The 143,776-nt window shown below is 42.4% G+C and overlaps 3 protein-coding genes, 1 long non-coding RNA gene and 1 pseudogene across 17 annotated transcripts; 3 read left to right on the forward strand and 2 right to left on the reverse strand.

Moving 5' to 3' along the window:
• Positions 1-43,971: 43,971 nt before the first annotated feature.
• Positions 43,972-55,409, reverse strand: CBX3 (chromobox 3). 4 transcript variants are annotated; one of them, XM_027075144.2, is made up of 6 exons: positions 55,101-55,409; positions 53,578-53,629; positions 50,605-50,747; positions 47,872-48,034; positions 45,620-45,714; positions 43,972-45,276 (listed from the first exon to the last, which is right to left on the reverse strand). In XM_027075144.2, the coding sequence occupies exons 2-6, from the start codon at positions 53,599-53,601 to the stop codon at positions 45,150-45,152; spliced, it is 552 nt and encodes a 183-aa protein (XP_026930945.1). In that variant the 5' UTR covers positions 53,602-53,629; positions 55,101-55,409; the 3' UTR covers positions 43,972-45,149. The 4 variants fall into 4 exon arrangements, with proteins under 4 accessions (XP_026930945.1, XP_026930944.1, XP_026930947.1 ...); XM_027075143.2 differs by lacking the exon at positions 55,101-55,409 and adding an exon at positions 54,820-54,927; XM_027075146.2 differs by lacking the exon at positions 53,578-53,629 and having other exon boundaries at positions 55,101-55,407.
• Positions 55,410-55,874: 465 nt separating this feature from the next.
• On the forward strand, positions 55,875-66,250 carry HNRNPA2B1 (heterogeneous nuclear ribonucleoprotein A2/B1). Of its 10 annotated transcripts, none has more exons than XR_008296788.1 (14): positions 55,903-56,131; positions 59,026-59,061; positions 59,159-59,269; positions 59,457-59,603; positions 59,868-60,078; positions 60,203-60,304; positions 60,398-60,478; positions 61,143-61,205; positions 62,481-62,600; positions 62,853-62,975; positions 63,572-63,654; positions 64,501-64,729; positions 65,025-65,162; positions 65,704-66,250. XR_008296788.1 is itself a non-coding variant. In XM_015083701.3 (12 exons), the coding sequence occupies exons 1-11, from the start codon at positions 56,126-56,128 to the stop codon at positions 63,631-63,633; spliced, it is 1,062 nt and encodes a 353-aa protein (XP_014939187.1). In that variant the 5' UTR covers positions 55,903-56,125; the 3' UTR covers positions 63,634-63,654; positions 65,704-66,250. The 10 variants fall into 10 exon arrangements, 2 of the variants coding, with proteins under 2 accessions (XP_053074271.1, XP_014939187.1); XR_008296787.1 differs by having other exon boundaries at positions 55,904-56,131; positions 63,811-64,729; XR_001431916.3 differs by lacking the exon at positions 64,501-64,729.
• Positions 66,251-70,182: 3,932 nt separating this feature from the next.
• NFE2L3 (NFE2 like bZIP transcription factor 3) lies at positions 70,183-101,776 on the reverse strand. 2 transcript variants are annotated; one of them, XM_027075141.2, is made up of 4 exons: positions 100,910-101,774; positions 76,283-76,459; positions 72,386-72,469; positions 70,183-71,776 (listed from the first exon to the last, which is right to left on the reverse strand). In XM_027075141.2, the coding sequence occupies exons 1-4, from the start codon at positions 101,477-101,479 to the stop codon at positions 70,535-70,537; spliced, it is 2,073 nt and encodes a 690-aa protein (XP_026930942.2). In that variant the 5' UTR covers positions 101,480-101,774; the 3' UTR covers positions 70,183-70,534. The 2 variants fall into 2 exon arrangements, with proteins under 2 accessions (XP_026930942.2, XP_026930943.2); XM_027075142.2 differs by lacking the exon at positions 72,386-72,469 and having other exon boundaries at positions 100,910-101,776.
• Positions 99,226-100,765, forward strand: LOC113604069 (uncharacterized). The gene is made up of 2 exons (XR_003425879.2): positions 99,226-99,476; positions 99,747-100,765. It is a non-coding gene; the product is annotated as an uncharacterized LOC113604069 (long non-coding RNA).
• Positions 101,777-118,427: 16,651 nt separating the features above from the next.
• LOC128314630 (spindle and kinetochore-associated protein 2-like) lies at positions 118,428-119,228 on the forward strand (annotated as a pseudogene).
• The last annotated feature ends 24,548 nt before the right edge of the window (positions 119,229-143,776 follow it).

The raw sequence follows: 143,776 nt of genomic DNA on the forward strand, positions 1-143,776 counted from the left end.
CCTGCATGATCCTGCTCTTTGCCTATAGAGGACATGCCCCTTATGTGTAAGAACTAAACTTCTTTGCGGTGAGACTGAGATCAAGTTTTATTCTGAGCTCTACACAAAACAAGGTAACAGTTACCTTGGCCACATGGATAAACATCGGGTCGTTTTCAGTGTGTTAAAATTTAGCATGTAACACATTTCAGCGTGCAAAGGCAGCTAAGTGGCAATGCGGTGAGGTCTGTGGGTTTAATATCATCGCCAACATCAGAGACTGACTGCTTCCAAGTGCAGGGAGGATTTGAGCAGCAGCAACCTTGGGTATCAGATGAGATAAATTAATTACCTCTCAACTCCTTCCTTTTAGATGATAGGAGAGCAATAAATCTTGCATAACAAAGTATCATTTCTTCAGTGGAACAAGGTATCCATCTTCTTGCTTCTCTTTATATTTCAAACCATGTTTTGGAGGCACCAGGAATTGGTAAAGTATTTGCAGCAATTGCTCATGGCAGCTTCGAATGTTTTTGCAATATTAAACAATTCAAATTACTGTTAAATTTCTATGCGGGTTTAGATATACAAGGGTCAAATGTGTTACTGGTTATTTATAGTGGCAATGAAATTGGCATTGAACATAAAATTGTGAAGAATTTTGTTTGTATGAAAATATTAAATAGTATTTCATTAATTTTTCAAAAAATCAAGTCAAAAAGTGTCAGTTTCTTCAAACCATTTATTTAACAAATTTTATGTTTAGTGTATATGCTTCATTTTTGTTTTTTTGGTTTTTCATGTGTGTGTTTTGTTTCTGGGGGCTTCTGTGGGTCAGGAATTCAAGTAGAACTCAGCTAGGTGGCTCTTCCACATGTGTTGGCTTCCACATGTGATGGCTTCTGTTGCCCCCATTCACTTGCTTGTATTTGGTTGGTGGCTTGGCTGGCCTCTCTCTCTCACGTAGGTCTCAAGTCATTTAGCCTCTTTAGACTGGTTCCATTTCTTCCCATCTAGGGTGCCCCCCATTGCCAGCTGCAGCACTTGTCCCTCAGGGTCCCAGGAGTCTGCTCAGGCAATTTCTGGGATAAACCAGGGAGTCTCCCAGGAAGAACTTGTCCTTGATGTGGGGCAGACAGGGCATAAGGCATCTCTGCATCCAGGACCTGTCTGCCCATAACAGGGAGCTCAGCTTTGCAAGCTATTCTGAGCATTTCTGGCCACTCCCACATCCCACCAGCTTGCTTTTTATGAATTTTTTTTTAAAGTTTATTTATTTTGAGAGAAGGAGAGAGAGCACACGCGAGCATGTGCCTGTGAGAAGAGCAGAAAGAGAAGAAGAGAGAGAGGGAGGGAGGGAAAGAATCCCAAGCAGGCTCCGCGCTGTCAGCATAGAGCCCAATATGGGGCTCGAACCCAGAAACCGTGAGATCATGACCTGAGCCCAAATCAAGAGTTGGGCCACCACCTGAGCCACCCAGGTGCCCCTATTTCTGCTTTTTAATTTTTAATAGGTGATAGTGAATGTTTTAGAAGAGGAATAATTTTTGGAAAACAAATGAAACTTTCAATAGAAACACATTCAAATTTTGGTCGTTTTGACCATAGTTACATCTTTCTTTGTCTGTTTGTTTTGTTTTCCTTTTTTTCTTTTTTTGATTATAGTTACAGCTTATTTTTAATTCTTTAGATCATTAGTGTCAATAGAAGACAAATTGTGTGAAAAATCTTTATTATAGTAATAAAATTAATGATTTAGATAAAATAAAGAAACATAACTTTATGGGATAAATATGTAATAATTTATGAATTGTGAATGTTTATTTTATCCCTCATACAAACATCACCAGTCCATCAACAGAAGACTAGATATGCCCAATAATTATTAAATTTGGTCATCTTGGGTATTTTATCAAATGTCAATCACATAAAAACACGACCATGAACATATTTTTCAACTTTGACATTATAAAGATACATCTATCAAGGTAGAAGAATTGTGTTTCATTTAACAGTTTTCCAGTCTGATTTATAATTTGTAAATATTTAGATATATGACATGTATGTCTCCATTATACACTTGGCCTGGGGTCTGAAAATGTAAGGGGCACATTTATAAAAATATATATATATTTACACTGTATTTACATCATATATATATCTAGATATATATGATGTAAATACAGTGTAAATGTATAAATACAGATGTAAATATATATCTAGATATATATGATGTAAATAAAATTAGCATCACACCATATAGAAATATCATTTCAAGATGCATCATAGACCTAAATGTGAAAGGTAAAACTCGTATGTTTCCAGATGAACATTTAGGATACTATTTGTTGGCCTTAAAACAGGACACAAAAAGCATTAATAATCAAGAACACAATTTGATAAATTGGACTACCTTAACATTAAGAAGTTCCATTCATCAGGGGCACCTGGGTGGCTGAGTCAGTCAAGCGTCCGACTTCAGCTCAGGTCATGATCTCAAGACTCGTGAGTTCGAGCCCTACGTCGGGCTCTATGCTAACAGCTCAGAGCCTGGAGCCTGCTTTGGATTCTGTGTCTCCCTCTGTCTCCGCTCCTCCCTCACTCATGCTCTGTCTCTCTCCCTCTCTCTCTCAAAAATAAACATTAACAAAAATTTTTTTAAAAAGAAGTTCTGTTCATCAAAGGATACAACTAAAAGAATGGAGAAATTAACCAGAGTAGAAGATATTTGAATATCTGAAATCTAACAACAGATTTGTGTCCAAAATATATAAACAACCCCTTCAAATCAATTTTTTAAAGGCCAAACAGCCCAATAGGAAAATGAGCAAAGTCTTGAACTTCCCAAAAGATGATATTCAAATGAACAATTAACATAAAGCTATAACAAGGTGTTCAGCCTCGTAAGTTTTCAGAGAAATGTACATTAAAACTACTGACTGGAGTAAAACAAACAGCAAATCTTGCTGAGGATGAAGAGCAACTGGAACTTTCATGATCCATTTTGGAAAATCCTTTGGTATCATGTAGTAAAGCTGAATAGACACTATGTGGCCAAGCAAATGCACTCCTGGATATATGCCCAACATAAATGCACACATACGTTCATGGGATATGTATAGGAATGTTCATAGCAACACTATTCATAATGTTCCCAAAATGCCAACAGCCCAGATGACCATCACCATCAGGAGAACTAAACTGTGGTCTATTCACACAATCCTGACAGTGAATGCACCTATTACTATGCAGGACAATGTGGATGACTCTTACAGCATCATGTTCAGTGAAAGAAGCCAAATACAAGATTGTATAAAACACAAACCAGGCGAAAGTCAGCTGTGGCATTATTAGTCATGGCAGCGGGAAGTCATGACTGGAAGGGACATGACCTAATATTCTACTTCTTGATCACGCTAGCATTCACACAGGTGCATATGCAGAATGGATGCATACAGGGAGACAAAGGGTCTAATGTGATTCCCCTCGCACATCTTGCGGCTCAGCCCCTGCCCAGCCAAGGGACTATTGCTTACAATCTCCCTCCTGTAAACTCTTATACTCCTTATAAAGGTTCTTCCCAGGATTCCCCCTAGGAATAAGAAACTGCTGGCTCCTAGTGAAGCACTTTGGTAATTCTCCAGGACTAGGTCCCCAGGGAGGATCACATGCCAAACAGTGGTCCACTGTGTGAGATGTCTTCCCCTTACACCCCACAGCACCCCAGAAACCCTGCTGATGTCAAGTCTGTGGTTTACTGGACCTGACAGTGGGCCCAGCCTCCCCTTCATGAGAGTATTTTTTTTCATTACTTCAGTGTTGGGCAATTTTCTTTTCACTGCCTCTCAAGTGTTCTGATAAGCATCATTGAAAGACACAGATGGCACTTCAAGAATTTCCCTGCTCAACATTTACATAAGCATGAATTGCAACAACAAGAACTTGAGCAATATGACTTCCATGAAAGTTTTCATTCACCACAGGTAGAATTTTCCCCAGGCTAACATAGCCTTGTTTTACAGCCCTGTGAAGCATGTTTGAGCCAACAGTGAATTATTTTATTTGGTATAATCCATCAAAGTGGAATAAATGGTTTTCATCAGCAAACATTCTGCAATCCCAACTATTTATGACTATTGCATTAATTCCTGCAGAGTGATGCTTTTTTTTTTTTTTTTCTCATTTAACATACCCTATAGGCAGCTTCCTGGACACTGTCAAGCCATTCTGCCCTCCTGATCCAGGGACACAATTGATAACCTACAACAGGTCATGGAGGCATCATTGTCATTATTAATGAAAGCAGTCACAAGAGCAGGGGCCTGGAGCAAATCAAAAGGAAAAGAAGGTAGGATCGAGTAAGGCTCAGGGATGGGTGGGTTAGAGTGCAGTGTATTTTGTGTATATGACTCAATCCTTTTTTAAAAAGAAAACTCGGGGCACCTGGGTGGCTCAGTCAGTTAAGCATCTCTTGATTTTAGCTCATGTCATGATCTTCAAGCCTTGTGTCAGGCTCCGCACTGATAAGCCTGCTTGGGATTCTCTCTCTCCCCCCTCCCCTCTCAAGACAAATAAATAAACTTAAAAAAAAAAAAAAAAAAGAAAACTCAAATTTAATGGTTTGTTACTTTATCTGCCTGAAAGTATGTTATGTCAAAACATCAACATCGGCTTCAACTAGTTTGCATCAAGATAATTATGTCAACAAGGTCACATACTATAGTAAAGAGGCTGATTTCTTTTTTCTTTTCTTTTCTTTTCTTTTCTTTTCTTTTCTTTTCTTTTCTTTTCCTTTTTTATGTTTTCTGATAGCTTCTAAGTCTTACACCTTGCTCTTTCCCTTGCATCCCACATCTTGGCAAGCTGATAAGAAAGTGTGGTGCTCCCCCCTTTGGCACCAACAGGAAGTTCAAACACACACGGAATCCTTACCTGGCCTTACCCCAAACATAATACCCAGAAGCCGGTCTCTTTTCTCTGCTCTCTCAAACTATTTTGAGACCTGCTGGGGGGACACCCTATTCTTCTCAGTAAGTAGTAAACCTTTTTCATACCCTTTTGGGGTATGTGTGCCATAATCAGTCTCCACATCCCAACCAAATTCTTAGGTAATAATTTGTACAGATGTGCTACGGATACACTAGGGTTTAAAATATCCCCAGGAGGGGCCTCTGGGTGGCTCAGTGGGTTGAGCGTTTGACTCGGTTTCAATTCAGGTCGTGATCTCAGGGTCGAGGAATTGAGCCCTGCGGCAGTCTCCATGCATGGAGCCTGCTTCAGATTCTCTCTCTTGGGGTGCCTGGGTGGCTCAGTTGACGAAGCATCTGTCTTTGGCTCAGATCATGGCCTTCTGGTTCTTGAGTTTGAGCCCAGCATCAGGCTGTCTGCTGTCAGCTGTCAGCACAGAGCCTGCTTTGGATCCTCTGTCTCCCTCTCTCTCTGCCCCTCCCCAGCTTGTTCGTTCTCTCTCTCTCTCTCTCTCTCAAAATAAATAAAACGTAAAAAAAAAAAATTCTTTCTCTCTCTCTCTCTCCCTCTCCCCGTCTCCCCTGCTCATGCTCTCTTTCTCTCTCTCTCTCTCAAATAAAAAAATAAAATAAAATAAACAAGAATAAAACAACCCCAAGATGAAGGTCCCCAGAGGAGCTCCGTAAGTATAAAAAATGGTGCACCTACATTATGCCCTCATCACAATGCTTTGGTGTGTCACCTACTTGAGAGAAGTACTTCAGCTCCTCTCTTTCCAGACCCCCTCCCTTGGTTGTCTTTGGAAGCCCCCTAACAGGTCCTTCTGTGCAACTATAAACTGCCAGCCTCGGTCTCCACCTTCAATTGCCAGTTCTTTCTCTCCTGCTCCAACAATCCCATGTTGCTGTCCACTGCCCATACGGTTACCTCCAGGAAGTTCCCGTTGGTTGCTGTGGCAGAGGCAAATCGGGAGAGAAGCTTTGTCTCTTTGTTCTCATGTGAGCTTCAGCCCTGACCCAGCCCGGATGTTCTCCCACGTTGCGCTCCAGGGCATGAGACGGATCACCCCACTCAAATCCACCCGCTGCTGTGTCACCGCACAGTAGAAGGTCCTTTCCCTGTTGCAAGCAGGCCCGGAGGAGCATTTCAGGGACTCAGGCAACTTGACAGCTTCAGAATGGTTTCCTGCGAGCTTACCCCCCACGTGGTTTCCTCTCCATACCCTGGCGGGCACGAGCAGTACTTGACAGACCTTCCGCCAGCAGCACCTGGTCTCCGTCTCCATGGCAACAGGCAGGCCTGAAGGAGGACAATCTCCAGCTTCCCTCCGGAGGACAAAATTAGGGTGCCCACATGTAAGTGCACCAAGGAAACAAAGATAATTAGGTAAAGAGAAAATGGAGTCAGCGAAGGAGCAATTAATCTGGACAATGAACAACATGAAGTTAACAAAAGTAAGAGAAAATATGCAAGGATGGAAAGAAGTTCATGATGTAAAATCTAGTGAAAAAAGGCAAGTTATAAAGGGTATGTAAATTATGCTTTTATTTTTGTTTCCTTGAAGGAGACGCATATAGGTAGGTATAAAGTGGCAACAATAGCCTTATTTTTTTTCCAAGAAATGACCCATTTCTATATTTTTGTCTATGGCAATAAATCAGACTCTAAGTTCTACTGCACTGGGTCAGTGGGGAAGTCTATTTCAGGCATTACTAAAGGCTGCTTAACGTCCTTTCCCACAACCCAATACCTGCCTCCATGACAGGCTAAAAAGGAACAAGAGGTCTTACTCAGAGCTCAATATTTAAAGAAGCTTCAAATCTTTCAGTATCCACTGAGATGCCATTGTCCAAACTCTCGTGGTCCTTTAATGTTAATTCTATCCCATGGAAATGTGAAGAAGCTCTGTGGAAAAGGCATTGTATGCACTGAGGATGTTAAAAGAGACAAGTGAACATTGTTCAATATCCATTAAAGAAAAAAATTATAAATCCAAACTAGGCAGAAGAGAAATGAGAATAATTGATTATACAAAATCACCAACTGAAACTCTTAGGAAGGAAAATTAGAGTCAATGACATCTAAAACTCAACATATAGGATAAAGTCTAGGCTGGACATAGGTGAAGAGAGGATTGCTAAACTGGAAAACATCATGGTAGCATTTGCTCAGAATGCATCACAGAGACAGTTAAGAGAGGTGGATAATAGATTCAGAGACTCCAAAATACATAAAGTGGTGTTCCAGAAGAAGACGCTGGACTGAATGGTACAGAAGCCATGTTTAAGGCAATGACTTGAAAATTATCCAAAATTATTGAAAGGCATGATTCTTCAGATATAAATTGTGCTTTAAAATACAAGAGGGAAAAAGAAAAATAAACCTACACTTAGACTTATAAAAGTGATATTGCAGAACATCAGAGATAGAAGACAATCTATGAACCTACCAGAGAGAAGAAGCAGATGGCAGGAATGATCTATAATTGGCCGTAGGCTTCTCAGCGGCAGCAAACAGACACCAGAGATGCTCAGGGAAAACAACTGACAACCTAAAAGTTTTTATTCAGCTAAGCTGCCATTTAAGAGTGAGCTCAAAATGTAAGGCACACAAAGACTAAGAGAGTTTGCTACCCCCAAACAAAAATATCAGGGCTCGCAAGGCAACTCCAGCTCTGATCCACCATGAGATCAGGTGTTGCCAAGAAAGGACACTGATTCTGAAAACAGTTGCCATAACTCAGTGTCCTGGGTGCCAGACATTCTTGTAAACCATCTTAATCCTTTAACACCTGTGCCATGCAAGCGGTCAAAGTATGTGAATACTGAATAGGGGAAAATAAAAGTAGTCCCTGTTTTATGTTACTTTGCCTCTGTAATAACTCCTTTGCTTGACTTCTTTGGAGAAAAAAGTGTTATATGTTTTCCAGATGAGGTGGGATAAGAAAGAATAACACCCCTCTCACCTAGAGGATTCTGGCCAGCACAATTGTCTGCAATGAAGCTCCATGATTATTATAAAGGAAGTACAAGCCCCATTACTAAAGCTCAACACCTCACAGGTAGGAGACCCTTAAACCTCAGACCCCTTTTCCTTGTAGTTACAGCAATTCTTGACAAAATAGTAGCCCAGAAAACAGAAGGGCAGGAAATGGCAAAGGTAGGTATGACAACACCAGATAAGAGAGAGAAAAACGTTTTATTTTATTTAAAAACATTTTTTAATGTTTATTTACTTTTGAGAGAGAGAGAGAGAGGGGTGCGAGTGGGGGAGGGGCAGAGAGAGAGGGAGACACAGAATCCAAAGCAGGCTCCGGGCTCCCAGCTGTCAGCACAGAGCTCGACGCGGGGCTCAAACTCGCAGACCATGAGATCATGACCAGAGCCAAAGTCAGACGCTTCACCAACTGAGCCACCCAGGTGCCCCAAGAGAAAAACATTTTAAGATCACGTCTGAAAAGATCCCTAAAGTTCCAACGCCACCACAAGGCTGATGTCTACCTTCCCCACCAGACTGTGAGAGCTTCCTGAGGGCAGGGGCTGTGCTTATACAGAGTAGACTTCTATAGTTCCAGACACAGTGCTTGACACACAGGCAGCAGGTCCTCAATGAATAGTCATTAGGATAAAAGGACAAGGGGACAAAGGAGGAAAAGAAAGGAGGAAGCAAACTGAAGAAACCCAAGGAAGTCCCAGTTGGCTGCTCCTAAGGTGTGTTGACTCTATTTTCTTATTTTCTGTATTCTTGATGCTAGAGAGACTGTTCCTCCCAGGGGTAGTAAGTTCCTACAGATAGCAAATGACTCCCCTACAAGTGTGCCTTTGATATGTAAACCAACCAATCCAGAGCTCACACCCTCAACCCTCTTCTTTATCAAACTCTCCCACACCAGGCTGTATTCTTCTTGCCCTAAATCACCCCAGGGCCAGGTACTGGACAAATAGAGACCACCCTTATAGCCCAGAGTCTGCCAAAATTATTCAAACCATCCAATCCTAAGTCTACTCATTGTATCAATCCTGCCTTGCCGGTTCTTTCCCAAGAGAACTCCAATAAAGGTTCTGGGCCATACTCTGCCCTCTCCCACTGTTCTGCCACCTGACCATCCTTGGTCCTTCCCCCTGCAGCCCTGTGTCTCTCCTGTTTCTAGGGATCCATGAGCATAAACTTTTTCCTTCATGACAGCTATATCCATGTCTGCTGTCTTACCACACCTGAGTAAAACAAATCTGGCTACATTTTGAATATACCAGGGCAACCTTTTTCTTAAAGAAATAGATCTCCAGCTCCGTAACAGAATTGTATGGAGAAGACAGGTAGGTTATATAGATTTTTATTCTATTATCTATTCCGTAAAGGAAAGAGAAGCTTGCAAAAAAAAAAAAAAACCCACAAATTTTATGAGATGAAAACAAACAGAGCCATATCTTTTGCATTCAGCCAAAGATGGCTTCAAAGTCATTCAAAGTCAGTCATTCAAAGACAGCATCTCTTCTTTTCTTCCTCAGATATGCTTGATCAAGCCCTAAGAAAATTATAGCTTGATTCTGGAATTTTATTTTATTTTCTGAAATTAAAAAAAAAAAAAAAAACTTTACTATCCAGCAAGCCTGTTTCAGTTTCCAGTTGCGAGAAAATGAAATTAACAATAGACATGTTTGTTCCTTTTGTAATCAATACAAGGAGCATTTAACTGTGTGAGGCAGCAATGAGACAAAGTTAATCACAGTTTGTACTGTTCCAGTAGCTCATTTGGAATATTTCTCTTTCTTCAGTCTCACTGTTTGTGATTCAGTTTTCCTGGAAATGAGTGTGGACCAGATGAAGCCAGTCACAAGCTGTCCTAGAGTATTTTTCCTCTACAGACATTAATATATTTCAGCTATATATCAAAACTCTAGTTATAAAACATCACTTCCCTACCTACTAATTTTTAAAACAATATTGAAATGTCTTTTTCTGTTTTCCACAATTCCCTCTGTGTAAGAAAGGCCATCAGAGTAAACCCAGAACCATAGATGATCCTAACCATCTCCTTTGCCCCTGCTTTGGTTTCTGCTTATCTTCTTAAAGTTAGTTCATTCCTTCAACAGGTATTTATTGAGCACCTACCATGTCTCAGGCCACAAGGTGGTTTGTTCACTAGGTATTGTCCCTCTTGTCATGGAGCTAACAATCTAATAAGAGAAATGGTCATTATTAATCTAATAATAACAAAAATTAATAATTAAGTACAACTTGTGTTAAGTGCTGTGATGTTAAAGTGCTAAATGTTACAATAGTAAAAACCGAGAGAACTAACCTGGAGGAATCACAGAAGTTTTCACTGAGAAAATGGAATTTGATGCAAAATCTGGAAGGATAGGGAAAGAATGCAAATTTTACAAGATGTAAATAGGGAGATTTTATGAGATGTGATAGGGAAAGAATGCAAATTGTTCCGAGTGTTTGGAACAGCATGTGCAAAGGCCCTGTGGCTGAAGCACAGGGCTGGGAATGGCTACAGAAGAGGAAGCTGCAAAGATGTAGAGATAGGTAGCCAGGTTAGGGATTTGGGGTCAAATACTAACATCACAAAGCCAAGTGAGGGGTTTTAGATAGGACGAAAATGTGATCAGCTTTCTATTTTAGAAGATCACTCTGGATTATATTTGAAATAGGAATGGGAGTGGGAAGCAGAAGAGTGAATGCAAGGAGACTAGTTAAGAAACAATTTCAAATGTTTAGCTAAGAGATAACGGCCTAGATGGTTGGCAATAAGTGTGGACAGCACGGAAAGTTTTGAGAAGTATTTAGAAAGCAAAATTGGCAGTCTTGGTTAACTACATGTGGATTGCTTGGCAGTAATTTCAGAAAAGAAAAATATAATTCTCATCATGCCTGAGAGGTAGCAAGTTAAAATGGGGAAAGCCTGGGTTGCAGAAGGAAAAGTATATTCAATTTTTAACTCTGCTGCTTATTAGCCGTGTGGTCTTGGACGAGTTATGTAACCTCTCTGAACTTGAATTTGTTGGCCAGTAACCCATGTTAATGTCACTCTATAAACTGAAGTCTGTAAGAAATATCTTGACTTTCTTCAAATAAACCAACTGGCTCTGGTTCCCCATTTTATTTGACCTGTGGGAGATTCAATTTTAGTTATTCTTGGGGTTACCTCTGCTGTGATTGGACAAAAGTCTTGGAGCATTACATAGTGCCAATACACAAGGGAAGACCTGGGTCATCAGATAACTGTATAGCCTAGTTACCACCAAGCCATCCATTATTCCAGAGTCTGGGATCTGTCACTTTTGTACCTTGCAAGGTAAAAGGATATTTCTGGTAAAGTCCAGAGATAATTTCCCAAGAGTCAGCCTTCTAAGGCTACCTCCAAGCCCAAAGGCCTCCCAGGGACCCGAGCCAGTCAGAAAATGAAATGCAGCTACCCAGTCCTTTCAGATAGGACTCAGAGAGAGAGTGGTGTGGAGCCAGGACAAACTACCTAACCTACAGTCTGGAGGAGAGTCTGGGACCCAAATATAACGTCATGTGAAGATTTTATGCGGCGCACCCTAGAAGGTGAACCTCATTTGTTTCTACTAGTCAGAACAAAGTTTTGATGGTCCTTCTTGGAGGACTCACAAATGTTTCACCTGAGGAAACTTTCCTGTCCATCACATGGCATCTCAAAGGCACCTCCTTTCAATCCCTCTGGGACACTCCAGTAGTTTTCTCCATAAATGATCTCGCAATGAGGAGAACATCTTCTCAGGGATGAAGGGAGGGTAACGTGAGTAAATCCAGCTAAAAGTCTGACACATTGTCACTTCCCTTCCCTTAAGATTCTGGAAAGGTGATAAGTTTCAAAACTCAGGGAAAAAAAAGGTTCAAGACAGAACAATTTCCTGCAGATAGTATCTAGAAGGTGCAGAGGGAAGTTATATCTCTGCCAACCTCAGCTGAACACAATGGCCACATGGGCCTAGTATTGCGGGAGAGAACCACAGGAACTGAGTGAACAGGATCCTGTCAAGGCTGAGGTTCATTTCCACCAGTTGGTGAGGCAGCAGTTGTTAGGAGAGGAAGTTCAGTGAAGGCCCGAGTCAGGCAAACATAAGGTGAATCCTGACAGGGAAACACGAGAAGCCAAGGTAGGGTAAGGAAGATAAAAGAGCACATCTGTGTAATTTCTTTCCAGTAAGTACCACTCGTCCCTTGTGTCTCTGAAGTGTCTTTTCCTACACTCCAGTATCTAGTCGGTTTGCTCCACAGCAGTTTGAACCCAACATACATAGCTAGGGAAACAAACAGATTTTTTCAGACTTGTTTTGAATTCTGGATGTTCTGGTCCGTTCTCAGGTCTCTCTGTGGTGGGGGAGGGTAGGGGCGGTGGAGAGAGAACAGCTGGGTGAGGACCCGGCCTGGGAATTAATTTAGATGCAGGGCTGGCCTCCCAACTCGAAGCTACAGCCATCACAAACCACTGTGGCAAGATAATATTTTCAAGCTATTATCCTGTGTTCTTCCTTTCCCTCTCCCACCCCTTCTTTATCAAGTGTTTTCCTTTTTTTTCTCTTGCTCTTTCCCCCAAACAAAAATCAGAACTATCACTAAGTCTCTTGGCTTTGGCTTCCAAAACTCTAACCCCATGGAGTTAGCTAAATGTCCCTGAGCGAAGCATCAAGAGAAAGATATATGGGTTTTAAGAATGCATTTGTCCCAACAATCAGTGGCTTAATAAAGAGGAGTTTCTTTTTTTTTCTCACACAGCAGGAAGTCCTGAGGTAGGGCTTTGTTTTTTGGGTTCAGTGGCTCTTTGATGCCCAACTTCTGGGGCCCGGACTCTGAGTTTTTTCTGCCTTCCCATCACGAGTGCAGTAGCCCCCCATGTCACCTTCTCTCACAAACGTTTCAACAGGGCGAGCAAGTTGGATGTAACAAATGCTGTCAGTACCCTGCCCATACCCCCTTGGCATGTACCATTTTCATGGATGCTGGCCCAGCTTCAGACTGCTAGCAATCGACCCCATACACGCTCCTAGCTGAGGGTTCTCTGGCCACTGGGACCCCTGGGAACAGCACTCAAGCAATAGCTGATGGGAATCGTTGAGTAAGGCCTGCTCCTTGCCCTTGGGGAGGGGGACTGTTCCACATCGTTTCCCAGTGGGATTATGCCTCAGCTACCCCCAAGGGAACTTGCTTTGATAACTCATCTTTCATTGGCATCTTGCCTTTTCCAGTCTCACTTCCCCACTCCCCTACCAGTGTTTCCTGTGAACATCTCCCAAACAAACTACTGATGCTCAAATGCTTGTTTCAGAGCCGGCTCCTGGGGGAGCTCAAACTAGGACAAGTAGCACCTGAACCTCATCTGCTCTGCCTGAGACTGGGGAGTTTCCCAGAAGCCCTCTGCAGACGCCCCTTACAGCCTATTGGCCGAAACTGGGTCACGTGCCCCCCCCCCCCACACCAGTTGGAGAGGCGTGAGGAGTCAGCACCTGGTGGAAGGTGGGTGAGGGACTCGGCAGTGTGGCCCTTGGCTGTTGTTGGGTTAACCAGTGTATTTGTTTGCATTAAGCTCAGCTACCAGGGACGGGAAACCCGCAAACAAGAGTGTTTGTTTTCTTCTTTTTGTTTTAAGTTTTTAAACGTTTATTCATTTTTGAGAGAGAGCGCGCGTGGAGGAGGGGGAAGCTGCAAACAAGAGTGGTTTTTGGTTTTTTTTTTTTTAACATGTATTTATTATTGAGAGAGACGACAGAGCATGAGCATGGGAGGGGCAGTGAGAGGGGGAGACACAGAATCCGAAGCAGGCTCCAGGCTCCGAGCTGTCAGCACAGAGCCCGAGGTGGGACTGGAACTCACAAACCGCGAGATCATGACCTGAGCGGGAGTCGGAGGCTTTACCGAAGGAGCCACCCAGGCGCCCTATGGGTTTTGTTTTGTTTTTTTTTAATGTTTATTTGTTTATTTTTGAGAAAGAGAGAGAACACGAGCGGGGAGGGGCCGACAGAGAGGGAGACAGAATCTGAAGCGGGTTCCAGGCTCTGGGCTGCAGCACAGAGCCCCAGGCGGGGCTCCAACTGCGAGGTCGAGACCTGAGCCAAAGTCGGCCCGACAGAGCCACACAGGCGTCCCAACAAGAGTGGTTTCAACAGGGTAGAAGTATATTTCGCTTTGTCACGTAAACACGGAGAGGTGGTTGCTGCCTGTTGGTTAGGGGACCAGACTTTTATTTGCTGCTCCACAAAGCATGGCTTCCTATGCCAACATCACCACGTGGTTTCCTACGCAGCAGGCGCTATGCTCTCCGAGGCATCATTTTGTGTAATCCGCTTAATCCTATGAGGGAAGGGCTCTTTTCCCCTCTGTTTTACAGAGAAGGAAATGGAGATAGGGAGAGGTTAAGCTACTTGCCTGCTACGAAGTGGTAGAGCCCAGGACATTCTGGATCCGAAGTTTATGCTTTTCAGCCACATTTTTAAGAGAACATCTTTCTATCCAGGAACATGCATTTAGCATGTCGTCCTTAAATTCCTTGTACATCTTTTAGTACATTTATTACTAGGATCTCTATTTTTCTCTGGTTAATGGTATCATTTTGGAAATTAAGTTTTCTTTGTGGCCAGAGTATCTACATAAATTGATGTTTTGTATATTGACTTTGTATCTGGCCATCTTAACTTATTAATTAATTATAATTTGTCTGGAGAATCTTGAGTTTTCTAGTAAACATTTGTATCCTCTGTGGATAAAACCGATTTTGTTTCTGCCTTTTCACTCCTAATGCCTGTGTATCTTCTCTCCTTCCTTATCCTCTCCCTTTTCTTCCCAATTCCTTTCCTTCCTTGTCTTGCTGGGCTGGCTACAACCACCAGTGCGATGTAGACTAGAGGTGATAAGGGAGATTACCTTTTTTGGTAGATACTGTTTATCTGGTTAAAGAAATTTCTCTCCATTCCTAGTTTGCCAAGGTTTTTTTCACAAATGCTTTTGATACGCTTCTTGAGAATCTATGATTTTCCTTTTTAAATCTAATGTAAAGAATTACATTTACAAAACAATGTGAGGTGAAATTTGTATTCTAGGGATAAGCTGAACTTACAGTGTATTATCTTTTCTACACATTGCTGGATTCACTTTACTAATATTTTGTTTGGGGTTTTGCATGTATGTTCATGTATGAGACTGTAATTTTTCCTTCTTGTATCATCTGTCATATCTAGTCACTGAGTTTGCACTAGCCTCATAGAATGAATTGAGGAGTGTTTTGTCCTTTTGCATTCTTTGGAAGTCTTGTATTAAATTGGAATCATCAGTTCCTTGAAAGTTTAGTAAATTTTCTTGTAGGTATGGTGATGAGTTTTATACTTTAAACATTGTGTTCGCTTTTTGTTTTTAGATAATTTCAGCATATAGAAAAGTTGTAAGTACACTACAAAGAACTCCCATATATACTTTACCCGGATTTTCCAGTTGTTAACATTTTATCATATTTGCCTTGTTATTATAGTACATGATATTTTTCTGAACTTGAGAATATGTTGCAGACTGAAAGTTCCATTGCTTCTTACTTTGGTGTATATTTCCTAAAAACAAAAACACTCTCCTGCATAATAATATATAACCAATAAAACAAATTAACAGGTATTATATTTTCATCTATCCACAGACCCTTTCACGTTTCACTGTTAGTCCCAATGATGTCCTTTATTTGCCTGGGATCCAAGCCAAGCTCAGAATTGTACATAGTTGTAATATCTCTTTATTCTTTTCAATCTGGAACCGTTTCTCTGCCTTTCGTGACCTTGATATTTCTGAAAAGGACAATCCGGTTACTTTGTAGATTGTGGTGAAATTTAGGTTTGTCTGATCATCATTTATGATTAGATTCAAGCTGTGCGTTGTTGGGGGGAAAAAACCTCCCACAAGCAGATGTTGTGTTTTTTTTCTCAGTGTAACATAACAGCACATAATGTCGATTTGTTCCATTACTGGTGATGTTAACTTTTGTCATATGATTAAGTTAATGTCCCCCATGTTTTCCCACTGGTAAATTAATGAGTATTTTGTGCTATCAATTAATAAGCAATTAATGACTATTTTTGTGAAGAGATACTTTAGACTCTATGAATATCTTGTTCTCCATTCAACTTTCACTCATTATTTTAGAATTTATGATTCTTGTCTGGATTGTTTATTACTATTATTGTGGTTACCAATTGGTGATTTTCTAATTCTGTCATCCCTTCTACATTTATTTGTTGGCACACTCCTAAAAGAGCTTTACTTTCTCTCCCATTTGTTTATATATTCATTTATTTTTATCACAATAGACTCATGGATTTTTATTTTATTCAGTAGATTCTAATCTGATGCAATGGCTTATATAAATCAAAATTATTTTTATAGCACGAATGATTCCATACGTGACAGTTTCTATGACCTCATTGACATCCCCCCATAGTTCTTTGAGCACTTCATTGTTTTTCGGGCACAACAGGATGTTCCAGACCCATTTCTAGTTTCTCTACCCCAGCCCTGGAATCGGTTACTTCTCACAGAGAATGGAGAGGACAGAACTTCCCAGCGAGGGTTGGCATGTCCGCTAGGCACTGTATTCCTTTCCTTCCCAGAGGACAGAATTGCTGACCAAAGTCTTCCTTGAAAAATGGAATTAGGGAATGGATTGTGATGGTGAGGGGGTGTCAGACTGAAGATGCATGTATTTAATCCACGAAGTGGAGGCACGTGTTTGGTGTAAATGCAGATTGGTATGCCTTGGAGGTAAATTAAGCACAATCTAGTAAGCTTTCAAATGCACATACCCTTTGATACAACAATTCCACTACTAGGAATATGGTGTGGCTTTCCCCTATGCAAAGGACTTATATCCAGAGATACTCATTGTAGTATTGTTTAGAAACAATCTATAACCAGGGGATTTATTACATAAAGAAATGGAATATCAGCTGATAAAAAAGAATACAAATGAGTTAGTCATGAGCCAAAAAGAGTGACTTCCAAGGCGAATTTTTAACCACTTGTTTAAAAGTTGTACAGAAAAACTGTCCCTATATTTGTCCATCCCAGGAAGGACATAGAAGAAATGGTAGTAGTGGGCAGCTGTGGATAAACCACTTGAGTCGGCCTCTAGTACTGATGGCATCACACCAGCTCAGGAGTTAGATGAAATCTGCTTAGCATCACCTGTGATGGGAAATAACGCTAAGTTGTTTGTCCCTTCTCTCTTTATGTCTAGAAAATCCCACCCTACTACCATGAAAAGAATTCAGAGCAGTATGATTACATTAATGAAACAGGCTGGCAAGCCAGAGTGTCTGGGTTTGAATTCCAGCTCCATTGCTCATAAATCATGCAACCTTGGGCAAGTTATTGAACCTCTCGGTGATACGGTGTTGTCTAGAAATATGAGGATTGTAAGCCGAACATATTCAGAGAGTTGCAGGGGATTTGAGTGAGTAAATATATGTAGGAAACCTAGTTTCTGAGACAGAGTAACCACTAAAAAAAAAGTGAACTATTAGTAGTAGTAGTAGTATTAAACCCAGCAAGGGAAGAAAAACAGTCTCTAACTTTGGCAATCTTAAAGACAGTTGCTTTCCACTGTATAAACACTAGTAATTTGATGATGATGATGCTGATGCTGCTGAATTTAAAAAAAAAAAAAAGAAGAAAATCCAGTCATGATAGATTCAAATGAGCTCTCCAGCTCCACCCATAGGTACACTGGGGCACATATTCATTCATTCGTGAGTATTATATTAGAGCCGGGTTCCCTCTTCCCTCCTTAGAACTGGTTGAACCACCCAAATTTATCACACCCGTTAAGTCAGCCCCTTTTTGTTAAACGTCTTAAAGCACAATATAAGTGATTAAGTTTGACCTTTTGTGGTTATAACTACATCAGACCACACGGTTCTGAGATTTCATCTGGATGATCTTAATTGGATTTTGACTGCCCTGAACACTGCAATCTGCCTTCTTCACAGCCTGCCTCAGACCTAAGCACTTCTCACCTGGTCTCCCTGTCTCTAGGCCTCTTTACTCAACTCCAACCCTCACGTTGATAGGGTAAAGTCCTTTCCTGCTTAGAAGCTTCCTTGACGGGGCGCCTGGGTGGCTCAGCCGGTTGAGCGTCTGACTGCGCTCAGGTCACGATCTCACGGTCCATGAGTTCGAGCCCCGCATCAGGCTCTGTGCCGACAGCTCAGAGCCTGGAGCCTGCTTCAGATTCTGTGTCTCCCTCTCTCTCTGGCCCTCCCCCCATTCATGCTCTGTCTCTCTCTGTCTCAAAAATAAATAAATGTTAAAAAAAAAAAAAAGCTTCCTTGACTTTCTCAAATGTACATAGAATTAAGTACTAATTAAAAGCAAAATAAAATAACAAATTAGGGTTTTTGTTTGATGCTGTGCTAAGAATTAAAAAGGAGAAGAGTGCCCATTTTGGAAATGATATTGAGAAACAAGAATTCTTCTACACTGTTAGTGAGATTAACCATCTTTTCTGGGGATAAAGCTGGGAAGATGTATCAACATTTTTAATGTGCACGTCCTTTGTCTCCGCTCTCCCCTTCTGGGAATTTAACTTCAAAAAATAAGTACACAAAGATGGTTGTACAAAGACTGAATATAGCTTTAAATCGTAATAACAGAGGATTGGTTACTTACTTATGATGTATTATACAACAGAATACTGTGCACCCATTAAAATGATTATATAGATCTGTATTTACTGATGTGGAAAAATATCTAGTGTATAAAACAATGTTTGGCACATGGCAGATATTCAGTAAATTTTAACTAAATGAGTGACTATAATAGGTAAAAAAAAAAGTTACAAAACAGCATACATGCTCCTATTTTTTTGTTTTTTCAAAAATATACGTATCTCTGTGTTATATTAAATATATACATAATCTCTCTGTCTTTCCTATCCATCTTTCATCTGTCTGTCTCTCCCTTACTATATGAAAATACCCTGGAAATATATTGGTAAAACAGTGGAGAGTATTGTTGGGAGAACAGGGTTTTGGTGTGTTTTTTTTTTAAGATTTTATTCTTAAAAAAAAATTTTTTTTTAATGTTTATTTTTGAGAGAGAGAGAGTGAGTGCAAGTGGGGGAGGGGCACAGAGAGAGGGAGACATAGAATCTGAAGCAGGCTCCAGGCTTTGAACTGTTAGCACAGAGCCCAGTGCTGGGCTGTAACTCATGAACTGCAAGATCATGACCTGAGCCGAAGTTGGACTCTTACCAACTGAGCCACCCGGCACCTCTTAAGATTTTATTTATTTATTTATTTATTTATTTATTTATTTATTTATTATTGTTTTTTAAATTTATTTTTTAATTTACATCCCAGTTAGTTAGCATATAGTGCAACAATGATTTCACAAGTAGATTCCTTAATTCCCTTACCCATTTAGCCCATTCCTCCCCCACACACACCCCCAACAACCCCGTCTGTTCTCCATATTTAAGAGTCTCTTATGTTTTGTCCCCCTCCCTGTTTTTATATTATTTTTACTTCCCTTCCCTTATGTTCTTCTGTTTTGTATCTTAAAGTCCTCATATGAGTGAAGTCATATGATATTTGTCTTTCTCTGACTAATTTCGCTTAGCATAATACCCTCTAGTTCCATCCACGTAGTTGCAAATGGCAAGATTTCATTCTTTTTGATTGCCGAGTAATACTCCATTGTGTGTGTGTGTGTGTGTGTGTGTGTGTGTGTGTGTGTGTATACACATATATATATACATATATATATGTGGCATATGTATATATATATATGTATGTATATATATATATATGCCACCTCTTCTTTATCCATCCATCCATCCAACCATCGATGGACATTTGGGCTCTTTCCATCCTTTGGCTATTGTTGACAGTGCTGCTATAAACATGGGGGTGCATGTGCCCCTTCAAAACAGCACACCTGTATCCCTTGCATAAATACCTAGTACTGCAATTGCTGGGTCATAGGGTAGTTCTATTTTTAGTTTTTTAAGGAACCTCCATACTGTTTTCCAGAGTGGCTGCACCAGTTTGCATTCCCACCAGCAGTGCAAAAGAGACCCTTTCTCCGCATCCTCGCCAACATCTGTTGTTGCCTGAGTTGTTCATGTTAGCCATTCTGACAGGTGTGAGGTGGTATCTCATTGTGGTTTTGATTAAGATTTGATTTTTAAGTAATCTCTACACCCAACATGGGCCTCAGACCCACAAGCCCGAGATCAAGAGTTGCATGCTCCACCAACTGAACCAGCCTGGCACCCTGAGAACAGAGTTTTCACTTTCTATTGATGGGACTTTGGCACAGTTTAAGTATTTTAAATTAATATATATTAATTTTATGATTTCTTCCAATGTTGAAAGAACAAAACCATAGTGTGTGGAAATTACAAACAAATAGGAATTCACTTGGAAGATAGACGTATAAATTTCTATAACCTTTTTTTTAAGTTTTTTAAAAAATTAATCTCTGCACCCATCGTGGGGCTTGAACTCATGATCAAGAGTCACACGCTCTTCCAACTAAGCCAGCCAGGCGCCCCTAAATTCCTATAATCTTTACATGGATAACTTGACATTGTTTCAAAGTTCTTAAAAATGTACAAACCACCTGAGAAGAAAAATACATTTTTCTTTTTTTTTTTTCTGGTGTTTTTTTTTTTAATATATGAAATTTATTGTCAAATTGGTTTCCATACAACACCCAGTGCTCATCCCAAAAGGTGCCCTCCTCAATACCCATCACCCACCCTCCCCTCCCTCCCACCCTCCATCAACCCTCAGTTTGTTCTCAGTTTTTAATAGTCTCTTATGCTTTGGCTCTCTCCCACTCTAACCTCTTTTTTTTTTTTAGAAAAATACATTTTTCAACACAAAAGAAAAATATTCTTAAGATTCAAAAAAATGAAGCAGCCAGTATAGATAGATGAAAATGAACTGAGTAGACAGTAGCCGCCGCCTCCCTCTCCCTAGCCCCAGGCAGAGAAAGGAGAGTGACAAGATTTCACTTCTAGATGGAAGGGGCTTGAAAAATACAGTAAGCTTAATTATATAGAAGAATTTAAAAAATTGTAGTTCTTGCACAACTGTGTTGGTGTCTAATATGATTGATTCTAAGATTTAAAGAAGAATGCATGAAAAAGATTGAAGAATATATATCAAAATATTCACATAGTGAATTTTTAAAAATTTATCCATTTCTTTTATTTCTTTTCCAGAATCAATAAGAATTACCTTTGGACTTGGAAAAAAAAATAGTTCTGTTAGGAATGCTTGTGAGCATGACTTTTCTTGCTTTGCTTTTTTTAAAAATTTATTTATTTTTGAGAGAGAGAGCGCGAGTCAGTGGGGGAGGGACAGAGAGGGAGACACAGAATTTGAAGCAGACTCCAGGCTCTGAGCTGTCAGCACAGAGCCCCACACAGGGCTTGAACCCACAAACCATGAGATCATGACCTGAGCTGAAGTCCAGCGCTTAACCAACTGAGCCACCCAGGTGCCCCTGCTTTGCTTTTAATAACATACTGTAAATGCCATTCCACTTTGCTCTCACTATGAAGGTGTTTGTACTCATAGCTATTGACTTTGCCAAGCTGATCTTTTTTACTTTGTATTAAATCTAGTTTTCTGGGGATCTTTCTGTCATTTATGCTTGCGTTTTTCCATGTTCCCATGATGAAGGCAGAAGTCGGTTCTAGAACCTGTTGTCATGGATATAGATGACACTAAGTTGGTTTAGAGGCATGCAATGGCAAGATAATGTAATTATGTAGTCTCTGAGACAAAGTAGTCCTCTTTAAAAAATTAAGTCAGTGAAAAAAATTAACAATGATTTCCATAGAATGTGTTATGCTTTCATTGTTCTTTATTCAGTCACCTGGCTATGAGTAGAAATGTCTGGTGGGGTAAAAGTCAAACCTGGAGGTGACTCAGAGCCCTAGACTAAATTCCAATCTGATTTCTGTTACTCATTCACTGTGTCCAAGGCCCTCTGACCCCGTTTCCAAAAGGATTTAAAACAATGACCTGGTAAGGCCTCCCAGTGTTCAGAATAATGCCCTAAATCCAGCTTTTAAAATCTTTTTGCATGCAGGTTCTTATGTATTTCTCAGAGGATTATGTATTCTGAAAACAATAAGGTATTTAATTTACAGGTGATGAAACTGAGCGGATAGATTAAGAGTTGACCAAGGTCATTCAGGTGGGTTGGGAGACAATAGAGATCTGTAAACCCAGAATTTGCACCCCTGGAACCCTAATCACTACAGGAAAAATACACAAGCAACAATCATTTGTAAAGTGCCTCCCATGAGCAGGCACCGTGACAGATGCTCATTTTATGGGGTTTTTAATTTCTCCACAACCTTGAAGTCTTGAGAGCAAATTATTATTCCCATGAAACAGATGATAACCATGAGGCACAAAAAGTATTTGTGACTTCCTTATAGGCCATAGTTGGTAAAGGGAAGATTTCAGGTGTGAACCCAGGACCTCAGGTTCTATGTCAAATGTTTTTGAATGGATTTTGAAAAACCTTTGAACATTAATATTATTGTTAAAATGGTTTCATCTGAAGGTCAGAATCTGGTTACCTCTGGGGTGGGAGTGAGGATTGACTGGAAATGGGCATGAATGAACTCTTTAAAGTTTTAAAAACATTTTATTTTTGAGAGAGAGGGAGAGAGACAGAGCATGAGTGGGGGAGAGGCAGAGAGAGAGGGGGACACAGAATCCAGGCTGTCAGCACTGGCCCGACATGGGGTTCAAACTCACTGACTGTGAGATCATGACCGGAGCCGAAGTTGGACGCTCAGCCAACTGAGGCACCCAGGCACCCCAGTGAACGAACTCCTTAAGAAGGAAACATTCCCTGGCCCAAAAACAGACACATAGACCAATGGAATAGAATAGAAACCCCAGAACTAGACCCACAAACGTATGGCCAACTAATCTTTGACAAAGCAGGAAAGAATATCCAATGGAAAAAAGACAGGCTCTTTAACAAATGGTGCTGGGAGAACTGGACAGCAACATGCAGACGATTGAAACTAGACCACTTTCTCACACCATTCACAAAAATAAACTCAAAATGGATAAAGGACCTGAATGTGAGACAGGAAACCATCAAAACCTTAGAGGAGAAAGCAGGAAAAGACCTCTCTGACCTCAGCAGTAGCAATCTCTTACTCGACACATCCCCAAAGACAAGGGAATTAAAAGCAAAAATGAACTACTGGGACCTTATGAAGATAAAAAGCTTCTGCACAGCAAAGGAAACAACCAACAAAACTAAAAGGCAACCAACGGAATGGGAAAAGATATTTGCAAATGACATATCGGACAAAGGGCTAGTATCCAAAATCTATAAAGAGCTCACCAAACTCCACACCCCAAAAAACAAATAACCCAGTGAAGAAATGGGCAGAAAACATGAAGAGACACTTCTCTAAAGAAGACATCCGGATGGCCAACAGGCACATGAAAAGATGCTCAATGTCGCTCCTCATCAGGGAAATACAAATCAAAACCACACTCAGGTATCACCTCACGCCAGTCAGAGTGGCCAAAATGAACAAATCAGGAGACTATAGATGCTGGAGAGGATGTGGAGAAACGGGAACCCTCTTCCACTGTTGGCGGGAATGTAAATTGGTGCAGCCACTCTGGAAAACAGTGTGGAGGTTCCTCAGAAAATTAAAAATAGACCTACCCTATGACCCAGCAGTAGCACTGCTAGGAATTTATCCAAGGGATACAGGAGTACTGATGCATAGGGGCACTTGTACCCCAATGTTCATAGCAGCACTCTCAACAATAGCCAAATTATGGAAAGAGCCTAAATGTCCATCAACTGATGAATGGATAAAGAAATTGTGGTTTATATACACAATGGAATACTACGTGGCAATGAGAAAGAATGAAATATGGCCCTTTGTAGCAACGTGGATGGAACTGGAGAGTGTGATGCTAAGTGAAATAAGCCATACAGAGAAAGACAGATACCATATGGTTTCACTCTTATGTGGATCCTGAGAAACTTAACAGAAACCCATGGGGGAGGGGAAGGGAAAAAAAAAAAGAGGTTAGAGTGGGAGAGAGCCAAAGCATAAGAGACTCTTAAAAACTGAGAACAAACTGAAGGTTGATGGGGGGTGGGAGGGAGGGGAGGGTGGGTGATGGGTATTGAGGAGGGCACCTTTTGGGATGAGCACTGGGTGTTGTATGGAAACCAATTTGACAATAAACTTCATATATTGAAAAAAAAATAAAAATTAAAATAAAATAAAAAACAAAAGAAATGAACAAAAAAAAAAAAAGGAAACGTTCCCTATCTTGATCTGGATGATGGTCCTATAGTTATATACATATGCAAAAAGTCATTAAACTGTACACTTCAGATTTATGCATTTTATCATATGTAAAAAACAGCTCAATAAATATTATAAAAAATATCACTTATTGTCCCACACCAGTGCAACTATGTGATATGTTCTTTTCCACTTATTCTGAAAACACTTTTCCATAATGATTCATAATGTGCATATTAATCATTTTAAAATGATGATGTTGATCGCTTCCCAACCTTTTGGCTAAGATCAAGTGTAAAATGATGATGTTGACACTTTTAGAAATACTTTCCTATTCCTTTCACTTTGGATTTTTTTTGTTTCCAGTTTGATTCTTAAAGCCCTTCTGCAAGGTAGGAAAGACTGGCATTGTTTTCCTCATTTGGTAAATGGGAATAAGACTCAAATGACCTAGTTTTATGTAACTTATGATTTATTTTCAAACTCTTTCCAAAAAATATTGGAGGTGGTAGTTAAGGGATTTGTCCAAAGCCATGAAGAAGTAGGGATAGAACTAAGATGAGCTGAATTTGGTTCTCATTCCTCTGGGCTCCAGGTTCCTGTCACTACCTTCCATCTGTGCATGTGACAGGGGTGTGTGTCTTGGGGGCTCCACTCAGCTGTCCACATGCCACTCAGACATCAAACTAGCCTCTGATTCTTTAAGGAGAGAAGATAAGAAAAGAATGTGCAGGTCAGTTGCATGTCTAAGGTTCTGATCACCTTTTTAAAATTACATAAGCTAGGAGCATTTGGGTGGCTCAGTAGGTTGAATGTCCGAACTCTTGATTTTGGTTCATGGTGATGATCCTATTGGGCTCCACGCTGTGTGTGGAGGCTGCTTGAGATTCTGTCTCTCTCTCTCCCTCTGCCCCTTTCCCCCGCTGGTGTGCCCTCTCTAAAAATAAAGAAATAAACAAAATTACATAAGCTATACATTTTAATTGTGGAAGAATCAGGAATACAGATTAGCCCAAAATTCAAATAATCACCAAAATATCAATGCTTAGATATAATCACTGTTAATATTTTGGCATGCATCCTTTCAAACTTTTCTCTGTGTTGTTATATATGCAAAACTGTATTTTCTTTAGCTTAGCAGCATATCAGCAACATTTATTCATATTTATAAACATAAATCTGCATCACCCTTTCAATGACTATGTAGATACCATGATATTAACTGGCACTCTATTTTTAACAGCATAGGTTGTGTCCAATTTTTCTCTATTACAAAGAAGGCTTGTTTTGAGTAATCTTAAATGTAAATTTTTTCCTGTTTGGTTATTTTCTTGGAATACATTTCTAGAAATAGAATTGCTGAGTCAAATTTCTAGTTAAAAATTTTTTTTAACATTTTAAAGTTACACTAAGCATCTGATATTAATAATAAAAACAATTCATGAAATAAAGTCATTTTTTCATTCCACCACCCTAGCAAACTTTTCTGATTTTTTTCTTTTTAAATCTTGCCCATAAGCACATATGATTTATATAGTTACAGAATGCTTACTGTTTTGTCTTTTTTATTATAACTTTTTAAAAAGTAATTTCTACGCTCAATGTGGAGCTCTAACTTACCACCCCGAGATTAAGAGTCACATATTCTACTGACTCAGCCAGCCAGGCTTTCCTATGATAAAAATCTCTATTAGAACTTATTAGCCCCTAGGGGCACCTGGGTGGCTTAGTTGGCTCAGGTCATGATCTCACGGAGTTCGAGCCCCACATTGGGCTCTGTGCTGATAGCTCGGAGCCTGGAGCCTGCTTCAGATTCTGTGTCTTCCTCTCTTTCTGCCCACCCCCCACTTGTGTTCTGTCTCTCTGTCTCTCAAAAATGAATACAAGTAAAAAAAAAATTAAAAAAAGAACTTATTAGCCCCTACTTTTTATAATTTTCATTTTCCATGACTGTATACTAGTTTATCAACTTTATTTTATTTTTTTTTTACATTCCTTGTGAATTTAATGCACTAAATACACATACACATACAAACAAGTTATAAGTATTAAGGAATAGGTCTATAATCTTTTTTTTTTTTTAAGGTCAGGAAACTTATTTTTTTTTATTTTTTTTTCTACCTTTATTTTTATTTTTATTTTTTTATTTTTATTTTTTTTATATATGAAATTTATTGTCAAATTGGTTTCCATACAACACCCAGTGCTCATCCCAAAAGGTGCCCTCCTCAATACCCATCACCCACCCTCTCCTCCCTCCCACCCCCCATCAACCCTCAGTTTGTTCTCAGTTTTTAACAGTCTCTTATGCTTTGGCTCTCTCCCACTCTAACCTCTTTTTTTTTTTTTTTTCCTTCCCCTCCCCCATGGGTTCCTGTTAAGTTTCTCAGGATCCACATAAGAGTGAAACCATAGGGTATCTGTCTTTCTCTGTATGGCTTATTTCACTTAGCATCACACTCTCCAGTTCCATCCACGTTGCTACAAATGGCCATATTTCATTTTTTCTCATTGCCACGTAGTATTCCATTGTGTATATAAACCACAATTTCTTTATCCATTCATCAGTTGATGGACATTTAGGCTCTTTCCATAATTTGGCTATTGTTGAGAGTGCTGCTATGAACATTGGGGTACAAGTGCCCCTATGCATCAGTACTCCTGTATCCCTTGGATAAATTCCTAGCAGTGCTACTGCTGGGTCATAGGGTAGGTCTATTTTTAATTTTCTGAGGAACCTCCACACTGCTTTCCAGAGCGGCTGCACCAATTTGCATTCCCACCAACAGTGGAAGAGGGTTCCCGTTTCTCCACATCCTCTCCAGCATCTATAGTCTCCTGATTTGTTCATTTTGGCCACTCTGACTGGCGTGAGGTGATACCTGAGTGTGGTTTTGATTTGTATTTCCCTGATGAGGAGCGACGCTGAACATCTTTTCATGTGCCTGTTGGCCATCCGGATGTCTTCTTTAGAGAAGTGTCTCTTCATGTTTTCTGCCCATTTCTTCACTGGGTTATTTGTTTTTTGGGGTGTGGAGTTTGGTGAGCTCTTTATAGATTTTGGATACTAGCCCTTTGTCCGATATGTCATTTGCAAATATCTTTTCCCATTCCGTTGGTTGCCTTTTAGTTTTGTTGGTTGTTTCCTTTGCTGTGCAGAAGCTTTTTATCTTCATAAGGTCCCAGTAATTCACTTTTGCTTTTAATTCCCTTGCCTTTGGGGATGTGTCGAGTAAGAGATTGCTACGGCTGAGGTCAGAGACGTCTTTTCCTGCTTTCTCCTCTAAGGTTTTGATGGTTTCCTGTCTCACATTCAGGTCCTTTATCCATTTTGAGTTTATTTTTGTGAATGGTGTGAGAAAGTGGTCTAGTTTCAACCTTCTGCATGTTGCTGTCCAGTTCTCCCAGCACCATTTGTTAAAGAGCCTGTCTTTTTTCCATTGGATGTTCTTTCCTGCTTTGTCAAAGATTAGTTGGCCATACGTTTGTGGGTCTAGTTCTGGGGTTTCTATTCTATTCCATTGGTCTATGTGTCTGTTTTTGTGCCAATACCATGCTGTCTTGATGATGACAGCTTTGTAGTAGAGGCTAAAGTCTGGGATTGTGATGCCTCCCGCTTTGGTCTTCTTCTTCAAAATTACTGTGGCTATTCGGGGCCTTTTGTGGTTCCATACGAATTTTAGGATTGCTTGTTCTAGTTTCGAGAAGAATGCTGGTGCAATTTTGATTGGGATTGCATTGAATGTGTAGATAGCTTTGGGTAGTATTGACATTTTGACAATATTTATTCTTCCAATCCATGAGCAGGAAATGTCTTTCCATTTCTTTAAATCTTCTTCAATTACCTTCATAAGCTTTCTATAGTTTTCAGCATACAGATCCTTTACATCTTTGGTTAGATTTATTCTTAGGTATTTTATGCCTCTTGGTGCAATTGTGAATGGGATCAGTTTCTTTATTTGTCTTCCTGTTGCTTCATTGTTAGTGTATAAGAATGTAACTGATTTCTGTACATTGATTTTGTATCCTGCAACTTTGCTGAATTCATGTATCAGTTCTAGCAGACTTTTGGTGGAGTCTATCGGATTTTCCATGTATAATATCATGTCATCTGCAAAAAGCGAAAGCTTGACTTCATCTTTGCCAATTTTGATGCCTTTGATTTCCTTTTGTTGTCTGATTGCTGATGCTAGCACTTCCAACACTATGTTAAACAACAGCGGTGAGAGTGGGCATCCCTGTCGTGTTCCTGATCTCAGGGAAAAAGCTCTCAGTGTTTCCCCATTGAGGATGATGTTAGCTGTGGGCTTTTCATAAATGGCTTTTATGATCTTTAAGTATGTTCCTTCTATCCCGACTTTCTCAAGGGTTTTTATTAAGAAAGGGTGCTGGATTTTGTCAAAGGCCTTTTCTGCATCGATTGACAGGATCATATGGTTCTTCTCTTTTTTTTTGTTAATGTGATGTATCACGTTGATTGATTTGCGAATGTTGAACCAGCCCGGCATCCCAGGAATGAATCCCACTTGATCATGGTGAATAATTCTTTTTATATGCCGTTGAATTCGATTTGCTAGTATCTTATTGAGAATTTTTGCATCCATATTCATCAGGGATATTGGCCTGTAGTTCTCTTTTTTTACTGGGTCTCTGTCTGGTTTAGGAATCAAAGTAATACTGGCTTCATAGAATGAGTCTGGAAGTTTTTCTTCCCTTTCTATTTCTTGGAATAGCTTGAGAAGGATAGGTATTATCTCTGCTTTAAACGTCTGGTAGAACTCCCCTGGGAAGCCATCTGGTCCCGGACTCTTATTTGTTGGGAGATTTTTGATAACCGATTCAATTTCTTTGCTGGTTATGGGTCTGTTCAAGCTTTCTATTTCCTCCTGATTGAGTTTTGGAAGAGTGTGGGTGTTCAGGAATTTGTCCATTTCTTCCAGGTTGTCCAATTTGTTGGCATATAATTTTTCATAGTATTCCCTGATAATTGTATCTCTGAGGGATTGGTTGTAATAATTCCATTTTCATTCATGATTTTATCTATTTGGGTCATCTCCCTTTTCTTTTTGAGAAGCCTGGCTAGAGGTTTGTCAATTTTGTTTATTTTTTCAAAAAACCAACTCTTCGTTTCGTTGATCTGCTCTACAGTTTTTTTAGATTCTATATTGTTTATTTCTGCTCTGATCTTTATTATTTCTCTTCTTCTGCTGGGTTTAGGCTGCCTTTGCTGTTCTGCTTCTATTTCCTTTAGGTGTGCTGTTAGATTTTGTATTTGGGATTTTTCTTGTTTCTTGAGATAGGCCTGGATTGCAATGTATTTTCCCCTCAGGACTGCCTTTGCTGCGTCCCAAAGCGTTTGGATTGTTGTATTTTCATTTTCGTTGGTTTCCATATATTTTTTAATTTCTTCTCTAATTGCCTGGTTGACCCACTCATTCGTTAGTAGGGTGTTCTTTAACCTCCATGTTTTTGGAGGTTTTCCAGACTTTTTTCTGTGGTTGATTTCAAGCTTCATAGCATTGTGGTCTGAAAGTATGCATGGTATAATTTCAATTCTTGTAAACTTATGAAGGGCTGTTTTGTGACCCAGTATATGATCTATCTTGGAGAATGTTCCATGTGCACTCGAGAAGAAAGTATATTCTGTTGCTTTGGGATGCAGAGTTCTAAATATATCTGTCAAGTCCATCTGATCCAATGTCTCATTCAGGGCCCTTGTTTCTTTATTGACCGTGTGTCTAGATAATCTATCCATTTCTGTAAGTGGGGTGTTAAAGTCCCCTGCAATTACCACATTCTTATCAATAAGGTTGCTTATGTTTATGAGAAATTGTTTTATATATTTGGGGGCTCCGGTATTCGGCGCATAGACATTTATAATTGTTAGCTCTTCCTGATGGATAGATTATACAACGTCCTTCTTCATCTCTTGTTACAGCCTTTAATTTAAAGTCTAGTTTGTCTGATATAAGTATGGCTACTCCAGCTTTCTTTTGGCTTCCAGTAGCATGATAAATAGTTCTCCATCCCCTCACTCTCAATCTAAAGGTGTCCTCAGGTCTAAAATGAGTCTCTTGTAGACAGCAAATAGACGGGTCTTGTTTTTTTATCCATTCTGATACCCTATGTCTTTTGGTTGGCGCATTTAATCCATTTACATTCAGTGTTATTATAGAAAGATACGGGTTTAGAGTCATTGTGATGTCTGTATGTTTTATGCTTGTAGTGATGTCTCTGGTACTTTGTCTCACAGGGTCCCCCTTAGGATCTCTTGTAGGGCTGGTTTAGTGGTGACAAATTCCTTCAGTTTTTGTTTGTTTGGGAAGACCTTTATCTCTCCTTCTATTCTAAATGACAGACTTGCTGGATAAAGGATTCTCGGCTGCCTATTTTTTCTGTCTAGCACACTGAAAATCTCGTGCCAATTCTTTCTGGCCTGCCAAGTTTCAAAAGAGAGATCAGTCATGAGTCTTATAGGTCTCCCTTTATATGTGAGGGCACGTTTACCCCTTGCTGCTTTCAGAATTTTCTCTTTATCCTTGTACTTTGCCAGTTGCACTATGATATGTCGTGCAGAAGATCGATTCAAGTTACATCTGAAGGGAGTTTTCTGTGCCTCTTGGATTTCAATGCCTTTTTCCTTCCCCAGATCAGGGAAGTTCTCAGCTATAATTTCTTCAAGTACCCCTTCAGCACCTTTCCCTCTCTCTTCCTCCTCTGGGATACCAATTATGCATATATTATTTCTTTTTAGTGTATCACTTAGTTCTCTAATTTTCCCCTCATACATACACCTGGATTTTTTTATCTCTCTTTCTCTCAGCTTCCTCTTTTTCCATAACTTTATCTTCTAGTTCACCTATTCTCTCCTCTGCCTCTTCAATCCGAGCTGTCGTCGGTTCCATTTTGTTTTGCATTTCGTTTAAAGCGCTTTTCAGCTCCTCCTGACTGTTCCTTAGTCCCTTGATCTCTGTAGCAAGAGATTCTCTGCTGTCCTCTATACTGTTTTCAAGCCCAGCAATTAATTTTATGACTATTATTCTAAATTCACTTTCTGTTATATTAAATCCTTTCTGATCAGCTCATTAGCTGTTGTTCTTTCCTGGAGATTCTTCTGAGGGGAATTCTTCCGCTTGGTCATTTTGGATAGTCCCTGGCGTGGTGCGGACCTGCAGGGCACTTCCCCTGTGCTGTGGTGTATAACTGGAGTTGGTGGGCGGGGCCGCAGTCCGACCTGATGTCTGCCCCCAGCCCACCACTGGGGCCACAGTCAGACTGGTGTGTGCCTTCTCTTCCCCTCTCCTGGGGGCGGGATTCACTGTGGGGTGGCGTGGCCCTTCTGGGCTACTTGCACACTGCCAGGCTTGGGGTGCTGGGGATCTGGCGTATTAGCTGGGGTGGGTAGGCAAGGTGCACAGGGGCAGCAGGGGCAGGCTTAGCTCGCTTCTCCTCAGGTGATCCACTTCAGGAGGGGCCCTGTGGCAGCGGGAGGGAGTCAGATCCGCTGCCGGAGGTTTGGCCCCCGCAGAAGCGCAGGTGTTTGCGCGGAGCGAGCAAGTTCCCTGGCAGGAACTGGTTCTCTTTGGGATTTTGGCTGGGGGATGGGCGGGGGAGGTGGCGCTGGCGAGCGCCTTTGTTCCCCACCAAACTGAGCTCTGTCGTCCGGGGGCTCAGCAGCTCTCCCTCCCTTTGTCCTCCAGCCTTCCGGCTTTCCGAGCAGAGCTGTTAACTTATGACCTCCCAGACGCTGAGTCGCGCTTGCTGTCAGAACACAGTCCGTCAGGCCCCTCCGCTTTTGCAAGCCAGACTCGGGGGCTCTGCTTGGCCGGCGAGCCGCCCCCCTGCCCCGGCTCCCTCCCGCCAGTCCGTGGAGCGCGCACCGCCTCGCCGCCCTTCCTACCCTCTTCCGTGGGCCTCTCGTCTGCGCTTGGCTCCGGCGACTCCGTTCTGCTAATCCTCTGGCGGTTTTCTGGGTTATTTAGGCAGGTGTAGGTGGAATCTAAGTGATCAGCAGGACGCGCGGTGAGCCCAGCGTCCTCCTATGCCGCCATCTTCCCCAAGAGTCCTAGTTTATCAACTTTAAACACTGTTTAACAATTCCTTGTTGTTGGGCATTCAGATTGTTTTCAATTCTTTAATTTTAAGGGTACAATAAATATCTGGTGCATTTAGCTTTTTCTTAAAAAAATTTTTTTTTAACATTCATTTTTGGGAGACAGAGACAGAGTGTGAGCAGGGGAAGGGCAGGGAGAGAGGGAGAGACCTCATCCGAAGCAGGCTCCAGGCTCCAAGGTGTCAGCACGGAGCCCGATGCGGGGCTCGAACCCATGAACTGAGAGATAATAACCTGAGCTGAAGTTGGGCGCTTAATTGACTGAGCCACCCAGGTGTCCCTAGCTTTTTCAGAATGATTTCCTTATGTGTAATTTCTTCAAAGTGATAGTACTGAGTTCAATAACATTATTTTTAGATCATAATACATTTTACTAAATTAACCCAAAGAAATGATCTCACTTTCCAAAATACCAATACCACCGACCCCATCCCTACCTGGCAGTCTTTTCACTGACATGGTTGGTTGTAAGGATTCTGCTCTGCACCACCCTAGGGGGCACCATACTATGGTATCCTACCCCTATTCTTATTACAGATCCAATCCCAAACTCAAAAATAGTCATGAACTTGGGCAGGGGGTGGGGGGGCAGTTGCACACCTAGGTGGCTCAGTTGGTTGAGTGTCCAACTTCTGCTCAGGTCGTGATCTCACAGTTTGTTATGTTCGAGCCCTGCATTGGGTTCTCTGCTGTCAGTGTGGAGCCCCTCAGATCCTCTGTCCCCTCCCTCTCTGTCCCTCCCATGCTCACTTTCAAAAATAAACAAAAACATTTAAAAAGAAAAATAGCCATGAACTCACATGTTTTCTCTATGCCCCCTACTTTGCAAAGAAATACAAATCATTTGAAATTTTTAAAAATGCAGCCATGAGTAAGAGTGTAGTAGGTGTTATGTATTTGCTGATACTTTATTTTTACAGTAGTTCCTCCCCACTTATCTGTGGAGGATACATTCTAAGATTCCCAGTGGATGCCTGAAACCACGGATAGTACTGACCCCTAAATATGTTTTTTTCCTAGGTATACACATCTATGATAAAGTTTAATTTATAAATTAGGCACAAGAAGAGATTAAGAACAATAGTAAAATAGAACAAGTATAATATGCTATAATAAAAGTTATGTAAATATGGTCTTTCTCTTAGAATATTAGACTTTACTCTTCTTGTGATGATGTGAGATGATAAAATGCCTACATGATGAGATGAAGTGAGATGAATAACAGGCATCGTGATGTAGAGTCAGGCTACTATATACGTCAGAAGGAGGATCATCTACTTTCTGACCACAGTTGACCCGAGGTAACTGAAACCTCAGGGAGCAAACCACAGATGAAGGGGACTGTGGTATTGTAGGTTTGGTTTGTCACAGACACCATTCTGTCAGTTGTCTGTGTTTTGCCATTGTGATGGTTTACTGGGCAGAGAAACATGCCTTAATTTTATTTTGTTTCTTGTTACTATAGAAGTGATACATGCAATACAGAAGGCACGACCAAGCAATATAGTTATTAGCTTGTTGCTTGTTTGCTACATGACAGGCCCCAGTGTAAATCTGTTCATTCATTTCTCTCATTGAATCTTTACATTAATCTTATGAAGTAGGCACTAACATTATTAACATTAGCCCCATTTCGTAAATAAGGAAGCTCTAGCATAGAGTGATGTTTAATTAGCTTGCCAAAGTTATATGGTTATTAAGCGACACGTTAGAATGCTTACCTCCCAAACCTACTAATGACGCTATCCTATGAGGAGCCGCCTCTTACTCTATCTGCCCCAACGAAACTTCTATTATCTCCCAACCTAGTGACCATCACAAATTTTATGCATGCCCTTTCTCTTTTGTTGCATTTTACCTAGTATTACATTACATCTATTATACACAAAGCGTGTACTACTATGTAAGTGTATTTCTATATTAATGATTCGTAACATTTCCCAATTTCAATGTGCTTCATCAGAATTCTTTCAGATGGCTGCATTAAGAGTCCACAGTGTATTTGTGCCTTAATTTACCATTTCCCTGGTGTTTGACATTTTGCTAGGCACGTGCCATTTTTATCCATCATTTAATAGTTTCATGGGAGTAGGCGTTCAATAGACAATTACTGAGTGAGTCACCAACCTCTTAAAGACAGATGAGAGGAGGTGCACAAGTGTTTTCTCTCTCATCTTTCTCAACAGACGTCCTCAACCTAGCATCGTGTCATGGATATAACAAAAACCTTTTGAAGACGATATGGATGTTAATACTTCTTTAATAAAGGGATAAACACTGTAGGAGCTCTGTATGAGTTACTACTCCTCCTTAAAGGATTAGTCACTTGCTTGATTTTCTCTCCTGGGTTCCCCCCCCCCCCCCACGTTGGTGATCTATCAGATTAGCAAAACTAGTTTCATCCAGTATTCTAAGAGGTGTCTCTGTGAAAGACAAGGAAGACATTTGTTATTAGTTATCTATCACTGCATAATACATTACTCCAAAATTTAGCAGCTTAAAACAAACATTCATGATTTCATACAAGTACTAAGAGTCAAAGATCCAGGAAGGGCTTACCACAGTGGTACTGAGAATCCCTTGTGAGGTTGCAGTCAAACTGCTGGCTGGAGCTGCAATCATCTTTGGGCTCCACTGTGGCCAGGGAACCCGCTTCCAAGCCCACTCCTGAGGTTGTTGGCAGCCCTCAGTTCCTCGCTGGCTTCATTCCTCACCAGGTGGGTCTTCTCACCATGTGGCAGTGGCAGCTTGCTTCCCTCCCCCAGGGCAAGTGATCTGAAGTTGGGGTGAGGTGGTGGAGAGCACTCAGACAGAGGCTAGGGCTGGAAGTGTGTTTTGTGAAGTAAGTCAACTTTCTGCCTAATGGCTGGCAAAGACTTTGCAAAGCATGAACCTATAAACTTAGGTGGAAATGGTCTTTAGGCTCTGGGAGCACACAGATGTGTATGGCGCTTGAATGGGTAACTGACTGAGATTTTATTCAGATTTTTGGCAAATGGTTCATCAGAACCAGGTGGGTGTATGACAGGAATAGAGGCTCAAACGGTGAACAAGACACAGTTCTTGCCCCCCCTGGAGCTTGTCATAGGAAGACAGGAAAACGAACTAGCAAATAAAGTATTCTGAGAGGTAGGGAGTGTGATGGGGTAGAGGTAGGAAGCTCATGGCAGGAAGCTTAACTCATAAATGTATATTGGGGGGGGGATGTAAATTAGTAGAGGACAACTGAAGGCAGAAAGAAGGAAGTAAGAAATGGGGGGAGAGGTTAAGTAAAAGAGGTCACAGAATGGCAGGGCATGTGCAGCCATTCTGTCAGACTTCAGTGGGGCTGTAGTTCTTTTAGCATCTCTAGCATCTTCTATGCTACAAGTCAGAATACTGTGACAATCACAGTAACTTTTTTTCTTCTAAATTTAGTTGACCACTTTAGTACAAGGGTCCTTTCAGTGAGCATGAAATGGGGAGCTTTCAAGAAAATTTCTGTCAAAGTTTAAGGACTTTTATGGCTTCCAGTCTGCTAACTGGAGCCTTTATTTGTTGTTGCAGAGGAACAAGCTGGTAATGACTATTCTTAAAATTCACCAGCTTGTTTTAGTAATTTATGTCAGGATTTTTCTTTGGGTTACCTTACATATTGCTTTGCATTTTGGTTTTGGGATTTGTTTTTTGGCAGGGAAGGAGAAAACCACAAAAATCAACCCATAAACAAAATAGTGAAAAATGAGTTATTTTTAAATTTTCTGTGGGAACCTGGCAAGTTTGCTGACGTCTAGGAATTGTTTGGAAGGTGCAGTTCATCTTGATTTTATGTCTCTTGACTGGCACTCAGGTTTCCAGCCTGTAGGAAATCACTGGAGCCCCAGGATGGTCAGAACAATCTAAAGGGGGCCCCAAAAGATGTAACCAAGAAGTCGTAGTACTGAATACCAGAGTCAGTAGCCAAGGATGTGGTTGTGAATGGGAAACAAAATGGAGTCCTCTTGCTAGCAGCATATATAACAGCATCGGGGTTCTCTGTGGTCTAGGCTGCTGGACAGCAGACCCTTCATCTCCCCAAGAGCTGGCTAGGAAACCTGCCTGTAAGAATTTCCCTCATCCCCAGGTCAGCTTTGTGGAGCCGAGGGTATTCCAAGATTCAGGTGTTTACTCAGTTCAGGTCACTGTTGCCAAACACTTTCATAATCATTTTAACTCTGCAAGATGGATAATATGACCGTTTTATCATTTTGACATCATACAAGTGTGAGGATGGGACGACCTGGAGGCAAGAGTAGTAGAAGTGAACATTTCAACGAGGTGGCAGAAAATTATGGTATGATCAAATTGGAGAATTTCTGAAGAAGAAAAATAAGAGGCATGATTTTCTTTTTAAATGATTTTTTTTTCCAGCTAAGAGCCTTTTGATGCCTCAGCTTTTTCTTTAAAAAAATTTTTTTTGATTAAAGGGCACCTGGGTGGTTCATTGGGCCAAGCATCCAACTTCGGTTCTGGTCATGATCTCACGGGTTTGTGGGCCCAAGCCCCACATCAGGCTCTGCGCTGACAGCTTGGTGAGTGGAGTCTGCTTTGGATTCTGTGTCTCCCTCTCTCTCGGCCCCTCCCCTGCTCACACTCTGTCTCTCTCAAAAAATAAAAAAAAGTTTTATTGAGATATAACTTACATACCATACAATTCAACCCATTCAAAGTGTACAATTCAATGGCTTTGAATATATTCATAGGTTTGTGTAACCAGAGGCATGCCTCTTAAATGTGGCATATTCTTTCTTTGGGCTGCCTGAACAAAGGGTCACACAGTCAACCCTTATTGCATAATAAGTTCACCATTTTTAATTTGAGCCTGTTTGTTACAAGGAATGGTGGGCATTTCCATCATGGATTTACAGTTCATCCCCGAAAGTGAACATGTGTTCCCAATCTCTAGGTTCTTCTCACTTCTCCTTCCTTCCACTCCTTTCAGGTCAAAATAGCAACACAGGATAATTCTACTACTCTACTCTACTCTACTCTACTTTTCTTGGAATGAATATGTATATATAATACATATTCCATTATATATATATGTCAAATGGGGAACACATATTTGCTACTAAAGACAAATACGTGTTTAGTAAGACAAATGAGAAGGGAAGGAGAAATTATCAACAGTTTAGCAGCAAGGATAGGCACAGGGGGCTATTGCAAATTATATGCAGTAAGTTGGGGGTGCCTGGGTGGCTCCGTTGGTTAAGCATCCAACTCTTGATTTCAGCTCAGGTCATGATCTCCGGGTCATCAGACCAAGCCCTGCATTAGGCTCTGTGCTGGTCATGGAGCCTGCTTAAGATTCTCTCTACTTCTGCCCCTCTCCCCTGGTTGCACGCTCTCTCTCTCTCTCAAAAAAACAAAAACAAACAAACAAAAAATTGATCCCCCATGACCCTAGTATCATGACCTGAGCCAAAATCGAGTCAGACACTCAACCGACTGATCCATCCAGGCACCCCCGAGCTCAAATTTAAATCCAGGGCTCTTTCCTTCCTCCATTGCTCTTGTCCTCAAATTGATACCAGGCCCTCTTCTAAGGTGCCAGGGATACACTACTGAAAAAGACAAATACTTGTTCCAATGACCCTTACATTTTAGAAGAGGGAGAAAACAAAGGTTAAGAGTCCTTTTCTGCCCTCATCTGCATCACAAGCACCTGCAGAGAGACAAGTATCCTATTTATTTATGATAAAATAAGAGTGCAGTGTAATTTAAGAATCCTCTCCAATTAGATGTAATGTCTGGTGCTAGAAACTTGCTAAGCCTGACTTTCAGCGGAGAACAAGTGGGATCTCAGGGTAAAACTGAGTTTTCCTTTGTGTCGCCACTCTAAAACTGCAAGAAAGCTAAGCATCCCCACAGCAAAATGTCCAAATGTTTATCCCTTTTCAGCACATCAGATACGTTTCTATGTCTGTATTCAGAACAATTTCCTAGTGCAGAGGAATCAGATATCTGTGAACAGGAAACAAAGCGACCCAAGGAGTGAGAAAGTATATTGTGACACTATGCTAGAAACGAATTCACTTTAAAGGGAGTCCATCTTGGAATCTATCCAAAGGCGTTCAGTTCCTGAACTACCAATGGGCCTTGTGAAGTGATGGCATGGATCCTGAATGTAATATGTATCTTCTTTGGCTTACTAATCTCACTCTTGAATTCCCCAATGCCCATTCGCATTTAGATTTTCCCCCTGGATATCGGCCCCTCATTTCTCTTCCCACTGCTCTACCGTTCTCCATCAAAATGGCTTAGAGCTTTGAGACACCAAAATTGGCTTTGGAACTCTAAAAATATCAGGTTAATATACCAGAAAAACCAATTCAGGATATCAATTAGGGCGTTGTTGGGATCCAATAAATGCATCAGGGGGAATAGGTAGGAGACGGTGGATACCATTGAGCTTGATCCTTATAGTAGACATTGAAATATGACAAGGAAAAGGGTTACTATGAAACGTCACTAAGTACTAGTTTCCGTGTCATTTTTCTTTTAGGAAGCTAATATGCAGAACTTCTGACTAAGGATAGGCTTCATTTTTAAACAGTGAAAGTTCTCCTATGCATTCATGGTGGTACAAGAGCAGCTTTAAATATCAATGTCCTTGTTCTGCTCTCTCAAGTCATTATTTTCTCCAACACTCATTTAAGGAAAAGGGCAGATTTCAATCTTCATTTGAAAAAAATTAAAGTTGGTAGAAAGGTCTACGATGTTTCAGGACACTGATATAATTCACATTAGAAGTGTTCTTAAAAGCAAGGACAAAGGGTATTTTAAGGCAGCACTTTAAGGCACCTGGGTGGCTCAGTTGGTTAAGTGCTGACTTTGGTTCAGGTCATGATCTCCTGGTTTGTGGGGCTGAGCTCCATGTCAGGCTCTGTGCTGACAGCTCAGAGCCTGGAGCCTGCCTTGGATCCTGTGTCTCCTTCTCTCTCTGCCCCTCCCCACTTGCACTCTGTCTCTCTCTCAAAAATAAAATAAACATTACATTTTTTTTTTTTAAGTGCTTTCAGATTGGCTGAAATTCTTCGCATTAGTTACACATTTTGTTTAAATAGTATCCACTTTTTCTGAAAAGTTCCCTTCTGGTGATTGATCCATATTTCTCCACACATCTGGTTACAGTTGACAGTTCCAGGGAGGGCAGCTGACCCAAGCCAGCTCAGGCAGATCCTGTAAAGCACTCTCGTTCAGCAGAGAGAAAAAAACCTCAATGTCGCTTTAGAGGCAGGCTTGGGGATTAGGGTGCTGCCAGCCCTTCTGGTTTTTTTGTTTTTAATTTTATCTTTAAAGCTAATTTATTTTGAGAGAGAAAGAGCAGGGGAGGAGCAGGGAGACAGAAAGAATCCCAAGCAGGCTCCTCACTGTCAGTTTGGAGACTGATGTGGGGCTCGAACTTACAAACCATGAGATCATGATCTGAGCTGAAACCAAGAGTGGGACGCTTAACTGACTGAGCCACCCAGGTGCCCCAGCCTTCTGTTTTTGGTTCCAGAGGGGAGAGCCAACAACCAGAGATGGTGAGTCTTGGGATTGTGCCAGTCCAGGGTCCCAGTCATCCTGAGGCTTACATCACATTACATTACAGCTGGCAATGATTTAACTGGTTCTTATGAAGTACCAGACATTCAGCTCTAGGTATTTTTCATGTTTCTCTTTTAACCTGAAAATCCCTTGAGATAAATATCATCACGTCCTCTCAGCTTTATGGAACATTCTGAGGCAGAAGGAGCTTAAGTAACTACAAAGCTGAGCTGGGATTCCAACCCATGGGGTCAAACTCTAGAGCCAGTGCTCTGAACTACATTTTTACTCCATCTCTAAGCTAATAAGCAATTTCCCTCATCAAAGCAAGTTTCAGTTGGGTATCTTGCACTTTCAGCCAAATTAGGTACTATGTATTGTAGGTATACTAAGTAATACACTAATGAAAGCAATCAAAGGAATACCTCAATCTGAGTATGTCCAAAGCCGTGTTGTTATCTTTCTCAAACTTGTTTCTCTTCCCTTTCTCTCTAAATGACATTTTCATCCATACAAGATGAAATTAAATCTTGGGAATCATTCTGGATCCCTTCTCAGCTTCCACAAAACCTCATTTTATATCCCAAGCCTCTTTATTCTACAAAAATTGGGCAGTTGTAATGGACACAACCTGATCCTCAAGCCAGTCCCTTTATTTTTTTAATTTTTACTTTCACTTTTTAAAGTAGGCTACACACCCAGTGTAGAGCTTGAACTCACAACCCTGAGATCAGGACCTGAGTTAAGATCAAGTCGGCCGCTAAACTGATTAAGTCACCCAGGCATGCCCCCTTTCTCTTCATTCCCACATTTGATTCATTCATACAAATGGTCTTAACCTTCTTTAACCTTTTAGTGCTCTAGGATCTTCACCAGTAAGAGGGGGTCAATCATACCTATCCCCTGAGGCATTCGAGGATTAAATAAGATAAAGTGTGAGAACCACTTAGCACAGTATTCGACAACTGTTAAGGTATTTCTTTTAAGAACTAAAAAAGTTTTAATATGTGCTCATGGAGAATTCATTGTTTGCTTTTATAGCAAAAACACGAACTATAATAAATTCATCAAATGAATATTTCATATTTTTGCACTTCAAGTGACCTGTATGATTTCCTGCATTTTCCAACGTAATAAAAATTCTTAGAACACACACAAAACCCCACTCCCCAAAACCCAACAACATTCAATCCCCACTCCTTAACTATGCTCTATTAGCAGCTATGTTAGGGATTGCCATGTATCTGATGAGTACAGCACATTCATCAGATATACACATTCAGAATCAACTTCCTTGATTGTATTAAGTCAACTACTAGAGCTTTAAGTTGTTCCCCTTGTTTAGTGAACATTCAAAAAATAAAATATAAATTCACGCATTCACCCGAACACAGAAGGGCCTATGTATCATACAGGTTATATACAATACACATATTATTCATATTCTACTTCATATTAGATTCTTTGGCTTGATACCCAATTTTCATATTGGATTAATAAAGCATAAAAAAGCATACTGTAAGGATCAAATATTTGACACAGCCATTTAGCCTTATCCATTAACATACACACACACACACAGAAATTTTAAGTAAAATTAAGCACTTGTCTTTATTAGCTTTCTAATTAGCCAACATATGAACCCAACTTGGAGCCTATGGGTGGGGTGTTTAAAACAAACAAAACAAACATGAGTTGATCTTTGTGTAAGAGATAGAAAAGGAAAACATAATGATCAAGCTCAAACTTATGATTTCCTTACATTTTTCTCTCCAACATGTATCTTCATTGCCTAGTTAAGATTCAAACTTGAAACAGAAGATAGTATTTTTAAATGTCTTTAAGTTACCCTAAAGGACTACTTCCCCTTACCGATTTTCATACCTTTCCATTACTGTCCATGTTGTTTACTACATTAACACCTGAGCAGTATCAGGTCCTGTTAGAATTACCAGGAACCAGATTTCTGGTTTATAAATGAGGGATATATAATTTGTCTTCAAACACAAAAGGAAAGCACCGGGTAGGGGAACGGTAGTGAGGAGTCACAGTATTTTTTAAATTCCAGAGGTTTTAGAAGTAGCCTATTGGTAATAAACTCCAGGTCAAAGTTTTCCCTTCTGTTCTGAATGATATGAAACTTGGGAATCTTGCCACACCAATACTTGTTCAGGCATTTGAATAGATTCCAGGCCTTTTATGAGAAAGAAAAACTTCAGTCTTAACTGTTAACTAACATTTTTGTAGTGGCATAAGGTCTTCTTTGATCCATAGGATTAGGCAAACTTTGTTACCCACACATCTCACTTCTTCAAAGGTATTGATGTCCATCTTGGGGAGCAGAAAAACCTAAAACCTGCATCACAATATCCAACAAAATCTCGATTAAAAACCTTACTATAAAAATGACAATGTAAATGAGGAAAATTTAAAAGAATATCCACATAATGTCAACTTCAGGATGGGAGTAGTTTTAAACACGACAGGAAATCCAGAAGACATAAAAACTGGTTAAGAGTGGACCACATTTAAAAAAAAAATGGTACAATCAAAATATACCGTAAATCATGTCAAAATACAGACAATGGTGAAAAATATTTGCAATCCAAAAAACTTGTGTTAATATTCTTACTATTCCTACCAATCAAAAATTTTTGTAAAATTGGCAATTGATTTCAGATGAGGAAATGGAATTATCATTAAGCATGAAAAGAATACTCAAAAAAATCATAGATATGCCAAATTAAAACATGAAGCCATTGGACTGGCTAAAAAACACTATTATTAATTTGCAGTACAAGTGAGGATATAAGATAAAGGTGACTGATGGGAAGAGTAAATCACTATAAGCTTGGCTTCACTAATAAATGGGAATCCGTCTTTATCTACTTAAGTGCCACCATCATTTTGTCTAAGAATGTTCACTACATTAATAGCAAAAACTACAAATAACCTACCTGGGGCAGTTGGTTAGGTTGGGGAACCTTCATACAACAGCCTACTATGCTCCTATTAAAAATACGTAAAAGCCATTTTGATTAATAAGTACAAGGCACTATTGTGACTCACATGCATATATTTCTTCTTTACAGAAGCCCATGATTTATCTCTGTATTATAGAAGTAGTAACTGAGACACAGAGAGAAGTAACTCATTGAGACTATGTCATACTGCTGGTTTTATAGATGGAGGGGGCCAGAAACCAAGAAGTGTAGATGGCTTCTAGAAACAGAAAAAGATAAGGAAAACAGATTTTGACATCAGAGCCTTGAGAAGGAAACAGCCCTGCTGACACCTTTCAGCTCAGTGAGACAAATTTCAGACTTCTGACCTCCCAAACTGGTAAGTTTGTGTTGCTGTAAGCCATTAAGATTGATGCAATTTTTTTACAACACCGATAAGAAACTAATACAACATAATAAGGGATAATAAAAGTACTATGTGGACAACATTATTTCCAAAAATGCCTTTACTAAAGTTTAATGTAGGGGCCATCACTTTCTGGTATAAACACTTAAATTCTGTATCATCTATGAACCTATTGCTGAGAACAGTGCTAGATCCATAAAGAGATACGTAATAAACATGAATAAATAACAGCTTAGTATAGATATGACTTTTTTATTGAGGTATAATTTGACATTGAACTAGCAGTTCTGGGTATATGACAGGATTAAATATTTGTATATATTGCAAAACGATTACCTTTTCTCTATGGATTTTGGAAATTAGTAGAAAATGTGTCCATCACAACAGGATCAGTCCTATCAGAATAACTTTTTCAGATAGCAGTTTCAACAAACTACATTCTGAGTTATCAAAATTTCACATTAATGATGCAGATTCCTCTTAAGCATCATAAGAAACTAATATTTTTGTGGAAATACATATTCTAGTATGTCTGTAACTCCTAAGCTCAAAAGATCTAAGACATGTACTCTAATGCTTTAATGTTACATTATAAATACACATAAAAGTGATTCAAAGGTATGTGAATGCTCTACTAGAAAAGACAATAAAAAAAAGTCTAACCACATAAAGGAATATAAAACTATTTATTGACCACTGTTTACCAGTATTTACAATAAAGTAAATAATATACAGTTGGATAACATTCTGACTACAAAGTTATTGTTTTTCCTGGTTTCTGCTGAACCAGTAACTCAAATACTGAGAAGATTGAGCCTACATGTAAGGAATGAGTTGGGGTAAAGAAAAAACATGCAGGTCAAGAATTTAGATTACAGAGGTCTGTCCCCCCATTTATTCCAGCAGGTGCTAAATTGCCAACATCTCTAACCATCTGATTATGATCAGGTTTCCATGAACAAGTTGTAGACATTCCATGAATCATGACCTTTTAGTCAGTGCAGCACAGGGATTTCAACTTCTTCAAAGGGAATGGTTCACCAGAAGGAACCTTTAAATGTCCATTTAACTAAGTTTTGCTTACCTAATGAAAACATACCAGGACTTGTCTGGTTTTTTTCCTTTGGGTGGGGAGGTTATTGGTAGTGATAAAATTTTCCTTTCAGGAATCTTGCAAACGAACTTGCATTTGTGTGACTGCAGACATGAATTCTGTTACGGCTGCTTTCAAATTGTCCAATTTAAATTGCTTACATTATGTGTAAGCCCAATTAATTACAAAATTTGAAAGGTTAAGGCTTCAGGAAAACTTTCAATTTAAGTGATTTCTTACGTTGCTGAAAATGATGGCATCCCAGAAACGTGGGCTTATCCATGGTTATAAAATGCTGTTTTTATTTTGGGGAATGTTAAAAAAAAAAAAAAAAGAAAACGATTTACGTATGTATTTTAAGTATATACACACAAAAAAACCCCCCAAATCAACAAAAAACCCAGAATGGTCCTTAGGCATATAGGAGTTAAACACAAATTCTGATTGAAGAACAACTATGAAGATTTCCCCCAACATTTAGAAAAGGTGTTCTCTAAAGCAGGGGAATAATATACCATGGTCTCAAATATTCTTCTCTGATAAAGGAAGCAACTACAGAAAGCTTTTATTTGTTCAAAGTTATCAGTGCTATAGATGCAAAAAACCCCAACAACTCCCCCAATACTACTTCAAAACAAACATATCAAACTTGATTTTCATTAGAATGTTATTTTTTCACACTAATAAACCAAAAAACCAAGACCGAGATTTTATATATATATATAAATATATATAAAAAGCAACACAAACAATTATTGAGCTTCATCTTCCGGACAAGAATGCCAAGTTAGTCTCTCTTCATAAAAAGCAATTACAATCTGAGGACACTTCATATTTGCCTCTTTTGCCAGCACCAAGTCTGCCTCATCTGAATCTTTCCTGTTGTGAGGAAAAAAAATGTTCAGTCAAAAGTCTCAATGATTTTTGTCAACTGCAAGTCTTTCACTTAAGTCGTAATTCAATCAAAAGGTGTTTAAGTGCTTCTGAAGGATTATGTGGTACATGTGACTATGTTCCAATACAACCTCATCTTCCAAAACAAGCCACAGTTTGCCAAATTTTGTTTTAAAACATCATAGCAAAAGAAACTAGAATCATCCTTTCAGCAGATAATTACTACCTCATAATGATGAAAACTATAAAACCTTTCTAGTTAAGGCTTCACAAATTTAAAAAATCTATTCCTACTTTAAAATAAAACAGCAATCATCTGCACACTTACCATTTCATGAGAAACATTAATTCTCCACTGCTGTCTGTGGCACCAATTATTCGTTCAGGATCAAGACCTCTGGCAAAGCCTCTTGGTTTATCAGCCTGATTAAAAAGATATTGACTATTAAAAAGATATTGACTTTTCATATAGCAAACTAATAATATTAACTTCCAATGTGTTTACGTGAAATATAGCTTTCAAATAAAAATCATCCCATAGTGAAAAAGAAATAGCAAGAGAAAAAACCCTTATTTAGTACTAAAACATAATTTCCGTTAACCTTTCAAGAAGCTACAACAAATGTGGGTATCTAAAAGTATTCTAAATTGCAAGTCAAGGTAACAAATACCTTTCCGTATCCTAATATGTCAAAAGACAGAACTGCATGGGCACACAAAAAAATTAATCCCTTTATTTTGCTAACTCATCCATTAATAATTGTAAATTCTTGAAGATTTCACTTGTAGGTATTAGTCTAAACTACCCACATATTTTAAAAGCACACACAAAACACAAATAGGAAAATAGTAAAAACTTCAAAACTCACACTCATCAGTAATGTAATCAATGTGAATTATAGGAAACCTTATAAAATACTTAGCATAAACCAGTGCTTCTAAAAGTGTGGTTTGAGGACCCCTGGATATTCTAGAGACCATTGGTATGTGTCTGTTTATCTGCAAGGTCCCCTCTTTTCATGTATCTCTGACTTCAGATTATCTTCGTATTATCTCCAAACACTGAGAGCAAATCAGATGCAGAAGTAGAACTATCCTAAGCCAGACATCGAAAAGATTTGCAAAAATGTAAAATGACACTCTTCTCGTTTATTTTTCATGAAAAGTTATGAACATGCAATAGGTTCTGTCACTGTTAACTGAATACAAGGATTTTAGGAATTTGTTTTATTTCTCATATAGTTAGTATTGATAGTCATAACACACATGAACAAAAGTTTTTGGGGATTCTCAGTAATTTTCTCAAGTATTAAAGGGGTTCTGAGGCCAAAAACGTTTGAGAACTGCCTACGTCAACAAATCCCTTCTCCCTACCAGACTTTATCTATATCCTAGGGTCTGGAGTCAGATTACCTGGGTTAGTTAGAATGAAGACTCTAACCTTTACTGTGTGGCTTTGGGCAAGTTAACCTCTGTGGTTCAGGTTTTCTATAAAACAGGAATAATACTATCTGTCTCAGACGTTTTGTAGTATGCAAAGTACAAATTAAGTTACATAGAACACTGCTGGGCACATTGTAAGAGCTCAAGGTAGGGTTAAGTATTGTTATTTAACAGTGCTTCTTATCAGTATATGGTTGACTTTCTATCTATGCCTATAAATTCTTAACACGTTACCTTTTTGCTTTGGCCACTGAAGCATTCAGAACCAAATATGTCGTCAACCTCTCTGTTTCTCATCTGGGAAATGGGGATAATACCTATAATCTTACTAAACTTGCCATGGAGATTTAACAGATTATCTGTGAAGCACTTGGCATCTAGTTCAAATGATAAAATTTTAAATCCAAAGACCTTAGCAATGCATCTATATTTTCTGTTTAATTCCCAAACCTAAATACTAATTCAGAATCAAGACCTTTTCTCAAATTGATGTTAGGTCAGTAGGTACGGTCAGTATAATGTTTTGGAGTTGAGGGTATAAGCAAGTAGTTATGTGTTTTGCCCAAAGCCACAGAAACATTAGAGAAGCAAAGACCGGATCAAAATATCCATGTACTGAATGAACCAACTATCTCATTTCATACCCTCCCCCCAACCAAACCCCAAAAAAACCATAAAAATAACTTCCATTACCAATGATTATATACTTGACAAAACAAGGATCTCATGCAGAAGTACTTTCTGGTGGTCAATGCCACTAACAGTCCCTAATCAGGATGTGCCATGTGGATTATTTTTACTACACTGTAAAGGACAGCAATGATCTAATCTTTGTGTTCGTTGTATTTAAGACTGCCAGTCCCGGATCACAGGAAATGGTTTTACTAAGGCTCAAATCCACGAATCTACTCAAAATAACACTAGCATAACAATTTAAGTGGTATAAGCACTTACTGCACATTTATATGATGCAGGCTAAATCATGTTTATCCTTTTTTGTCCTAAATACTACGCATTTTAAAAAAGCTTTTCAATGATTTTTAAAGCATTTCAATTTTAAGTATTTTAAATGTACTTTAAAAATCAAGCCATCAACCTTTTACAAAGTTAGTCTGGTGGACAATATTTTACACTTACAGCATCTCTTTTCTTCTTGGATTTGCTATCATCAGATTCACTGTCAGATAAAGATTTTCTTTTTGTGCCATCTTTTTCTTTACCAGCTTTTTGAGAATTAAGAAACGCTTCAATTAACTCTGGACAATCTAAATTTTCTTCAGGTTCCCAAGTATTGTCAGCACTAGGTTCAGTTAAAAAAAAAAAAAGAAAAAAAATTCAATACAATTCATCACCATCATCCACATCCATTTAATATTTATCTGAAAAAAGTCTGCTGTACTGCAGATGCTTCTTCCCTAGCTCCACATTCTCGAGAAAATCTGCTTATATTTCCTGTGTCTTTCTCAGCCCCCTATTAATCTGCTGTATTACATCCAAGTTAACTGTACCTGACTCTAGCAGAATAATTAGAGCTAATATTTTTCTAACTACACCAATAACCCACTTCAGAATTTCTCTGAAAAGGCTTTAAAAATGTGGATTCCTTATTCCCACCCCAAGTTACTTTACCAGATCAGACAATGCCTCAAATTGGGATCTCCGATACTGTGTTTGAAAACACAATTCTAAGGCATTCTTAAATGTGAGACAGAATTGTCAATTTCTGCTGGGTCCTCAAATGGGGTAATGAAGAACAGGGGTTGGCAACCCAAAAGTCAAATCCAGCTTTTTGTATGTTGGGCAAACTAAGAATGGTTTTCACATTTTTAATTTGTTGGGAAAAAATTTCAAAATGACATTTACGTGAAATTCAAACTTTAGGGCCATACAGTGTCATTAGAACACAGCCATGCTCATTTGTTTAATGCAGTGTCTGCTGCTCCTTTAGTATTATATTTGCAGAGATGAGTAATCATGAGAGACCTATGGTCCACAATGCCTGAAGTATTTAAGGAAAAAGTTTGGCAACCCCTGATATAAGGCTGAGATGAGCATTTTCATGTTTTTCAGAAGGACTAGAAGAAAAATGAATAGCAATTACCAATATGAAAGATAATCCTAGTGATAGGCTTGCAACTTTTTTTTTTTTGTAAACGCTATGCCCAATGTGGAGCCAGAACTCAAAACTGCGAGATCATGAGTAGTATGGTTTACAAACGGAACCAGCCAGGCTGGTTAAGACCCCTAGTTTTAACTTTGTGTGCTCTGATCCAAGAAGACTTTACAGAACAAGACAGAAAGAAATTAATTTTAGAGATGTTGGAAAACAAAGGTAATGTTAACCTCTGATTGTAACCTGTGTCTTTTGATATGCTGAGACTCTAAAATTGGAAAACCTGAATCTGAGAACAGAGGAGCACAAAAGAGTTGAAGCAGAGCCTCTGTCTAATATAACACAGATCTACGTAACCCTAACCCTTTCTATATGTGGATAATATAGTCTTGTATATTGCCTAATACACTGCACAGTTATCTAGTAGGTCTCAATCATAATAATGGCCTTAAGTTTCGGAGAAAGAGGGAGAAAAGGAGTTAAGTTTCTTAATATTTTGATGGGCTGGGCAGAAACAAACAGCATTTAATGTCTCGAGATTCCAAAACAACAAAAAAACCTACCATATGAAGGTAATCAATTCTTTGACACATTGGTTAAATCTAACTTTAAAATAGTTCGGACTTGGGGCACCTGAGTGGCTCAGTCAGTTAAGTCTTCGACTCTTGATTTCAGTTCAGGTCACGAACTCACACTTTGTGAGAGCGAGCCCTGTAGCTGACAGCTCCCTCTCTCTCTCCGCACCTCATCCCCACCCTGCACACATTCTCTCAAAAATGAAAATAAAGTAAAATAAAATATGATAAAATAAAAGTTCAGACTTATTTTGCTTTGTCCTCCTACCTGTTGGAAATTTTTCTAGTGGCAAATTACGAATTTATGATGTACACTTTCGCTCAACTAAGAATACTGAAAGGATAAAATAAGAAACCTTCAATCTTCCATTTAACTCGTAATTCCCAAATTGCTTATGGAGGCAGCTTTAAAGGTAAACGGTGGGGCATGTAGTAGGTATCAGATATCTGAAGCCTAATTATTTAACTAGCACACTCCCCCATGTCCACCCCGTTCAGAAAACTGTTGACTATCTTCACTATCCATTTTTTATAAGTCACTGGCCGTGGAACCTTGCTGTTTTTGTGGTATTAGGCAAAAGATTCCAAGGAGATTTAGCACAAGCTAAATGTAAGAGTAGAATTTCTGCATGAGTTATTCGCAATACACTATAAAAATTAGGACAACAATTAGCAAGGAGGAATATAAAGAACTAAGGAGCTTGAAAAATGCCCTGACTGCTTCTTAGAGATTAGGATACAGTAAACCTAGTGTATGGTGCAGGTCCTGGATTATGATAAGCACTTCTGTTCAACACCCACCAGTCTACCTTTTATAGCTTCACACCTTATATAGCACACCCTCCCTATATAAGGAAACGTCAATTAGATATTCTAATTGGTGCAATACTTAACTACCTTAAAATGCATTATACGGTGAACTGCACTCTGTAAATGTGACTCTTCAAGGCAATCGACTAGTTTCAAATATGCTTGGTTACGACTGTAGGCTAAAGACTTGGCTCTTTTTAAACAGCTCTCAATCAAGGTACCCTAGATTGAGGTATCTTTACATTTAAAAAGGTATCTTTACATTTAAAGAAATCTATGGAGAAACTGATTTTTAAAACTTCAGACTAAAAGCAAACTTTAAATGTCACTTAACTGCAGTTAAACATCTAATAAAAGCACCAGGTTTCTTACTCTGTAAATCCCTTCCACTTCAGGAAATACTCCACCTTCCCATTCACTACACGTCGGTCCAGTACTTTTTCCACCACAAATTCTTCAGGCTCTGCCTCTTCTACTTTTTTACTCTTTCCATTCTGTTTCTTTCCCATTTTTTGCTAAAATAAAACAAAAAAGAGATTTAAGAGACATTTTTAAAAAATTCTGAGTACATTTTAAGGACTAAATTAAAGACTGCATTCGACACCTGTGTTTTTACTTCTATATCCCAGGGGAGACCCTTCTGAAAAGATTAAAGTCAACAAAAGGAATACTTAATTCCATTTTAGCTCAAACCTATCACCCACCCGCCTTCACTGAAATAATACAATCAAAAACACTGGAAAATACTGTTATCTTCTCCGAATCCAATCTCTCATCTAGTCTACAAGACCAAGTTTACTAGAGTTTGCACTCATTTTAACTGCAAAAAGCAACAGACAACTGGAAAAGTACCAGAAGATGACACAAAGAAGAGAGTACTAGTAACAGGTCTTACTGAGCCACAGTCCCATTAAACTATAGCCCCCAGACACTAAAACCCCCTGTATCAATGCAAACACCAACGTTAAGCCTTGATTATACAGAAAAGAGGTAAATGCGGAATGAAAACATGGTTCAGAATCCTGATATCAATTGTAGAGTCAACTAAGGAGACCATGAAGAGGCTAAAAAGGACGCTAGTATTGTTCCGTAATTTCTGTAGATAGTATTACAGATCACGTGGAACAAAGCTATAATGTTGTCACACGAAGATGCCAAAACGCTGGATCATTTTAATTCTCCAATGTGAAAAAATCTTGGTTTCTCAAGAGTCCAAACTGGTAGCCAACAAAATTCATGTAGAGAAGTTTTTAGGTTAGTTTTTTTCTTTACATAATGCTACGAGAAGCCAAAAGACCATGCTAAACCCCACACTATTTTCCAATAAGTCAGATGTTATGAGGATTGATAAGGGATAAAACAAAAAACTTAAATGGTTAATTAGAAGAGACTAAGGGAGGGAAACCTCAAATGTTAATTCTAAATTCATTTCAGTGGTGCTATTAAAAAAAAAAACTAAATTGCTAACACTGAAGTCACCCCTAATACAGCATACAGGCAAAAAAGTTAACCAGCAATACTTCAAGATGGCAAAAAAACATTAAAATTATGGAATTATTCACAAATGTACACACATAGAAGTAATAAAACTCCTCTGGAATTTACAATAACCCAGCAAACACCTGATTTTGTTGGATACCTACTCTAAGTCAGGCCTTATAATTTTCATTAATTCACATACTGGGTATCACAACCAGTCAGATAGCTTTTTGTTTCTGTACAGTACAAGGAATGGTAGTGAGAGAAATGAAGAACTGGTGTAGACAAAAGTCTATCAGTGATCCTAAATGATAAAATAGCCATCTTCATGAAGATGAGGTTAACAGAATAAAGAGGAAAGCAAAAATAAGCACAAAGAGTGAGAAGAATAAACACTAATAAAACTTGGCACAAAAAATGAAGTATTTACTTCTATGGCACCCATAAGCTACTTACAAATGTTCATTTTTTTCTTTTCAAAAAATTTTCACCCACTTTCCCACATAAATTAAAAGCACACCTCATCTCTTGAAGTGAAAAGAACTTTCAAGACTGTCAATTTATGATCCCTTGACAAAGGATAAAATGCTTCAGGATCATCAAGTTATGGACACTGAAGACTATCAAAACTGTGCCAGAGCAATAGAGGCATCTATGTGTGCTTTCATCCTCCAAGCCTCAGGGATAGCTAGTTCCTTCTCCTTCCAATACTTGAAGGTCACAGGCAACCGTACAGCCAATTCAATTATCTATACACTTTGGTTTACTGGTTATGGAAGTTGAAGGGCAGTTCAATCCTGACGGGGCACGGAAGATGCTTTGCACTTTTTTCCACTGAGGGCTTTGATGTGAATCTTTTGTGCCACACTTTACATTTCAACATTTGCCAGGATTTGAGTTAAACGTGCAACCTAATGATGATAAAAATTAAAAATCAGCAACTTGCCTTTTTAGTGTGAAACCCAAGAGAGAAATATACAAACCAAAACCAAATGTTTTACCTTATTTACGTGTTAGCACTCACCTTTAATATGATTGCAATTATTAATGCAATGTGTTAGAATTACTGTGAGAATCATAACGTTGAATTTTGCGATTGGTATATGAATATTTCAATGTTTTAAAAAACCCGTAACAATATGGCTGAGCATACTACGTCCTTACACATTCATAGAACTTTTAACGAAGTATAGGAATGAATGCAAACTTTGGATTTAAGAGAGTGAAAAAATTTAATTGCTCCAAATTTAATTGCTGCAGATCTAGTCTTCTCTCTTCCCGGGACATATGTATGGTTTTGTTCATTTTGTATTTAAAAAACCACATGGCAATGATGTGATTTTAAGGCCTTAATGTATTTTAGAATAATTAAGCTTGAAATATGACAGTATGACTAAAGTAATTCCCAAGATTGAATGACTTTTGTCCCAACCTAGGTGTATGAGGAACAACTTCTTTAACCAACACTGAAAATACCTGCTCTCTCTAGAATTCAATATAGGGAGATTTAGGGACTCTTATGCCAACACGCAAGAGCTTTACAGCACTGCCTGTCAATATTCTTCCATGTTGCAAAAGTTTATTTTTATTTCAAGATAAAAATACTCTGTAAAATTCATGTTGCTATCCTCCCAAGATTAGGTTTCTTTAAATGGATTAAGACACTATTAAGCCAAGCCTGTAAGTATCTTAATGTAATGATTTCGTTTTTGCCCCTAATTCTCCCCATAACAACACTGCAGGGAGAGGGGACTGGGAAATACATGTGGATGTAAATATCTCAACCACAGAGATGCAAAGTTATAATTTTGGGGGGAAAAAAATTTGAGTTAGATCCTTACGTATTTTAGGTTTTCATTAACTTACCAATGTAGTTTTATTGGAGGCCATTTTTTATTGCAGACTTGAAGAGCTATTACTAGAAAAATGCATGACAGTTAAAAAGAAGTTTGCACGACACAAAAAAGGTAGGTAAACACAAGTTTTGTTTGGATTCCAACCCCCACTTATGTATCGTATATTTAAAATTTGTACTCAAATCCAGAGATGCAGATTTGAGCTCCTGCCTAAATTATTAGTGACCTATGCTTGCTGAGTACATCAGTGTTGTAACCAAGTGGATTGAGAAATCCTTATTGGGTACCCTGGTATCTGAAGCAGTTTTACAAAGGAAAAAATAGTAGACAAATATTTTTTCCCCAATCTAAATCCCGCTATCAATCCTATCCAGAATTTTTAAAAAAGTCAAATAACTTGTTTCAAAATTCGATGTGATAACCCAAACAATCACAATTATTAAACTACCTTCAATTTTCCCACTAGACCTTGTAACAGTCCAAAGAGGCACCTACATAACCCCAACTTGGTTTCTTTTTAGAACCCCCCCCCCTTTCTAATCACTAGTTTTAAAAGCTGAAGACAGAAAAAAAACATACTGAGATGCGTGAGTCCCATTTCGTGCCACTTTTAAGACAAACCACCTCTTCAGTCTATCCGTCCCCCATAAGCCCCACCCTGCTTAACCAGGCCCAAACACCCGGCCCCCGCCCCCCACCCGGGAGCGCGGGCCTCGTGGTCAGCGCATCCGCGGGGAGAAACAAAGGCCGCGGCCCGGGGGCTCAAGGGCACTGCACCACTGGGCCCGCGTTCGTCCCCACCCGGCGGCAGCCACGTAACGGAACGCCCGCCGCAGCCTCAGGACAGCGAGCCGTGCTGATGCGGGAGAACGCACCGCCCTCACGGGAGGCCCAAGTCGCCGACCGAGGCCGCGAAGGGGAGGAGGGCCCCTCATCTTGATCGCGGGTGGGGGAGGGGGAAAGGAAATGCGCTTTGTCTAGAAATAAGGCGGCTGTCGCCACGGCTCTCTACCCTCTCGAGGTCTGTCTCGTTCTCCCCCTCCCCCACAACTAACTCCAGGCAGCGGCCCAGCGCCAGGCCAGCCGCTGGGTCTCCTCTCGACTCTCCGCTGCTTCCCGCCAGCTCCTGACTCGGGGTCGGGCGGGGAAGGGCGGGAAGCAAGGAACTGGGGTGCGGGGCGAGAATCCCTGGGGCGCAGGTGGTATCTTAAGCACCACCACCGCGTAGAGAAAGAGAAAGAAAGACACCGACTTCACCGCCTCCGAGCTGCTCCGCGTCCCGGGTCTGCGGCGTCTCCGGCCCTGCGCGCCTCAAGCTCCAGCCACATCCGAGGGGGAGGGGGCTGGGGAGCTGCGCGCCGGGCAGCCACGGGGGGGGGGGGGGGGGTAGGGGAAATGGCACCGCCCACGCCGGGCGGCCGCGAGGGGCGGGGCGGCCGGGTGCGCGCTCCCGGCGGGGGAGGGGCCGCGCGCCGCGCCCGCTGGGAGCCGGTGCCCGGGGCAGGTGGAGGGCGCCAGCGACGGGGCACTTACCGTTCGCGGCGTGGCGCCTGGTGGCCCCCGGAGGGGAGGGAGAGGGAAGTAGGGGCGAGGACAGTGACCGAGCTTCTAGACGGAGGCGTTTCTGTTTCGCAGCTGCAGCGCCTGGCGCCAAAACCGGGCTCCGCCCACTTCCTCGCCCCTGGATGTGGGTGCCTCCAAACGCTAGGGGTGAGGGAGTGAAGAAAAACTTGGGCGGGGAGAATCGGAACTAAGCAGGAGTGCCCCTCTCAAACCACTCTCTCCAAAGACCTCTCTTGAACCCAAGGGGTCGACTCCCAAAGACGTTGGACAGGGTTGGTGGCGTGTGAAGTGTAACATGTTGACTAGAAGTCGCTTCGGGTGTTTCCGGAAGGGGCCGAGTCAGTCCTCAGAGCAGGAGGGGAAAATTGGGGGAGGGAAATCGCTAGGGGGAGGCTACAGATTATTCTGGCGGGAGATGAAGGGCGGGGGAGCGAATTAACAGAAGTTTTGCTGCAGGGACCACCTCCCGGCTTGAGGGGGCTGGGCTTTAGGGCTGCGGGTTAAGCTCCTCCCGACAGCGTTAATTTCAAACTGCGCGACCGTTTCTCACCTGCCCTGCGCTAAGGCGGGGGCTGGATCCAATTCCATTAGAGAGAACTACGCAGGACTCGAGCCTTCCGCAATTCACTGAGCCCATTTACGCGAGTGACGTCAAGCACTGCTACTGGCTGCTAGGGGGGGAGGAGTACGTACCTGGCGTAAGGAGGGCGTAGAGCGTTCCCGCCATTGGCGGCGGTTAGGGCGTTTACGCAACGGCCTGACGTAGGGGAAGACGCGTTGGTCGGGGGGAAGGTTCTAGAAAAGCGGCGGCAGCGGCTCTAGCGGCAGTAGCAGCAGCGCCGGCTCCCGTGTGGAGGTGCTCTTAGCGGTGTTGTTTCTCGAGCAGCAGCAGCTCTCACTACAGCGCCAGGACGAGTCCGGTTCGTGTTCGTCCGCGGAGATCTCTCTCATCTCGCTCGGCTGCGGGAAATCGGGCTGAGGCGACTGAGTCCGCGATGGAGGTAACGGGTTTGAAATCAATGAGTTATTGAAAAGGGCATAGCGAGGCCGTTGGCGCCTCGGTGGAAGTCGGCCATCCGCCTCCGTGGGAGAGCGGCGGTGAAATTGGGCCACTTCAAAAGCGGCTCGTCTCAGGATATTTTTGAGGAGAGGTCGTTAGCGGAGGCCGGGTTGTGAACAGTATCTTCCCCACCCTCAGCCTGCCGGCGCCATTTCCCTTTGCTGGGGGTGGGGGATGGGGAACTTCCACATGGCGGACGCAGTCCTGGTTTGGCGAAAAGTGGGGCGCGGAGGCGGAAATTCTTACTCCCTTTTCAAAGCACGCTGATTTGGGGGCTCTGGCGTCCCCGCGTTTGAGCTTTTCGGCGGGCTTCGGATCCTCCGGAGCGAGGCTGCGGAGCTTCCCCTCCCCCCTCCCGGGAACCGGATTTGGCGGCCGCCATTTTCATTCCTTTCCTTCCTCGCAGCGTTTTTCTTTTCAGTCTTTGGATTCTGCTAGTTTCGTTCCTTTACGGAAGAAGAGAAGTGGTTAACTATTTTTCTTTGTTTTCGGGTTGTTCTCATGCCGTTTCGGGGTGGATTCCGAGGGTTTGGGGGAGCTTGGATCTTTAAAGTCCTGCGCAGCTCGTTAGAAGCTCTTTGCTTTCCCCTCGATGAAATGGCGCCATTGCGTTCAGAAGCCACACCGAAGAGCGGGCGGGTGGGGGAGTCGGTTCCCCGGGGCTGGTTCGCACCGGTGTAAGAGGAGGTAAAACGACCTAGGGTGTCGGGCCGAGTTTTAAGGGAAGTCATATTACAAAGAGAACATTTTGTTTTCCAGCCCTCGCTTTTTGGGTAACGGTTTTATCGGAGTCTGCGGTGACTTAAAAGCTAGTTGAATTGCAGGAAACTTTAGACATAAAAAGGGGAGCCATTAAGTTAGTACCGATTGGGGGGGCAGTGGGGACGGGGGTGGGGGGGTTGGTTTCACGATCCCGTAAGGATTCCTTGAATTGTAAGATATTCGTGGTAAATAACATTTTTGCTGGGAAATGTAATCTTTCCTGGGTAAGACTAGAGGGTCTTGTGATAAGCTAGAAATTAAGAGGGAAGTAAAATAAAAACTTTTGGTCTTCAGTTAAAACGTGGCTCAGTCTTTCATTGCTTATAACGGCTACGTACAAAACTTGTTTTCAGGCTTGGCCACTATGTATTTGAACTTTGTCATTTGCTTTTCTCATTTATGTTTGCTATGATGGTTGATCATTACTTGATAAGCAAAAGGTCTCCAACGAAGGGGGCCTGGTTGGGTATTTTCTTTCTTAAGCACGCTTATAAAATAACTTTGTTTGTAATCGATAGTGGACATCGGGTAAGTTTGGAAAAACTGAGGTAAGTAATGAGTTTTTGCCTTTTGTTAGTGATGTGTAAAAGTTGTTGTAAATGTGCTTTTATATTTGCGTAATTTATTTGGGTTGTAAAAACTGATTTATAGTAAAACTAAGTTAAGTAAAATTAGGTTAATTTAAATATCAATGTGTCAGATAATCATTTAACAGGTCTTTTGAGGGCTTTAGGAGGTAGTTTGAGAATTTGTTGAGCTTTTAAAAATATAATTCTGAGAACAGAGGAAAAAAAATCTCTAATTGTATACTTACCACTATTTTTTTGAGCTGTTGGGGAATTTTCGTGCATAGAAGTAGTAACCTCCACGGGCCTGAGCTGTATGTAGTACTAGCTGGTAATAAAGTCTCTTGTTGTATGGAAAATTTTATTTGACCTTTGATTTGTATTATAGACTCACAGCAGATGTTTCTGGGCACTATGACCTATTCTGGCTTCTGAATACCTGTTTTAAATTTTTATCCTAGTTATCTGAAAACGAAGCATAACAACCCATCTTAATTGAGAGCCGAAGATACCGGCTGTTAATGCAACATACATTTGCTTGGTGGTTTAAAGGGGTTAACGTTTTTTCTGCCCAGGTTTCCGGCCCCCCCCCCCCCCCCCATGTAAAATTGGAGACACTTGTGCTTTGTAGTCTGCCAGATGGCCGTTAAGGTCGATAACTCGAGTTTTGGGTTTTTTTACTGCATCAATGAAGTGTAAATTGTGGTAATACAAAAACTAAGTTAACAGTGGTCATTTAAGCTTTTATCGTTCTTGAAAAGTGAGATTACAGCAACATTGTACTGCATTTATATACGGTTCAGTAATATACTAGATTTTTTTGTGTTTTGTAAATGCCAAATACAAGCATGCCCACAAAAAATCAGTTATGTTAAAAACTTCTAAAGCTCTGAACACTGTTAGTCATAAAAGGTATTTCTCCCTTGGTCAGAAGAGAGAAGCAGATTTTATAGGGATGTTTTGGTAAATGCATTGAATGTTTAAGGGTTTTTTTTCTCATGGAGAGTTGGTGTATGGGGGAAGAATGATTTTTACAAGGTTTGGTGGTGTTGGGGGGGGGGGTTTGGACTGAAATACATAAGAATCACCACCAGAGGGAGCAGTAAAGGGAAAATAAATGTCCATTTTAGATACTGAATCCTGAAATGGTAAATTGTGGGTTATAAGAACCAACAGTTCTTTATGTTTTAAAAGAAAAAGTGTTTACAATGAGTATTTAAAAGGCACTTTTTATTTGTTGTGGACAATAGGATTGAATCTAAAGTTAGTAACAATCCTTTAAACTTTCAATGACCAAGGACTAGGTTTGCTCCTCTCTCTACAGAAATTTTTTTTTAAGATTAAGGCATGTTAAAATAATTTAATGTCAAGTAAATTTGGATCAAGCATTAATGACTTTGAAACTTGTGTAGTAGTTCAGCTGAGGCAGTTTTTTTGGTGTAACGCAACTAATATGCAGTTTAACATATGGTTTAAATTTGATGTAAGTTTTTTTTTTCCCCCCCAGAAAACTTTAGAAACTGTTCCTTTGGAGAGGAAAAAGGTACTCTGCCAGCAGGTCACCTCATATTTAAGAATTTAATTTCCTGCATACAAAGAGGAAATGTAAATAAAAATTGAAATGATGTTTTCCTTTGCAGAGAGAAAAGGAACAGTTCCGTAAACTTTTTATTGGTGGCTTGAGCTTTGAAACCACAGAAGAAAGTTTGAGGAACTACTACGAGCAATGGGGGAAACTTACAGACTGTGTGGTACGTTATTAAATGTAAAAATGTCTATAGATGCTAGCCTTTCAACTTTTGGATTCCTAAGTTTAACGTGTTGAGTAAGTTATTTTTAAAGCCAGGTTCATGAAAATTGCTCGTCATTCAAACTCCTTTTTCATAACACAAGTAATAAGAAATGCTAAGGTTTCCCCTTTGTTGTTGTTGTTTTAAGGTCATGAGAGATCCTGCAAGCAAAAGATCAAGAGGATTTGGTTTTGTAACTTTTTCGTCCATGGCTGAGGTTGACGCTGCCATGGCTGCAAGACCTCATTCAATTGATGGGAGAGTGGTTGAGCCAAAACGTGCTGTTGCAAGAGAGGTGAGCAAAATAGAACTTTGTCAGTAAATACGAAAATAACTAAGTTTTATACGTAACTTAAATCTTGCCACTTTAAAGCTCTGTCAGTCTTGTGTCTCTTGATTTTCCTAGATTTGCCTACTTTTCTGAAACTAGTTTTTTAGTTATAAGCTATTGCTTTAGGTGGTATTTTATCATAGAATAGAAACTACTTTTGGTACCTAGACATTGTGCTCTAAATCATGTTTTGGTTTGTTAAGGTAGTTTCTTTTTTTCCTTTTTCAGGAATCTGGAAAGCCAGGGGCTCACGTAACTGTGAAGAAGCTGTTTGTTGGTGGAATTAAAGAAGATACTGAGGAACATCATCTTAGAGATTACTTCGAAGAGTATGGAAAGATTGATACCATTGAGATAATTACTGATAGGCAGTCTGGAAAGAAAAGAGGCTTTGGATTTGTTACCTTTGATGATCATGATCCCGTGGATAAGATTGTGTGTAAGTGTCTATAAGCTCTAGGTGTATGGCTCTTTTCATTAATTTTTGGGTTTATTAGAAGGTAAATTATACAAGCTGTTGGTAAAGAATATTGATGTAATAGAGTACGAATTTTTCATTCCAGTGCAGAAATATCATACCATCAATGGTCATAATGCAGAAGTAAGAAAGGCTCTGTCTAGACAAGAAATGCAGGAAGTCCAGAGTTCTAGAAGTGGAAGAGGAGGTAACGTCTAACTCGTTTATTTTACTGTATTTTATTTTTTTAAGATTTGTTTAATAAAATGCCTGTTACTAACCTGGTTGTTGTTCATTGCAGGCAACTTCGGTTTTGGAGATTCTCGTGGTGGTGGTGGAAATTTTGGACCAGGCCCGGGAAGTAACTTTAGAGGAGGATCTGGTAAGTTCACCTGCGTGAATAGAAAGGTGAATATGCTTGTTTAAAAACTTAGTTTTAATTAGATTCAGGAAATCCAGTGTTTTTGAAGGGTTAAGTAGGTTGTATTAAGCTTGGATATTCTGAATTGGTCAGGTAAGAGGTTATAGCTAAAAGCATAATTTTCTAAATTCTAATCCAGAACAATCTATTGCAGAGATCTTTCTAAGGTAATCAACTTTTTAAAAAAATTAGGTGCTACTACAGTTGCTTTAAAAAACGAGGGACCCCCTGAATCAGGAGTGAAAATATTGTGGAGGCTTTGTGTATTTGTTGTTGTTTTTGGCTTTAGGTTTCAGATTTGTTTGGCTTGGCTTACTAATGTGATGAGGTGCCAACAGAAAACCAGTTGTTTTCTCACCCAACTTCATTCTTTATAGATAAATGGAATCTCTTAAATTGAGACTTGCCAAGTCTGAGCTTCTTGTTTAGGCAGTTATTCTCATGAGATCTAATTACACAATTTGTGTTATAAGAATAAACCAGTAAACACCAGTGTTCTGGCACAAGGAGGTTGGTTTCCTGATAATTTTCATTGAGAGGTACTAATAAAGAGGGTGGAGGAAAGCAGGAAGAGAAATTAAATAGGGTGGACAGGATTTAATAACGTTTTTCCTGTTTCTAACAGATGGATATGGAAGTGGTCGCGGATTTGGGGATGGCTATAATGGGTATGGAGGAGGACCTGGAGGTCAGTTTCTTTCACATACGGTTTTTGTGACTTAAAGATTTAAACCCTATTTGTGTTTGTCCAGTTAAGTGTGTACGTAAAATTTTAAGTGTTTTGCATTTTATGTTTTGTAAAGGGCTTAGGTGATAGTGTTTCAATTATTTGGCTATTCCTTCATAATTTGCATTTTTTATGGAAAGGATATTTTTGCTTGTAGGTGTTTACAGGTTGCAAATTATTTCAGTGGATTTTAAATTAGAATTTATAGATGCTGTCATACTATATCCCATTGTTTCTCAAGCAAAATAATTAGATATGTATTTCATGTGCTGTTTTCCTGAAAAACTACAAACCAATAGACGTGATCATGGTTAACATGTCAAAGGAAGTATATGTAAGCAGTTGTGTTGTTTTAGTCTCTTACCAAGGTTAAGTCCATAAGATAACTTGTAAAAAGTCACCAAAAGAATTTCCAAAATACACAACATTCTTCCTGGGTTTAGCTAAGTTGTGAATTACTGTTACGTAATAAATGTATTAGATATATGTTCTGTTGGAGTACAGGAAAGTTAATATTTGCTGACAAATATCCTATTAAGAAAGGGATATTATAAACTGAGCTAGTAGTAGACGCGATTGCTGGTTTTGCCACTCCTTAAGCGTAACTGAGTTACTCCAACATCTCAACTGTTTCAATTCTGCTTTGAAGTTTAGATATTAATTGGTATTAAAGAGGAGTTCTTGCACCTTAATAATTTCAGACTACCATTGTAAGTTTTTTAATTAGGTGCAAGTTTGCTAATTTCTGGTCCTCCCCCCATTTCTACTCAGAAGGGTGTCGTGGGTATATTATTTAAGAGGCACGGTTATTTATCAGGAAGCATGTTTGGAACTTAATATTTTGGACCAGCAGAGGTGTGTGGCTTTTTTATCCCGCTTACCTATGCTTCTCGTCTGCCCCCACCCCCCAATCCTTACACAAAATACACACTTTTGAAAGTACCTGTACGAATCTTTAGTATCTTTAGTGTTAGGGGAGAACGGCTATGGCATTGCAAGTATTGGTCTCTGTAAAGGTTTTTATCCCGTTGGTTGTGAGGAGGTGTTCCCTGCCTCTAAATGTTTATCAAGCATACGTACTCTATTCTGCCCTTGAGGCTGTTACGGAAGAGGTTTTGTAGAACAAATATTTTGCTTATAAGAATGTGTTTTGGAAAGTTGGAAATGGGTGTGATAAGACAGTTTAAATGGTATTGAAAATACTAAGTAATTACTTAAAGGCTTATTTTATAATAGGTGGCAATTTTGGAGGTAGCCCTGGTTATGGAGGAGGAAGAGGAGGATATGGTGGTGGAGGACCTGGATATGGCAACCAGGGTGGGGGCTACGGAGGTGGTTATGACAACTATGGAGGAGGTAATAACTTCACCTGCAACCTTTATGTGGGAATTTGGATTGGAATTAAAATGATTTAACAAGTGAGGTTTTTATTTCAATGTTGTCAATAGTTGCCTTAAACTGTAGAGTTGTAGATAGGTGTTTTGCATTTATTCTGATTGTTTTTATGGGAGATTTTGTCCTAAATATTTAGCATATGTTGCTAGTTGAATGTTGGAATGTTATTTTGAAAGTCATGATGCAAAACCTATTCTTCCGATTTTTTCACAGGAAATTACGGAAGTGGAAATTACAATGATTTTGGAAATTATAACCAGCAACCTTCTAACTATGGTCCAATGAAGAGTGGAAACTTTGGTGGTAGCAGGAACATGGGGGGACCATATGGTGGAGGTAATTTATAAGGTTCTTTAAATTATTTTGTATGATTAAAGGATTAGTCTTAAGATACTTTAATTGCTAGTTTGAGTAACATTTCCATTATGATAACTAAAATGATGGGATTGGATATTCAATGGTATAGAATATTTAGGACTTAGAAAAGTAGGTTAGACACTTCAGGTGGGGCTCTTTTTCTTTGGCTGATTACTTTTTAAAAAGCCAAATAAAATTGAGCACATTGTAAGCTGTATTAAATTCTATGTTTCTCTTTGAAAGTTAAATCACAAACCTTTATTTCACAGTATTAATAAGCTCTTAAAGTTTTCAGTAGAACCAAACCGGTTTTTTGTCCTTTTTTTTTTTTTTATCTTACTCCAAATGATTGTGGTAGATCATGTTCTCAATTGTAAAGGGCAAATTAACTTTTTTGTGAGTCTGGGTAAATCATTTCCAGAGTAATAGGTTGACTAGAAGCAGGTAACAGGTTATGAGCTGCTTGTTTCAAGGAGTGTATATCTATAAAATAGAAATCGATTATAGGTACTATTAGGCTAATTGCAGAAAATGGGAGTAAATTTGCTTTCTCTTGCTGTTTTTAACAATTCTAGGAAACTATGGTCCTGGAGGCAGTGGAGGAAGTGGGGGTTATGGAGGGAGAAGCCGATATTGAGCTTCTTCCTATTTGCCATGGGTAAGTAGCTTTTGAGTTTTACCTTATTATTGTCTTGGGAGATCTAGCTGCCAGGAGTAAAAGCTTTTTAGGATCATGTTATCTTTCCTTAAAATCTGGTTAGATGGATAATTTCATAACCTATTTTTTTTTTACTCTTTACTTCTGTTGAAACAGGCTTCACTGTATAAATAGGAGAGGATGAGAGCCCAGAGGTAACAGAACAGCTTCAGGTTATCGAAATAACAATGTTAAGGAAACTCTTATCTCAGTCATGCATAAATATGCAGTGATATGGCAGAAGACACCAGAGCAGATGCAGAGAGCCATTTTGTGAATGGATTGGATTATTTAATAACATTACCTTACTGTGGAGGAAGGATTGTAAAAAAAAAAATGCCTTTGAGACAGTTTCTTAGCTTTTTAATTGTTGTTTCTTTCTAGTGGTCTTTGTAAGAGTGTAGAAGCATTCCTTCTTTGATAATGTTAAATTTGTAAGTTTCAGGTGACATGTGAAACCTTTTTTAAGATTTTTCTCAAAGTTTTGAAAAGCTATTAGCCAGGATCATGGTGTAATAAGACATAACGTTTTTCCTTTAAAAAAATTTAAGTGCGTGTGTAGAGTTAAGAAGCTGTTGTACATTTATGATTTAATAAAATAATTCTAAAGGAAATTGTGTAATTATAGACTTTTTATTTTAAATAAGTTAAGGAGTGGGTAGTATAATTAAGGTCCTTTGCAAAGTTGTTGTTATATTTGTGTAAGATAAATGCTGGTCAGATATAAGTGTGTTGTCTGCAATTCATCAGGATTAAATTATCTAGATAACTTAAGGGATATCTCTGCAAAGAGAAACACCTTTTTAGATCTTTTAGATGCTGCTTCTTCAATGCAAGGAAAGGAAATAACCCCAGCGAGGTACTCTTCAGGGATACAGGTCTAGTACAAGAGAACTCTTGACGGCTACTAAGTTCAGCCAGTCTTAAAAAACTGTGCTGTTTCTACAAAGCTTTAACTACAGTAGTTTATAAGGATGACAACGAAAGCTGAGGGTGTAGAGCAAAATAGTTCTAAGCTTCAGTTAAACTTCTTTAGGTAAGATCTTATTTACTTTTCCTTTCTTAATTTTCCTCCCCAAAAGATAAACTAATACTACTCTTCAATGGTCTTTCAGTATAGTGGTTCTTATGTAGTTTAACATAGCTATAAATTTGAGTTTAACAATTTATAAACTCAAGAGAATCTTATAAACCCTGTTTTCCAATCTGTCATTTACTTAAATTATTTTGGTTGTTTTTTTCCCCCCTTTTTTCCCTTCTTTCCCACCCCCTCCTCCCTCTATGAAGATTCAGGTGCTTAACATATCATTTTTTTCCCTGCTGGAATTTAGCATTGATATGAACCATGGACAAGTATATTCTGCTGCCACAAAGACTGTAAAGTGCTTCATTTCAACAGCTGAGGCGCAAGCCAAGTGATCATTAATAAAGCTTTTCTTGGTTCCTTCAGTGGTGTTGGTAGTAAAATGGTAGGTAAAAGTTAGGCTGCAAGTTCAATAAATCATGAAATTACCCATCATTACACCCTTGTGTATTCACATTTCTTGGATCAAGCATTTTGAGTGAACTAGTGGTTTTTATTAAAAATAAAGAATTTTGTTCTTCTGTTATATGGTTGTTCCTAGTTGTACATGCTTATCAGGGTCAGGCTCAGGAGAAGGTAGGGTAAAATGGTTGAAACTTTTCAGATGATAGTTTATATTTATGAATAAAGTGTCTACATTATAAATCCTGTATGTATCAAGTACTAAATATTTAGGTTTAAATGTGGTAATTCTTTCCAATCCCCTACCTTATAGGAGAGATGTAGGTTGGCTGCTGAAATTCATTTAAGTGTCAACAGTTTGATTTGCCTGGCTTTATTGCCTTTTCAGGAATGTGATTATCAGGGCTTATTCTACTGTATGCACCAGTGAGTCTTCTTTGATCCTAAGACCACCACTGAAGTTATTTAGGTTCTTTGGACAAACATGATAAACTTCTTCAGATACTTTTTTTTTCCTTTGGCAGGAAGGTGTCTTGCTGCAGGTAACTAATGAAGAAGTGGTCAACCACAGAGTCTTCAAGAAATAAGAAATACTGTACCATCTGAAAGTAGTTCTTGTTGGTGCCTTCATTTAAAAAAAAAAAAAGCACTTTAAGATTAAAGGGAAATGTTTTCTGATAAAATACATCATTTAGTACAGGTTCTTAATATAAAACCATTACAAATTGAGTACTGTTTGTAAAAGAGTAACATGAAGTAAGCTAGAGAGAGAAATGTATCATGTTTTAAATTAGGTTTTGTGAGTAGACAGATTAAAATTCTATTTTAAATATAAAGTTTATAAAATAAACACTTTTGTATTCAAATACTTGGTGTAATGTTTACACATAAAATGTGTGAATCTTGTTCTATCAACTTACAGTTGTCTAAAAGATTGCCATCCCCTAGAGTTTTAAAGCAGTTTCACAAAGCTATGCATATTGCCATTTTTATTTCAATATTGATAGTCAAGAAAAGCATTGTGGACATTATTGGCTGTCCCTAATAAAATGCCATTCTTTTTATACTGTACATTCAGCGTTTGAATACTGCTCTAGTTTTCTCGCTTTACCTTGTTATGTTTAACATTGCTGGTGGCGTTTTTGCAAATATTTTAAACAACTAGAGTGGTCCCAGTTAAGGGCAAAGCACTGAGACACCATCTCATACCAGTTTCTCAGATGTCAAGTAGCTTTATATGCATCTCAAACTTAGTTTCAGTGGTTGTCTTTTTTAAGGGTTAAACATGGTGGACGGAGTTTTAATAAGCAGTGCCTTGGATGTTTACCTGAAAGAATGAAAGATCCATAGGAAGGTTGATTTAACTTTTTGTTGTTTTGGTTTTGATGAGGTATCTCACAGGTAAGTTAAACTAATGGCCAAAAGAAGATGAACTGTTTTGTTTCAAACAGTAGCTGCGTCCAACAACTACTTGTGAGAATGCTTCAAAGTTAGGTAAATTTTTTGAAGGTTTTAGAAATACCCAACTCTACCAAGAAGTTGAACTTGAAAGGTAAATCAAGTTGGTATGCTAACACAACGTTAAGTACCTAACCCTTAATCTGCACAAATGGGAAAAATGCACATCAAGCTCACTGGCTTACTTCAACTGAGTAGGTAATGTTGAATACTCCACAGGCATTTTCCCCATGTGTATGTTGTATATTGAGCTGTTTAAGAACTTGAGATAAGTGTGGTTTTTGTGTAAGTTTTCTACCAGAAGGAAATCACAACCTTTGATACATGTGTAGTATTTCTAAAACCGGCTTTAATTAATTAACCCTTAACCTCAATACTTAGTTCAGAGCAACAATGAACTCATCACTTTGCAGGTCAACAACTTAAACTGCAAACTGCAGCTGTGACTCTGCGGAAGCTCAAGGTTGCAGTTAGGAAAAAATTTGATTAGGGCATACTGACAGGACTGGCAAGTTGATGCTGGCCATTTCCCTCCCCAGTAGTGAGCTATCCCAAGAGCAACCCAAAGCCTCCAAATAGGATCAGTGTTTGGAAGTGATGCTACCTTGTGTATTGGTCATGTTCTACAGATTGAAGGGTTTTACTTAAAAGATTACTGAGAAGCTAGCATCATTGGGGGCCAAATTGAGGGCTGGCTCCCACACTAGAGTGTTACTCACTGAAAGTTTTTGAAACTTGGGTCGTCTTATTGTGTTTAAAGTTTTCATTAGTCTGGTGTATGAAGGCAAGCTAAGACCTAAAAGTGATTTAGAAATTATTTGTACTAAGAGTACAGGGTTAATTCAAGGAAAAGTTAAAAGAATCTTAATCTTGGTACCTTAGTAATGACGGTTAACCAGCTCACAAGTATGGGTTCCTTGCCAAGTAGAAAACCTGAATCTCAGTATACCAAAAAGCACATGCACATTCTTGGCAACATTTTATGTTTGTGTGTCATATTTGGAATGAATGCCTAGATGGTTGATACTTCCCATCCAGCTTCAATGCCATACCACTGTGACTGCAACAATAACTTGTTAGCTGAAACAGGTCTTTTGGTGACTGGTCAAATTAGTGAGGTGAGTAGTAGACTACCTAAGAAAGGGGCAAATTCAGGAGGAAGACGGATCAAGAAGGATAAAAGCACTTGCATTCTCCATTCTGGGGCTTGGGTGTGTGCAAATTGTGTCCTGAGTTCCACTGGTGCTGTTGGAACTGGAACCAGCCTTGACGGGGGACCCAAATAATCCAGACATTCTTGTTTACCACATGTTACATGGAGATTGTACAGTGGGGAATCTAATTTCACCTTCTCTGAGACTTTGTTCAACATTGCAGCCTATTGAGGCTACTTTTGAAATGGGATGGCTTTATCTGGAAAACAAAGATGAGAATCTGTTAAGATTTCTTGAAACTTTATAATTGAAGGAATGGCTTACAGGAGTACGTTTTTTTTCCCCATAGGTGAAGAAGGTAAGACTAATTTCATGTTGGGTCCAACTCAAACTGGGATGGGAGTTGGCCCTTATGCACAAAGGTGTTCACCAAAACGTGTATTTCATAGCAGCCAAAGGTAAACTATATAAACTACAAGATGTTTGAGTAGATAATTACACGTCTCAACTGTGTAGATCTTAGTGATCGATCACCCTTACAGTTTGCATTTGTAAACCCTGTACCAAATACTTGGGAACACGGTAGATCCGAAGTTCACGTAACTCTCCCCTTAAAATCTTACTTTGATGTAGTCTCTCCAAAAAGGTGCTGTCTCCTGAGCCATGGTTTGTTCAGATTGACTGGAGTGATAAACAGGAAATGGGTCAGGTAATTGGGTATAACTTGAGTCAAGTTATACCCAGTAAAATACATAGTTTCAATTAGGTTTTGATATTTAAAGTAATTAGGTCAGATTGCTCCTTTTCTCCAACATTCACCAGTTCTCTGAACTCCAGGCTAACTCCATTTTAAGACTACTTCCTAGCTAGCAAGAACATTTTAATCAATCTGGGTATCCAGGTCAAATCTGCAAGAGTGTTTAGGCTGAAATTTTGGTGTGGGATTTCCATTGCTGAAACTGGCATATTGTGGGAAAGTAGCTCCCATTTACGTGCTTTAAAGCCATTGTGATTTTTGAGGCCATTGGAAACTTGTGAAAAGGTTAGATAAAACTTTGGAGGAAGCTTGATGGATTTATTTTTCGGGTCACAATGGACCAAATACCTTCCAGACAGTTTTAAGTTTTTAGTTATTGTGACTGTCTTGAGTCCATGTTACCTTTAGGTGCCTTATTTACCTGCATTTGATGCTTTGAGTGTAGTTGGTCATTGTGCTTGTGCTTTCAAGGATTAGAGGACCATGCCTAGTCTGTTAATACAGTGTATGATGGTACTTGTAGTTTGAAGACCTACAAGTAAATTGGTAATACAGAAGCTCAAATTGAAGATTTGACATAACTTCTGGGGGAATGTGCCTTGCTAAAATCAAGGATCAAGTTATAATTGGAGGTGTGCTCCCTTGCAAAACCAGTCTAAACAGATTTTAAGTTACTGTACAAAACTGACCCAGATCTGGAAGCATTTCTACAAACCAAAGTAGTGTTCTGACTTGTGATACTCTGTGGTAGACAACTAGGGCAGAAATTCCTGATAACATTTTTTTTTTTACCATCTTACTGCTGAAATAAGCTCATTGAGCTTCATCTCAAATGCCACTTAAAATTTCTAGGATGGGGTGCCTGAAATTGATTTCAGCTCAGGTCCTGGTTGTGATCCCCCCCCCCCCCCCCCGTTTGTGAGCTATATGGCCCCTTGGGCTCTGCACTTCATGTAGGCTGCTTGGTAGTCTCTCCCCCTCCCCCATATGTGCTCTTAATTTTAAGTTTTGTGATTTTAGTATTTCCAGTTCTTTTGGTTATAAAGTCCATACTCGTCTACTGACTTCCCTTTCCCCTACAATTGGTTTGTATCCTTGCGTGACTTAACGTTTTCATGTTATGTGAGCCTTTTGCAGGGGGACATCCATATTCTAGATGTGCAGCCTATTCTATGGGCTGGCCTAACTTGCCCAGGTAGTTCTCTTACCCTATATGCAGGTACTTATGTTCTACTTAAAGGAAGCATAAACCCTTCTGTAACTATAAAGGTCTTTGTCCTTAGGCATTGAACCCTAACATACTCTAATATTTTGAAGCTCTATTTTTGTTCTTGGCATGTTGGTTTAGAGATTGTGGCTGTTCGTAATGAGTTTAGCTGGTATACTATAATTTGGCTAGATTCTGATCAGTTTGTGCAAATTTTAAAAATACAATGCTCCGTTTACTAGATCTGTCACCTGTATTTCTAAATGTGGATAATTTGCTTAGAACTTCTGTATAAAAGGGGAAAGTTATTTTATAAATTCAACTGTAAGATTTATTTCCACAATAGGTTGCATTCATAAAAGTCCAGTTAAAATAGCTTTTGTAGAACTGTAGGTCAGTGCTACCTAAATAAAAACATTAAGGCTACTTTGCATTTCAGGTCCTTTATAAAAACCAAAATACGTTTAAAATTAATTACATCCACATCCAGTGTTAGCTCAAAGACTGGACTGTCTTAATCCAGTTTTTCATGTCACCCTGTTCTTCATAAATAGTACTTAAGAATCATGCATATAATGCAGTAGGACTTCGTGAAAAAAGTTGTGGCTTCTCCCATAACTTCTCCATAAAAGCTTCAAAATGTAGCCCTGTCAAGTAGCAGTACTTAAGATATTTAGAACACTTGTGCTAAACTTTGAAGCAGTTTCGATGGTTTGTGACCATGTATCAGTTTCTGATACCTCGTGCATAAGGTATTAATGGATCCGCCTTCAATTTGTTCACTTTGTTTTTCCCTTTTGGTTTTCTTTTCTGTGGCCCGGGGCCATCAGTTCCTTGGGTACAATCAAAACACTTCCATCTTGGCTGCACTGAAGAGTGTATTGGTTCGGATTGACTGGCCTACCTTCATCATCTCTTAGCCTACTAAAAATATCACGATACAGGTTATGCAGTTTCTGTTTCAGTATGTTAATAGCTTTGTTATACTGGGCTCGTTCTCTCTTAAGGATTTCCTTCTTTGCTTGCAAGTTACATACGTCATCTTCAAGATTCAGAATTATGTCCAGTTTGCGCTTACGACAGTTCTGAGCAGCAACTTTATTTTTTCCTCTTCTTCTAATATCACGGATGAGTGACATTTGTAAATCTGTCAAATAGTGCCTGCTGAGCATGTTGTTGAAAGACTCAACGGGCATACGGACAATTTCATCTACAGAAAAAGGGATATGCAATGCCTTAGCACGCCGCTCATCACGGCTTAAGTTTCTGTCTGTGTCATTGAGGCATCTACCCTGTATTTTCTGTGACTTCCCATACTGTGAAAAAGAATTAGAAGTGGATTCTAAACCACTTGGCTGTAAGTGGTAAGTGTGGTTATGAAATAGGTGTTGAAATGCAAGATCCCCATGAAAACCAGAATCACTCCTATGATCCACGTGACAAAGCTTATTGGGTTCTGGGTAGTAGCCTCCCACAGCCCCTTCCAAGTCATGGTGGGAGAGAGATTCAAGGTCACTACTAGAACCTGTAGCACCTCCTTCACACATAGAATGGGAAGAATTAGATTTGGTGACAGAGGTACTATTGTGGCTTGAATTTAAGGAAAGCCCAGAATCGGAATCTGGTTCTTGAAAAAGCTGAGGAACTTCCATTGGATCAAAACCTTCTTCTGTGGCCAAAGACATTAAACTTATCTCATCAAATATATTTATATCAAGGTCATGTAGAAGATCCTCACTTGTTAGATGAATCTGATTGCCAACAAGGGGAAGAAATCCTGTCCAATTAGTCCCAGGAAGGGTCTGCTCAGAATTGGTATGAGAATTTAAGTGCAGAAATGGTTCTTGTGGTGGTTGTGAAGTCCTTGCTACTGGATCTCTTCTAAACGTATTGTCAGGACACAGCAACATGGCCTCATGTAGATTCACGTCATGACTTATAGCCTGGCTAAAATTCACATTATGTGTTGAATTCATGCCATCGTTGATACTTACTGGAGGAGTATCTCCAAGTAAGAGGCCCTGAAAAGGGAAAGAAAAAACCTTTTAAATACACATAACCCTATTTCAATAGCAGTTCTAGTACCTAATTTAGCACTTTTCTCTATTACAAACATGCTGTTAGCTACGAATCACTTTAAATACAGGAAAATACAACATGCAATGTGAGCTCAAATGTGAACGATGCTATTTTTGGGGAAAGTTTGATTCGATTAGTATTAAAAGCTGGCCTTGATGTTAAAACAATTACTGTAGTTTGCTGCTTTATAGATGCAACAGTCAACATTAACCGTTACAGTGAAGAAGTCTGGGGAAGGTGGGTGCAGGTTTTTTTTTTTAAGGTAAATTATGCTAGTCTGAAGTATGAAGTATGCCTTGGTATGTCTGATGTTTACTGCCATTCTGTTCAATATGCTTGTGATCATTTAGAAGGAGGAACAGTATAATTTAGCAAATTCTCCAAAATTCAAGTATTTCTATGAAAAGTAATAATCCTAAACCTGTATTTAATACACCACCAGTAGATCCTATTGTACAAGCTAAACCATGTCATTCAGCTTAAAGAAGTTAAATACATTCACAGATCAGTGCAGATTTTCCTACAAGGATAAAAGTCAAGTTTCCAGTTACCTCCAGTGAATTTTCAGGCTGTGATGAAAGCAGCTGAAACAAGTCTTCCAGAGAGAAAGCAGTGTCTGTCCCATTTAGAGATCTCTAGAAAAAAACGTAAGGTGCACCATTCATTTAGGAAGGTTGCTTGGGGGCTCTCTCCACTGGATTTTCATCCCTATTTTGGAATTTTTAGATCTTTTTCAGTACTCAATATTTTAATATCCCTCCTTAAAATAAGAATCTTGAACTCCAAACATCTCCCCCATTCTTGCCCTAACCACATTCCATATAATTTTTGACTAGTATTGTTCTTATTTTTACCTCCTAAATTGGTTACCAAATTCTGTAATTTTTACAAGTCGAATACATATTTAGACTTCTCCAAAATGTTTTGCCAGTTTCACTCACTGCTTCATCCTCAGCCTTCAGGTTAATTGAAATGACTCCCTTTTTAGAGTGGCTCCACCGGTGGCAGATTCATTTTTGGAACCTGGAGTTACTTTGCTTTCATGCTTAAACAATGATTTATCTGTTAAGATGATCAGGTTTAATGTTTTTTTCCCTTAGTGCTTTGCACTAAGGCATGCATCGCTATTGGTGTTTTCTATCCGTCTGTTGTTATGCCAATCTTTTTTCCTCCAGTAATTTAAAGATTTTTTTTCCCTTTAAAATTGCTGTCCTATTTCAGCTGGATGTATTTGGGGGCTTAATTCATTTTTATTTGGTATTTATTTAAAAAAAATTTTTTTTTACATTTATTTAGAGACAGAGACAGAGCATGAACGGGGGAGGGGCAGGCAGAGAGAGAGACAGACACAGAATCGGAAGCAGGCTCCAGGCTCTGAGCCATCAGCCCAGAGCCCGACGCAGGGCTCGACGCGGGGCTCGAACTCTCAGACCACGAGATTGTGACCTGAGCTGAAGTCGGACGTTTAACCGACTGAGCCACCCAGGCGCCCCTATTCTGCTTGGTATTTAATCTGAGTGTCCTAAGATCTTTTTAATTTTCAAAATATTTTGCCATAAACACTCTGAACGTTGCTTCACCTTCATACTTCTAGTCTTTTCTGAAAGTTTTTTAAATGTTTGAGAGAAACGGAGAGACAGTATGAGCAGGGGAGGGGCAGAGAGGGAGAGTGAATCCCAAGTAGTCCATACTACCGAGGCAGAGCCTGAAGTAGGGCTCAAACCCATGAACTGCGAGATCATGCCCTGAGCTGGAATCAAGAATCCAATGCTTAACTGACTGAGCCTCCCAGGTGCCCCTTTTATATTTAAAGGTGAGTTCATCTTTGTTGGGAACGGTTTCCATGGGAATCACACACCAGGGGTTACCAACTTACTATTAAATTTTATTTTTCTCTGCAAGGACCATTTTTTATATCATCTTGTAGACTTTGCCTTCTCGGCTCAGGATTCCTGGTAACAATGGTAGTGCAGATTCAGACTCCAAATCAAACCTTGGGGCCCATTTGGACTTCTGATTTCTAAGGACGAATGGACTTCTTTGCTGTCTTCTTGGTGGTGGCTAGGGTTGCCCTAGTCCCTACCTCCTGAACAAAGAGACTTTATAAATTCTAGGCTTTAGGTGGGGAACTTAGGTCCCCCCCCAACCCCCCATGTATGGACTTGAGACCTCACTTCTCATCTATTCAACCCCAGTCATGAAATTTGTATCCAATACCTCCTTGGGGCTTCTTCAGCTTTGGGGTCAGTCTAACGATTTGAGTCCCCTCTTTGCTGCATACTATCTTGAGTTCCTTTTCCTGCTTTTGAGTTCTGCTATGCACTTAAAATCTGGATTTCCATTTTTGTTCTATCCTAGGGGTTTTAAGTGTTAGCAAGTTCACATTCCTGACTCCCCTCCCTTCACTTTTTACTTTCAGGTTTCCCTTTTTGAGGGTTCAGACCAGTGTGAAGTATTCTAAGTCTATACAAATACTTGACTTCATTTCCTCTTCTACCAAATTCCTTGTTTTTGAGGCCCATAACATATAACAAATAGAAGGTTTTCTGTGTCTTTCTATGGATGCTATATGACCACTTAAGCTAAATTGGTAGATACAGTTTCTTTTTACTGGCAAATCACACATTCTCAGTGGGGAGAAGACTTATTTGTTAACGTTGACTGTTAACTTAAAATGATTAGTGTCCTATTCTGTTAATGACCCCAAACTTGGGCCATTAGTCCTGCCCAGCCACTAACCAAAATTTGCAGATGGTCAGGAGTGTGTGAGAATGAGTATCAGCACAAATCTGGAATCCTGTGAAAATCCTTAATGGTGAGTAAACAATGCTATTTGCAGAAAAGAATGCCTTAATTTACAACAGTGAGGGAAGAGTATAAAGCCCATTCTGCTTAAAATGAATTCTGGACTGATCCTTCAGGCTAGTCAGATAGGTTTCTGTACACCTTTGCTTGTTCCCTCGTCTTCAGTGCCCCCGGAGATGGAACAAAGGAGCTAACCCTTACTGGATCCACAGGGGAGAAAGGTCTGAGATGGAAGGAGACAAATGTGCCTTAGAGACAACTGAGCTCTCTTTCTCCCCAGGTTCCCTTCTGCCCTGATGGGAATAATGGTTTCATGTGGCTTCATGTTGCTATTCATCCTTGGGAGTTTCCCTATTCTTTGGTGTTTCCCTTAAACCTGCTCTCACCTCTTAAAAACAAGAAACCCTCACTTCTCTTCAGAATCTTATCAGATGGGCTAATACATGCTTCCTATGATATGAGCACCTTAAATCTGTTTGCAGTCCACGCAACAGAGTTCTCCTGTCTACAACACTTTAAGAAATTATAAAGAGCAATTTTGAAGCCTTTGGTCTCAAAGGATTTGGTTGATCCATTAATTGCTTTATTTTTTTGTTTAGCTGGGTATAGATCTCGCACAAAAACAGACAACTGAGCCATTCTTACAAGACCCATTCCATACCTGAGGTGCAAAATGGTCAGCCTAATCATTCTTCCTAAACCTTCATGTTAAATACAAACACATGGTTCCTTGTCTGGGGCAAGTCATGGCTGAGAGCACCATCAGGGCAAGACCTACAAGGATGCACCTTCTAAGTGGAAGTGCCGAGTGGTCTGGGGTCTGTGGAACCTCCAGGCCTGTGTTTGGAGGATTTGTTTGCCAGGCTTGTGGAGCAGAACCCCGGCAGGGCTGAGTAGAAACCAGAGTATGGTCCAATTGAAAGGAGGAGGGGAAGCACAGGCTGCAGAAAGAATCCAGCTCTCAGCCTGGCCTCTCTCCCAGCAAAAGGGTATGGTTAAAAATAGTAAAAGGAGGGGGGCACCTGCGTGGCTCAGCCGGTTAAGCGTACGACCTTGGCTCGGGTCATGATCTCATGGTTTAGGAGTTTGAGCCCCACGTCAGGCTTTTTGCTGACGGATTCTGTCTCTGTTTCTGTCTGTCTCTCTTAAAGAGGCTGTCCCACTGGGCCAGGCTAGAGGTACAAAGTAGGCAGGCTCCTGAATTCAGCACGGCCTACAGGGACACTGAGGATTTGAGCTCAAGACCTAGTTGGTATTGAGGGGTCATTTGCCTTCAGGTTCTGAGCTTGGGTGCCTCTGCAGATGGCTGGTTGAGGATTCCTGGGTTTAGCATGCTAGTCCTCTATTCCTTGCCATGGCAAACACAAAACCTGCTATAGCAACCTCCTGGATGGGGTGTGTGTGTGTATAAATACATATATACCCATCCCCCCCCAATCTGGAGTTTAACCAGAGATTACTAATTCTATGGGCTGATTCCTTTGTGAATCATAACCACTTCCACAATTAAAATATCTTTTCATATATCTGATTTGCTTATAGTAGGGCACCCTTACATGCAGAATTCATTACTGACACACATACTGTCAAAGCCATAAAATACACCTTCCAGCCAAAACAGGCTTGGATATTGATACGCTTACCTCATTTCTAGATTCAGTGGTCTTTTCTGCCTCCCAGTCAGGTTTATCTGCTGCTTCGTGTGCATCCTCATTCTTATGCTGTAGTTTTTTCTCTTGGGCTGATACTCTTTGCTCATTTTCCTTGTTCTGGGAGCTGTGACCCACTTCTTGATGTCTCTCTCCTAGTACCTCATTCTCCTATAAAAATAGCCAAAAATGTGCTAAGCAGAAATCTGTATTTCATCAAATAAGTCAAACCTTTAAAACTGCGTAACACTGCTCAGTGATCATTAAAAAAAAACAGGTCAAAAGGTAAGACGCGTTACATTATTTCAGTATCAAAGAAATGACTTTTTTTAAGTTTATTTATTTTGAGAGGGGGAGGAGGGGCAGCGACGGGGGGAGGGGGGGGACGCCCAAGCTGACTCCACACTCAGCAGACAGCCTCGAGACATACACGGCTCGAATCCACCAACCGTGAGATCATGACCTGAGCTGAAATCAGGAGTGGGACTCTTAACTGACTGGGCCACCTAGGTGCCCCACAACAAATGTTATTTCTTTTAAAACCAGAAAAGACGTTAACAACAAACTCAGACTAACATCTCCATAGGTATTTTTATGTTAATTCAATGAGACATCGGTATCGTTCATTACATCTCTCCTGCCCTAATACAGCAGGCACTACTTACACCTTTCTATAGAACTTGCAGAGATTAAATTAAAAAAAATTTTTTTAGATCATGACCTGAGCTGAAACCGACCAAGCCACCCAAGTGCCCCTCCATAGAGATTTTCAACTATGCTTGCTTATATGAGTCCTACTACTTTTCAATTTGAGACATAAGAGTCGACCATTAACATACACTGTATATACTGATACTTTTAATTCTATTAAAGGCTTACAATTCTCCCCCCTCTAACATAAGATCAAAGCTTCTCAAATGCTTTCAAAGGATCTATTTTTTTTTTAATTTATTTTTACTTCTGTTTGAGAAAGAGTGTGACTAAGGGCGCAGCAGAGAGAGAGAGGGAGAATCTCAAGCAGGTTCTGTGCTATCATCGCAGAGTCGCAGAGCCTGATGTGGGGCTCAAACGCACGAAACTGAGATCATGACCCGAGCCGAAATCAAGAGCGGAACGCTTAACCGACTGAAGCCACCCAGGCGCCCCCGTTTTTAAAGTGTATTTATTTTGAGAGAGAGGGAGAGCGAGAGCATGCTCGCATGCGAGAAGGGGAGGGACAGAGAGGAGAGGATCCCAAGCAGGCTTCTGGCTCTCAGCCTGACAATTCGCAGGGCTCCTGAGCCAAGATCAAGAACAGGACGCTTAACCAACTGAGCCACCCAGCTGCCCCATCAAAGGATCTATTTGTAACTTTTCTCTTTCAGGAGGGATAGTACACTGGGCTAATTCCAGGACATCAGCACCACACCCATACTCTTAATGCAGAGAAATGCTCATTTTAAAAAACAAATAAAAACACATGAAGGTCAAAGGAATGTAAAATCTACAGATGCCAGAAGCAAGGAAAGAAATCAAGACGAGCAGAAAGAAGAAGCACGCGTGCTAGTGGCCCACTTGGTTTACTGGCTTCTCTGTTCGCTGGACTGAACTCTGACCTTCTCAGCTTCCCTCCTGACCCGGGGTCGGTCTTGTTCCTGTCTCAGTCGGTCTCTCTCTGCACGACCCCACTCTTGTGCTCAAGGACACTGCTTCTGCTACTCTGTCTTCTTCTGCGTCAATTATTTCCTGTCTTTTGGATTATTCCCACCAGCCTACGAATCTACACCACTTCTCATCTTTAAAAATCCCTCCCTTGGTGTCCCATGTTACTCTCTGGATCCCATCCCATTCTTCTGGTCCCTTTTAGAGCACAATCCTCCGAAGAGTCCTCTGGTCTCCATGCATTTTCTCTTGGACCTACTCCTGTGGGAATTTTGAAACACCTCACCAGGGTCTCCCCAAGTCGGACAGTTCTCTGCACTCACGTTACCGGACCCCATCAACATTTCCCTTAGATACTCCCTCCTTCTGGAAATAGCTTCTTCACCTGGCATCCGAGTACCTTCTCTATCATCTTACCTCACCAGCTACTTCTCTTTGGCTGAAGCTTCATGTTCACCGCCTCTAAACAAGGCAGTACCCCCCACCCCCCCCCCGCCAAGGCTCAGTCTCAGGCACCAGACACCATCCCATCTCCCAGCTCGTGTTTGCTGTTCCTTCTGCTTGTAGGGCTCTCCCTCTGCTCACTCCTCCACTCCCCACCCCGTGGCTTTGAAGTTCAGGTCTCTAGTCAAAATCACCATGTTACTATTATTTAAAACAAATAAATATAAAGGCACCTCTCCTCTCCCATCAGTATCTATTTCCCTTGCTTCGTAATTTTTTTTTCATAGCATTTAGCACCAGCCACATAGTAGACCCTTAGTAGATACTTGTGGAATAGACGAATTCCTAGACACAACATCCGCAGACTCTGGTAGGAACCGGCTTCCAACTGGTGAGCTGCTATTGTCTTGCTCTTTCCTGCAATGATGTGCTGATTCCTACCTAAATTTGGGGAAGGAAGAAAAAGGTGATGGGTCATCATTCTTTTAATGGCTCTCCTGCCAAAGCAAGGTTTCTTTTCCTTTCCTTTCCTTTCTTTTCTTAAGGTTTATTTATTTTGAGGGAGAGTTAAGCCTGAAGATAAACAAATTCACAAATTCTGGGTTCCTGAGGCAGCTTACTTTGTTTACAAATTCGCTGTTCGGGCTTAGGAGCTTCTAAACTCTAAATTGCATGACCTGTTTTAGAGCCATGAAGCGAGGTCCTTTTCATTAATCTGTAGTATGTGAGTTAATACAACATGTATAGACACATGTGGACTTGCAAACAGAGGAATATGTTAAGTCTAAAGTTATACAAACAAAACAGAGGGGACAGGTAGCTAATACAGGCCTGGGTGAAGCCGATAAAGAAACCAAGCAGACTTTAGTCTGGAAAGGCTTTTGGGGGGGGGGGGGGGGGGAGTACTTAAGAGTGGTAATGGCCTGCGTAAAAACTCCGGAAGAGAAAAACTGAAGGTAGAGAAGTTCTGTATGACCACTGTTCATGTTACAAGAAGCAGAAAAAAATCCTTTAATAATGAATAACTCATTAAATGAGTTAAACAGAAGAATCAGAGTCCATTTGAATATAAACAAGTAAATGAGGGAAAAAGGAAATCTCTTACAGTAGAATGCAATTAATATCATCAAGGGATGCTAAAACTAGAGAGTAAAAGTTTGACAAGAAACAAGGTAGCTTAATAGTCTCAAGTATCACTTCACAGATAACTTAATTACAAAGAGAAAAATAACACAACAGGAGACACATGGCCAATACCACCTAAGCCTAATGGTAGATTCCAGCATCACAAAATGGAAATAAACTGACATCATGTGCCTTCTGATACGATATGGAGAAGTATAAATGACCACTTCTGTGATATTCCTGCCAAAAACTCATAATCTCAACATAGTCACAAGGAAATATCAAATAAAAATTGGGGCCATTTTACAAAATAACTGTCTGATGTGCTTCCAAAATCTAGAGTTTAAGAAATCCAAGACAGGAACTTTTCCAGATGGAAGGTGCCTAAGAGACTTGGCAACTGAATACAATGTGTGACCCTGGGTTAGATGCTGATCCAGGAGGAAAAAGTATTATATAGGACATTTCTGTGATCATAGATAAAATGTGAATATGGACAGATTAGACAACGGTCTTAGATTTAGGTTCATTTCGTAATTTTGATAATTTTGATAAATATACACTTAAGTATTTGGGTACTGAGGGACAAAACAGCTTCAACTCACTCTTAAATGTCTCACGACCAAAAGAATTCTGTAGAGATAGCTAGCAATAATTATAAAACAGGGAAGTCATCGGGGCGCCTGGGTGGCTCAGTCGGTTAAGCGTCCGACTTCGGCTCAGGTCATGATCTTGCGGTCCGTGAGTTCGAGCCCCACGTCAGGCTCTGTGCTGACAGCTCAGGGCCTGGAGCCTGTTTCAGATTCTGTGTCTCTCTCTTTCTCTGACCCTCCCCTGTTCATGCTCTCTCTCTGTCTCAAAAATAAATAAATGTTAAAAAAAAATTTAAAAATAAATAAATACATAAAACAGGGAAGTCATGGGGCAAAATGCAAACAACAGGTAAACCCGAGTAAAGGATATATGCTATTCTTGTGACTTTTTTTAAAGTTTGAGGCTCTACCTCACTAAAGAGTGACCCTAAAAATCCATACATGGCAGAGTCACTTTGGTCAATGCAACAGCAAAGGGTTGACCCAGAATTATTCTTCCATTAAATTTTCTGCTAGTCTGTTATTTTCTTCCTGAAGTGTACAATAGCCATATCAATTGCTTTATTATTTTCCCCTCATCCTTTCCACTATTTAGATTCATATTTTCATCTTCTTGCCTAATTGCTTTGGGTATGCTTCCGGTATACTTAATAATAACGGTGACCCTTGATTCCAGGAAAGCACTCAGTGCGTCTCCTCTGGATACTCTTCACTAACTACGGCACTATTTCATTTGCCGCCAGATGTAGGTTTCCACACACGAAGTGATTCTGCAACACAGCGGGCGTCCTCCCATTTTAACTCAATTCTGATGCTACCTAACCGAGCAGAGCGCCAGATGCCACAGGTTGAGCGCTTGCTCTCACAAGCCTGCCCATGCCCCTTCCTTCGGATGTCCAGTGCCGGTCCAGGTTGTCACCTGTGTGTGCTTCGGAACCACCCATGACCCCCTCCTCGGGACTGATTAATTCGCTGGAGTGGCTCACAGATCTCAGGAAAAAAAAAATTGTACTTACGAGGTTCCCATTTCATTATAAAAGAATACAACTCAGGAACCACCAGGGGCACCAGGGGTGAGGTATGCGAGAAGGGGCAAGGAGGTTCCACCCCCAGGGCGTGCCACTCTTCCACATCCTCACCAACTTGGTGGTCTCTGAACGCCACACCTCGGGGCTTCTCTTAATGGCGGCTTCACTTGGCAGGAACGACTGATTAAATCATTGACCACTGGTCACAACTGAGCTGCCAGATGGCAGCTTCCCCAGAGGTCTGAGAGGTAAGGGGGGTGGTGGCCTTGGCACCCCACCTCTGGGGACTTTACAAAGGCCACCTCATTGACATAAATCGAGAGTGGTTGCAAGGGGCTTGTTGTATATAACAAGACATTCCTTTTACCTTTACGGCTCTAGAACTATTTTACTCTAGAACTATTTTAAGAACTGAGGGCCAAAGACCAAATATTATAGCAAAAGATGCTCCCACTGCTCTTAACTTTTAGGAAACCAAGAGTTTGGGGAGCCCTGGGCTAGAAAGGGGGATGAGGATCAAATACACATTTGAACCAGACCGTCATACCTGACGTTCTCATCCTGCTCATGACTTTAATAGGAATGCCTTTTTTTTTTTTTTTTTTTTTTTAAGTAGGCTTCATGGCCAGCATGGATCCCAACGCGGGGCTTGAACTCACAACCCTGAGATCAAGACGTGAGCTGAGATCACGAGTCAGACACTTAACCGACTGAGCCAGCCAGGCACCTCTAATGGGAATACTTTTAATGATTCACCACCAGCAAGGATAACACATAGACTTTTATTCGAGATTCGGCGATCAGTTTTTAGTCATTCGTTCAATCAATACATACTAGATGCTGGGGGATGCAAGAGTGAAAAATTCAGACTGCCCTTTCAGAGTTCACATTCAAAGGCAGGGAGCCGAAAATACAAGTGAACTAACAAAATAACTGCAAACGACGGCAAGTGAAAGAGGAAAGAGGAGACCCCCTTTAGTGTGTGGCCAGGGAAGGGCTTTCAGGGGAGGTGGTATTTGAGCCGAGATCTAAAGAAACAGAAAGAGGAATACATCAAAGGCAACGGGTAACTTCCCAAGAGCGCGCTCATGTGCCTGTTACCATAACGTGTTTCATTAGCTTCTAAATGATGGATATTCACTTGTTTCCAACATTTCCTCCTAACAAACAATATTAAAATGTCCTCATCCATACTTCTTTGCAGACGTGTGCAAGCAGAACAAATTCCTAGAACCTATGCTAGGTCAATGGAGATGCACATTTTTTATTTGACAGATTCTACCCAAGAGCCCTTCAGAAATGTTTGTGGTAACTTAAATCCCTACCAACAATGGATAAAAGTGCCAACTTGATAGATGAAAACTGGTATCTCATTGTAATTTTACTTGGTCTTACCGAGTGTGGTTGAGAGCCTTTGTATTTCCTTTTCTGCGAACTGTTTATGGCCTTTGCCCATTTTGCCATCAGGGTGTTGGTCTTTTTCCTATTGATCATTAATGGCATAGGGTTGTTTTTACTCCCCCGCCTCCCATCCAGTCTCTGCAGAAGTGCAAGAGCAGAAGTGGGGACACAGACCAGTGGGGAGGCTACTACAATAATTTAAGGGACAGTAGATGACAATATGGAAGAAGATGGTGGTAAGAAAGAGAAAATCCATGCTATATCATAGAGAGAGAATATGCAGGGCTTGTTGATGGACTGGAAACGGGAGATCAAGAAAAGAGAAGAATTAAGAATGACCCCTAGGGGCGCTTGGGCGGCTCAGTCAGCCGGTTAAGCATCTGACTTCCGCTCAGGTCATGATCTCAAGGTTTGTAAGCTGGAGCATCGCATCAGGCTCACTGCGGGGCTCGCTGCAAAACCGCTTCAGATCCCTTTCTCTTTGTCCCTCCCCTGCTCATGTGCACTCTCTCACTCTCAGAAATAAATAAAAACGTTAAAAAAAAAATGACTCCTAGATTTCTGGCTTGAATAACTTGGTGGACAGTTATGGAGAGAACGGCGGAAAGACAGTGAGTGAGTTGTTTAATTTGGACATGTTAAATGTGAGACGTGAAAAGTCAGGTAGAAATGCCTTATTACACTGGTGAGATGAGAATCCGGAATTTACAGCAAAGGTGTGAACTGGAGGTATAAACTGGGAACACCTCAACAATGGCAGCAGCGACAAAACCCTACGGGAACTAGCAAGATTCCAGCAAGAGAGGACAAAGCAAGGGGAAGGGGCTCGGCACTGGGTCCTGAGGAACTGCAACATCCCGTGGTCAGGCAGAGGAGCCGGCAAAGATGCTGAGGAGGACAGAAAGCGAGATGCAGGGCAGCCAAAGGAGAGCAATGCCTCAGAATCCGAGAGCGTTTCAAGAAGAATGGAGTGGTTGATGGTGTTGAGTGCTCCTCGGGGGTTGCACATGGTAAAGACAGAAACGTAGTAGTAATTTTAGCAATAAGAAAGTTGGCGGTGGCCTGAAAACAATCAACTTGGGGGGGGCCTGGGTGGCTCAGTCGGTTAAGCATCGGACTCTTAATTTTGGCTCAGGTCATGATCTCACAGTTCGTGAGTTCAAGCCCTGAGTCGGGCTCTGTGTTGACAGCACAGAGCCTGCTTGAGATTCTCTCTCTCTCCCTCTCTCTCTGTCAATAAATAAACTAAAAAAAAAAAAAAAAAAAATCAAGTTAGGGTCAAAGCCAGTGATACTGTATAGAAGAATAAATGGGAACTGACAAATTAGAAACAGCATCCAGACAATTCTTCAGGAATGTTGGCTATGAAGTGAGTGGAGAAATGGACAGAGCAGTGTTTTGTTTGGTTTTAGAGACTTCAGAAACCACAGTATCTTTGTAAGGGAGTGGTTTAGGAGACAGAGTAACGGTAAAGCAAGGTCCCACAGAAGGCAACAGAGGACAAATTGCAAAGTACAAGTGGTGCGGCTGATTCAGAAAGAGGTGAAATTAGAGCTTTTATTTCAAGATCAGGAGGAAGTAGATGGAAGAACGTATTTGAGGATTTAGTGGTGGGAAGGTCTATCCTTATTTCTGAAGGTATTTTTTAAAAAGTAGAAATGGATATTGAGGATTAAAGGGATTTAAAGGTCAACCGATTTTTGACAAAGCAGGAAAGAATATCCAATGGAAAAAGACAGTCTCTTCAGCAAGTGGCTGAAAACTGGACAGCGACATGCAGAAGAATGAACCTGGACCACTTTCTTACACCATACACAAAACTCAAAACGGATGAAAGTTCTCAATGTAAGACAGGAAGCCATCAAAATTCTCGAGGAGAAAGCAGGCAAAAACCTCTTTGATCTTGGCCACAGCAACTTCTTACTCAACATGTCTCCAGAGGCAAGGGAAACAAAAGCAAAAATGAACTACTGGGACCTCATCAAAATAAAAAGTTTCTGCACAGTGAAGGAAACAATCAGCAAAACTAAAAGGCAACCAACAGAATGGGAGAAGATATTTGCAAATGACATACCAGGTAAAGGGTTAGTATCCAAAGTCTATAAAGAACTTATCAAACTCAACACCCAAAAAACAAATAATCCAGTGAAGAAATGGGCAAAAGACATGAACAGATGCTTCTCCAAAGAAGACATCCAGATGGCCAACCATCACATGAAAAAATGCTCCACATCACTCCTCATCAGGGAAATACAAATCAAAACCACAATGAGATACCACCTCACACCTGTCAGAATGACTAACATTAACAATTCAGGCAACGACAGATGTTAGTGAGGACGTGGAGAAAGAGGATCTCTTTTGCACTGCTGGTGGGAATGCAAGCTGGCACGGCCACTCTGGGAAACAGTATGGAGGCTGCTCAAAACATTAAAAATAGAACTACCTTATGACCCAGCAATTGCACTGCTAGGCATTTATCCAAGGGATACAGGGATGCTGTTTTGAAGGGGCACATGCACCCCCATGTTTATAGCAGCACTATCGACAATAGCCAAAGTATAGAAAGAGCCCAAATGCCCATCGATGGATGAATGGATAAAGATGTGGTGTACACACACACACACACACACACACACACACACACACACACACAAAATGGAGTATTACTCAGCAATCAAAAAGAATGAAATCTTGCCATTTGCAACTACGTGGATGGAACTGGAGGGTATTATGCTAAGTGAAATTAGTCGGAGAAAGACCAATATCATATGACTTCGCTCATAAGGACTTTAAGCAACAAAACAGATGAACAGAAGGGAAGGGAAACAAAAATAATATAAAAACAGGGAGGGGGACAAAACAGAAGAGACTCTTAAATATGGAGAACAAACTGAGGGTTACTGGAGGGGGTGTGGGAGGGGGGATGGGCTAAATGGGTAAGGGGCACTAAGGAATCTAGTCCTGAAATCATTGTTGCACTAGATGCTAACTTGGATGTAAGTTAAAAAATAAATAATTAATAAAAAAATAAAATGAAATAAAAGGATTTAAAAATTATGCCCAGAAATTATTGGACACTCTTTCCTCCAAGAGGTAAAGCTTAATTCCCCTCAGCTTGTGTGGGGGCTGGACCTAGTGAATTGCTTCGAACAAGCAAGGTGGAAGGGATGATTATGGCACTGGCTTCTTCCTTGCTCGCTATCACTTGCTCTGGTGAAAGCCATCACGTGAGCTGGAAGATCAAGCTCTCTATGGCGAGGAACTGAGGCTTCTCGCCACAGCCATGACTGATCCATCTCGGAAGTATATTCTCCAGCTTCAATCAAGCCTTCACATAAATACAACCCAACCAACACCTCGATTAAGGCTTCATGAGACCCTGAATGTGAACCAGCCAGCCAAGGGGCCCCAGAATTTCTAACCCATAGACACCATGGGATAATAAATATTTGTTGTGTTAAGCCCTTAAATTTGGGACAATTTGTTAATGCAACAATGGATAAGTAACATAAACATTTAAAAAATGCTTTTTGCATCCACATTTCTTGTATCTCTTGCTAATATTTTACTTAATACTCTGCATGAACATGGTAAGAGTAATTCTTAGATTTCTTTGATCTATTTTTTTAGGTCTTGGTATCACTGTTGTGCTGGTTTTGAAAAAAAGAGATTTGGGAAGCTTTATGTAATAGAATTCCCTATTGGAAAGTTTGAAAGAATTCTTGAAATCTACCCACACCAGTTAATATTTTTTAACTTTTTTTAAACTTTGTTTATTTTGAGAGGGAGAGAGAGAGAGGAAGAAAGAGAATCCCAAGTAGGGGTGCACCCCTGTATTTTTTAACTTTTTAAATAAATCGTGCTGATGATGTTTTCAACTTCTTTCATGGGGTATGCCAAACAACCCTCCCAAAAGGGCTGATTTACATCATCATCGGTGGTATTTGAACATATCCACTTTCTTAATGCTTTGCTAATTAAAAGGTGGCTGAGTAGGTTAAGCGTCAGATTCTTGATTTCAGCTCAGGTCATGATCTCGTGGTTCATGAGAGGGAGCCCCACGTGGGGCTCTGCGCTCACGGCACAGAGCCTGCCTGGGATTCTCTCTTCCTCTCTCTCTTTCTCTCTCTCTCTCCTCCTCCCCTGCTCGCCTTCTTGCTTTCTCTCTCTCCCAAAATAAATAACGTTAAAAACATATTTTGCTAATTAAAAGGTCAAAAACGCAGCTCCTTAGCAGCAATGATCTTGGGGCTCTCAATGTACCCACAGAGCAGGTGGTGACGTGAAAACAGTGGAGGCGGGGCTCTAGATTCAAATTGGGGGCGGAGTCTACGTGTGAGAGGATTTGCAAATACTCCTAAGGATGGAGGCACTTGGAGCTAGCCAGGGGAGCCAAGGGAGGAAAGTCAAGGTCGGAGCAGGAATTTGAGCTGTGCTGCCTGCAGGTACTGTCTCTCCTCCTCTCTGGCCACATCGAGGGAGGCGGGAGAGGCTGGCGGTGAGACGTGGAGGGCTTGCTTCACTTCAGTGCTGAGTACCACCTAGTCTCCAGAGAGGGCCCTTTCCAGTTCTGCCTCTCCGAGGGTCTATCCGTAAGTGGCCAGACAATTTAGCACCCAAACCAGTCCATTTTTGAAAGGGTAGGAGGGTGCTATTAACAAGCTGGACAACAGGCACAAAGACTGTCCCAAATGCTCACCCTCTCTGTGAGGGTGACAGAGGACGACAGAGGAGACTGCTAACTATCAAGAATCTTGATGGCAAATAAGATTCCAAAGACCCAGGGAAGAGACACACTTGAACCCGCACAGCCTCGGGCACTCAGTATTTTCTTAGCTGCTCCTTCACTTACACATTCAAGTGCCAGCTGCTGCGAGCTATTACAAAGTGAACAGAAACGTGCTATGATAAGTGATGAATGAGAAGAATCTTCCCCGGGTCAGTGCGTAACCCAGTTGTGTAACCCAGGCTGACCAGGGACGGTATAAAGGCCTGGCCAACTGTGACGAGCCTTGTCAGCCTGGAAGCTGCTAGTTTCCTGAGGCTGCACCAAGCTTGACTTCTGCCCCGTCACTTTCTTGTCCCCCTTTCCCTAGTTGTAGCGCCCACAGTCACTCCCTTGTAATCACCCTGCACACTAAACTTCGGTCTCAGAGTCCCCTCCCCAGAGAACCCAATTTGTGACAGCACAGTTAGCAATTTTCTCTTGGCGGGAAGAAAGGGGAGGCCAGATCTCTAGGCAGGGAGGGGTAGAGGATGTGATATGACATTTCTATTTAGAAAGTAAAAAAGGCCTATGGCACTTGAAATAGAATTTGCACAGCCTGCAAGGCACCTCAAAAGCCCAAAGGAGGGCTCAGATCCAAAAATGGCCGAGTAAAAAGGCTCATCCTACTCCTATCAGCTGTGTGACCTTGGGCCACTATGACCCTCAGTTTCCTTGTCTGTGGAGTGGAAGGATATTTTCTAACACACATTTTAAGGGATTCGTTGAGAAAAAGCACTTTGTACATTAAGATGTTATACTAATTACGACTCCTTTCTACCGCTTTTCCATTCTCAAGAGTTGCAATTACTAACTGCTGGCAACTCCATCAGAATGTCAAGAGAAAGCCATACCTGACCCTGATACCAGTAATTATCATCTTTGCTCTCTTCTCTTCCTGTTTTTCTCAACTCAGTGACATGGGGCTGAGACACAGAGCATATGTGTTTTACGAGTACTGTTGTATATACTGGAGATTTATGGTCCATGCTCTTAATTTAAAGAGTGGGTAAGTCAAACCCATCATTAAGTTACTTTTTATTTGTGTGTAGGTGATTTTTACTCTTGTGGGGCTGGGACTCAATTAAGAGAAAAAAAAAAGTTTCCACACTTGCCATAGGAAGCCACCGTAAACTTGTGAGCTGGAGCACTTCAACTCTTCTACAAGTCCAATGACTTGGACTGAACCGGCACCTGCTAGAAACGTTCTCTCCACCACAGTCCTCTGCTAGGAGGGGACTTGTCTCTTCCTCCCCATGGATCCACAACCTTATGACTTTGGGCCCCTAAGCTAAAACTCAAGTCTTTCTGTCTCTAAAACGCCATGGCTTCTGGGCTTTCTCTTATGACACTTATTCTATCTATCCTATTCTATCTAAAAATTATAATTCTTTGGATCTTTTCTTTCCTGATGGGCTGTAAACTTACAACACCTGTCCTCCAGCTGTAATTCACCTGTGCCACCAATGTTTCCTTTTTTTTTTTAATGTTTATTTTTGAGAGAGAGAGAGAGAGAGAGAGACACTGTGTGCGAACGGGGGAGGGGCAGAGAGAGAGGGAGACACAGAATCTAAAGCAGGCTCCAGGCTCTGAGCTCTCTGCACAGAGCCAGACATGGGACTCAAACCCACTAACTGCGAGATCATGACCATGGCCAAAGTCGGACGCTTAACCGACTGAGCAACACAGACGCGCCACCCCGCCCCCGCCAACAATGTTGAGGTGCAGAGTCTTGCAAATTTTCTAAGGCAGTGGAGGTATTGGAAAGGGGAAGAGAGGAGCAAAGCTGGGCTTTTCTCTTCTTGCTAAATCCCTGAAGTTCCTGATAACTGGCACCATGATTTCCAAGCCTGTACTTATTATAATGTATTGGGACCTCAATACTGTGATGCAGAGCTTGACCCTGAAAAAAGTCTTTGTGAACAGTCCCAGCTGGCTTAGCTGGGCCTTTCATTTATGCTTCTGGGGGAGGAACGACTGAGACCTGCTTTGACCTTTAGGGCTGGATGGACCTTCAAAGACAAAGAACAGTGTGCTGCCTACGAGAAGGATGACATCAGAGGGAGAGGGGTGAAGGCCAAAGAATTCTGAGGCCTGTCTCTATGCTGGAGGCAAGCTGGAGTCATCAGGTCTAGAGAGAAACGAGGAGCCAGATAAAGAGAGGCTGTGTTCTATTTGGCCTGGGTGGTTTTTAATAGCAGTTTATAATAATTATAGTTCACATTTATTGAGCACTCGCTGTGGGCCAGGCACCACATACGTGATCTCATTTAAGTTGCTCAGAGGTAGGTACTCTTGTTATCTCCTGTTACAGAGGAGGAAGCTGAGGCCCAGAGAGGTTAAGCAACTTGCCTGAAGTCACACAGCTTTTAAGTGACAGAACCAGGATTTGGCTGCAGGCATTTGTCCTTCATGGCCGGATCCTAGCCCCTGCACTAGTTCTTGTTTGTCCCTCCAGATCTGTGTGTGCCCACAGAAGCTGTCCCCTGCTAACTCTGGGCAGGCTGGCTTCCAGCTGGGTTCAACAGTGGGACGGCAGAAGCAGGAAGTCTGGACAGCGAACAAAGGAAAGGCCAGAGCACTTCTCTGCTTTGATCGTCGATGACGGCCCCCTCCTCATTCAGCTTCGGCCCCCTCCTCATTCAGCTTCGGAAACTTTCAACCCTTCCCCTTTGGAAGTCTCTGGGTCCTCTAACATCCCCATCTGTTCCCATAAGAAATCATTCATGAAGTCCCTTCCTCTGAACCACCTAGGGTAGATTGTGCTTCCTGCCAGAGCCCCGACCGCAACACCACTGCCCACGCTGGCGTACACTTGCTTCGCTCCGCGCCACGCAGATGCCAGCAGCAGCCGTGGGGAGGGCTGACTCCAGACCAGGAAGCGACGTTCCGTCTGTCTATCACCTTCCCGTGCAAAACACGGCCAGCTGGCTACAATGCGAGGTGTGGGAGGTCTGGATCTCGTCTGGATCGTGAGTCCAACAAACCAACTGTGGAAAAACTACTCGTGAGACGTTTGGGGGAGCCTGAATACTGACTGGAAATTTGGTGATTATTGAATTACAGCTGATTTTTTTTAGGTGTGCTAATGGTGATGCGCCAGTGATGTTTAGAAGGGTCCTTATATTTTAGGGATATATGCGGAAATATTTACAGAAGGTTTTCTGAGTCAGCGAAGGTAGTGGGAAGAGTCAGACAGGAACAAAGATGGGCTGTTTCTCTTCTCTTGAGAAGTCTCTGCAGGGAACTGGCCGGGGGAATCACAAGAAATGAAGTCTGGGGGTAGGGTGGGGGCTGTAATAGACAAAACAAGACCCCATGAACTGTAACTGTTAAAGCCAGATAACAGAGACAGGAAGTCCCATTACCCTGGGCCCTGGTAGCCATTCTCTCCACGTGTAATATATGCTTGAAATTTTCCCATAATAACATGAGATAGAAGCTAAACTCATTTCTGAAGCCCCTGGACATGGCAGGGAGGCAGCTAAGCAACTGGCAGGAATGCTCCCCAAGGCTGAAACGAAGTTATTTGATGGGACTGCCCACTAGAAGTCAGGTGTAAAAATAACAGTGTTTCTAAACAGGAGCCTCTGCACCTATGACACAGGTTATGAGCTCCAGCGCACAGGCTCTGATTTTATTTTTATTTTATTTTTTTTCAGGCTCTGGTTTTAAAAGGAGCTGTTTCCCATACAAGCAGCCCCTCTGTGCAGGCTGAGGGGCTGGGGGGAGTGGTGAGGTAGGCAGTAGGAATTCATTTAGAGGCGCCTGGGTACTCAGTCGGCTGAGCGTCTGACTCCTGATTTTGGCTCAGGTCATGATCTCACGTGGTTTGTGGGTTTGAGCCCCACATCGGGCTCTGTGCTGGCAGAGCGGAGCCTGCTTGGGATTCTTTCTTTCTCTCTCTCTCTCTCTCTCCCCCTCTGCCCTCCCCCACCCCCCCTCAATAAATAAACATTAGAAAAAAAATTCATTTACGATTCATTTCTTTAATGAATAAATAAATGATTACCCCAGCAGGCAAGACAGGCCAAGTGGGCCTCAAAATGCATAATGTGTTTGTATTTCTTTACTATTGAAAATTTCAAACACATAAAATAAGCAGAAAACAGAACATAGTAATGTACCCTTCATCCATTTCAGCCACTATCAGCACTCTGTCATTCTTCTATCATCAGTATCTCTATCCCTCCATGCAAAACTATTCTAGCACGGTATTTAGGTAGGATTTACATAGGCAGGAATGCATAAACCTTAGCTGTACAATTTCGATAAATGGAGGCACCCACTTAACTCACATCTTAACTGCAACACAGAACGTTTTCACCTGCCCAGAAAGTTCTCTCCTGTTCTGGTATTTCTACCTTGGCTTTGCCTGCTTTAGAACTTAAGCACAAGCTTTCAAGTGCATTCATGCGTGAGCTATATTTGACCCTTGAACAACACAGGCTTCAACTGCGCACGTCCACTGATATGTGGAGTTTTTAACAGGATTGTACCGTAAATAGTTTTTTTTTTCTCTTCCCCATGATTTTCTTTTTTTTTTTTTAAATTTTTTTTTCAACGTTTATTTATTTTTGGGACAGAGAGAGACAGAGCATGAACGGTGGAGGGGCAGAGAGAGAGGGAGACACAGAATCGGAAACAGGCTCCAGGCTCTGAGCCATCAGCCCAGAGCCCGACGCGGGGCTCGAACCCACGGACCGCGAGATCGTGACCTGGCTGAAGTCGGACGCTTAACCGACTGCGCCACCCAGGCGCCCCTTCCCCATGATTTTCTTAACATTTTGCTCTAGCTTCCTTTACTGTAAGAATACAGAATGTCATGCACATAACTTACAGAATATGTCATCAACTCTTCATGTTATCACTAGCCCATCAGCAGTTCAGTTTGGGGGGAGTCATAAGTTACACATGGCATTTTGCCTGTGTGTGGCATCAGAACCCTGAACCTGATTGCTCAAGGGTCAACTGTAGTTCTGCATTCATTATTAGTTTTTTGCCAAGCTAGTCCCCCACCCTCCAGCAAGGAACTAGAGAGATCTGGCTTCAGCTTTAAAACACCAGGCACGTCTTCCATTGGGGGGGGGGGGGGGTGGAGGGGGGATATTGGGAGGCCATGGGAAAGAAACCTAAGAATCACTGGGAGGTCCCATAAACTGGAGATTCCCAGGCCCCACTTGAGAAGCTCTAATTCGGCCCATCAGGGGTGGGCCCCCAAATCTACATTTTAACAAGCAACTTAGTAAATGACGCAGTCACTGGATGACCCTGGGAGAAACTCCACTCTAAAGAAAGGCTAAGAGGGGAGCCTGGGTGGCTCAGTTGGTTAAGCGGCCGACTTCGGCTCAGGTCATGATCTCGTGGTCTGTGAGTTCGAGCCCCGTGTCAGGCTCTGTGCTGACAGCTCAGAGCCTGAAGCCTGTTTCAGATTCTGTGTCTCCCTCTCTCTCTGACCCTCCCCTGTTCATACTGTCTCTCCCTGTCTCAAAAATAAATAAACGTTAAAAAAAATTAAAAAAATTTAAAAAATAAAGGCTAAGAAAAGTGTGCCGGGTTGGCTTAGTTGGTAGAGAATGTGACTCTTAATCTCAGGGTTGTGAGTCCAAGCCTCACATGGAGCGTGGAGCCTACCTGAAAACAAACAAAAGTTATTCCTTTATTTATTTATTTATTTAAAAATGTTTATATATTTATTTTTGAGAGAGAGAGAGAGAGCAAGTGAGGGGCAGAGAGAAAAGGGGAGAGAGAATCCCAAGCAGGCTTCACGCTGTCAGCACAGAGCCCAGTGCAGGGCTTGATCTCATGAACCATGAGATCCTGACCTGAGCCGAAACCAAGAGTCAGACGCTTAACCAACTGAGCCACCGAGACACGCTCAAAAGTTCTTCCTTTGGATGAGCCTTCGCGTTCAGGGTCTGGCTCCTCCACAATTTCCAGGCCTCCCTTACATTAACAGCTCTTCAAATATCTGAGTTGCCCATCATGTTCCTCGCTCAGTCTGATCTTCTCAGCATGGCACAACCCCAATCCATTCAGCCACTTCCAGCAAAGCAGGTCCCAGCATGTCCTAGCAGTCTGATGCTTTCCTCCAGAGGACAGGGGTTTCCTGGAGATCGGACCCCCAGCTCAGGGGCGATAAGAGCAAATCATCTGTTAGACATCTATTAGCACACCAGGAACTATACTAGCCTTTTAACATACAGTGTTCTTTAACCCTCATGAGAACTCTCCCCAAAAGACGTTAATATTCCCCTTCTACAATCTGGGAACTAAGGCTCACAGAGGTTGCCCAGGAAGAGCCAGAGCTGGGATGGTGTGATGGTTAGTTTCAGGTGTCAAAGTGGCTATGCTCTTGTACTCAGTTATGCAATTATACACTAACCGAGGTGGTGCTGTCAGGATATTTTGTACTTGTGGTTACAGCTACGGTCAACCAAGTGACTTTAAGTAAAAGATTACCTTGCTAATCGGAGTGAGACTCATCCAACCAGCTGAAGGACCTTAAGAGCAAAACTGAGGTTTCACTGAGGCAGAAGACATTCTGCCTCAAGCCTGCAGCATCAGTGCCTGCCCCGAGTGTCCAGCTACCCCAGAGTTGGGACTTGCCAGCCTCCACAACTGCATCAGCCAATTGAAACAAATCTCTAAAACAGATATATAGGGGCACCTGGGCAGCTCAGTCGGTTAAGCGTCTGACTCTTGATTTCAGTTCAAGTCGTGATCTCACGGCTCATGGGTTCGAGTCCCGCATGGGGCTCTGTGCTGACAGTGCGGAGCCTGCTTGGGATTCTCTCTTTCTCTCTGCCCCTCCCCTCTTCAAAATAAATCAATGAACATAAAAAAATAAATAAATAAACTAGATGTATACACATGCACACACATGTGTACATATATATTTATCATATTGGCTCTGTTCTCCGAAGAACCCTGATGCCAATGGGAAGCCAGTTCTATCCAACCTCAAAAGGCCATGCCTTGCCTCTACGTCACTGTCCATACTCTGCCAACCACTATCTGCAACTCAACCCAAACCAACCCAGGTGTGTGTCTGAGCCTCAGCCAGCTTCTGCTGCCCAGAGGTGTACTGGAATATTAACACAGATCCTTAACAACTAGATTTTGAGAATAAGCTACTCATATCAAAAAACTGCCATAGATGGGGGAAGCATGTTTCCCCCAAGTTTGAAGTTTTGTAGTGTGTGGGAGGTGTGGTTTACTCGGTGCTTAACAGTGGTGATTTGTTCTATTCCGGGCAAGGTCACTAACTTGCTATATCACTTTAGGCAATCCTAAATTTCACCACCTGATTAATGATCATGCCAACCTGAAAGTCGGCTTTCCATGGCCTCCATCCACTCAAACTGGCATTAAATGGTCAGATGGCCTATCAGGATTTCAGATCTGACCTCCTTTCCAGTTGGGGCGCTATCTAGCCTTGAATGACCCAAGACCCGTTCAAGCTCATGGCATTCTGGAAGTTCTGGCAAGGCAACGTGACGGATGGGTGAGGAGTGCTCAGCAGAGGTGGGCTGCACCGGCCTCTGCCCTTGACCCTGGCCTTGGTGCTACTTGCAGGTTCAAGTGAAGACTCAGTTTCCAAGCTCAAGACACTGCAGTCCCAAGGAGAGGATGCCAAGGCCCACCTATGAAACATTACACAGTGCAGCCGGGCTCAAAGGAAAGAACAGGAAATGCTTATCGCAGAGGTGATGATAGTTGAGAGAAGTCTGAGAATGTAGCAGTAAAAGACTTGGAAGGGATGAAAGGACACATTCTGGGCCAAGGTGACAGAGTGAGGTGCAGGAGAGCATGGGGCGGTCTGGGGAAAAGGAAGGGAGAAAGTTTTAGGTGGAAAGTAGGCCACAGGTAGAACCTAAGTGGGAGATGAGCTCAGCTTGGGCAGCTGGGGAGATGGGTCACACTAGCCTAATGGGGCGCCTCAAATGACAAAAGATTGAATTGGTAGGTAGGTAATGAGCTGGTGGACGCTCCCCAGATGAAAGTGAAGAGATGACAGTGAGCTTTGGAAACCTGTGCCGGGCAAGAGAAGGAATAGGAATAAATCGGGGCAGGGGCGTCACAGCCCCAGCTGAATTAACAGCAGTAGCAGACATGACTGAGGGCTTACTGTGTACCAACCCTAATTTGTATGATCTCATTTAACCCTCACAACTCCCTAAAGTACTCTTACCATCCCACTTTACGGATAAGGGAACCAAGGCACAGAGAGGTTAAAAAGTGTGCCCCAGATCACACAACCTGTCAGCAGTGAGCCGAGATCTACAGCTACCCCTGCCTCGGGTTTGACTCCAGCGTCAAGTAAACTTGACCACTGGCCCAGCCTGCCTCGGGAGTCCCAGCCCGGGCCCTGCGCTCTGATTTCTGAGCTGAGCAGCAGGGAAACGATACAAGGGACACTGCAGAGGGTGATATTTCTATAAACCGCATATTGAGGTGAAAAACTGACTGGAAGAAGTCTGAAGTAAGGTTCCTTGGGGTTGGTTGTACATGAAGCCAGCAAAAAACACCCCAGGTTTGCTCACGGGCTTACACCAAGTCCTGCAGCAAATGATCGTACACATAGACCAGCTGCTTCCGGAAACTGCTGCGGCCTACTTGCTCAACAAGCTGAACACCCCAAGAGTTGCCAGGAAAAGGGAGATGGTGACTGCGTAATGGATTGAATCGTGTCCCTCAAAATTCCCATGTTGAAGTCATAACCCTCAGTACCTAAGAGCGTGCTTTTGTTTGGAAATGGGGTCAATGCAGATGCAATCAGTTGAGTCGGGTGGGCCCCGATCCTGTACGACCAGTGTCCTTACAAAAGGGGAAGTTTGGCTACAGGTGTGCACACAGGGAGAGTGTCTCGTGAAGATGAAGGCAGAGATGGGGGCGACACCGTAGAAACCAAGAGTCACCAAAGATGGTCAGCAAACCAACAGAAGTTAGCAGAGAGGCCTGGAACAGACTCTCCCTCTCAGCCTCATAATGAACCAGGCCTTGACCTCCGACTTTTCACCTCCAGAACTGGGAGACAAATTTCCGCTGTGTAGGCCACCCAGTTGGTGGCACTTTGTTAGAGCCACCCTGGGACACTGATACAGTGACCCTATGCCATCTTCTCCTGTGTAAGGCCATAGGTGAATGTTCAATGCGTCCTTAAGCAAAGAGCCTCCTCTGAAACTTGGTTACACTGCGATATATGAAGGTATAAGACTACTTTTGTATCATAGGCGTGAGTTAAAAACAAGCAAGTGTTTGAGATTTCATCTATCTCCAACTGCCCAGGCACCAGTGACTGATTAACTTTGCTTTTGAAATGAAAAACCAATTTTACTTTAACAATTAAGGAGCTTCTTTCTCTTCCTTTGCACTTAGATTCTTCCTGTGACCCAAAGAAACCCAGTCTAACCCACGAGGTCCTGCTGGACCCCTCACCCAGCACAGGGTCCCTCTCCTGGGGGCTTGAAACCATTATTGAGATGACCACAAGCCTCTCAGCTTCAAAGGGGAGACAGCTCTCTGAAATGCTGACGGCTGGCTATAGGCCAACATATGCTCACACATTCAATTCTTCAAAAACTGTTCAATTCTTTGTTTAACCTGTACGTTACTTTGAAAACACGTGCATCATCGGTCATGAGTGAATGGCTGTGGTTATGAAGGGAAGCAGGTCTACCCTGGGGAATTCCGGGTTCTGTTTTCAGATGATGATTGGCCCCGCTAAGAAGTGAAACCAAAGCAGTATTTCTTCTGATACTTGGAAAATCCCCTACTCCGAAACAGTTTTGCATATGTACAAAAATTATGGAAAATTATACCGGTAAGACCAGAATCTCCTACAGCTCAAATAAGCCACTGAAATTATCTATTTAAAGACAAACGAAACTGGGCACCTGGGTAGCTCAGTTGGTTAAGCATCCAACTCTTGATTTTGGCTCAAGTCACGATCTAACGGTTCGTGAATTCAAGTCCCACATCGGGCTCTATGCACTGACCGAGGGAAGCCTGCTTGGTATTCTCTCTTTTTCCCTGTCTCTCTCAAAAATAAATAAACTTTAGGGGCGCCTGGGTGGCTCAGTCGGTTGAGCGTCCGACTTCAGCTCAGGTCACGATCTCGCGGTCTGTGAGTTCGAGCCCCGCGTCGGGCTCTGGGCTGATGGCTCGGAGCCTGGAGCCTGCTTCCGATTCTGTGTCTCCCTCTCTCTCTGCCCCTCCCCCGTTCATGTTCTGTCTCTCTCTGTCTCAAAAATAAACAAACGTAAAAAAAGATAATAAAATAAATAAACTTTAAAAAATAATAAAAACAAACAAAACAAACCTATGCTGTTCCTGTAGGACAAAACACTCTCTCTTGTCGAAGTTAACAGTAGCCACCTTGCAAGAGCAGGGGAGGGGCAGAGAAAGGACAGAGGATCTAAAGCGGGTTCCACGCTGACAGCAGTGAGCCCAATGTGGGGCTCGATCTCATGGACCAGAAATCATGACCCGAGCCAAAGTTGGACGCTCAACCAACAGAGCCAACCAGGCACCCCCACACTTCTAAGCCAACTACACGGAATGAACTGATTCTCACAATCCTGTGTGGTGGGCACCTTTATTATTCCCATCACGCAGGTGAGGAAAATGAAGCACAGACAGGCAAGGAAACTGGCCCAAGGTCACAGAGCTGTAAGTGGTAGAGGGCTGGGATTCAAAACCAGGCAGTCTGGCTGCAACACACCACACCCAACCCCCTAACAAGCAAACAACCAGCTCAGACTTATAAACAGGACAAAAGGAAACAAAGTGAGTGGGGACTGGTTAAGTAGCGTGGGTTGAGAACCGAGGCAGAAAGAAGAGAACAGCAATTATATTCCAAGCACGGGGCTGGCACTTCACACATGCTGTTCCCATTTAATTCACACAAACCTTTAAGTCAGTGTTACTCTCCCACTTGAGAGGTGAAACACTGAGGCTTGGAATGATTAAAGGAACCTGTATGAGGGCACATTAGTAAGTGATATCCCTAAACCCAGGTTTGCGGATTGCAAAAACCCGCGCTGTTTTCCCAGCCCATTTTCCGCAGTCATGGTTTCAAATTGTAACCTCAGTATTATGGATGGTACAATCTGCTTTTAAAAGCCAACCCGGGGCTGCCCGGGGGGCTCAGCTGGTTAAGCATTGACTCTTGATTGCAGTTCAGGTCACGATCTCGAGGTGCATGGGATCGAGCCCGGCACTGGGCTCTGCGCGGACAGTGAGGAGCCTGCTTGGGATTCTCTCTCTCCCTCTCTCTTTCTGCCCTCCCGGGCTTGCGCTCCCTCTCAAAATAAATAAATAAACATTGGGGAAAAAAAAAAAGTCAATCCAGCACTGGAGGGTGGTGGTGCTGAGGTCAGGAGTGGGAGGCATCACCCCCATCCCAGCTGCAGGCTGGTTCAGAGAACCTGGGTACAGACACAAGTGCTTAATTAAAGTGCTAGCCTGGGGGGTGCCTGGGTGGCTCAGTCAGTTAAGCGTCTGACTTCTGCTGAGGTCATGAAATTGCGGTCCGTGAGTTCGAGCCCCGCATCGGGCTCTGTGCTGACCGCTCAGAGCCCGGAGCCTGTTTCAGATTCTGTGTCTCCCTCTCTCTCTGACCCTCCCCCGTTCAAGCTCTGTCTCTCTCTGTCCCCAAAATAAATAAACGTTTAAAAAAAATAAAGCGTTAGCCTAGGATCCGAAAGCTCAGGTTCTAGTTGCACCTCTGGCACCAATTAACTGCATGGCTTTACCCAAGTCCCCTAACATCGCTGGTCCTCTATTTTCTTTTAGTACAAATTGTTTGGAAGGATGCCCGGTCTGCCTACCTCACAAGGTTGCTTTAAAAAAAAAAAAAAAAGGTATTGCCAAACACATACAAACTTACAACCAAACTTCCTTATGTTTTCTTTGTTTTTGCGAATCCAGGGGAATTGGCTGTGAAAATGTAGGGTGTTCAGCACCTGATCATCACCAGGATTCATATCACCGGGGCACCCCAACAGCTGCCGCGGTCCAGCAGGTCCACACCTGCTAGCTGAGGAAGGCAACACCAGGAGAACGGCCCTGTAGGAACTTCATTCTCCCCGCTAGGAAAGCTGGGCTCAAGGCCTCCATGGAGGTGCGGCCAAGCCTTGGCCCCCGGAGCTTCCCCGAATGCGGGTTTGCAGAGACTAAATAAGGTAATGCTGGGAAGGGGAGGGAACAGCTTCACCTCTCCCCAGGTCCGGGTTTGCTTTGCAAGGCGGGTGACATGAAGGGGGCGGGGGGGGAGGGTGCCATCTGCTACAGCATGGAGCGTTGGGTTTCTCTCCCCACCCCCACTCCCCTGCTGCAGAATCGGGAAAGGTTGCAGTGCCCCAGGCACCACCCCTTAGGAGGCAGAGGATTCAGGTGAAGGCCGAGACTGGATGAGTGAGTGGGAAGAGCCTTCCACTTTTTGTTTTCGACAGGAGCCCACCCAGACTCGCACTAACCCCCATCCCATTAGTTCCGGCCTCGGGAAGAGGAAGGGATCGGATCTGCATAACAGTGAATCACAAGCACTTCGGCACAATGACCCCTCCAGGAGAGGGTGGAGAAGCTCGTCTGGCAACTGCCTACACAAACCGGGCAATTCTGAAGAGCAGCAAACAAACCTGTCTACCCCAGTTCCCATTGTGCATGAGATTGCGCTCCACAAAAACAACGTCCAAGGAACACCTGTTGATCGATACCAAACGTTAACACTCAGATTTGGGCCAAGAGACAATTAAAAAGGTCACTATGAAGGAACTTTGGGCAAGATGGTTTTGTGAAAATTGGAATTAAGTGTCCTTAGACTCCAGCAGCTAGTGGGAGCACCACATAGATACTTCCATCAGTCCATCTCAGCGAGCTCTGTTTCAAAAGGAAGTTAACCCAAGGGATTTGAACCCATAAGCCAAAGGGCACTTAAGTCACTAGGTGACCGTCAGGACACATGCTTTCTTTATGCTAATTAGAAGTTACACAGGTTCCAGGAGGGAGGAGGGTTTTTAGGAGCTAGGGATGGTTAGGCCAGCGGGACCGTCCACCAACTGGCCTCAGACTGAACACTGACCACGGCTCTTTAATTCAGGCAAGCAGCAAAACGAACTGCAAATGGGTTAAAATCCGGGAAGGGGCCATCACGTTAGGCGGGAGAGTGAGTTCTTAAAGAGAAACATGTCCTCCTGGTGGCCAAGGCCACTTTTGGATTCCCCGGTTCGGGCACAGGTTCCGGAAAAACACATCTCAGTGTACACGACGTACTGAACGAAAACCGTAGGCGAGAAAATCACCAGTTACCCTTCTCCCCTCCACTGCCCCGAACTAGCCTTGACAGCCATCAAACACAGGAAAAAGGTATCCCCTACGGACAAACGGATGATTTCACCCACTTCTTTCTCAAACACCCAAAAGCCACAGCGACAGCACTAACAGCTTTTGTTTGGATTCACAAAAAAGGAAGGCGAGAGTGATCCCGAAACTGCAACCACCCAGGGACTGAGGGTGGAAGAAGAGCGGGTGTGCTCCCTCCCGGGTCCGTCACAACACTGCAGGGCTCCTGGCCAGCTTCCCCAGCACCGTGCTCGAGTCCCAGCTCTCCGGTTACCTGGCTCGCCGCGGCGTCCAGCACTTGAGCCGTCGGTTCTGCGGGTGCCTTCTCCTCTTCCCCAGCGTCCAAGGGGCTACTCGCAGCCGCTCGGGGGTCCCCGCCATCCCCCGGCGCAGCCTGGCTACTGTCGTCCACGCTGGCGCCAACTCCCCCGGCGGAGGAGGCGGCGGCGGCGCCGAGCAGTCCGTGGGCTCCGTCGGCGTCCCCGGCCGCCACGCTGTGCACCAGCCACGCATCCACTCGGGTGCGGGGGATGAAGGGGACCCCCAGCGCGCGCACCTCCCGGAGCAGCCGGCCTGCGGACTCCGCCGCGGGGTCCGGCTCGCGGCCTTTAGGGTGCAACTGGTCCGCGCGCCCCCACACTCCCGAGGCCGGGAAGGGGCTGAGTGCATAGGCGGAGCTCGTCGGGCCGCTGGCTAGCAGCAGCTCATCCCAGAGTCGGGTGGGCGGCGGGAGCAGCAGGTAGAGGTCCAGGTCAAGGTCCAGGTGGAGCTCCGCCAAGCTCAGCAGGATGGTGAGGTGCAGGAGGCCGCCGCCGTCCGACCACCACGGCTTCAGGTACTTCATCTCCCGCCGCGCGCCCCGGGACGCCCCTGCTGGCGCCCGCGGGTCCCTGCGCTGCTGCGGCCGCCGCTTTGGCACGTGCGGGCCCGGCGCTCTGCGGGCACCTGCCCGGAAGAGACGGAGAAGCGAAACAATGGACCCGGGCGCGCAGGGGCCGTCGCGGGCTCCGGGACCGGGCACAAAGACGCTCCCTCGGCAGCCGGCGCTGTGCCAGGGGCTCAGGAGAGGCGGAAGAGGAGCCACCTGCCCGGAGACCCAACCCGCCCGCCCGCCTTCCCCGCAGCCCTGCGCTGAGAGCAGGCCCCGCCCCTCCAGCTAGGCTCCGCCCCGGGCCGCGGGCGCTGCCGCCGGGGACACGCCCACGACCGCCCCCAGGCTCGCGCCCGTGGGAGTGGCCCGCATGGGGCGGGGCTCCCCAGCTCAAAGGTTCTTTATTCGGGGGGAACGCAAAGCTTTCTGGGAGCAGAGGTTGTTCTGGGCACCAGGTGGCCCCAGCCCAGTGCCCGGGGGCCTGGCTGCTGTAGCTGAAGGCGCGGGGTGGGGGTGGGGGTCAGGGGTAGAGGTGGGTGCGAAGGGACAGGATATGTAAACTAGGGGAAAGCAGACACCCTGGGCAGCATGCAAAGGGCTTCCGCCCACATGAGAACACTGGGCTGGCGCAGTGGGTTTGGGAGTATGACCTTTGACTTCGTATCCTGGCCCCACCATCAGCCAGTCGTGTGACCTTGACTAAGTTGCTTAACTTGTCTGTACCTCAGTTCTCTTACCTGTAAAATGGGGATAATAGTACCTGTCCAATAGGGATGTGGTGAAGTCAGATGAAATACTCTTTGTAAAGCCCGGAGTTTGACATATAGATTCCACAGCTGCCATTGAGATCAAGCAGCACCCCATCCAAACCCTTGTTCTTCCCCACCCCCCACCTCACCCCTCCAGGCCCTGTGCTCCAGCCTCACAACTCCTCACTGTTTCCTGAGCAAGCCCTGCACACTGCTAGACCTTGCCACGTGGTCCCCTTTGTTCCTTAAGTGAGGGTTAAGAGCACCAGCCCTAGAATTACCCTGTATGAGTTCAAATCCTCCCCTCCACCGCTTACTAGCCTGGCTTGGACAGATTTCTCCCTCTGTGGCTCAGTTTCCTCCCTGTAAAGTGGTTTTAATAATAGCACTTCCCCAGGAGAGTTGTGAACCCTAAATGAGATGCATGCAGACCAGTAACCACAGCACTTGGCATAGAAAGTGTTCTGTGTTACTCATTATTTATGTCACCCGTCCTCCGAGGCTTACCCCAAAAATACATCCTCTGAATTTTCACCATTTGGAATTAATCTCTCCCCCCCCCATATTCTCCCACAGTGCAACACTTGGCCCGTTCCACTTTGTATTATAGTGGAGGATACGTCTCATTTGCCCATTGTAAATTATTGAGGATAGAAAAAAAACAAAAAAACAAAAACAAAAAAAACCTGTTTGGCTCACTTCTGTGCCCACATGGTACTCAGTACGGGGCCTTGCAAAAGTAGCTTTTACTAACCCTCACTCCCTTCCTTGGAGCAGGGAGAGAATAGAAGGGGATGACCAACTGAGGTTTGGCAATTGTGTGAGGAGCTGAGCAAGAAAGACTTGTTTTTAAAAGCTCCTTTCTCGACATAGTTCTCTCTTCTGGGCCCGGTGTGAAAAGTTCACACTAGATTTCATTTTCCCCACTGAGAACCAGGAGGGCAGAAGCAGACTTCTTAAAGTTGCTTCTGCTTTAAGCCTTGAAGGATGGGTTAAGGGGTGACAAAGAGGCAAGAAGAGGGATGATCACCAGCCTAGTGAGGTTTGGGACAGAAGCCTTGTTCACAGCACTTAGTGCCTGGGCTGGGGATTCAGGCTCTGGGCTCAGTGAATGTCCGCCGAATTCCGGTTTTTACAAGGACCTACTAAATTGCCTGATGCTGTGCCGAAGACTGAAGGACATGAAATGGGTACTTTTGCTTGGTGAGTTTATGATTTTATTAGGGAGATTAGATATAGATATGTGACACACTTAGAAACAAGAGAAAGGATGTACTCATATGGGACAATATTGAGATGTACGTGACCATTAAGGAAGTGCTGTAAACCAGGTGAGAACAGGGATGGGGCTCTCTTCAAGGTCTTATCTTCCAGAACCTTGCACAGAGTTGGTGCTCCAGAAAGATTGTTTCCAGTTGAATTGAGGAATTTACACTTGAGAAGCGTTTTCAGGGATCTGAGTAACAGACTAGCATCAGGAAGGGCCCTCAAACTTCCTCACATTAGTTGGGAAAGGGGTTGGTCCCTCATCTTCAAAAATGTGCATGGAGGGGCACCTGGCTGGCTCAGTCGGTGGAGCGTGTGACTCTTGATCTTGGGGTTGTGAGTTTGAGGCCCACGTTGGGTGTAGAGATTATTTAATTAAAAAAAAATCTTTAAATATAAAGAAAGAATAAATAAATAAGCACGTGGATAATCATATTATTTGTCAGACTGCTTCATTCCAAAGTGCCTTAATTAGAGCTCACAGATTGGTGATGAGGAGGGCCTATAAAGGACCTTGCAGTAAAATCTTAAACAGGAGACTCAGGACCAGTCCCGCACACTCTTGAGTTTAATCAAAACAAAAGACCCCAGTTTTAGGTTTGCAGAGAGAGTGGGGTGCAAGCAGAAGGAATGACTTCTACTCAGGTTTTTTAAAATTTTTGGAATCCCACCATCCAAAAGTAGCCAAGTGAAAAGTACAAACGATTGTCTTGTAACAGCCTTGAAAAGTAACCTGCATTTATTAAAATCCTTAAATTGTTGCTACTCAAAGGATGGTCCGAGACTGGTGCCAATCCACAAAACTATTTGTTTCTGGTCCGCATGAGGTAAGTAATAGAATCAAAAGTGTTTAGAAGTTTTTATAGCAGTTTGACATTATGCGACATCCAGTGGGTTTGCTTTTTTATGCCTTTGTTATTTTTTTAGAAATGAATATTTATTTTAAAAAAGTATCGACGTTCAACAGATGGTGGGGGGGAAGAAAAGGGCTCCTTCATCAGGATTACTTTGCAAAGCACGGCTTTAAATGGCATTCCTGTGAGGTAGGCGGGTTCTAAGATGACTTCCTGGGCTCCCCTTGCCCTGTGTGTGGGCGGAGCCTAGTGATTTACTTCTAACATATAGACTATGGCAAAAGTGATGGGATGTCATCCTCGAGGTTAGGTTACAAAAAGACTCAGTGGCTTCTTTTTTGCTTGCTGAATTTGTTCTGGCTGCTATAAAAAAATAACATAGGACTGGGTGGCTCATAAGTCTATTGTTCTGGAGCCTGGGAATCCAAGATCAATGTGCCACTGTGGGTGGGTTTTGGTGGGAACCCTCTTCCGAGCTGCAGAATGCCGACATCCGGTTGTATCCTTACCTGGTGGAAGGGGCAAGGGAGCTTTCTCAGCGGCTTTTATAAGGGCACTAATCTCATTCACGATAGTTCCATCCTCATGACCTACCCACCTCCCAAAGGTCATGCCTCCTAATAGCATCATCTTGGGGGGATAGGTTTCAATACATGAATTTTGGGGGCACACAAGAATTCAGACCATAGCACTCACCTCCTCTCTCCATCTCTTACTCTCGCCTTCTTGGAGAGGGCCGCTGTGTTGTGAATACCCTATGAACAAGCTCATGTGGCAAGGCCCTCATGTCTTCAGCCAATAGCCAGTGAGACCCTGAGGCCTGCCAACAGTCTCTTGAGTGAGCTTTGAAGCACATTTTATCCCAGTTGAGGTCTGAGATGACTGTAGCCCACTCTAGTTTCTCGATTACACCTTGCAGAAAACCCTCAAGCCAAAGGATGTATCTAAGTGGCACATTGTGACCCAGAAAAAAACTCTAAGATAACAAATGTTCTTTCCAACCACTAAATCTTGGGGTAATTTGTTACACAGCCTAGATAACTAACACACCCTGTGTCAGAAGAGGACATCAGACAAGTGGAAAGAAACACTGAAAATGCAACTGTAATGTGCTGTGTGGTTAGTGATATAGTCAATGAATATAACTACCAAGTAGCATTGCAGCAGCACATCCTGGTCCTTAGATACAATAATCTCGTTTACCCCAATCATAAATGTAAGATTGTAACTTGGCATGAAGGATAGTTACTATGAAAACATAGCCATCAAGAGCTGCTGTGAATTGAGCTCCCGTGCTTTCTTCTGTGGCAACTCCTTGTAAGTATCTATCCAAAATCAGCAAAAAAGAAAACACGTTAGAACTTTGCAATCCTTCTTTTGAAAGTTTCGCTAATATTAGCCACAGAAAAATTTCAATTTGTAGTAGAAATTCCAGGATTGAGCAAAATAGCCTATTAAAAGTCCACGACGTGAATTCAGGCAGAAGTCATTTTATCTAGGAGGAAGAATTAAGCATCGCTAGTTTCCAAACAGATATTAGTCACTAGAATTTAAATGGCTCTGCAGTTAAGACATTTTACCAAAGGCTTCTGCAAAATAGATTTAAGAATGGCCTCATTTACTATCTGGTACCAGTCTTGGTGATGATGAATCAACTGATACCTAATTGTATTGTGCTCTTCCTTTTTGATCTATTACACAAAAATAACCAATCCTGTATTTAGGGCACAGTTTTGATTTCTACCTTACAGTCTTGTTAGGATGAAACACACACCACCGATTGGGGAGCCTCAGACTCCTTATGTGAGAAATAGGTTTGTTTAAGGCTAGGCCAATGCCAAGGAACTCACAATCTAAAGGGTTTTGCTTCCTCCCACCTGGTCTCTGTAGTATGAATAAGAATTCTTACATTCAGGTTAAAGTTCCAAGTTTGATCGTTGTGTGTGTATGTATGTGTGTGTGTTTAAGACACACAGAAAACAGAAAGGGAATTATGAAGAGAGGCATGGGAGACAGAGTGAGGCTGATCAGCAGGGAATGAGAAATCTACGAGTTTGCACCATCCACGTTTGGGAACAAAAGAAATTAGCATTGCCAACCTTGGTCCTGTCCATCACAACTGAAGTGCCTACCACCTAAAATATTGTGGGGCTCGTTCTGGTTAACCACCCACACAAACAGAATCAGAGTGGCTAACCGCTACAGTAAATGACCCCCAAATCTCAGCGGCTTAACCCAGTGAAAGTTGACTTCTTATTTCACTGTTCAAAAAAGTGTTTGGGATAAGGGGAGTCTGCACTTTTTTGGGTCATTTGAGGACACAGGCCGTTTCCTTATTGTGGCTCTGTCTTCTTCCCCGTCCTCAGCATCTTCTCCGTTGGCTGGTGATGAAGAAAGAGAGTGAAGACCAAGCATGGGAGGAGGGTTTGATGGGCTGGGCCTGAAAGTGGCACCCATGACTTCTACTCACATTCCATTGGCCAGAACTCGGCCACATGGCCACACTTAGCAGCAAAGGAAGCTGGAAGGTGGGGACTCGTGGTGTTTCCAAGCAAGAGGAGAGCCTGAATATCTGTCTTTGGCACATCTGGGGAGCCACTGTCCTTTGGTCTTATTCTGCATCCCATTCATTTAGAAACCACTCATTCAGCACCTACTCTTTTCGACTGAGGATATTATTTTAGCACTCACAGTGACTTAATATACTAATGCAAACCTAGAGTGGCTTGTTCAAAGTAGGTCAACACTTAACCCATTTACACTCTAGGTGTTTAAGAAATGCTGGAGTGCCTGGGTGGCTCAGTCAGTTAAGTGTCTGACTTCAGCTCAGGTCATGATCTTGCGGTTGGTGGGTTTGAGCCCCGCGTAGGGCTGTGTGCTGACAGCTCAGAGCCTGGAGCCTGCTTTGGATTCTGTGTCTCCCTCTCTCTCTGCCCCTCCCCCGCTCATGCTCTGTCTCTCTCTGTCTCTCTCTCAAAAATGATTAAGTGTTAAAAAAAATTAAAAAAAGAAATGCTGCTTGGTGAGAATGTTCAAAGCATATCATGAAGAAAGCTTGGGACTTCTGACTCTAATCCTAGTTTCACCTAAACAAGTCATTTTGGAAGGGGGACCCTACATATCTGGACCTTGGGCCTCTTACCTGCACAGAGAGAACTTGAACCTGACAGGTTTCTAAGTTCCCTTCTTGCCGTCAATGTCTCTGAAAGGCTTGGCAATGAATGAGGAACCATGTTTGATTGCTACCAAACTCGTGTTCTCAGTTGACTGTGAGGCCTTTGGTCCTAAAAAAGCACCACCACATAGCTCTGGAGAAGAAAACACACTCTCCTCTTGGTTAAATCTCCAACTGGAAGGGGAACATGTACGGGTCTCCCCCTGACTTTCTGATGTGTCTTCCTTTTTTTGTTAGTACATCTACCTGGGTGATGACATCTGGAAAGGCTAACACGTTGATCTCTATCCTGCAATGTCACACTATTTGACGATAGGGAAGCTGCACATAACTTGGGTTGTGGGGAAAGTCACTGATCATCCAGAGTGTAGAAAACCTAAGAATCCTTGAGTGGGGATCAATGTAAGTCCAGTTTCTAGAGGCCCCACTTAGTGCCCCTTTACACTAAGAAACTAGTTTTGAGGCCAACGACCCTGACCATTATTTAGTAAAGTTGACGGGTATTTTATTCTTTGAACTGATGGTTAGTTTAGCACCTGAAGTCTCTCACTTACTTGATCATCTCCTTCAAGCATATTTATATTTTTGATAGCAGCTATAATGTTCTCTTTGGTAATGCACATCATTAACCATTCCTGCTTAACTGTTTCTTTGTCCTTGCTAGTTTTCTCTAATTCCTAGTTTTGTTGTCCTGTACTCCAGAATCTCTATCAGATCTTAATTCCAAGGCAGCGCTCTGTCAAACTACACGACAGAGGCAGGGCTTTCTGGGCCATGGAGAACCGATTCTGAGCCTACTGCCGATCCCTACCTGCCTTCCGCCTCCTTTTGTAAAAAGGTAAATTCTTAATTTCTTTAATGCTTATTTATTTTTGAGAGAGACAGAGTGCGAGCAGGGGAGGGGCAGAGAAAGAGAGGGAGACCCAGAATCCCAAGCAGCCTCCAGGCTCTGAGCTGTCAGCCCTGAGCCTGACGTGAGGCTCGAACTCACAAACCGTGAGACCATGACCTGAGCCGAAGTCGGACGCTTCACCGATGAGTGACGCAGGCGCTCCTTAAACGGTAAATTCTAGGCAGAGTTGTTGCTTGCTGAACAAATGTTGTCTATGATATTACAGTAGGACGAATAGTCCCCCCAAAATTCACATCCACCCCAAACCTCAGGCTGTGACCTAAATTGGAAATAGGGTCTCCGCAGATATAATAAGGTGAGGATTGAGGTGAGATCATACCAGATTAGGGTGGGCCCTGAATCCACTGAGAGTGTCCTAGAAAAGGACACAGACACACAGAGAAGAAGGCGGTGTGAAGACAGAGGCAGAGATCAGAGCCATGCCACCATAAGCCATGGAGCGCCAGGAGCCACTGGAAGCCAGAAGAGGCAACAAGGATTCTCCCCTAGAACGTTCCAGGGGAGCACAGCTCTCCCAGGACCTTGGTTTTGCACATGTCACCTCCGAACCACATGTGACAGATACATTTCTGTTTCAAGTCACCAAGCTTTTCGTGTGGTAATTTGCCATGGCAGTTCTAGAAAACTAATGCAGTCAAGTTTACTATTTCTCTTCATCTTGGCATTGTTCTTGTTATTACATAGGAAGTAATTTTTCCTGAGTAAAGATCAGGATACTCTGGGTACCACTGAGTTCATGGCACCCTCAGAACCGGGGTATGGAAGGGGTGATGCTGAAACAGAGTTTTGATGTTGGCTCTCGGGAGGCCTGTTCCGGTAAGGACAGATGGGCGGGAGGCTTGGTTCGGAAGCCATTTGAACCTTTTTTACCCTGTCCCCATGTCTTACCTGCAAGGCTCCCTCTGCCCTGACTTGTTTTGTTCTTTCCCTCACTCTTGCAGCAAGGCCCCCAGCAAAAGCCTCAGGCAATGTCTCCCTCTCTCTCTCTCTCTCTCTCTGACACACACACACACACACACACACACACACACACATTTTATAAAAATAATTTTTATAATGTATATAACATGTGAGTTCTATAATAATTTTGTCAAGATAAGTTGTTTTTGTAACAACTTGGTTTTCGTACCTGCTTTTAAAAAACCACTTCTGGGGCGCTCGGGTGGCTCAGTCGGTTGAGCGTCCGACTTCGGCTCGGGTCATGATCTCGCGGCCTGTGAGTTCGAGGCCCATGTCGGGCTCTGTGCTGACAGCTCGGAGCCTGGAGCCTGCTTCGAGTTCTGTGTCTCCCTCTCTCTCTGCTCCTCCCCTGCTCACACTCTGTCTCTCCCTCAAAAATAAATAAAGATTAAAAAAATTTAAAAAACACTTCTATTGATTGCATCTTCCATATTAAACAAATACAGGTCCATACTGTCATCTTTATAGGCTGCAATATATCCTATAATATGGATGTATCTTGATTTAGTCAAACAGTTTGCTGCTGATGAAGGTTTAGGTTGTTGTTATATTTTCACTTTTATAACTCCACGATACACTCTTTTTTATACATATTTTGGGGATCTTAAAACCACTTGCTACAGTAATGGGAATTTTTTTGGAGAGGCTTTTCCTTCACGTGGTCCCCTCTCCCCACCTGTCCTCTCTCATTGCTATTCGAAAGTGATTTGTGATCACAGAATATTGCTTACTAGTTTGTGACCTTTGCGAGCATCAATCAACCATGACCATTACCCTCCTTGCTATATGCCTTTTGTAATTGTGGCAAGTGCACTGTCCCGATTCTATGGAACTATCTCTCTCCAAACCTTCAGGATTGCCAAGATGAGTTAGGAAGAAAGAGGATCTGGATCTGTTTCCTACAAAAGTGTCAATATTTGCTAAAACAAAGAGCTGGGAGTACCCCCAACGGAATGCCATCTGTCCTTGTCTCTGAGAGCCTGCCAGAAAATCTTTTCACAGCCAAGAGATGTTATTTGGCATAGCTGACACTGAAATTCAGCGAGGTGGCTTACAGATCAGAAACTGGCTGATGTCAAGAGATGCTTTGCCATGTAGGAACTGGAAGTACAGAAATGTGTTTCATTTTTGAAACTGTACATTAAGGATTATTTATTCTACCAAAATGTTTCCTATAGGAATCTTGTCCTCAGCAGGACCACCTCGTTGATTTAAATATTCACACCGTTAACACGCTATTTTGCCGTACAGCTTTCTAGGAAGTGAGCAGCTGAGAAGACACGGGTCCCTGTCCCCACTCTGTGGCTTCAACCGGGCTGTTTCTCAAGGAGATAGGCTCACGACTCTCTTCTCCGACATATGGAAACTCAGTTTCTTTGCAGTTTTAGGGTGCAGGCATACATAACCCACAAAGCCCAGCTTCTGAAGTGTGAGTTGTCTGACCTGGGTGCTAAAGGGGGGTATTAGCTACCTGGATTCCTTTAGAAAAAAACCCAGATTCTTCTGGACAGCAACCTGAAGAGCAGCTCAAGAGGTCATCTCGGGCAGGAGTGAAATTCTTCCAAATACATTCGACAGCTATCAGGGCCCAATTCTCCTCCCACACATGGTTGCTTGTCCAATATTTACCACTCGGAATCGCTTATTCATCTGTGAATTGGCGTGCTCTCCCCGGAAACAAATTCACTGAAGCACCTGGAACCATCTGTAGACTCTGAGTCCATTGCATTCTTGTGACCCCCTAAACACTCCGTCCGCTTGTGTCATTTCTCCCAAGTTTTTTTCTCCCCAGCAGACGCTGCCACTCCTCAGCTGGGCCTTCATCTAATTTCACTCTTCTCAAGAAAAGAAGAGTCACCCCAGCCTCAGCAGAGTTCTAGAACGCTTCCTCAGCAGAGTTCTAGGACACTTCCTCCAGATCCCTGCTCTACGCTGGAATGGACTGAGTCTCCTTCCACTGCAAAGCATTTGCATACCCTGCAGACATCTTGGCCCAATTTAACTAGATCCAGCTAACCCAGGAGGGACTTGGCCTGTATGAAAACACATTTCAGCCACAGCCATCCCCCCACTCCTGAATACATGGGCATGTTTACCTACACAGTTTTGGGTGCGCACTAAATTAATTAATTCCATAAATATTTAATGAGCACCTACTGTGTGTCAGGCATTGTTTTGTGAATAAAACAAAGCCCAGGTCTATTGGAGTTTGCCGTCCACTGGGGGCAGGCAGACAATCAACAAGTAATTTGTCGGGGGGTGGGGGGAGGGTGATAAATGCTACAAGATATAAATAAAGCAGGGGGAAAAAGATAAAGGAGAGGCAAGTGATGGTATGTGCACGGGAGCACACGCCTGTGTTCCCTAAGGAAGTGCCTAGGGAAAGTCTGACTTGAAGGAGATAAAGGAGAGAACCACGCAGTTAGCTGGGGGAAAGGGTACTCCAGGTGGTGAGAATAGTGAGTGCAAAGGCCCTGAGGCAGGAGAATACCAACTGTTTTCAAAAAATAGCAGGAGGCCTATGCAACAGGAAGGGAGAATGGTATTCGGTGCGAAATCATACTGGACATCATGGACCATGGTAAAGAATTTGTATTTAATCTTAGTGGGATGGGAAGCTATTAGAGGATAGTGAATAAGAAATTAATACATGCAGGGGTGTCTAGGTGACTCAGTTGGTTAGGTTGCCAACTCTTGATCTCGGCTCAGGTCATGATCTCACTGTTGGTGAGTTCGAGCCCCGCATCGGGTTCTGTGCTGACAGCACTGAGCCTGCTTGGAACTCTCTCTCTCTCTGCCCCTGCCCCACTCATGCTCTCTCTCTCAAAATAATACATTTCTATTTGTTTGTTTGTTTGTTTACATAGAGAGGGAGAGAGGGAGAGAGAGAGAATCCTAAGCAGGCTCAGCACTGTCAGCACAGAACCCAACGCAGGGCTCGAACTCACCAACAGTGAGATCATGAATCAAGAGTTGTCTGCTTAAGGGGCACCTGGGTGGCTCAGTTGGTTGGGCAACCGACTTCAGCTCAGGTCATGATCTCACGGTCTCTGGGTTTGTGCCCAGCGTCGGGCTCTATGCTGACAGCTCAGAACCTGGAGCCTGCTTCGGATTCTGTGTCTCCCTCTCTCTTCTCCTCCCCCATTGTGTTCTATCAAAAATAATTAAACAAAAACAAAAATAAAAATAAAAAAAGACTTGGCTTTTTAACCGACTGAGCCACCCAGGTGCCCCTAAAAAACTTAAAAAAAAAAAAAAAGAAATCAATACATGCATGCAGCAAACATTCAAAAAATGCTTTTATTTTTGCTCTCCTTGACACGACCCTGCTTTACAAGAATGGTTATCTTCTTTCTCAAACATGGCAGGAAGGATGGAAAGCAAATATAAAAATCCCAGGCTTACAATTTCTGGGTCTAATCTGAACATCCCACATCTACCAGAGATGTGATCATTAGAAAATTATCCCCGGGGGCACCTGGGTGGCTCAGTCGGTTAAGTGTCCGACTTCGGCTCAGGTCATGATCTTGTGGTTTGTGGGTTCGAACCCGCATCGGGCTCTGTGCTGATAGCTTGGAGCCTGGAGCCTGCTTCAGATTCTGTCTCCCTCTCTCTCTGCCCCTCCCCTGCTCATGCTCTGTCTCTCAAAAATAAATAAATGTTAAAAAAAAAAAAGAAAAGACAAAAGAAAATTACTCCACGTCCAAGACTTAGGTCTTTCTTTTCATTCGTTGCTTGGCAATGTATTTTCAAAATACTTCTTGGATGGACATTTTCTAAAAAAAATTCTTTAATGTTATATTCATTTTTGAGAGACAGAGTGCAAGCAGGGGAGGGGCAGAGAGAGAGGGAGACACAGCATCCGAAGCAGGTTCCAGGCTCTGGGCTGTCAGCACAGAGCCTGACACAGGGCTCAAACTCACAAACTGCGAGATCGTGACCTGAGCTGAAGTTGGATGCTTAACCGACTGAGCCACCCAGGCGCCCCTGACATTTTCAAACTTAATACAAAATTAGAACACCCAGCTTCCAGCAGTTATCAATTTATGGCTAATCTTGTTTCTTCTAAACTGCCATCCATTTTCTTCCCCTTCCTTGTACTGAATTACTTTATGACAAATCCCACACATATCTTTTCATCCATGAATGCTTCAGTATGTATTTCTAAAAATAAAATCCTTTTGCATCACCATAATGTCATTATCACAGCTACAAGCTTAACAATACTTCCTTAATATAAAAAAAAAAAAATCCAGTCGGTAATCAAATGTCCTTGGTTGTCACGTTAATACTTAAAACAAACAAACAAACAAACTTAACTTGTTTAAATCAGAATCCAAATACGGTTCACACATTGCATTCGGCTGATAGGTCTTGTAAATCTTTTAAACTCGGACTGTCCACCCTCCCACTTTTTTTCCCTCCTTATCTTTTATTTGTTGAAGAAACCTGGTGATTTGTTCCTTAGGTGTCCCTCATTTTCCATTTTGCTGAATGCACCTGCATGGAGTTGTTGAATGTTTCCCTTTCCTGTTTTCCTATAAACTGGTAGCCCAGAGGCATAATCGAGTTGGATTTTTTGGCAAGACTATCTCATAGGAGGTGCTGTGAACAGCCTGTTGCACCCCATCAGAAAGGTACACCTTCCTTTACTGCTTTCTCTCCCTCCTTCTGTCTCTCTTTGTAGTAAAATACATCTAACATCAAACGTACCATTTAAGCCATATTAAAGTGTGCCATCCAGAGGCATTTAGGACATGCACAATGTTGTACAACCATCACTAATTCTAGAACTTTTCCATCATTCTCCGATCGCTCCCTCCGCCAGCCCCTGGAAGCCACTAATGGCTTTTTGTGTCCAGGGGTATTTTATATAAATGGAATTGTATAATATGTGGCCTTTTAGGACAGCTTCTTTCACTTAGGATGGTGTTCTCAAGGTTCATCCACATTGCAGCACATGTGAGGTCTTCATTTCTCATGGCTGAATCACGTTCCGTTGCCCAGATACGCCATATTGTATTTATTCATCAGTCAGTCGATGGACGTTTGGGTTGTTTTCACCTTTTGACTTTTGTTGTGAACAGTGATGCAATGAACATTCGTGTACCAATTTTTGCTTGAACGCCTGTGTTATTTCTTTGGTGTACACACCTAGGAGTGCCTCTCTTTTTGTGACATGAGGGTGCATCAGTGGGTTCGGTTGGCATCAGCCTGATCCATACACGGTGACATTCCCTGTGGGCTTTCACCTTTATGGAATTTAGGCACCACTGATGATCACGGCCTATTCCGTCAGGATTCCAACAGCATGCTTTCGAGGTGGTCTAACCCTTTATTTTCAGTTAGTATTAAAGCAACGCTGTTCTGGGCAACTGAGGTCATGTGGTTCTCTGAGGGGAAGAAGGTGGGGGAGGGAGGGATTGATGGCCAAGAAGGGTGGGAAAGGCTACACACAACGGACCCCCTTGCTGTAGATTCCAGCACCCGCTCACATGGCAAGGCCCCCCCCGCCCCCGGAAGTTCTGCGGCAAAGAAGCCTGTTTACTTTTGTTTAGCTCTGTATTTCCCAAGTTGATGTGACTACAAACATTTTTTTTCCCGTATGATTCTTCGTACTGAATACATGTTTCAGAGAATACTTAGTGTCTAGGTTACTTGGAGAAATGTGTTCCTTAACTGTCTGGAAGCAGCCTGACAGTCTCCCTCAGTGGCCATAAGCTGATGGCATACTTGTGAAAGCCCTGGATGGCAGAACTGGCAAGATTTCTAGCAGAATTTCCCATGGAAACTCTAAATTGAGATCATGTTCCTGGGAATGAAAGCTAAAATCAAGCAAGAAAATATCGATGTCACGATCACCTGAGCCCTAGAGTGTTTGCCGGATGCCTTGGGATGCCTCCTGTCAGGATAAACCTTAGGACAATGCTGCACTGATGTGGCCCGAGGATTCCAGAGCCACCACAGTCCCTCTCTCTGCCCCTCATGGCCTCACTCCACATGGCCCCAGACCCCATGCAGGGTGGTCCCCTATTGTATTTTCCCGGGTCACACTGCCACGGGTGCTGTCTCACCGCTGACACGGTCAGACTGGTTAGATGATGGTAAACATGGAAGACATATGGAGGGAAGATCTAGAAGGTTCCTTGAATGACTTTCTGAGGGTCAGAGGTTTGACAGTATTCCCTTCATGTGGCCTTTAGGAAGAACTGTCCCCTTTAATACATCTCACCCATCCATTTGCTTTTAAAAGATTCTTACCAGTCAACAAGCCACGCAGGGTACTGACCATGTGCTCTGCACTTTCGAGGTCACAAGCAGAAGATGATGCCTGCTTTCACCAGACACCCCAGCAGTTTGCAATAGGGAGGGTTACAGCACCCCCTTCCATGGCAATTGGCCCAGATCGTGGTTTGCTGCGGTCTTGATTCTAAGGGGGATAGTGGCCAAGTTCACATCAACTGTGTACCTGGGTTACCTGATTGCCCCTCCTGGCCTCCATCTCTAGTGGGTCGCATGTGTCTCTCACCTGTTTTCTTTAGAATAATCACTATGGTTTCAACTAAGTATAAGATTATAACTTTTTTCTGATGACTCAGCTTGTTTTTCCTTTCTTTAAAAAATTTTTTTTTCTGGTTCTCGTATTTTATTTTTAAAACATTTTTTTTAATATTTATTTTTGAGAGAGGGAGAGACAGAGTATGAGTGGGGGAGGGGCAGAGAGAGAGGAACACGCAGAATCCGAAGCAGGTTCCAGGCTCTGAGCTGTCAGCACAGAGCTCAATGCGGGGCTCCAACTCGCAAACCACAAGATCATGTCCTAAGCCAAAGTCAGATGCTTAACCGACTGAGCCACCCAAGCGCCCCATCGGCTTGTTTTTTCTTTTTCTTTTCTACATGAGAAGAGAAAATTTGGCTCATTCTAGAGAAAACCTTCCCTCGGATCATTAAACATATCTTTCCTTCCTCTTGATAATAGGTTGGTGAAGGTGGGGTGGGGAGAGTGTCGGAAATTGCCAAGCATAGGGAGCTGAGTGTCCACACATCACAAGTCCAGAGGTGTCCAGGCCAACTGGCTTGCCTGGCTTTCTGCGGCCAGGGGCTTTTTCTTGGTCCCAGCTTCCCCGGGAGAGAAAACCGGCCCTTCAGCTCCCACCCTCCCCAGCCTGCCCACCCCAGTGCTCCAGCTCTGTACCCTCATGATGGCTTGGGGATCTATTTAATCTCCTTATAGAATTGGTTAATACCAGACCAAGACTCCTTTGCCTCCTTCATCTACCTACCCCCATTTTTTTTTTTTTTTTTTTTGTTTATTTCGGAAGAAACAAAAGTCCTTTCCACTTTGGGCTGCAGAAATACACTTTTGTTTTTTGTTGAAAAAATTATTTTGAGACTGTCAATGCAACTGCCTTCCTCTCTAACTCTGCCAGTGCTCGTCCTTCTCACCTTGGCCATATCCTCTCTAGGGCACATCCTCAGCCCTGTGCTTGTGTGTGAGAGTGTTCTGGATATTGGGCATCTAGTTCTTTCCGCCTCTCACCTCTGATTATGTAACTCTGCCTTCTCTGAGCACCACCTCCGGACCATTCTGGTGGATCCCAGCCCTAGGCTCAGACATCTCTGTTGTGAGGTCAGAGAAGCTGTTTGTGTGTTAAAGGCAAACGTCACTGGCGTCTAGGAGAACTTGACGTCTCTAATAGACTGCTTTGATTTTCCTCATCGGCAGCAACCTCAGCCCATGTCATTCTGCAAGCCAGCCCCTCATTCATAATCCTTATTAACCTTAAAAAGTAGGTATGCATGTGGAACTGCCCACTTGGAAAGCACGCAATGCCGAAGACCTCCCTTTTCGTTGCTAAGTTCTTTGTGAATCTGAGTCAGCTTCTCATTTCCCTTCCTGGGTCCCTAAGGGAGGCCGGGGCTTCTTCCTTCTCTGTGCTTCCTTCCACTCTGGAAGAAAGAAAGGTGGAGAGACACTCCTATGGCCAAACACATGACTGCCTCCCTTCTACCACAGTCTCCAGTCATAAGCTCAGGGCCATGTCTCGGCAGGGCCCAGGGCCCTTTGCTCTGAAGGGAGAAATGATTCCACAGCAGAAAGAAGTTGCCTCTTACGAACGAAAAGGCAGCTTCAAACATGCTGTCAGTAATTCAATCAGATGACAAGGATGAAGCAACCTGTTCAGGTCATGCTGGGCAGACAACTGGTCCTGGGCTGAGCAAACGGGTGGCAGATGAAAGGAGGAAGCACACCTGAGCCAGCTTGCTCATGAGCTGAAATATTCAAATGTGGATACAAAGTGGTTACTTCATCCCTGCACCTGTTCTGACTCAGCACACACTGAAGTGTTGAACCAGGTTTGACACGATGCCAGTGCCGGCCGCAGAAGCAGAAAATTTCCACAGGGACACCACACGGTGCCAGCGAAGGGACAAAGAGAGCCCACTGGGCCCTGACGTCAGCTCTGGAGGACTTTCTGGAACCGTTCTCCTACCGGCAGGGGGAGGCTTGGGCTGAGACCTGGCTTTCCTGGAGTGGCTTGCAAAATAAATTAGCGTGGATCTGACATTTCAAAATTTGCCAATCGCAGATGTGTAAAGTGTATCAGGTGGGGTTTTGGTTTCGTGATGGCTGCTAAAAAGATTTGAGCAACTCACATAAATCTATATCATTTTCACTGATTTAATTACTGCTTAGAAAAGAAATCGCCAGATTTAGGAAAAGACATCGGCATCATACCTTGCATTTCTCATGGGGTTCAAGTTGGAGTCAGTATTGATTAGAACCTTTCAGCGGCCTTTAGTCTACATTCAGTGGTTTTAAAGTGACATGCAATCAGCTGACTTATTTGTGGTCCCTTCTTCATGACCGTGCGTTGTACGGTATCGAAAGACAACCGCCCGTGGCTGTTTATACAAATAACCTTAAGTTCAGTGTCTTGTGGGTTTCCATAAAAGGTGATTGAAACACTTATTGCAGAATATGGAAATGCTTTAAAAAGCATGTGGGGGATTCAACATGGAGGCAGAGGTTGATAAGCTGGAACTGATGTTCCAGAAAGCTCTGATCTGGATTACATTCAATATAGGCTGGAATGTCTATGAAATGTCTATGAAATCAAGACTAGTCATCCTGATACAGCAGGCAGGAGAAATCCAGTTACCCTCTTAAAGGAATTGTCAGCAATAAAGTCTCGATATCAAACTTTGTATGCCCGCTTTAAACCAATTGGTATAGAACAGAAAGAGAGTAAGAACCGCATTTGTGCTGTCAATAAGACGATGACCATGATACAAGAACTACAAAAGCAAACAGATGTGGAGCTGTCACCACTGACTAAAGAAGAGAAAACTGCAGCAGAGCAATTAAAATCTTTTGTTCAGACTGATGAAGAAGTGGGCTTGCAAAAGGGAATTCTAATGGAGAGGAGATCCATTCCAGAAAGATTTAAGAAGATGTCTTGTTAGCACTCAGTGACTAGAGGTGGGGGGATGGAGAAGAAGGAGATTTGGCTTGGGTAACTGGATAGTGATGCCTTTCACAAGAGAAGAGATAGAGATGCCTTTCATAAGAAGGGCAGATATTATACGAATAAAGTTCAGCCAAAAACATGGAATGGGAATAAAGGGATTTAAATGTATGTATGTACACACAGTCTTATCATTTCAGGCAAGGAAGTCACGTAACACTATTTTGCATTTGTTTTTGTATAATTGGGAGAAAATGGATGTCCTGGCCTATCATAAAAGGATATTTATGTACTATTGGTCAGTCAGATATGAATGAGCATGCTTTGGAAATTAACGGATAGAAAAAATATTTGTATTATAGTATACATTATATATGCATATAACTTTATTTCTGAAAAGTTTTGATTATAGGTAATGGTCACATCATTGATGAGACTAATATGTGACCTAAAATCCTCCACAAAAGCTAACATTAGTAATAATAAATTGGCTTTTCTGTGAAAAATAAATAAATAAATAAAAATAAAAAGCATGTGGGGAAAAAAACTTGAAAAGATGGTGGACTGTTTATAGGGGAGGTAGCACCTATGACCGGTCTGCAAAATAGAATAAACTAGATGCATCTGCTTTAAACTGCTTTTTATTAGTGGAATGCATGGCTTGCTTTATCAATAGTAAAACCTAAGCCTGGGCAGAAGTTTTAATTCTCCAGGGACCGCAACTTTTGTTAAAAGGGCTAATCTAGCACATGGTAAAATCAGAATGGTTTATGGAAGAATTAGACAGAAAATCCAACTCCAACATTGACTGAGTGGATCTAAAACCAAATGCTGTTACTGGCGGGCAGGGTGCCTAGCATTTGGATGCATTTGAATCATTAGCATAAAGCAGGAGAGGACACACTGTCATCTTCTTTGGCCTCCCCAGCCTTTAGTTCTGGAATCTCTCCCAATCTAGATGGTTGGACATGCCCAAGACCTCACAGGGAGCCCATCTCGCAGGTGCTTACCCAGCTCTGTTTATACAGTTCCCCTGTGGCCTCTAACCTACTCTGGAACTTCCCAGAATGAATCCATGTCTATAAGACAGGTTTTCTGGTAGTTGGTGGTTGGTTTCTTGTGTCCCCTAACTTGCCCTTTCCTTTTTCCAGGCTGATTCTGTGGATCCGGCTCCTTCTGAGGTTACTCGCTTAATCAAAGAGGATGAATTTCCCAGAGAGAACAGAACAGTGGTTTAGCCAAGCAAAGAGCTGGACTTCTCAATTACACTCTCCAACAAGCCCATGGGCGCTTTCCAGACCAGCACCCCTCTCATTCAACCTTTCCTCGTTTTCAAAGTTTCCAGACCTCTTGCCAGCCTGGTGACAGTCCACCACCAACCAGCCAGCATCAATCAGCCAATGGTCTTAAAAGGGATACCCAGCAAAGGAGTAAAACATGGCACAGGTAGTCTGGTCAGAGCCCCCTTTTCTGGGCAGTATACTTCTAAAATTTTTTTTAAATGTTGATTCATTTTTGAGAGAGAGAGAGAGGGAGAGAGAGAGAGAGAGAGGAACAGAGTGTGAGTAGAGAAGGGGCAGAGAGAGAGGGAGACATGGAATCCGAAGCCAGCTCCAGGCTCTGAGCTGTCAGCACAGAGCCCGACACGGGGCTCAAACCCATGAACCAAAAGATCGTGACCTGAGCAGAAGTCGGACGCCCAACTGACTGAGCCACTCAGGCACCCCAGAATTTCTTTCTTTTTAAAGCTAAATCATATCCACTGATCCATATGCACACACCACATTCTGTGCAGTATACTTATCCATTCATCCATCCACTGATGGATCCTTGAGTTGCTTCCACCTTTTGGCTCTCGGGAAAAATGCTGCTGTGAACATGGGGGTGCCAATATCTCTTCAAAGATATGCCCCAAAATGGAATTGCTGCATCATATGGTAATTCCATGTTTTGAGGAATTGTTATACTGCTTTCCACAGTGGCCGCACCAGCTTATCCATATTTCACTATGTGCACTGTGCTATAGTATAAGTACAATGTAATGGATTAGATATTGCCAACCTTTTTCCTAAAATGATTTGCTAATATATATGCCTACCAGCTGTGTATTAGGAATTCCTAGTGATCCACATCTCCACCAACACTGAGTATTATCAGTCTTCTGATTTTTTTTCTGATTTAGAGGTGTTTAAATGATTATCTTATCATCATCTTAATTATCCCCATCACCATTTGCAATTATTCAAAGTGTGTGGTATTGTGGCTGAGAGCTGCGTTGTAGATGTAGACAAAGTCATATTTGAATCCAAGGGTCCCCGCTTATTAGCTGTGTGACTGACAAATTCTTGAGCCTCACTGAACCTCAGCTTCCTTATCTGTTCAAAAGGGGTAATAATAATACCTACCTCAGAAGGTTGTCGAGAAGATTAAAACAGACCCGGTATCAGTAGCATTTAGCCCAGAGCCTGACAACATTGAAAATAGTCAATAAATTCATTCATTCATTCATTCATTCATTCATTCATTCATTCAATAATATTAAAATTGAGTACCTACTATGTGCCAGACATTGTAACAGGTTATAATTGTAACAGGTTATAAATACAAGGATGGGCAAAGCAAATGATCTCTGCCTTCATGCAGCCTTCAGTCAAGTAGGATGCATAGATGTGCACAAAATAAACACGAAATACATCACTGCAGATTTTGATGAGTGCTGTAAAGGGAAATTACAGCAAGGTAGGACAGAATAAGAGGGGCAAAACCAATTTATGATTACTATTTTGATGGTCACTACTTCTGAGCTGGGATGAATAGGATGTGTATGGGTGTGGCAGGCAGGGAAGGTCTCTCGAGGCATACTGAACTTCAAAGGAAATGTATGGAGATGTAAAGTTTTTTCCAAAGTCAGGGGCAAGGGAATGGGCACCCCTCACTGCCCTGAGACTTTGGAGGGATTTCTCTTGCCCACCTTTCCCAGAGGATGAGCAGGAGGAGGTTGAGTGACTGCCTGTGGCCCTCAAATATGTCTTGTGGCTCATGAACCCTGGGCTTCGGTCAGTGTGAAAAATTCATTCTCAGTGCCACTGAACAGCTCCTTGGTAATGACAGACCGAAAATAAATGGTGAAAATGGCTCAGATGAGCTGGATTACAACGAAGCCCTTTGATGTGAGGGCTGGTCCAGAACGTATTTGGGACTGACTTCAGTTTGGCACGCAAAAGCTCAAAGATAAAAAGAAGTGCTCAGAAAAAGGAAAGTTAGGTGATTAGAGGGTTTTCTAGGACATATGTGAAACTGATGGTGAATGCTATTTTCCACTAGATATGGCAAATAGTTATATTTGCAAAAAGGAAAAAGTAGATGATTGTGAGAAATTTTTCTGGAACAAGTATAATTCAATGGTTCTCAAATTTCAAAGGCATATCAGAAACCCCTGGGAGCTCGTTAAAAATTTAGACTCCTTGGCCATCTCCAAGACTCAGTACGTGTTCTCCGGGCCCAGGGCTCTGTATTTCTAACAAGTTCCCCAGGGGATTCTGATGGTAGCAGACAGCCTTTGAAAAACCTTGTTGACTTGTCCTATCTCTTTCCTTTCTTTTGTCTTTTGTTTGCGAAGTCTTCTTTTAGAAGAGTCTCAAGAGGGGCGCCTGGGTGGCTCAGTTGGTTAAGCGTCCGACTTCAGCCCAGGACTTCAGCCCGACTTCAGCTCATGGATCTCGCGGTCCATGAGTTTGAGCCCCGCGTCCGTCTCTGGGCTGATGGCTCAGAGCCTGCAGCCTGCTTCCGATTCTGTGTCTCCCTCTCTCTCTGCCCCTCCCCCGTTCATGCTCTGTCTCTCTCTGTCTCAAAAATAAATAAAACGTTAAAATTTTTTTTTTTTTTTAAAAGAAGAGTCTCAAGAACAGGCTTTTTTTCCATTGCCCCTTCCCCTGCCTCAGTGTCAGCCCAAGATCCCAAGCACAGTTGCCTGGCTAGGTCTCATAAATGTGTGAAGCAAGGAGAGGAGGAGAATAGAAATTAGGCTGGTTGGGCAGCCAGGCTGTCTGGTCACTTTGCTTTTCTAAACCCTGTGCAGGTCAAGGACACATATCTGAGAGCTTTATGTGACTCGGTGCTGCCCATCACCCGACCCCTGGTGTATACAATTGTGTAGAAGTTAGTGGTACAGGCTCTGGACTCAGCCAATGTCAATTGGGGTCCTATGACTTTGGACAAGTTATGGATACCCTTTGAGCCATTCTATTTTTGGCTCGTGGGCTTTTTTGGGGGGTGTAACAGGGTAATACATGGATATGTTGAGGCAATTTGGGGGATTAAGTTAAGCGATTAAGGGGCTGGCAATTTGGGGGATTAAGATTAAGCGAGGGAGATTAATTTAAATGATGAAGTAGAGGGAGCAGGTAACTTGGGGGATATTCTTGTCACTGTCACAGATTATGGAGAGCAACAGACAGACATCTATCTCATTGTCCCACGCACAGACAGCCCCTCTCATCCTGCTTCTGTACTTTCTCTTTAAATTGAGGTATAATTGACATATGATATTATGGTAATTTCTGACACACGATATTATGGTAATTTCAGATGTGCAACATAATGATTTTATATTTGTATATATTGCAACACAATTGCCATAAGAAGTCGAGTCAACATCTGTCATCATACATAGTTACAGAACTTTTTTTCTTGTGATGAGAACTTTTAAATCGATTCTTTTAGCAATTTTCAATTATGCAATGCAGTATTATCAACTATAGTCACCATGGTGTACATTTATTTTATAAATTAAAGTTTGTGCATTTTGATTCCCTTCACCCATTTGGCTCACCCACAACCGCCCATTCTGACAACCACAAATCTGTGTGCTGGTTTTTTTTTTTTTTTTTTTTAAGACTCCACATATAAGGGTTGTGTGGGTGGCTCAGTCGGTGGTTAAGTGGCTGACTCTTGATTTCAGCTGACGTCATGATTTCACGGTTTACGAGATAGAGCCCTGCCTTGGGCTTTGTGCTAATAGCTCAGGGATTGCTTGGGATTCTCACTCTCCTTCTCTTTCTGTGCCTCCCCTGCTCATGCTCTGTTTTCCTCTCTCAAAATGAATAAACATGGAAAAAAAAAAAAGATTCCACATATAAATGAGATCATTCAAGATTTGTCTTCCTCTGTTTGACTGCTTTCACTTAGCACAATGCCCTTGGGGTCTGTGATGTTGCAAATGGCAAGATTTCACTTTTTTTTTTTTAATGGTTGAATAACATTGCTTTATATATATGTATATCACATTTTCTTTATCCATTCATCCACTGACGGACACGTAGGTTATTTCCCTATCTTGGCAATTGTAAAGAATGCTCCTATGAATGTGAGGGTGCATATGTGTTTTAGAATTAGTGCTTTTGTTTTCTCCAGATAAATACTCAGGAATGGAATTGCTGGATCATAGGGTGGTTTTATTTAAAAATTTTTAAGGAACCTCCATACTGTGCGCTCTGTACTTTTGTGGTTGCTTCTCCAACAACCTTCCTTCATCTCCACTCCCATATACACTTAACCAAATTATTTTCAGAGTTCAGCTGGAGTCCTGCTTCTTCTCTACGAAACCTTTTGCTGGAGCAGAAATCCCTGCTCCCATTGATGCTTTCCTTCTCTAGATCACTGTCCTGATTTTCATCCACCTCTGTGCTAGTTAGGTTCTAATTCTGTTCTGCCTCATATTGACCTTAAATTATTAGATGGGTGTGTTTTATCGTTTCGTCTAAAATAAAACGCTTGGAGGTCAGTGTAAATATTTTACTTCCAATAACTGCACTGAAAACCTGTCTATGTGAAAGGGAGGTATATGTTGCAGTGACCAACTTGAAGTAATGTTTTTTGCTGAATAAAGAGCCAACCAAGGCTGTAAATTTTCATATGGTTTTCACATAATTTGCACGCAAGAATTCTCACATAATTCTCAAAGAATCACGCATTCTTTGTATCCAATTTATCCAGTCATGTATTCCTGTGTGTTATAAATACAGAAATATGAGAAATGCATTAGCAACCTATATCTACCCCTTCTCCTCGATGCCCCCTGAGGAGGGGACAAAGGAGAGACAATTGAGGACCAAGATCATAATAATAAAGACACTGGTACTGAGGCGCTGATTCAGCAGTTCCCACCCCTGGCTGGTTTCCTCTCTCTTAGATGCAGATGTGCTGAGCAGGGCGTCGTAACCCTCTGTCCCAACCCGTTCCTGGTTGGTGGCGGGTGGGTCTGAAGGCCGCTTGACTTTTCACATCACGGCCCTCCTCTGGCTCCACTCAGAGACCCAGCTTCCTCACCCTGTTCTTAGAGTGCTTAGAGACCCTTCTCTTTTCACCCCCCAAACGAAAGACACGCTCTTTAAGCCACAGCGCTCTAGCCAGCAGGGGACAGTCTGCCCTGGGTGGGGGTTGGGGGTGGCAGAGCAAGGGTGGGCTGGGGGCCGTGGCCGTGGCGGGACACACCCTTGCGCAGTTGTCTTCACCTTCCAGTTTTGTCTTGAAATAAAGCACACGGCTCTCCAATCTTTTGTACCTTAGTTTCCTCTCTTCTGGGGACACTTTCTCCAAAAGGGTGGTTTTCAGGGGGCTTAACCTGGGGGTCCGGAGCTTCGATCACCAACTCTCTTCCCCTTGCCTCCGGGGAAAGCCCAAGTTCTTTTAGGAAATGCGACCTCTAGAGGCCGGCTGTGGCATCCCAGTTAAATCCCGCGGAGGTTCTCGTTAGTCTGGACACCAAACCCATCAGCCAATGCGAGCAGCGCGCAGTGCCGTGGGGCCAGGAAATGGGGGAAACGTTCAAGTTATGCTTTCCCTTAGAAGAAAAATCTCAGCTTTAACTCTGATGACCAGTTTCCCTAGTACATTTTCACGTGGAGTTGGACTGCCCTGTCCTGCAGCTTTCTGAGACCCGGAAACACCTAAGTTTCACAGACTCCATTCCTTGTTTGTAATCGAGAGACTCTCTCCATATGTTTGTCAAACCCTGAAGGCCTTCTAGGCTGGCTTGATTTTATCCTTTACAAAACACCTTACTCATTAGGAGGGGAAATGTAGGGTGAGAGAAAAAACAAAAACAAAAACAAAACCCAGACTAACTTTCACCCTCCGTGCATGCGAACCCACAAGTTCACTCACTGTTAGCAGGCACGTTTGTTGTGGTTCAGTCCGTTGATGAATGAAAAGAACCTGAGGTTTTGCAAGGTTCTCAGCAGGAGGAAGTCAAGGAGGACCAGGACCCGGTCTGGCAGGCACCAGAAAACCGCTGGAGAGCAGGGGGGTTTCTCCCCACCACTACCCAGCAAAAGATGGCTCACAGATCCGCAGTTCAGACGCAGAGCCGAAAAGACCACGTGAAGTGACAGAAAGTGACCAGGTGTTTTTCAGTTATGAGGTTGCTAATACTCACCTTGAGGGAGAAATTCACATTAGTTTAACTAACCCTGTATGCTTCCAATTCAATTTTAAAAACCTGATGTTGCCAAACAGCATCATAGGCCCTTACTCATTTCTCAAGTAGAATGAAATAAAATTGATTGTCTATAAAATATTTATCAGATCTAGGCTAGTGTTTGAATTATATCTCCTGCAGGCTTTAAAATGTCCTCTCTCTGCTTATTTCATTATTGATTAGGCAGACAAAATTTTTACTGAATGCAGTAACTACAATGTGTTTACTGGGGTTAATTTACTTACTCCTGAGGATTACTTTAATTCTTTTACGAAAACAATTTGTCTTGGGACTTTTTTCCCCGAAAGGGTCACATCAAAATTTATTAGACTGTTATACGATTCACAGTAATCTGGGTGTAACTGAATAATTTATATCTGTGTTTGCCAAGCCTGGCTGCCCATCAGCATGACATGGGGAGTATCTTAAAAATACAGATTCCCAGGTCTCACCCCAGACCGGGTGAAGCAGAATTCCTGAGGGTGTGGCCTGGGAATTTTCCCATTGAAAGGTGTGACCCATCTTTTCGCGGCGGACTGGGGTTTGAGAACTGATCAATATAGTTTAGTCTTGGGTAATTTTAAGGTTAAAATGTTCTTGTCATTGAAGGTACAATTTTCTGTTGCAAACACCACATGTCCTTAAATCTTTGCCTCCTCTCCCTACATTAGAAGTGAACTTCAGAGGAGAAGGACAAATGAAGTGATGGAGGTCCCAGTGGAACCATGTCATCACTGTGAAATAAGGAGCCAGCTAGAGCAAGCGAACAGCCACCTGATGAGCTCCCCCCGCCTCCCCCCGCTGGCCTGGTCTGGACTAAGTTCTTTGGGTCACGTCACTCCATTTGGCTGGGTCCCTGAAGACCTTCAGGAAAACTGGGTTGGTCCTGGGTCATGTGCCAGCAGAATCAGCATGTTCAGTGATGTGAATTGGTACCTGGACACGGGGCTTGAGGAATACTGACCTGTAAGGTCCCTCGAGTAGGGACACAGTCCTACCATTTCAAAGCTATCAACACTAAAACCCTCAATTATGGGGGCACCTGGATGGCTCAATTGGTTGAACATCTGACTCCGGCTCAGGTCGTGATCTTGCGGTTTGTGAGTTCGAGCCCCGCATCAGGCTCTGTGCTGACAGCTCAGAGCCTGGAGCCTGCTTCGGATTCTGTGTCTCCCTCTCTCTCTGCTCCTCCCCTGCTCGCACTCTGTCTCTGTCTCTCTCAAAAATAAATAAACGTTAAAAAATTTTTTAAAAAACCCTCAATTATATATCCACACAAAAAATTTAAACATGACAAGTGCAACCCCAACAATGACAACAAAACACTAAAAAACTAAAGTGTATTTCCCTCCCCCTCATGTCAACGAGTACATGTTCTTAATTGAACAAAAGCCATCCATCTATTTGAACTAGAAATCAGTCTCTGGGTTTTGATCAAGGATTTCATGAAAATAAACGTATCTACTAGAAAAGCCTTACACATAGTACAAAAAGTAAATCATTTAAAGGTGTACATTTGGGGGGCACATGGCAAATTCCAACCATACAAAAGGCATGTGATGAAAAATAAAGCTGTCTTATCCTTTCTAGGTTTTGCTCCTTAGAGATATTCACTGAGACCAATTTCTTGGCTATTCTTTGAAGAGTATTTTATGCTTATATCATATACCACCTCCTACATGTATAGGCAGCTTCTTGAAAAGCAAGTCGTTTCTGGCCTTTTTGCTATTGTGAAAAATACACTAATAAAATATCCAATTTTATACATACCTGTGCCATCAGTCTGTCAGTCCTTGGGGGTAGTGTATTTGAAGGGTGCATTTCTGGAAGTGAAATTAGCAGACTCATTGATTAGGTGCACACTTAGTTTTTATAGAAGGTCCAAATCCCCGCTCTCCTCCCCCCCATTCCCCCACCAGGGGTTGAACCATTTACCAGTCACCAAGAGTGTATGAGAGTCATCTTACTGAACACTCTTATTACTTCTAATGGTTCTTCTGTTGATTTTCTGTGTGCTTTTCTAGTTTTATAATACATCATTGCAGAGAAAGATAATTTTACTTCCTTATTTCCAATTTTAGTACTTCTATATTTCTTTTACATTGACTAGTAATTCTAAAGTAATGCTAAAGAACAGTGGGGAGAGTGGGGATCTTTGTCTTTTTCCTGACTCTAGTGGGAATGCTTCTATTATCTCCTTATTAAATAGGAAAATACTTTGTTTTTCTTTTCTGAGAATTAAAAAAAAATCAGAAATAAAATGTTACATTTTATCAAATACTTTTATGGAATCTATACAAATTATTTTAATTTATATGAAAATCTTTATATGAAAATAATTTATTATATTCAATTAAGACTGCTCAGGATATCAAAGACTTCTGGGTGCCCCAAAACTATCAAAAAGCATTATGGTTACAACGTTATTTGTAATAGAAAGCAGAAACAAAAATCTAGAAACTATGAAAATGTTTTTCAACAGGGAAATAGTTAAATAAATTATAGCACTTTCATATAATGGGAAGCTATTCAGCTCTTTAAAAAGTAATGAAGTAGATTATATATGCCCAGATACATCAGTCTGAGATCCAAGGTCAAGTAAAACTAGCAAGAGCAATATAGTATGTGTCCTCATTTGTGTAAATAATAAACAGGGACATGCACAAGTAAATACAAAGAAAAATTCTGGAAGGACACAGGAGAGACTATTGGTAATGTTTGCTTTTTTTTTTTTTTTTAATTTTCATGTTTATTTTTGAGAGAGAGAGAGAGAGACAGACAGACAGAACACAAGCGGGGGAGGGGCAGAGGGATAGGGAGGCAAAAATTGTGAGATCATGACCTGAACTGAAGTCAGATGCTTAACCAACTGAGCCACCCAGGCACCCCAGGAGTGCTTGCTTCTTGATGAAGACTAGCTGTCTGGTGATATGAGATACTCTACTCTGTTTTGGATTAAAAAAAAAAACAAACATACATATATTCCTTTTTCAGTGAAAAAAAAAAGAGTAACAAAAAAGTAATGATTAAAGTTATTTTAAAAGAAGAACTTGCATTCATATTAAAGGTTTAAATGTGAAAGGGCAAAAGACCGGCAGCATTAACCACAACTAATTATGGGTCACATTTGTCATAGAGGTTTTTGTTTTTTGGGGTTTTTGGTGCTGTTGTTTTGCTTTGGTTTTGCACCTGAGCTGGATACCTTACTCCTCACACCCTAATCTCAGTTTTACGATAAAGCTTCAGGTTCTGGAATTTTCCACAAGTCCCTATTCTCCTCTGCAGTGGGAGTTTAATCCAGCTGAGCTGGCCCACTCTTACATCTGGGGAGTCATATACAGCTTGTACAGTAACTATTCTCCAAATAGAGTTACAACTCCATTTTTAACGGCGAATGGAGACTTCTTTGGTTTTGTCCTGGTAGGGACTCTTTCCACCTGGATGAACAATAGGGGAATGAGTTAGTAAATTAAGGTCAACAATATGACGGCCTATCCTTTTGTTAAAAATAATGCTTCTGCAACTTGAAATAGCGGGAAATGCTTGCCATAATGAGAAATGAAAAAAGTAGATGAACAGATCACATATACACAATGGTTTTAACTTTGCAGAAATAAAAGGAGGGGATATAAATTGATAAGGTAGCTTTAGTAGAGTGATTTGGTAATGTGATGAGTTTTCCCCCAATCTCTTCTTTAAAAATTTTTTAAATGTTTTTATTTATTTTTGAGAGAGAGAGAGAGAGAGAGAGACAGAGAGAGAGACAGAGAGTGGGGGAGGAGCAGAGAGAGAGGGAGACACAGAATCTGAAGCAGGCTCCAGGCTCTGACCTGTCAGCACAGAACGCTACATGGGGCTCGAACTTGTAAACCGTGAGATCATGACCTAAGCCAAAGTCAGATGCTTAACTGACTGAGCCACCCAGGCGCCCCGTCCCCAATATCTTCTTAAATTAGCATTACATCAGTGTCATTCATTAAAAAATAAAAAAGAGGTGGTAGGATAAATTGTTTTGTGGCTTCTGATATGAAAAGAGGAAGTAATATCTTCTCGTTTCCTTTGAATATCTGATATGGAGAAGGGAAGTGACCAGGCTCAAGGTCACCCATAGTTACGAAATTCACCCGGCACCTGCGTTCAGGTAAGACTTCTTTTTGGCACTTTCAGGCAAAAGATCTGAGCTTCTGCCGTGGCGGAGCTGGGTATGACTCTGAGGATGAAATCCCATTAAGAAGGTGTTCGACTTGAGAGCTGCGCTAGCCGTGGCCGCCACCATGTTTATGGTTTACATCAGTGTGACCGTTTCTGCTGCTCATCTGTCATTTGTAAGTCATCTGTCTCACCACGTCTTGATGCAGGTCCCTACTGTCCTCTCGGTTGATGTAAATTATTGGCTCCACGGAGATGATTGTTCAGCAGCTCACGGAAAGCTTGAGAAAATCCTCCTTGAATGTTCAGAGAGCTTTGACTCTTGGTAACCTGATTGTTCACACTTGTCGGAGACAGTATTTGCTTCCTTTCGTTCCCCTACACATTTTCTGTCTCAGCTGATATGGTGAACAGTGCTGATTTCTGCCCATTGAATACCAGGCATATCAGGCGAGACCCAACCTTCCTGAAATTCTGTCTATTCTAAAAGAAGAAAGAATGCCCAGAGGTTCGTATGTTTCTGCTTCTTTCCTGGGTATGACTTTATCCACACAGGTAAGCGAAAACGTCAGCTCAGCATCCTTTTGGCTGGTGACAAAGTGTGGCTCTGCTGAAGGCTGCAGGAGGCTGGCCTCATCGAGAACAAATCCACTTCCTCTTTCTAGACCTGTGGTCTAGATCATTGGGAAAGGTGGTCTTCATAAAATGATGCCTGAGACCTTCTTACTATGGTCAGTTCAGGGAATGACCAGATGGGGAGGGAAGTCTCCACCACTGAGGTTTAGGAATTTATAACTGGGAGATGGCTTATACTGTAGGGAAAAGTAAAAACACGAGGTTTGGGCTGGGAGAAGGGTAGAGCTTTGGGAAAAGGTTATATTCAGGGATATGTTTTTGTAATCATCTCTCAGCTGCATAATCAACCTTCAGCAAAAAGCAGGGAGTAGCTAACGATGGGAAGCAATCAGTGGAGAAATCCCAGGGAATGATGGACAAGGGAAAAGCAGCAAAGAATGCCTGCCCGGGGTTTAAAAATCGGAGTTTTCCTTTTTATCTTGGGAGCAAGGGATTATAAAATCCACCAGTTAGGGATTTACCTGAGATAGTAGTATATATCTATACAAGAGACAGAGAGGAGGGAGGGAAGGAGGCAGGGAAAGAGAGAGAGAAAGAAAAAGGGACTTTTTATTTTGGAAGTTCCGGAAAAAAAAATCTCTAAACAATGACTCAAAAATACTGAATCAGAGGTGCCGGAGACACTCAAGTGTACCATGACGTATATCTCTGAAATCAAATTACAAATCTCCAGGAAATGGAGGGAGCCACCAATTGCCCAGAAATACATTCTGAATTGGGAACTGGGGCATCAGGTTCTCATTCGGCAAACAGACTGTTTCAGGGCACCTCTAAGGCCTTTTCAGTCATAGCACAAGGATATTGTCCAGCTGGTCTCCCTGATAGTGTGCGAAGGGCCACCACTGAGCTCTGCAGAGCTTTGGCCAAAGCGTCCCAGAAGTCCTGTCTGAGGTGGGGGTGGGGGTGGGCGCGAGGCGGGCTGAGCGTGGCCCCCAGTCATCACACTCCCACAGTCATCTCTCTTCAATCTTTCTTTCCAGAATATCTGTCTTTGTTCCATGGCAGCTTTGAGGCCATGCCTACGTGATTCACAAAAGTCTTTACATTTCATGAGTGGTTTGCAAGGTCCATATGGGACTATTTAACAACTGAACAAAGGCCAAGTTTCCACCTAACATCTGGGCATTTTTTGGTCTATTTTTTCCATGCCACTTTTGAGCAATGACCAGAGTCAGATCCGTTTTGGTACTTGTGGTGGACATCTGTTGCTTTGGTCCGACCAGCATCCCTTTTCCTGTCCTTGGGAAATGGCAGCCAGACTCTCTTTTGGTGGAAATACTGTATTTCACTGCATGCAGTTGTTGATGGAACTCTCAGTGTGGGACACGTGGGGGGATCTGAGACCTGAATTGGGCCAGTCAGACTCTTCTGGGAATTTGAGTCCCCAGTGGAATAACATCCAGTCGCAAAAATAATTCAAGTCCAGTGGGGCGCCATGAATTCCTCATACTTAACGTAGCATACTGAGGGCACAGTGTAGCCTTCGGAGTATGGGCTGTGGGGCCCGATTGCTTGAGTTAGAAACCCAGCTCTGCCACTCCCTAATAGGACATTGGACACGCTAATTAACCTCCTTATGCCTCAGTTTCCTCAGATTGTAAATAGGGGATAATAATACTTCCCTCGTAGGGTTGTTGTTGGCATTACATGAATCAATACAAGTGTATCAGGCTGAGCTCTTGTCAAGAAAAAGGAACCACTGTGAGTAGTTAAAGCAGAAAAGGAGGGGTGCCAGGGTAACTCGGTTGAGTGCCTGACACTTCATTTTGGCTCAGGTCATGATCCCAGGGTCGTGGGATCGAACCCCATGTTGGACTCTGTGCTGAGCATGGAGCCTGCTTAAGATTCTCTCTCTCTCTGTCTCTCTTTCTCTCCACCCCTCTTCCTTGCTTACATTCTCTCTCTAAAAATATAAAGAAAGAAAGAAAGAAAGAAAGAAAGAAAGAAAGAAAGAAAGAAAGAAAGAGGAAAAGGAATTTGATGCATGGAATTAGGAACATGACAATCAATGAAAGGCTAGAAAAGCAGGCTCCAGGCTGCCAGAATGCCTTCTGGAACACGCTTCCAAACTTGTCTGCCAGGGGAGTTGCCTCTTTTGCGACCAGCAGGAAGGTAGACCACTAGGAAACCATCACAGTGACAACTAACTTCAAGAACACAAGGCCACAGCTGTGACCCAGGGACTAGGAAGGCACTTGGCTGCTTCTGCGACCACCTTTCATCACTCACGGAGCTGGGACGGGACAGTGGACAAGACGCAACCCAAGGGCGGTGAGATCACCGAGGTTCAACTGTTAAGGCTGAAATCACCGCTGCTAGGCAAAGTGCTTGCATTAGTAAACAAGCAATGTGACTTGTAACTGAACCATCTAACTCCAAGTATGCTCTCAGCGCTCTAATTTCTAATCCCCACGTCACATGCAAAAATGTTTCATTAACTTGTAATTATGCTTCACATCTTCCGTGATTGCAAAGAGGGAGGATGGTAATTCATGGGCCCTCCAGCAGAACAGAAGCCTTATTGCTTGCATTTTCCTGGCTCCCTTGAAATGCAGTTTTAATAGCATAATTTCACTTTTGTAATACTGGCCTGGAGAGCTGCAGACTTCAGCGGTGCAGTCAGATATGCTACTGAGGCTTCAGCTGAGCCACAGGGGAAGCATCTGGGCTGCATGCAGCGACAAGAGACGGGCAGGGAGGAGAGTGAGGAAGCTGATCTTGATAGAGACCCCACAGTCAGGTGCCAGTTCTGGGAGGTGGCAGGGGGGAACTTACCTGCCCTGCGGTGTGTGCAGATGTGGGAGGGGAGCGCTGAGCAATACATTGGGTTGAGTGCTGTAACTCAGAGTCAGTTGTGATTCAGGCTTCCATGCATACTGGATCTAACCTAACAGCAGTTTAGGTTAATGTTCAGCAGAACCTTTCACGGGAACCCAGGACTTCAGCCTGGGCCCCAGTTATCTTGAGCAGAAACCACTACACCTGCATTTCATTCACTGGAATACACTACAAACCTTTCTATTTGTTTGCTTAATCAGGAAAGAAATTCTATGTTAACTAGACTTGTGGTGATTATTTCAACCTATATACAAATATAGAATCATTATTTTGTACACCAAAAACCAAAATAATGTTACATGTCAGTTATACCTCATTAAAAAAGAAATTCTTATAAGCTGAATATTGAATTAAATGTTTTTTTAAATTAAAAAAATTTTTTTTAATTTTATTTTTTTATTTACATCCAAATTAGCATATAGTGCTAATTGTTTTCATGTTTATTTATTTTGGGGAGAGAAAGAGAGACAGAGTGTGAGTAAGGGAGAGGCAGAGAGAGGGAGACACAGAATCTGAAGCAGGCTCCAGGCTCCGAGCTGTCAGCACAGAGCCTGATATGGGCTCAAACTCACAAACCATGAGATCATGTCCTGAGCCGGAGTCAGACACTTAACCGACTGAGCCACCCAGGTGCCCCTGGATTAAGTAAAATTTATTATAGCTACTTAAGAATGTATAAATCAAAGCTATATAAATTTTGGCACATAGTATTTATGTAATTCCATATTTCCATTTTTATATATGGAATATATATATATTCCATGCCATGCCAGTCCCTATACACACACACACACACACACACACACGTACACATATATGTGTATATATATATAATGATATAAGGATATATATATGTGTGTATATAAAATGATATAAGTATAAAACAGTACAGTGTTGTGGTCAAGAATCTGTGTTCTGGAACCCAATCTGTTTGGGTTCAAACACTAGAACTGCCATCCCCGTGGTATGGAACCTTAGGCAAGTTAATCTCTCTGTGCTTCAGTTCACTTACTGGCAAAGTGCAGGTAATAGTACCTATTTCACAGAGGTGTGAGGATTTGATGAGCTAATCCATGTAAAGTGCTTAGCATAGTTCCTGGCATGTAAGAAGCTCTCAATAAGTACTAAGCTATTATATCATCATCATAACAAAGCCAGTGCATGAATGAAACCCAAACACATCTGCAAAACCAGTATTGTTCAAGCAAGCCACGTTAATTTAATGTGATAGATGCTGCTTTTGTTCTGAAACTAACAGGTCATGTTGAGTTTGACATGGTGGTCTCAGGTCTCCTTCTGTATTTACTGTGGCCTTTGGGTTCAATGCTAATGGAGAGAATGCCCGTTAGTCTGGCCCTATTTTCTAGTTCCGAATAATCAGACCTTATAGTTAATTAAAACTCCACCCTGGAGCATTCCAGAATTGCCTGTTTTAATGAAATGCCAGCTGATAACTCTATGGAGTTGTCTTGTTCATTCAAAAGTAAGGTTAGCATCGCCACATCCCGGAAATCTGCATTAAGTGACTGTCTAATTGCATGATGGCTAGAATGACACACAGAAAGGTTCTTTACTGTTCACTTATTGCAACGTTCACCATACGTGAACTTTTACAAGCTTGCACGTACAAAATAGGCTTTTCGAAGAGGATGAAAATGTGGTTCTGGGTACTACAAGGTTCCTCTGCGTTTGGATCCCAGGATGCTTGGCATTCTAAATGCTTAGTTCACTCAGATTATTTTGGACCTCGACTGTTCATCATAACATGATATCACATGGCCTTCACTTTGTGAGAATGTATTCATGGATATAAATACAAACTCTAGGTTGTATGGCAGTGAGATTTTTAAAAAGGATTATCATTAAAATGAAAAGAACCCCTAACACTCTTGGAGAACTGAAGACCCTGTGAGTTGGAGGACTCTCGCTTTGCTTACTCAGGGTCCGGGGTACAGTGGGTGCTCAATAGATATTTGTGCCTGAGGGAGACAAGAAGCAAGTAAGGGAAATGAAGGCAATAGCATTTCTGTGTTCTGGGGAGATAGGGTGAGGGCAGGGAAGATGCTGGTACTTGATCTGTGGGCCCAGAGGGCTCACCTTCCATGCTCTGGCTCTGTGTACCTTTAGGGAACAATTAGGAGCAGGGTTGGTTGGTCCCAGGGTGTCAGGTCGGGAAAGGATGACCTCATTATCAGCCAAGTGGGTGGAGGGTGGAGCTGAGATCCTGTCCCTGGGATTGCCACAGAAACTGGAACTGCCTGGCCCTGGAGCTGGTGCCCGTGAATAAAACAGTCTGGGAAAACCGGAACAGTGTGCAGGAGGGTGCGAGAAAACCTCCACCCAGGGACCACATCTCACCGCACAGTGGGGACCGGTCACACCAGCTATGTTGGTGTGAATACTGCCAGTGCCTCCATTTTGTTCAACTGGAGAAAGATTCATTTTAACCTGAAGTGCAGGGCAAGCAATCAAATACAACCACAGTTTCCCCAAGAGAGCAAGATGGCCCACATCTACGGTGGTGTAGCCCACAGTGAGGTACAGATTCCTGGGCCCCACCCCTCCAGCTCAGGAGTTTTTGTGGCTCTTTTCGAACCTGGTATCTGCATTTGGAGCAGGCTCCCCACAGGATTCTGAAGCAGCAGGGGCTGCAGCCCCGACTTAACTCGCTCATCCAGGTTTTCCTCAAAGGCAAAGCCACCCTGGTTTGTTTGCTAAGTAAGCTGCTGAGTTTCTTGCTTAAACAGCGAGATGATCTTTGTTGATTCCCTACCACGTGCACGACTCCATGGCCGGGTCCCCACAAGAGAAGCAATTGTTCCAATGGGTCTCCCGTCCTTTCCTCATCATGCGCCCCACGGTCAGCCACCACTCTCTTTTTCCTGTAATGAGGCTCCCCTGTTGTGTCCTAGTTTTCCTCTCTGGGTACCTGTATTGTTCTCCTGGGCCAGCATCCGCGTGGCTGTTTGTCTCTTCGTTCATCCAGGATTGGACTTCCTGCAGCCGCAGGGGTCGCTTGGGTTTGGGGAAACTGCCTGCCCTGAGCCCTGCTGTCCGGGGAGCCAGGCTGCTCTCGCGGGGCTCCCTTCTGCTCCCCAGCCACAGCTGACCGCATGAGCGGCCGAGAGGCGAGCATCCAGCCCCCCTAGATGGACGCAGGCCTGCAGGCGGCTGTTGCTGGGAGTGACGAGCTGGCCCCTCTCCTGGGAATTTGGGGATCTGGAGTTAAGTGAGGAGACTGGAAAGGCCGTGAAGCACTTAGGTGCCCATTTAGTAGCTTTGTTGGATTCCTTTTGAAGTTTCACTTGTAACCCACTTTGAAGGAACTTAGTAAACGGACGGCAGAGGAGAAAGTGGCCAGTTAGCGTGCCCGGTTCACCCTTGCTGAGATCTGGCCGCCTTGCTCCTCCGGACCTTCCAGGCATGGTTGTCCTTTCTGTGAACCTTGTTTTGCCGGGGCCACAAGTCCTGACTAGAGCAGTCCGCCTGCCGGCTTCCGGGAACCCGTGCAGCTCTGTGTCTACACTCCATGTCCTTCCTCACCTGCCTGGACAGCCTGTAACCCCTGTCAACTCACTCCCTGAAACATTATTTCTCTAACAGGGATGGACTTCCCTCAGCAGCGTGTGATGTGGGCCCAGGGTCTCAGGCGCCCTCCTCTGGGGTGAGCCCATCCCATGACCAGCCACGCTTCTGATGTGGCCTAATGTTTAGGCTTTGATGTAGGATTAAAAAAAAAAAATTAATTAATTAATTAACTTACTTATTTTTGAAAAGGAGAGAGAGAGAGTGAACGCGAGCAGGGGAGGGGCAGAGGGGGGGCCGTGGGGACGGAGGGTCTGAATGGGGCTCTGTACTGACAGCAGAGAGCCTGATATGGGGCTCAAGCTCACTAACCGTGAGGTCGTGACCTGAGCCGAAGGGAGGCGTTTAACCGACTGAGCCACCCAGGTGCCCCCAAATGTTAAGTTTTTATTTCTGCTCTGTTTTTGTATTTTGGAAAAGAAATAACACTTCCTAATTTTTAAAAGACTGGGCCTTCTCCATTTCCATCTTTTTAACTAACATTGGAGTGACCGAATGTGATTTAAAAGGAAGTGACATAAAGAAAAAAACAAAAGGAAATGACATTTTTCTTTCGGGAAGCTGATATTTTTGCTTGAAGACCTGATTCTCTGGAAAGTCTTACACCACTTCTTTCGGGGGGGTGGTGGCGCTTTGAGAACAAATGGCTTCCCTAATTGTGGGTCCTGATGTAAAAATTGCCAACCTTGGTGTTTTCTTTATCCTGCTATTGAAAAGTGGCAATCCATAAAATTATACTTCTTGTTCTTTTCTTTAGCCATTTGCCAGCAGTACCTGTCATGCTTCAAGCTTCTAGAAGTCATTGGTGATGTGTAGCTGGTATCTGTTTTTCAATCCTGGGATGTATCTGTTCCCTTTTCTCTCCCTTCTGCTTTTCCCTTGCTAGAGGGTTCATCTCTCCAGCAAGTGAACCAGATTGTTCCCGGACCCAGCATCTCACCTCAGTGTCAAAGTTTGTATCTGCAGAGGCTGCTGCCCACCTGGTTGTGGCTTTTACCAGGCTTTCTGAGTTCTCTCAGGCTGGAAGGCAACGATGGTCAAGAGGCCATTTTCCCACTGACTGGGACCACCACCCGGCCCTAGGACTTCTGCTTTTGCTGGAGCTGAAAGATGGCGCCAGTGATCATGCTGGAGTATGTTCTTGTGGGGGCGTTGGAATATAAGAAACGTTTATTGAGAGTGAACTAACTGTAAGGCCCTGTGCTAGGTGCCGTAAATAGGACAACAGTAACTTTTATTCCAGGAACTTTTACAACAGAAGAGAAAAACATTTACAAAAATGACTTCTGTAGGACTGTAAAATTTCAGAGCCAGATTATCTAATCTGTTGGCTTTCAATGTTTGACTGAAACCCACGCTAAGCAGTGAGTTTGACACCGAGACCCAGTACATGCAGACATGAATATGCAATTGAAGTATGCTTTACAAACAATACTTCCTTACCATGAGTGTTGTCCTCAGTGTTCTCTACTTGCATTGTTCTATTTTATTTCATCAGTTGCAAATGCTGTTTATAATTTGGTAAATTAATTTCACGACCCATGAATGTCAAACTATTGTCTGAAGTTTGAAAATACTGACGTGTAAGCCCCTTACTGATACAGGATGGTCCATGTATCGTTCTGAAGTTGGGGCCCAGATCTCGCCTTCATACTCTTCTCTTGCTAGGTCACAAGGTTGGGAAAGTTAGTTCTTGGAGGTGAGCACCAGCCAAACAGACAAAATGACCTGATGGATGATGTCAGGAGAGCTGACTTCTACTCCCCTCGGGCAGCTCTAATATATCTGAGAGCCTCACTTGGGCACCTGTTCCTGTGATCAATGATTTGTACTAGTTTGCCTGGAACTGAGGGGTTTCTTGGGACGTGGGACTTGCAGTGCTAAAACCAGGACAGTTTTGGGCAAACTGGGACAGTTAGTCACCCTAGGAAACATTTATATTCTACTGCTCATGGGAAATGAATAAATGCCATTTAAAAAAAAATTAATGTTTATTTATTCTTGAGGGAGAGAGAGAGAGACAGAGTGTGAATGGGGGAGAGGCAGAGAGAGAGGGAGACACAGAATCTGAAACAGGCTCCAGGCTCTGAGCTGTCAGCACAGAGCCCGACACGGGGCCCGAACTCAGGAGCCATGAGATCATGACCTGAGCTGAAGTCAGACGCTTAACCAACTGAGCCACCCGGGCCCCTTGAATAAGTGCCATTTAAACTCCATGTGCAAACAGCTACAGGCACAGAGAGCCATTATTTTGATCTTTGATATGCATTCTGACAACCACAGAGGAATGACTTATCTTTGCGAGACAGCGCGAACCCAGTGACACAGACTTTTTCACGTGCACCACTGCACCCTGTGCTGCCAGAAAACACAGCTCAAATCCTCACCTCCACATTTTCCAAAATTGGCCTAGGGGAGCATTTGGTGGCCTGGAAAATCTTCTGGCTGCTTCCAAGTGTATTCGAGGTTGTGGATATTCTGACGCAATGATTATATCTGGGTGAAAAGGATTGGAGGTAAGAAATATTAAGAAATGTTGACTATAAAGGTAATAATAAAGATACTTTGTTTGGAATTAGGCTTTTCCATTTCTTGTGGTCTTTTAACTTCCCGTTTTCCCCCTTTGTTATGTTGGTTTAGCCTTTGTATAGGATGAGGAAGTTTCACCCGTCACCTAGTTGAAAGATCACTTTCCTATTCCTGATACTGAGTTGGCACCTTTCCTTCTAAATCTCTACTTTATTTTGAGACCCTTGTGGATCTGGGCAGACTCACTTGACTGCTAGAGAGACTTGAGGACTATTGGGTAAATTTGCATTATTATTTGAAAATATATCTTATTAATTGTAGAACACTATGAAAAAAGTCTCAATGTTGTATTTTGTAGATTTTTAAAAATAATTTTTTAGAGTCTATTTATTTATTTTGAGAGGGGGAAGAGGCAGGGAGACATAGGGAGAGAGAGAACCCCAGGCAGGCTCTGCACTGTCAGCGCAGACACTGATGTGGGGCTCGAACTCACAAACAGTGTGATCATGACCTAAGCTGAAATCAAGAGTCAGACGCTTAACCAACTGAGCCACCCCGGCGCCCCTTTGCAGATGTTTTTTGAGGCTACATACGTCATGGGTCTGTACTCAGACTCGGGACAGGGCAGTTGTGAAGGGCAAAGGTGGGCCTATTATGCTGAAGCACGTTGTAAATGACAAATCCTAAAATGCCAGCATTCTGTATAATGACAGCCGCGAAGCATTCTTCATGCTGGGTTTGTCCCCTGTCTGGGAGTGAGTAGATTTACCACATCAGCCCTTGAGAACCATTTCTGGAACTGCTCCTTTGGATTTGCTTTTAGGACCTGTTTATTAGCTATGTGAGAAAATTAATTCTCACTACATCATAATCACATTCCCTTTTTGGTTTATCATGTAGAGTACTCAATCACCCATCTGTTTCTAATGCCTTTTAGCCGTCTAAAAGGATTAAATTTACCCTCCAAATATGAAGACGTGCCACTATAACAGATTTAAAAAACAATAGGCCTCAGGCCTGTCTAAAGTTTCTAAAGAGGAATTTAAGATGTCGTGAGCAGTGGCATCGTTGTTAGAACAAGACGGTAAGCCTCTTCAGGTTTGCACTCAGAGAGACATGTGTAAGTTTTAAACATTCGTGTCAAAATCTGCCACATTACCCTGGAGTTTCTCTCTTTCTCTCTAGACTCATATAATAATTTCAGCCATGTCTCACTTTGCTGTTGTTTGCATGCTCAAACTTCAGCTTGAGGGAACACACGTGTGGCTTTCTGAATTATTCTTAATGGAGTGTAAACATTTCCTGTAACTCAAAATAATTGTGTCATATAATTTTCTGAGATTTTTCATCTTTTTGTGATTTGAAATTGTTATGCTAACATCGTTCTTGGGGACTGTCTCGTGGACATTAGGACAGATTTGAGCAAATAAAGTAATTTATTGGACCATGTACTCGGTGTGTGGCTGTGTGGAAGGAATGATTTGGATGCCCTATCTATGGTTCTAATGAGTTGTTATTTCCCTTTGTGTTTGAGGACTTCCTCTAACCTCAGACCTGAAGTGAAGTCCAAGGATTCTAAACCCTATTCAAACGAGAACAAAAAGTCCCCCCCACCCCCCCTGGAAGTCTTCTGAAAAGTGAAACCTTGCTTCTCTGAGCAGGCAGGATACTTTTCAGATGACATGGGATATATTTTTCTTCCTTGGACTCCACTGATCAAAGCATTAGCTCGTCTTGGACAAACTCTGGCACCTTTCATCTAAGATGCTGACGTTCTCTATAAACAGCAATTATGTCTCATAACACCCTTGTTGGCCCCATTTGATGGAGAAGTAAAGTGAGGTGGGGCAATCTCTCATTGCTTACAGAGGAGCCACCAGGGAGTCTGGCTCCGTCTGTAGGTAATAGACAAGCCCCAGGTAGCTCATGCTACTCTTGTGTAACAGCTCAGTAAATGGAATACTCTGGCTCCTTGGTTTGATTTTATGACCAGCTGGGTTCCCAAAGTGGTCTTTTTAACATCCACCCAGGGCGGTGGTGGGGGGACCGTGACGTGGTTCTGGAAGTCCATCCTTAAACAGTCCCCTGTTCTTTGGGTGCAGCATCTGAGTTCTTTTTTGGAATGGGAATAGAAATATAGGCCATCTTTTCAGAACACAAAGTTGGGGTACATAGTGTGAAAATATGAGTGAGTTTACAGAAATGATGGAAGGAAGATTCAACGTTGGGGTTATACTGAAAAATCCTGAGCATATGGCAACTCTAGGCACAGGAAATGTGAATGTCTTTAAGGGGGTTATAAATACAGATAAAATTTTGGATCTGCCAGAATGAATAATATCACATCCCAGCCAAAGTTGGCGGTGAGGTGGGGTGGGGAATAGAAGTGTGGCGACCTTCAAAGTTCAGGCAAAAGAGAAGGAGTTTGATTAAAAATTCGTGATACTCAACAACTGAAGAGGGGAGGAGGTGTGATAATCCAGGTTATGTATGCAATGATTTATTTAAGCAAATATGTATATTAAGCTCCATTTAGCTGTGGGTAATAAAAAATTTTCTGGGTTTCAGGTGTCATCAACGCTCAAAAGTAACTTAATCATCACTTTTTTCCTACTTGCTGATGTTTTAAGATGTCTTAAGAATCAGGGTAACAGGGTGGCTGGGGAAGCATGTGTCGGGTTAGTCATGCTGCATTGTAAGCTTATTTTGATGTGCGCACATGCCCTGGGAAGGCAGCCTGAGGAGATTTTCCATCAATATGGAGACAGAAGGATATCATGGCACCTGGGACTTCTCTTCAATTCCCCTCTCACAGAATTCCCTCTCCCCTTTGCAGCTTGAGCCCAGAGAGGGGGGGAGGTCAGGACAGAACTGAACTACTTGTCTTCCTTCCTCTGTCACCCCTTTCCTCCCTTTAATCTCGATTTATTAGTGGGGGTATATAGATGGGGGCTAATGGAGTTTAGAAATCAACCATATCTCAACTGTATCTGGCTTTCATGAACATTGTCTTATTTTATAAACATAAAAATAAGAGATTTTAAATTCAAAGTTGCTTATTGGCCTTTGTGTTGTAGGTAGTTCCTGCCATGTTTTCTGCAGTAAAAAATCCATGGTGAAATGCCCAGAAAAGGCAGACCTATAGACACAGAGATAGACTGTGCATTGATGGCTAGGGGGCAGGTGGCTGGGCAGACTGCTTATAGGACACATCTTTCTTTTGGGGGTGATGAAAATGGTCTCAAGATGGGGTGATTGTTACACGACTCAATGAATATGCCTAAAGCCATTGAATTGTACACTTTAAAGGGATTAATTATATGGTATGGGAATTATATCTTCATAAAACTGTTATTAAAAAAGAAGCCACATGGCTTGGCCTTGGAAGAAGCAGGCTGCAAGGGAATATGATTTAAGTGGGTTTAAAAAACTATGGTATGTTCATACAATGGAATATTATACAACAGCGAGGAGGGATCTGCTTTTCACAACAACATGCATTATTTCTCAGAGAAATATCACACTCAGTGAAAAATGCCAGATATAAAGAGTACATCCTGGATGATCCCATTCATGTAAAGTTCAGAATCAGGCAGAGCTGGTCTATGGTGTTAGATGTCAAAGTCGTGGCCATTTTGGGGAGGGAGTGAGGTGCTGATTATGTGGTTT

This window comes from Acinonyx jubatus, chromosome A2 (assembly GCF_027475565.1).
Source record: "Acinonyx jubatus isolate Ajub_Pintada_27869175 chromosome A2, VMU_Ajub_asm_v1.0, whole genome shotgun sequence".
Lineage (NCBI taxonomy): Eukaryota > Metazoa > Chordata > Mammalia > Carnivora > Felidae > Acinonyx > Acinonyx jubatus.

Bases quoted from the DNA above. Each gene is read 5' to 3' on its own strand.
- HNRNPA2B1 (XM_015083701.3), top strand. The intron at 59,062-59,158 runs GTACTCTGCCAG...TTTCCTTTGCAG, and splicing joins TTCCTTTGGAGAGGAAAAAG to AGAGAAAAGGAACAGTTCCG. The intron at 60,479-61,142 runs GTAAGTTCACCT...TGTTTCTAACAG, and splicing joins TAACTTTAGAGGAGGATCTG to ATGGATATGGAAGTGGTCGC.
- CBX3 (XM_027075144.2), bottom strand. From the start codon at position 53,601: ATGGCCTCCAATAAAACTACATTG. The intron at 45,715-47,871 runs GTAAGTGTAAAA...CTTTTTAATCAG, and splicing joins CCAAGAAGAAAAGAGATGCT to GCTGATAAACCAAGAGGCTT. The intron at 45,277-45,619 runs GTAAGTGTGCAG...TCCTCACAACAG, and splicing joins TTAATGTTTCTCATGAAATG to GAAAGATTCAGATGAGGCAG.
- NFE2L3 (XM_027075141.2), bottom strand. From the start codon at position 101,479: ATGAAGTACCTGAAGCCGTGGTGGTCGGACGGCGGCGGCCTCCTGCAC. The intron at 72,470-76,282 runs GTAAGCGTATCA...GTTTTTTTCTAG, and splicing joins CCACTGAATCTAGAAATGAG to AGATCTCTAAATGGGACAGA. The intron at 71,777-72,385 runs GTAACTGGAAAC...TTCCCTTTTCAG, and splicing joins AGCCTGAAAATTCACTGGAG to GGCCTCTTACTTGGAGATAC.